The 144,179-nt window shown below is 45.3% G+C and overlaps 2 protein-coding genes across 2 annotated transcripts; both read left to right on the forward strand.

The window, feature by feature from the left end:
* The first annotated feature begins 26,838 nt into the window (after positions 1–26,838).
* Positions 26,839–44,576, forward strand: MEDAG (mesenteric estrogen dependent adipogenesis). Its single transcript, XM_030308829.1, has 5 exons — positions 26,839–27,122; positions 37,527–37,636; positions 40,232–40,344; positions 40,773–41,058; positions 43,387–44,576. The coding sequence occupies exons 1-5, from the start codon at positions 26,839–26,841 to the stop codon at positions 43,509–43,511; spliced, it is 918 nt and encodes a 305-aa protein (XP_030164689.1). The 3' UTR covers positions 43,512–44,576.
* Positions 44,577–51,331: 6,755 nt separating this feature from the next.
* On the forward strand, positions 51,332–82,401 carry TEX26 (testis expressed 26). Its single transcript, XM_030308840.1, has 7 exons — positions 51,332–51,437; positions 56,733–56,814; positions 61,756–61,921; positions 67,668–67,824; positions 74,749–74,920; positions 76,619–76,785; positions 81,986–82,401. Exons 1-7 carry the CDS (start codon positions 51,377–51,379, stop codon positions 82,075–82,077), a joined length of 897 nt encoding a protein of 298 aa, XP_030164700.1. The 5' UTR covers positions 51,332–51,376; the 3' UTR covers positions 82,078–82,401.
* Positions 82,402–144,179: the final 61,778 nt, after the last annotated feature.

The following is a 144,179-nucleotide window of genomic DNA, read 5'->3' on the forward strand; positions in this document are numbered from 1 at the left end:
TTCATAGTGTAAATTAGTTCAAGTTGCTTTATTTTCATTGTTTTCTTTCCATATTCTTAAAAAAAATTTTTTTTCATGTTTATTCATTTTTTGCGAGAGAGAAACAGAGCGTGAGTGGGAGAGGGGCAGAGAAAGCAGGAGACACAGAATCAGAAGCAGTCTCCAGGCTCCAGGCTCCAGATTCCAGTCTCCAGGGTCTGAGCTGTCATCACAGAGCCCGACACGGGGCTCAAACTCATGAACCAGGAGATCATGACCTGGCCAAGTTCGGACGCTTAATCGACTGAGCCACCCCGAAGCCCCATCTTTCCATATTCTTTTAAATGTAAGGCTTCGGCAGGGGAGGGCAGGACGCTTTATTAATATTTATTATTTGTCCATTTTCCAACGAACAAAACCCACCGAACAATCCCAAGAGAGCCAGAGAAAAAGCGGGCTCGCCCTCTCAATGCTCAGCACATACCTGGCACATTGGGGAAAGGCGGAAACACACAAGCTGAACATGTAGCCAAATTCGCTGACCAAACCCAGGCAAGTTTAAATGGGAGCGCGCAGAGCCAGACTTGAAGTCAGAGATGCGTTAACATCAGGCCTTTCAACTTCACCGAGTAATAAAAGCCAGCAACAACACAGCATCAATCAACTAAAGACTTCCCTAAAAGAGTCTGCACTCGCCCCTGGGGGAGCCCTGCAGACAGATTCCACTTCCAAGTTGAAAGGAGGGCTAGAAGGGCTCTATCCCCCACCCTACCTCCCTGCACTCAGAGCTCTCTGTTCTGCAAACACTTTGCAATTTACTCTCTTTCCTGAAAGTATGTTAGCCCATGGATACAAATAGGCTGATTCCTCCGCAGAAACTCGCTGGCTGGTCTACCGGGGAGCTAGTCAGTCTCATTGTTTCAAAGTCCGATGTGTTTGATTTTCAAACTCCCTGACAACTCGACCTGGTTTTAATTAAGTGCTTTGAATTCAGTTATTTTAAACTCAAAAGTGTGCCTGGATAAAGATTAGGATGATCAGTTTGTGTCAGAGTGTGTTTTCAACCTGTGGTAAGCTTTCTCCTTGCTAGAAATGGCTGTGGATAGAGGGTTTTTGTTTGTTTTGTTTTGTGTTTAATCAAAGGGGCTGGCTTTCCCTGCATATCTTTGTGATAGACACCGGCTGGGGTTATTCTGTGAAAAATTGGGCCCGGACCAAGTGGGGGGGGGGGGGGGGGGAACAAGGGATTCTGGCTTTCAAAACTCACTGTGCTTGCAAATTGTTTGGAAGCACAAATGTCCATGATCCCACCTTCCGCATAAGCCTTAGCTAGCATTGTGATGCAGGCTTTTAAAGACGTAACTTCTTAAGCATCTTCAATACACCTAAGTGCTGGGCCCTCCCTGTTGGTTCTTTCAATTGGCCACGTATAGGATAGCCGCATCATTTACTGTCCATGCAAGGACCCTCTTGAGGGTGGACAGAGGTACTAAGTGGATGGGATGCTAGGACAGCAGGTATAAACCAGGACATCCTGCCGAACAGGCACCTAGGTTCCCCCAGGCAGATGGAGTTCTTCTGCCCTCTGGGCCAATTACCCAAGGGTTTTTCAGTGACCCTGAGTATGCTGGGAATGTCGCCAGCTTCACCTGCCGATGGTTCTCATAAATCCTGGCATCTTTTCTTTTGGAATCATCTCTTCTTTGTCCTTGGGACACCAATCCCAGCAACTCACTATTTCTGGACCCTAGAGCACTTTTGCCACAAAGTTGTTTTTTGTTTTTTGTTTTTTTTGTTTCTGCCTACGATGCTCCTGTCTTTCCCACGTCCGTCCATGGAGATCCTAGTGACTATACAAGACCCAGTTCAATGGTGCCTCTTCTGTGAAGAAGGAGCGGGTGGGGAGCCTTTTTGTCACCTAAGCTCGCACAGGGCTGTGTTTGTGTCCTTCTTGGGGCACTTGCTTCTTTGTATTTTGTGACACTTTTATGTGTAGTATCATGTTCATTGCTGAACTGAGAGGAGGGACCAGGCCAAAGCCTGGACTCCACAGCACTCCTTTGGTCTTGAGCCCTTGTTTTAAGTACTTCTCACGTCTTATTTGAATTTTGGTGTTTTGGGTGGGTTCTTTTCTAAAGTGTGATGAGAAACAAAGATTGAAAGCTTTGCTGCATCTGGCATTTGCAGGGAACAGGCTCACACTATTGTTGGATTTGAATGCTGGCCTCTCCACTTAAGAGCTGTGCAATCTCGGGCGCCTGCGTGGCTCAGTCGCTTAAGCATCTGACTTCGGCTCAGGTCGTGATCTCACAGTCCATGAGTTCGAGCCCCGCGTCGGGCTCTGTGCGGACAGCTCAGAGCCTGGAGCCTGCTTCGGATTCTGTGTCTCCCTCTCTCTCTGCCCCTCCCCTGCCTGCCATCCGTCTCTCAAAAATAAATAAAACATTAAAAAAAAAAAAAAGAGCTGTGCACTCTTGCGCAAGTCGCTTAACTTCTCTGTGCCTAGAAAATGGGGATAATAATAGTCCCTATTTCCTAGGGTTGTTATGAAGACCGGGTCCTCACTGAACACAGCACAGTAATAGTACATACTCAATATCTTAGCCTTTGTCATTCTTCGGGCTGCACTTCCTGTTTCTGGAGCCTTTATTTGCATTTTTGAACTGCGCTGTAACCAAAAGAAAACCAAGAGCTATCGGTGCATGTAACGTGGTGAGGCCTAATGTCCACCTACGCGTCAGGCGGTGCCAGCGATGTCTCCTGGAAGGCCACTGCCTCGATGAACCCCAAGGACACTTGACAGGCAGAAGGATGAAAATGAGCGTTGGTCACTGCAACACAGTGAAAATTCCTCTTGAACATGAAGAACAGATGGGCTGCCCCTGCCCCCTCAACATGAGAGATCAGGGTCTCCACACATCTGCGTCCTCATCTGTGAAACAGGAATCCTAATGGCACCCACCCCGTGTGGCCGAAGCAAAGATCAAATGAGCTCATACATGGAGAGCATTTCGCCAATTCCTGGGTATAGATTTCCTGTTCTCAGCATCTGTCCCAGAGCACGAGTTGAGTGTTGTTGAGGGAGGCGTGTTGGGCGTCCTGGGGACGGTCCCCTCGTATTTCCTTCAACTGCGGGAAATCTTGTGGTTAGCTCCACCAGCGGAAATTCAACAACAATCTGAGAACGCAGGGGCCCCTCTTTTTACTAGAAACCCTGGTGGGGAGACCCCGCTCCCCCCCGTCTGTGAGCTTCTGGCGCAGGAAGGCCAACACCAACAGCTGGAAGAACAATTAGGCTGATGCAGACACCAGAGTGACCATTAGCAACAGAAATGGTGGCAAATTAAGGCCATTAAGTCACAAGCTGGAAAGAGACCAGAAATCTTTATTAATCGCCAAGAAGAGGACATGACTTCCCAGAGACCCTGACAGGAGAAAGGAGGTCAGAACACCCACGGTCTTTCTGGGTGGAGGCCAATGGGTTTGCATGAGTGCATGAGCATGATGATTGCATCCTGCATTCTAGAATGACTCACCCCGGCCAGGGGGGAGCATGAGAACTAAGGCTTACACACAGCAGACTTCACAGCCCCGGGGAAAGAAGTTCGTTCATTTCCAGGAGCATTTGCACCTAGCTCGCACATCTGGTTTGTTCGGGGACTCCACAAGGAAAGTCATTCCACAAAATTTTCTTGCCATTTTGCACCAATAATTAGCATTTTTTTAAATGTTTATTTATTTGGCGGGGAGAGGAGAAGAGAGAGAGGGAGAGGGAGAATCCCTAGCAGGCTCTGCCTGACGTGGGGCTCCATCCCATGAAACGTAAGATCGTGACCTGAGCAGAAATCAAGAGTCGGTCGGGACGCTCAGCCGACTGAGCCACTGAGGTGCCCCAGCATTTTTTCTTTAGCTTTTATCCTTATTCATGCCTACTCTTTCCTCGGCGCCGCTCATGGAAGGGGCGCGAAGGTGGTTTGCATTCTGATACAGCGCACACCTTCTCAGAGTCCGCACGGCAGAGCTAGCCTCAGTTAATTTTCACTCAGATCTTAACCTTCTCAGCTTGCTTCACTCGGACTCTGGATTTTAAGCAGAAATAATGGTTTGTGACTTTAAGCAGGGCACCGGCTGCTTCCCCACCCTTTCCCCTGTGGTTTCGTGAACCACACAGTCCCATTCTGCAATATCCTTATTTCTGAATTTCCAACTTCTTTCCCATCAGGGAGATGACTAATGCTAAAAGCCATGTATTACAGCGAGGTTTACTAGGAACGCCAAATGCTCATTTGAGACATCCTTTCAAATGGTAACAGCTGTCCTTGCAGCCAAGGTGACATTTATTAAAAAAAAAAAAAAAAGAAGTCCCAGCTTGGCCCCCACCTCTCTTCAGTTCTGTCCCCTCTACCCCCCTGAGGTTGTAATGAGAAAGATTGCAGAAATGAGCACAGTGGGGCAGAACCACCCAGTGGCGCTCCGTGGGAGGCATGCCCTTGGGGTGGGCTTACGATAAACCCCTCTGTGGCAGGAGCTGTCCCCATCGCCATTTTTCAGGCTGGGAAAAGTTGATTCCAAAAGGCAGCGTAGGGAGGGGCTGCCGTGGCGGTGGGGAGGGGAGGGGGCGAGGAGCAATTTCTTTAGCGTTCTCCAGATCTTTCCAACCAGGCTTTCCTTGGTGCGGCCACTTCCTCTGGACATCCTGGCGGGAGCTCAGGCTTTGGGTGGCTCGGAGGAGGCCAAGGAACGGAAGCTCTGAAGGCTGGTAGAAGAGTGTACCCAGTGTTCCCAGCCCCCACCCACCCACCCCCTTGTGCAGGAACAGTGTTCCCAGCCCCCATCCACCCACTCAGCCCACCAGACACTCCCGTGAGAGCCAAGCCCAGTCACTGCCCGTGCCCTCCTCCAAAGAGTGAGAAACCTAGTGGGGTGGACGCTTGGTCCAGCTACAGGAATAAACACTGGAGGGAGAGGAGAGGAAAGAGGCAAGGGGGCTGGGTGTTTGGACGAGCTTCGGGTACAGTCGTGGGGTGAGAAGCTGTGGGGTGGGCGGAAATACATCAGGATACTTCCCTGAGGAACGCTGTGGATGATGACCATGGGTCCCCTTTGGTTTTTGGGAAAATGAGTACAAGATTGGAGTCATTTTGAAATTGCTTTGGGTTGCGGGTCCAGGCTGGGTGAAGATCGCACGTGGGAGCAGATGGCAGAACTGCTCGTCTCAGTAGGGCAAGCCTGGGGAAGATTTTCTATTTCCTGGGCACTGGAGTACAAGAATACCCACGGAAGAAGAGCCGAAGGCTGAGGGCGACCCCCCAGGTTCGGGGTGAACAGCGATAGAGCTAGTGAGGGGGCGGCATTGGCTTATGTGCAGACATACTTGCCGTGAACTTCCCATTCTTCTGCAAGGGGCGCTGGGGGCCTGGTCACCTGGCCAGCGGGCTGTGGGGTGGGTCCCTTCAGTGCCCTGTGTCCTCTGGTTGTCTCTGCTGCTGGCATTTGGAGGTGATAGAGGACAATGAAGAGAAGGCTAAGGTTTCATGTCCTTTTTATAACCAACGTTTGTTGCTGGCACCTTCCTTTTGGAAAAAAGACACTGATTCATGACTGAACAATCCCTCTGCGCAGAGAAAAAAAAAAAAAAAAAAAACACCCTTGGAGTCTCTTAGTGGATTTCTGTTTAAAGTAATGGACGGCTTCCATAGGCTATTCAGAAAATGGCTGAAAGAAATCAGAGCAACAGAGTTGATGTTTTTATTTCTGTCTCTTTCTCCCCGCAGATGAGTTTGAAATTCTTGCTCTGGGCCATATGGAGTGGATATTCCAGAAGGAAATTATATACTGCTCTCTGTTTCTACTCAACTGCTTTCCACTTTGTCAAGTGGACCCTTTGAAGCAGCCCTCTCCTTACCTCACATTCTGACATGAATAATTGTTTAATTGCCTCTCAGTCTACACAAGATAAGGAACCGTGTCTCGAAATTGTGTAATTCTCTTAACTAAACAATAGCGGAACCACCCAGAGCAGTTTTCAAAGACAGAAAAGAATTTCTTACATATGTTAAGCATTTTATTATTTTCGAAGTGCGTTGCTCTGCGGTATTTTTTAAATTGGATAATGCAGACGAAGCCCTGTGTAAATTGTATCATATAACAAACGAGTAAGATTTATAACAATTATTGATTTGATTTTCCATTCACGAAACTGAGGCTCAGGGCGGGGAGGGGCAGCCCCGAATCATGACAGTTGCTCGGGGCCCGGACAGCTGTCTGTCTCCTTATTCCCCTGTGCTCTCTCTTCTGTGTCAGGTGGCCTCACCCAGAGAAGGCCAAGGACGACCTTGGACCCAAACCAGAGGCTTCCCAGAGGGGGTGGGGCCTAGAGTGGAGCCCACGGGTGTGTTTCCTGACCTGGGTTACCTCACGCTGTCCCCCCTGTCTCCCTCACAGGCTTCGGGCACACACTTGCCTTGTTCTCTTGTTCAGCTGCTGCCAATCACTCTTCAGCAGAGCCTTTCCCTCAGGCTGGGACCCAGGAGTTGTTACATTCCCTAGGTTTTCAAAAATACGGGTTGCTTTTTCTTAAAAAAAAAAAAAAAGTGTCCCTAAAATAAGCTCACAAGCCATTTCCACGTTTTAAAAAAGCTGTTAGCAATTCCTGATGGTAGGCTATTATCTTGATCTTTAAGTGCTTGGGCAGCTGGCCTGGGGCAGCCCCGCTGGGGGGCTGAAATCACAGCCAGTAAAGCTGAAGCACCCATCGTTCTCCCACCCACCACCAAGATGGAGCCCAGGAAGCCCCAACACCAGCTAACTGGGTGGGGGGTGCGGGGTAGCCTGAGCAAAGGGGCTCCATGCAGGTGGTGGGGGCGACCAGAGAGGGTTTCCTGTGCATCGGAGGACACAATCCAAAGAGTGCCAAGGTAACCGTTGGACTCTGAGACGATATTTGCAAAGAATATGGCTACTAAGGGATTTATAACCAGGATATGTGAAGAACTTTTACAACTCAACAGCAACAAAAGAAAACCTCCATAAAAAACGGGCAAAGGACTTGAACAGACATTTCTCCAGAAAAGACATACATACAGGTGGCCAACATGCATGTAAAAAGGGACTCAACCTCACTAATCAGGGAAATGTAAATCAAAACCACAGTGAGATCGCACTTCACCTCCATTCATGTGGCTATCATAAAAAAACACCCCACCCCTCCCAATAAGCCAGAGCATAACAAGTGTTCGGGGGGATAAGGAGAAACTGGAGTCTTCGTGCGCTGCTGGTGGGACTGTAAAATGGTCCAGCTGCCGTGGAAAACAAGATGGCAGTTCCTCAAACAATTAAACAGTTACCACATGATCCAGCAACTCTATTTCTGAGTATATACGCAAAAGGATTGAAAGCAGGAACTCAAACCGATATTTGGATACCGATGTTCTCAGTAGCATGATTCACAGTAGCTAAAAGGTGGAGACAACCCAAATGTCCATTGATGATGAATGGGTAAATAAAATGTGGTACATCCCTCCAATGGAATATTACCTAGCTTTGAAAAGGAAGGAACTTCTGTCCTGTGCTACAACATAGATTAACCTTATAAACATCTATCAATCAACCCAAATGAATCCATCCAAAGCAAACAAACAAATAATGTAAACAAGAATAGAGATGGTGATTAAGAGTACACTTGTCATGATGAGCACTGAGAAATGTATAGATTTGGTGAATCATTATACTGACCTGAAACTAATATAATACTGTATGTTAATTATACTTGAACATTTTTTTTTCAAAAATTAAAAAGTAAAATAAAATAGCAATGAAAATATATTTAAAAAATAAATAAATAAATAAACATCTATCAAGTGAAATCAGCCAGACGCAAAAAGGCAAATGCTGTATGGTTTCACTCATATGAGGTATCTCAAGGAGTCAAATTAATAGAGACAGGAAGTAATCCCTATTGCCAGGGATTTGGCGGGGTGGGGGGGGATGGGGAGTTGTGTTTAATGGGGACAGAGTTTCAGTTTGGGATGGTGGAAAAGTTCTGGAGATGGATGGCGGTGATGGCGACACACGAGCACGAATGTACTGAAGGCCACTGAATCGCACACTTAAAAATGGTTACATGGTCAATTTTATGTTATGGTTGTTTTCCCCAAATTAAAAACTCGCAAAGACTGGTAATGGTTAAAATGGAAGTTTTATGTTCTGTATATTTCACTGCAGCTTTGTAAAAGTTGTTAAAAAGTTAACAGAGAGAGAGAAAGAGACAGAGAGAGGATTTCCGGGTAAAGGTTGAGTTGAGAACTGGTGGGGAGAGAGGGAGGCAATGAGGTGTTCTCCATCGAGGAGAGTTCACTTCTGCAGTGTGTGAGGACGCCTTGAGGACCCTTCCTAGCAGATGCTTGGTCTGAAGAGGTCAAAGGGGCAGGTGTCTGGCCCCTTCCCCGTGACCATCTATCTGATGGATGATCCTTTCTGCCTCATCATGGATGGCAGAGAGGACAGACAGTGCCTATTAGGGGATGGTCAGGGCCACTCCCTAGACTGACTTTGCTCATCAGAGAGTAAGTGAAGACACACGCTGTGGACAGAGAGTTGGCCGCGGGGACATTGGCCAGAGGTAACATAGAGCAGAAACTTGCCCCCATCCCTTTTTCTTTTTAACAACTCCTGGTTGATTTTTCTTCTGGTTGGACTACATCTTTGGGTAATTCTTTCAGGTAAGTCTGTGGGTAGGACACTTTCTCAGCTCTCACACGTCCCCAAATTTCTTACTTTTGCCCTCACACTGGAAAGATAGCTTGATAGGTTGGTTGCATAGAGAATTCTAGAACAAGGTCACTTTTCCTTAGCATTTCATGAAGTTACTACCCCATTGTATTCTTGTTCTGGGTGCTGCTGATGAAGTGTGATGTCAGACTGTTTCACATGCTGAAGCACATGATCTGCTTTTTCTCTGGAAGATTCTAGCAGTTTTTCTTTATGCTGAATATTCTGACGTTTTACTCCAATGTCAGTAGGGGTGGATTTGTTTCATTTTGTTTTTAAGTCCATCCTGTTTTCGGGTACCTGGGTGGTGGCTCACTCAGCTGAGCATCTGACTCCTGATTTCAACTCAGGTCATGATCCCAGGGTCGTCGGATCAAACCCCAAGTCTGGCCCCGCACTGAGTGTGGAGTCTGCTTAAGATTCTCTCTCTCTCCCCTTCTGCCCCTCTCCTCACTCATGCTCTATAAATAAATAATTTAAATTTATTATTTAAATATATGAATAAATAAATAAATAAATAAGCCCTGTTATGTCCTTCCAGATACATTCATTTTGAGGACTTAAGTTTTAGGAAATTCTTCTCTCTCATTTCTTTAATCTAACCATTTAAAAATGTTTTTAATGTTTATTTATTTTTGAGAGAGGGACAGAGAGTGAGCAGGTAAGGGCAGAGAGAGAGAGAGGGAGACACAGAGTCTGAAGCAGGCTCCAGGCTTTGAGCCGTCAGCACAGAGCCTGACACGGGGCTCGAACTCAGGAACTGTGAGATCATGACCTGAGTTAAAGTCAGTCAGACGCTTGACCAACTGAGCTACCCAGGCGCCCCTCCCTCGTTTCTTTAAATGTCACTTCTGCTCCCTTCTCTCAGTTTTTTTCCTCCTGGAACTGTTAAAGATCCCCAGAGTTTATAACGTGTATTTCTCACTTGTCCTTTCTTACGTTCCGTTTCTTTATCCCTATGTGCTGCTCTCTGGAGGACTTTCCTCCTTCACTCACCTGCATCTGTTTGGGTATTTGGTTCATCCACTGGGTTTTATTTATTAACAGGATGTACTCGAACACTGCCCAGACTGCCGACAGGAAGAGGCCGCTCTACTCTGCTCATAGTGACGGTGGGGAGAAATGGGTCCAGCCGGGCTCTGGTCTTCCTTCCCCATAAGCACCACACCCTTGTGTCTAAACCATCCCGGCTCCTTGCTTCCACCCACCAGGCGAGACACATACTCACCGCTGTACCTCTGTTGCAGGCCCCTCTTGTCCTGCAACACATCTTAGGCTGTTCCTTTTCCCTTGCATGTGGTCCTTTCCATCTTTGAGGGATTTTCACAGTTTCTGGGTCACTAAACCCCCCCCTTCTGAGTTTTCTGAGTGTTGTTACATCACATCCATTTTCTATCATCTCTGAAAACCTGATCCTGGAGGGGAGGCAGTTGTACGTGTTTCGGCCACCATCTTGAAAAAGCAAGGCTTCGAGTCAAATCTTGACGAAGTTCGAGATGTAAAAGATAAAATGAAGCCCTGTGATTGAAGCAAGGGCGGGGACTCCAGAATCTTCTTCCCTTCTCCCTCACGCCTGGGAGGAGGCTGCAGGGAACACTCTGTGGAGTGTGGTGTGAAAACCACTCACCAACATTTATGTCATGGTTATGGCAGTTGCCTTGACGGTTGGTACCACAATCCCAATAGCCCGTTCCCTCAAATAGTGACAGATCACTTTTCTCCCACTGAGAAACCTGGAACCCCCTTGGGACCTCGCTTGGAATGTCTGCGTTTGGTCTTAAGAGAAAGGATCTCGGCTCGTTGGCGAAGAACTGACATTTTCTGAGCTTGGCAAGGTATTGATGCCATTAGTGGGTCTGTTTAGCAAGCCACCTGCTTCCCTGAGTTCTCTCTGATGACTTAGTCAGGTGGGTGTCACATCTCAAGCATGTAGCGAATATAATGGCTGTAAGTTCCACCGATGAAGAGATGCTTCGTAACCACTTGATGTGGATCTCTCCTGCTGCTGGATGTGACCCAGATGCAAGAGGCACATGGGGTGAGGAACCCCATTTGTCTCCTGCCCATGTAGCGGGGAATGGTCGACTACGAAGAATTGTTCGTTTGGGTGTGTTGCTGTGTGTAGGGCCTCCCTTAGGGCCTCTGCGATACCTTCAGCGAAGATTCCTATCACTTCACAGGTTTTACAGGTTTAGACTTCCTTTTCTTTCGTGTATACGTATAAGGCTGACCTAGGGGTTGGCACAACCGTATCCAGATAAATCATTCGGAGGTGAAATGTATTTTATCTCTTTAAGGAAATGAGCAATCTGACTGTATTAAACTGACTAACCGACTTTATATCTCACTAACTAGTGATTTGGATAAGAGATTTAAACAGGAAAATCTTTTAAAAAAGATCCTCGAAAGTTGTCTATTACCAGACGTACAGGCCCTTATTTTTCTCTAATAATTTTAATAAATGTCAAAAAGTCCCTTAAACTATACGGCCACACATTAAGAGTAAAATAGTGGGTTATGTAAATGATTCTCTTTATTATCTTACTTTTCAGAGCATATATATGTCAATAACATTTATGCACATCATAGTATATCTCTTCATGTCTCCAATTTTTCCAAAGATTGAGTTTTTTCTCAGTTTACCTGGGACCATAAAACGGATTTCCAGCATTATAACTGGCTCTTTTTTCAAATGCAGCTAATTGGTCAGTTCGTTGGTCACATATTTATTGTCTATTCTCTTCCACCCTCACTCTCTTACCAGCAGCCAACCAGTTTCCCCTGGGGGGGTCCATGAGGTTCCAGGACCTGGTTTCACCCCCATCTCCAGGGATGGGGCATATAGTGTAAGCTAAGCCAATAAGTGCCTTCCATTTTTCTGGACATAGACATTGGTTGCAGAGTGGACATGTGACCTAAGGGGGCCCAATCAGAATGAATCTTCAGGTTTTTCTTGGAAGGCCTGGGCAGGGGTGCTCTCTTCCCTTCCGGATGAGAATGAGGAAATACCAGCTCTGAGAGCTACTGGATGCCATAGGGGGGCCTTAAGGGAGTAAGCCTGAGAATTTGACACCAAAAAGGGCAAAGTGAAGAACCGGAAAGATTCTTGGTTGACATTGTTGTGGTACTGGATCAAGCCTTACCTGAAGCCATTTTTGGTCACTTGAGCTAGCCAACTCACTTAACGGTTTAAACCATTTTGAGGGAGGCTTTCTGTTACTTGCATTCCACCTGATATAGTTTATAGATGATGTATTAGTACACAACTTAATAGTTTACAAATCACATTATGTTACTTCATTTTCACAACATCCCCACAGGGATATTCAGGAAGGCTGTTGTTCCTCTCATTTTACATGAAGAAAGGGACTGTGAAGGCATCGCCCTAGGTTACACAGATGGTTAAGTAGAAAAGTTACATAAGGATAGGAATTACATACATATTTTAAAGTTGTATTCTCAGTGTCTTTGATGTGCTTGTCAAGTGGGTATAATGTTTGTTGAATAAATAATAAATTGAAGAACAGAGCTGAATAGTAAAAAAGTAATAGGCTTTGTTTTCATTATTTTAATTATGGCTTTAATTATTCACTTTTCCAGCAAATATCTACCAAATGTTTACCACATAGACACGAAACTAAGTGTTCAAATTAAACATTCTTTGTCTTTAGGGGTGTCTGCGTGGCTTTGTTGGTTAAGCGTCCAACTCTTGATTTCAGCTCAGGTCACGATCTCGCGGTTTGTGGGTTCAAGCCCCGTGTCAGGCCCTGCGTCAGGCTCTGTGCTGACAGCTCAGAGCCTGCTTGAGAGTCTCTCCTTTCTCTGCCCCTCCACCGCTCATGCTGTCTCTCTAAAAATAAACTTTAAAATTAAATAAATGAATAAATAAATACTCTTTGTATTTGTGTTTGTGCCAGCACCTCTAGTGCAAAAGAAAAAAAGAAAAGAAAAATTGTTGCTGTTTTTAATATAACATTGTTTATATATATATTTATTATTATATATTTTATATTTATGTTATATATTATATATTTTTATATATTTATTTATATCTTTTATTTATTGATATATTATCTATTATATTTATATTTAACATTTAATAGAACATTGTTATACTCTTTTAAAAGTTTCAAACAGTTAAGAGATTATGTATAGTTAAAGTCCTGCAATGATTTGCTAGGGAGGATCCCTGTGTTTTAAAATCTCTTTTCTGGGGTTGCCTGGGTGGCTCAGTCAGTTGAGCGATGGACTTCAGCCCGGGTCATGATCTCGCCTTTGTGAGTTGGAGCCCCGTGTCGGGCTCTCTGCTATCAGCCCAGAGCCTTGTTGGGATCCTCTGTCCATCCCCCCCCACCCCGCCGCCCCCCGCCACCCCTCCCCTGCTTGCGTGTGTGTGATCTCTCTCTCAAAAATAAAATTTTAAAAGGATAGAAAAATAAATAAAACCTCTTTTCTGTTGCACGTATGCATGGTTTCTGCCTGGTTTACCTTGAGAATGGACTTCTCAGGTAGAAAGCCATGTCAACAGTTGTTAAGTGCTTGATGCAGTCTGAATACTTCACAGATACTGAATTATATACTCTTCTTAACGTTAAGTTTCTCTCTGGCAGTATGTGAAGATGTCCGCTCATTCGAATCTCTGGGGGACCATTAAGGATGAATTTTACTATTTTAGTTTGTATCATAGTAGATCAAAAATCCATACTTCACGGGCAAAGGCAACATACAGATTTGAGACTCTGTCAGAGTTTAGAGTGACAAGAAAGTAGAAGGAAGATCACCCTGTGGGGATGAGGCACTAGTCAGGTAGTTAGGAAAATAGCCTGAATTGTAATTCCCCAGGATGGAATGCAGAATGGAAGGAAGTCACGACCAAGCATTGCAACTCCTGAGATCTCATAGAAACCTCAAAGAATTAAATGCACAGAGTCAATGGCTGAAAATGTTTTCGAGATTTAAAAACTCAGCAAGGGTCTGTTTCCTTTCTTCGTGTCCCGAAGAAGAGGAGAGAAAAAGAGGGAAAGGTCTGTTGGCTGCATTTTGAAGGTCAAGTTTGGGAAAATCAGCCCTGGGTAGTGGAGAAAGGAAAAGCTCTGGACTGAGACTGAGCGGGATTCAAATCTCACCTCTGACCCTTCAGGCAGGTTATTTAGTTCTTCTGAGGTTCCTTTCCTCACCTGGAAAGATGGACCTTATCAGACTGTTACAGCAATTGGATACATGTGTCAAGGGCCTGGCATACACCAGCCACAAATGGCGGCTGTTACTTTGTACTTTTTATATAAGTAGGACAAACTTGGACTCGTTAAAAAAGTGTTGTCACGCTTATTTCTTGCTTTTCTTGAAAGAAAGAAAGAAAAAAAAAAAAGACGTATCTTCAGAAGTGTCCAATAGCACAGAAAGGAAAAAGCACGAAAGGAAAGAACACATGTTACTTTCCGGAGAATCAACATTTCTTACTCAAATTCAATCACGGCTGCATAATGAGGGTGGAACAGTGCCCTCTTGTATCTCTTATGGCTAAATTTACTCACGTTCATCTGAAAGAATGAGGGAGGCTTTAGTTCACATCCTTGAATACCATTCGAAATGTCTCATGTTTCTGATAATGTCCTGCAGGGCCTTGAGCAAGCTAACAATAAAAGAAATGGATGAATGTGGATTATTCAGCAGGTTCCCGGCATCCTTTCAGAGACTTTTAAAAGCGGTGCCTTAACTGTTCGCTCATAAACTTGCTGCTGTTTCCCCTTAAGGAATGTCTCTCGTCTTTGAAACTGAGTCCATGACAGCTGTCACTGGCACGATTTATCCCTGGTAGAGGACCAAAGGAGGAAGCAAAATGGTGGGTGGTTGTTGGTTCTTGCCGTTTGCCCCCTGGGGTGATGGATTCCGAGCACAGAGAAAGTGTGCAAGGCTAGGGTGTGGGTGGAGGCAGCTCTGAGCAGAGCCCAGAACCTCAAGGGCAGTGAAGCAGCTTGGCTGACCTATTCCTAGCTGCATTATTCTGCTTAGAGAAAATAACAAGGTGAAAGTTTGCTAATATCCTGCAAAGACGTGTCAGTCTTGCACGATACCAGTATATTTGGGGCTAGGTTTATGGAGGATCAAAGCAATTTAGGAAATACAAGTCCTTTGCCGCTGAAACGTGTGATAATTATCCACTTCTAATTTTTAAGTTAGACAATTTTGTGCTTTATTTTTGATCGTATATGAAGTCAATTCTGTGATATTCTACAGGTATGAAGTGTCATCGACATGTTTAGACAATCCCAAATGCCTCCCCGGACCCAGCTTAGGAAACCTGAGTGAGCTTATGAGTCATTCAGAATCAGGGAAACAGATAGCTGAAATTCTCACTTCTCGTCAAGGTCTTAGAAGAAATTCTCAAACCTTGCACATCTATGTCTGACTCCTTTCACATCCTAAAGTTGAATTTGGCAATAATTATATGCACTGCTATATCACTTAATACTTTTCAAACACGTGTTTGTTTACAACATAACAAGCAGAAGAGGTTTCCTATTTTTCACTTTTTTGAGGAAAGTATTGATGTTCAAAGAAATTAACCAATTTGGATGATGATCAGCTTATAGAATCATTGAGTCTGGAGGTGAAACCACACATATTAGATACAAATTGAAAAATAAGTTTGATATAAACCCAATTTTTAAATGTCAAAAAGAAATTGTAAATATTTTTGAAGCAAATGAAAAGAATATTGTTATTATTTGAGGGGTGGTGGTAGAGAAGGACTTTGTGACCCCCCCCAGGATGAAAGTTATGATGGAAAGTGTTGCTAGGCTTGAGTACTTAAAAACACACATGTGTGAAATTTCTGAATGGTGAAAAATATACCCTGATATACATTGTAATTTAACAAACTTAAGGCAAATAATGAAATAGAAAAAGTAAAGAACATCTTTAATATATAAAGAGCTCTTACAAACCAATAAAGAAAACATGAATCCATATGCTAATAATGGGACACAAACAGCAAATTCCCAGTGGAAAAAAATTTAAATGGCCAATAAACATAAAGAAAAATTTTTAACTTTCCTCATAACAAAATAAATAAAAACAAAAACAATAAAAGTCTCTAATGATGGGGAGAAAAGAGGAATAAAATAGAGAATATCCATTGTTGGCAGGGATTTGGGGGAATAGACACCTTCATGCCGTGCTGTTGGGAACTTAAAGTGGTACACCTTGGGGCACCCGGGTGGCTTAGTCGGCTGAGCATCCGACCTCGGCCCAGATCACGATCTCGCGGTTCGTGAGTTCGAGCCCTACATCTGGATCGCTGCTGTCAGCCTGTCAGCTTGTCAGCACAGGGATCCTGCTTCAGATCCTCTGTTCCCCTCTCTCTGCCCCTTCCCCGCTTGTGCTCTCCCCCAAATAAATAAATATTTAAAAAATAACTTAAAAATTTTAATAGTGAAAAATAAGAAACATCTTAAAATACTTACAATATAGAGTCGCACATATTATAATTAACCCATTAAAAGAAAGGTTACCAAATACCATGAATAGCTTGATGTAATTTTATTTTTAAAAATGCGTGTATTAATAAATACATGCACAGCACAGAACACACACACACACACACACACACACACACACACACACACAGAACAATGCCAGCCACTCTTCTCAGTACTTTACTTATAATTCACTTGATCCTCATTACAACCTTGGGGAGCGGGTGCCATAAAGAACCCCATTTCACAAATGACGACACTGAGGCAGAAAGAGGGAAGCGCTTACCCCAAAAGTCACACAGCTGGCCAGGCAGAGCCGGGATTCAAAGCCAGGTCCCGAGGCTCCAGACCCCAGAGTCTTAGCGACTAACCCGGCTACACTAGGGGCAAAAGTGTGCTTTGTGTGCTCGCTTTACGCGGTGAGGGAAAGACCTGGGGGGTGCACGTTGGCCAGCCCTCAGTGCTTACCTCTGGGTGGGAGGATGCTGGGGACAAGCTTCTGTTTATTAATTAAAAAAAGTAAACCCAATACATTCTGATTTTTCTACCCTTAACACCTATCACTGGGCGGTAATGAATTGCAAGGTTTTCAAGGTTGCAAAATTGTCACAAGTGGTGAGCAAGGGCTCATTCGTCCCCTTGTTCCGCTGCTTTGGTAATTTACCGACCAAAACAGGATTAAGGAGGACCAGCTCAGCTTTCGTAACCCTGGGCTCTGCTAAACCCTGCACTGTAAGGCCTCACAAAGGCAAAAATGTGTTTTTGTGTGTCTTTTTTTTTTTTTTTTTTTCTAATTTTCTTTCTTTCTGAACATTCTGTGCCTGTCATTTTTTTCTTCTGAAAGGATTACTGAGCTGGGCCCAGCATTCCAAAGTCCTGACGTTCAGACCAGGATTTCGGCCCCTCTTCCTGCTGCTGTCAGCCCAGCATTGCCAAGATCCTGGTTATTTCTGCTCTGTGTTTTCTCACAATCCCAGAGGATCTTGGTGACAGGAAAAGTCTCTCTCTCTTTTTTTTTTTTTTCTGATTCAAATCATTTTGGCTCTTGAGATCGTGACAAATATCAAGGGGTCTAGAGATAATACAGTGGTTCCCGGTATGAAATCTGTAAAAAAAAAAGACAGAACACGTCAGAGGTGGCTTTTTCTAAATCTGTGTCAGCTTTACCAACTCAGAGGTAGGCCTGATGAGATTCTTCAAAAACACGGGTAATGTTGATGGTGACTCTGAGGGTGGATACAGTTCTCTGGGGCTGGTCCGATGCCCCGCCCTGTGCCAAGTGCTTTGCCCACCACCCCTAACAGAAATGGGAGGGAGGTGAAAATATCCTCCCTTCTTGCAGGGTTTGGGGCCTTCGTCCCTTGTGTGCAGTCAGAGCTCAGAAGTGGGAGAACCAGGATCTTAACACTGGCTTGTCCAAGTTCAAAGTCGGTGCCTGACCGTCAAGGTCAGGGTCCCAGACTAGAGGAAACTGTTGACTATGTGAGATTGTGGGTCCACTTCCCATTCCTTCACCCACCCTAGAAAGCACCAAGGCCACAGGGCTCAGCCAACGTGGAATGAATGGATGACTGGGAGAATGAACGCATGAACTGAGCCACCGCCATCTTGCCAGAGAATGTGAACAATGGCCATTAAGTCTAGTACCTTGTTTTAATTGTTATTATTTGAGAGGGCCTAGGGGGATTGAGGGTCTGGGTTTGGGGATGGCTTTTGTTCTCTTGTGATCCAGAGTCTCTTACTTGGGGCCGGAGGGTACTCTAAGCTCTGGAGAGGTCTAGGTGCCAGACTGGACCACAGAGCAGGGACGGACACTTTTTCTCAGTAAAGGGCCAGACGGTAAATATTTTAGGTTTGAGGGCCAGACAGTCTCGGTTGCAACTGTCCAATTCTGCCACCGTAGCACACATGAAGTGATATGTCAACAAATGAGTGTGGCTGTGTTCAATAAACCTTCATTTACAGACACTGAACTTTGAACCTCATGTAATTTGTACGTGTCATGAAGCATTCCTTTTCTTATGGTTTTTGCCAACTATTAAAAAAATATTCTTACTCACAACTGTACAGAAACAGGTGTCAGGCAGGACTTGGCCTGTGGATGGGAGTTTGCCCACCCTGCTCTGGAGTCAAGGCCAATGGGAGGAGTGACCCTTTCCATCCAGGATGTGAGCTCAGCCACCTGGGGTAGAACGGGGTTTATGAAAAGTGCTTCTCTGTTGGACCACCTGTATACCTTTGGGCGTATTGCTGGAGTTCTTTATGTGCCTCTGTTTCTCCTTCCATAAAGTATGAATATGGAATATGAGTATGAATAGTCCCTAGCTGGGAGGATTAAATGAGATAATCCTCTGAAGGCGCTTAGAGCAGAGAAGTCCTCGCCGACTGTCAGCCATCGTCACGATGGTTACTGTCATGGCTGATGCTGTTACAGACGCAGGAGGAGGCAAAATCCCAACAACGGTCTGGCACATTTGCCTCCTCCAGGGAGCAGTGATCTGGAGGGTATTATGGAGGAAGTTCCCTGGGTCCATCTCCTGGCCCTTCCCATCTGCTCACCTTAGAGTAGAAGCCTTTAGAGTGGGGTGGGCTATCTCAGGCCTTCTAATGCAACCTCCCGTCCAAGGTGGGAATCGTCTCCACCACCATTACAGAGTCAGCCCCCTCAAATGAGATTAAAATTGCGTGGAACCCCCTTTCAAAGTTCTGGAGATGCCCTTGGTTGCCTCCTGTGACTAGCCAGCCCTTCTGTTCCTGGGCTGCAAGACTCTCCCTCCCGACACTGCCTCCCATATCTGGCTGCCCTCATGTCCCCCTTCTTCCTTCTCTGTGTCTTCTTCCTTCTCCAACACTTACTGAACACTTGTAGCCGGCTTGATTTGAGGTCCTTGGAGACAAGGAACAGGTTTTCAGCATCTTCACACCCCAGGCACCCGGGCCACGCAAGCACCCGACCAGACGTAGAATGGCATTGCTCCTTTGTTCTCCTATGTGGTTCTCCAGTCATTTGCACTAAACTCTCCATGTGCTAGAGGTTTCCAGCGGCTACAACATCCTAACCCACATTCTCCTCCGTGCCCTGCCAGCAAAGAGGTTTAACCAAAGTGCCAAAGAATGTAGCAGGACTGGCCTGGGTAGGCTTCCACATGAACTCTGCTACCAAGAGGGAGTGTTTATTTGGGCGGACAGGAAGCAGTGAACTCAGAGAATAACACGGCCAGGGCCCAATGAGGTAAGCACAGAGGGAAAGAAGTAAAATTTTCCATTCTCGTTTAGCCATGACTAAAGTTGTCAGGAATCGGTACAATAACGACGAATTTGAACTGATTTGCATGGGTAAATCTCTCTGCAAATCTGGGCTTTTATTTTCCCATATGTTCCTACTTTAGCTTTCGTAAGACTTCAACAGATATCATCGCAAAAAAAAAAAAAACTGATCTGAAGCATGTTCAGTGTATTTTTGTTCATTTATTTAACAAACACTCAATAGTGCGTATTATGTGTCAGGTACCATTCTAAGAACTTTATATATAACCACAACACGATGCTGCCTTTCATTCATTTATTCATTCTTCAATAAAAATAAATTGGATATATTCTGCGGGACCCACATTGCACTAGGAATAAAAAGACACAAGACACAGTGTGGTTTTTTTCCCCCTCTCGGTTTTAGTGGGAGAGACAAACAAGTAAATCAATAGCACAGGGCCCATAATAAGGGCATGCACCTTATATATCATTTGTCCTGGGGTCTGGGAGCAAGGGCGTGTCACTTAGCTCCGAGTGGATGATGTCCAAACTGTGTCTTCAAGAGCGACGGAGGGCCTGCAAGCGAGGAGGGGGCTGTGAAGTGGAAACAGCCTGTGCACAGCCTTGAGGGAAGTCAGTCTGCATCTTTAGGGAGCCATGGGCCGTATTCCATCAGCTTGGAGCAAAGTATCTGAGGACAAGGGGTATCTGAGGGGTCTCGGTCTGCTCAGGCAGCCATAACAAAACACCACAGACTGGAGGCTTGAATAGAAATGTATTTTCTCACAGCCCCGGAGGCTGGAAGCCCAAGGGCAAGGGGTCAGCAGTTTAAGTTTCTCCTGAGGCTTACAGATGGCTGTCTTCTAGCCACGTCCCCACATGGTCGTCCTTTTGTGCAAGCGTGTCTGGTGTCTCCCCTTCTACTTATAGGGACACCAGTCGTATTGGATCAGGGCCCACGCCGACGGCCTCCATTTTAACGTACTCACCTCTTTAAGGGTCCTGTCTCCAAACACGGTCACCTTCTGTGGTGCTTGGGGGGCAGGGGAGGCAGAATTCATCCGCCGGCCATGAGGAGGAGGGACTGCGGGGGCCGAGGCTGGGACGGCGGCTGCTGAAATGGTCCGGGGGTAAAGCGAGGGAGGGCGAAGTGGACAACGGCCGTGAGGATGGGAAGAGAACGACAGGTTCCTGAGGAAGGTTCCCCTGTACCTGGATGTGCTAGCTGGCTGGGGCGGAGGGCAGTGGAGGAGGGCGCGGGTGGAGGCAGGAAGCGAGAGGATGAGTCTAGGACGACGTCACAACTCTGAAGAGAAGGACGGCGATGCCTCCCTGGAATGAGGAACGTGGGAAGGGGGGCACATCTGGAGGCCAGAGCAAGAGGGTGAGTTAAAGGTGCCAGTGGAAAATCACAGGGAGAGGTCAGCAGGCTGTCGGGCACGTTGGTGTAAGAATCTGAAGAGAGGCCTGGCCTGGAGATCTGAGGTCATGGGAGCCAAGGATTTAAACAAAGCCACCCAGGGAAAGGGAAAGTAGTTAAGGACATAGCTCTGGGACTCGGGGAGGGGGGGGGGGCGGCAGGGGAGACCAGGAGAAGATAGGGAGCTGGCACTGATTTAATAAAGGCCCATGGACCAGGGGTCATTCTACTCTTGCAGAAGTCCCCTGATGTAGGCATAAGGCAGAAACTGAAATAGCGCTTACTATGTGCCAGGCACTGCTCGGAGTACTCTGCAATAGTTCATTAAATCCTCACAAAGCCCTGCTGTTTATACACAGGAAGACTGGAGCACGGAGGAGTGATGTGCTCAAGATCCCAAAGCAGACTGGCCCTTGGACCCGGGTGATAAGGGACTCAAGTCCGAGCGCCCAACCGAGGAGCTATTCTGCCTCACTCGGTCCCGAACTGATTTTAGAGATGAGAAAGCAAAGGGTCGGAGAGGTTCAGAAATTTGCTCAAGATGACATCGCTAGAAAGCGTCCGAGTCGGGTTTTAAACTAAAGCTTTTGCACTTTCTGCTACACCGTGCACCTTGCTCACAAACTAAGGGAATAGGGAATTGCAGGGACAAGTGTCATCTAGTGAGAATGGAACAGAAGGTGTCTTACATTTGGCCACATGGAGGCAGTGGGGACTTAGTAAGGTCAGGGTCGTGATGGGGCAGAAGTCGGGTTTGTAAAGTCTTGAAGAGTGAATGACAGGCAAGGAATTTAGATGATTCTTTCAGGGACGATAGAGATAAGAAGGGAGCTGGGAAGGCAGCTAAAAAGAAAAACGGGATGTAAAAATGTTAAAAATTTGTTTGTTTTTTTTTTTAATCAAGAGGGAGAAACCTGCAGATGTTTGTATGCTGACAGGAAATTCAAGAACAGGGGCAGGGGTGGTGGGGCTTTGGTTTTCAGTCTGCTGTGAGTTTGGTTAATTTGAATCAAGGTCTCTAACTTTGAACTTCCACTGAGGAACTGAGCCTATAAGCTGGTGACGTTGCCAAAGAGCAGTCACCCCAGTGGGGGCACACGGGGATGGCCCCCGTCTTTATTTTGCCTGGTTCTAACTGTGGACATAGCCACAGACTCATCAATGGGTAATTGTTCTGCTATAAACAGTGTCCCAAGCTGAAGAGTAACATCGCAGCTAAACTGTTAGTTTCACTGGTAAAATCTAAGACACACGACTGTCAATAGCCAGGGGGTACCATACACCCACTACCAAAAAATTTAAAGCCATGAGAATTCCCTGCTCCCGAAAAGACAAATCGGTGTTCTTTTAGTAAACAATGGCGTGTGTTTCAACAACCTTTCGCATGGTGGTATCATTTATCTCAATAATTCCGTGTCTGCGGGTTTGGATACAGAAAGAAGCCGAAGTACAAAGATGTCCATTGCAGCATTGTTTACAATAAGGAAAAACCGGCAACAGTTTGAGTCGTCCTGAGTAAAGGCATGTCTACACCAGCAGTGGAGAATCCTCTTGACGGAAAATAATGCAGTGGCTTCAGATACTACTTACAGAGATAATTTTTGATACTTGTCCTACATACGATGTTAAGTGAGAAAAGCAGAATAACAATTCTACAGTATGAACACAACGGTGTGAACAAGCCAGCAGTATAAAACAGACCGGAAATATCTTCTCTTGAGGTGATTATGTTTGCTTGGTTGGTTCTTTGGCAATGAAAAAGACACTAACCAGGAGAAGATCTCTCTAGCTCTCCACTGATTAGCAATGGCTGGCATTACAACAAACGCAATTGTTTTTTTTTTTTTTTTTTCTTTTCTTCAGTTCACTTTTTTCATACCGTTCTCTGGCATTTTGGTAGTGCATAAATTATCCATAAAAATGCAGGTGTGTTACTGAAAACGCATCAAATGAAACCTCTAGATGACACAGTAGGAAAGAATCTTTTTAGCATGTTTTTATTGTGCTTAACACCATTTTTCTGCACAAAACAATATACACCCATTTGGAAAATGTAGAAGAATTGTAAATCAGAGAACTATGGAGAAGCAAAGAAAAATTTCCTTTAATCCTATTCAGACAACAGATGTTGATATTTTACTGCAAAGGAAACAGATTTTGGTGGGAGAGATTGCTATACCCATTTGAACCAATTGCATGTAACTTGACATAAATCTTTTATGCTACACTGTATCCCTCAACGAAGTCAAATCATCCATAGTGTAGGTTTAAGGGTGATCAACAATGTTGAGCTCAGTCTAGCGGGGCTGGGTGGGCCTCTGCAGTGGACCTGCCCCTGTTGACCTTCCTAACTGGGAAAGCAACATTTGTAGCTGTTGCTGCTGTTGCCGTTGCTGAGGCGATCAGAGGCCTGCTATAAGCAAAATATAGCTAGACTTCATCAATAAGTCTGGACGCGATGCCAGAAACTGGCTGTGCTGATCCCTGCCTTCTTCCCCGTTACTTGAGGACAGGACCAGCCTCTTGTAAACCTTAACAATTAAGCCGCCAAGGTTATCAAGCAGCAAATGAGTTTATTCTGGAATAGCAGAGGAATTGCAGCTAGGGAAATGCAAACGGTGGCAAACCGCGGGCAAGCACAGACAGCAAAGGAGAGAGACTTGTGTCTATAGATTGGGAGGGGTGGTTTTGAATGAAAGTTCATTGGAGGAGCGTAAGAGTTTGGGGTTGTGGTGGCTTCTCATTGGTTGAGTTGTGGCAGTTTCTCATTGGCTGAGTTTGGAAGCTTCTCATTGGCTGGGTTTGTTGCTGGGCGAGGAGAAAATCTTCCTTCCTCCCGCCAGGGTATGGAAAGTAAGCGTGTTCCTGATAGGGAATGTAAAGTAATGAGTGGGATGAGGGGTGCCTGTATGACAGCACCCCCAGCCTTCCAGTCTTTCTGACCCCGTTTTGAATGCGGTTTTCCTTTACTCCTTTTCATGGTCTATTCATCTCTTAATCTTCGGCGAACCAGCGGTCCTAGAATACAGCAGTGCTCAATAAACATGGTGGAAGCAAACTACAGGCTTACGCTCAAATTCCCACCCGACCGCTGATCAGCTAGATGCTCCCATCCATTTCTTTGGTTTTTACCACTGTCTTTGAGCTAGCCACTTTCAAATTTCAATGATTAATCCTGTCTTTTCTCCAAAACTCCAGACCCACCTAATGAGCTGCCTCCTGCGCTTTTCCACTTGGCTGTTCCTTAAGTGGCTCAAAATCTACACCATCTGTGTAGGTACCCCAGTGAGAGTCTGAATGTCTCTCTCTACTCCTTTGTCTTTCTCTTCCCGCTTCCATTTATTTGTTCATAAAATCCTGCTGAATCCTGGTTCAAAAATGCCCCAAGTTCATCCTGTCATCTCCATTCCTACAGCTGCTGTGTGAACTAGCAGAAGACTCTCATTATATCTTACCTGGATTGTTACATCGGTCTCCTTTCTAGTCTCTTTGCCTTCAATCTCCCAGTTTTAAAACATCTTCTACGTGACCATAACCAAAGGTGTCTATCCAAGCTCAGACATAATTATGTCACTTCCTTCCTTCAAAACATTCAAAGGCATCCCATTGCCTCAAGAATCTAAATTCTCAGACGATTCAGACAGCTTATCATAATTTGGCTCCAACTTCTCTTTCTGGCCTCATCTCTTTTTTTTTTTTTTTTTTTAATTTTTTTTTTCAACGTTTTTTATTTATTTTTGGGACAGAGAGAGACAGAGCATGAACGGGGGAGGGGCAGAGAGAGAGGGAGACACAGAATCGGAAGCAGGCTCCAGGCTCCGAGCCATCAGCCCAGAGCCTGACGCGGGGCTCGAACTCACGGACCGCAAGATCGTGACCTGGCTGAAGTCGGACACTTAACCGACTGCGCCACCCAGGCGCCCCTGGCCTCATCTCTTATAAAACTCACCCCCTCACCCTAAACAGGCCTTGTCTGTTTTAGCCATACAGAATTCCCATTCTTCCCCCAATAGACCATACTTTCTCTCTTTGCATGAGTTATTCCAGCATCTTCTCTCCCAACTTCTCATCCATGGTGCTCCTGCACCTGGGAGCTCCTATCTTGTATTCAAAGTCCAGCCCACTCATCACCTCTTCTGAGAACTCTTCCTGGGGCCTCCCAGGCAGAACCAACCACCCCTTTGACCCTGATCTCATAGTACTGAGTCAATACATCTATTATAGCACTCATTGTGATCTCTTTTGGGGCAAGAATGAATGCCCCAGTAGGGTGCGATGGGTATATACCTGGTGCCACATCCCTCCCTGTGAACACAACCCCAGCCTCTGGGTATTGCCTACAACCAGCCCACTCCACACCTATTCTCTGTGCAGTGTTCCTCAGGCTTCACTTTGTGAAAGAATCCCACTGGCTGCTTGCTTCACAGGCGGAGTCCCCCTTCCTCCCCACAAAAGCTTGATTCAGTAGTGGCCAATGTATCGGGTGAATTAGATTTGTTCAGAGAGACTCAGCAATGGGGATTGATCCTGGGGCAAAACGACCCATGTCTGGAGAAAGGAGTGAATGGCGTTCATTTATATTCTGGGATCGCAATGAGATGTGAGCGAAAGGCCCTTCATTCGACTTGATTAAACCTACGCAGGGGTCCATGCTGGGTTGCACACAAAGACAAACTAAAAATATTCTCTAAGTTCTAGTCAGCTTTTAAAAAGATCCAGTTTAGTGTTCTAAATTACCTACTTCAGGAAGCCTCCCCAGCTCCTCAAAACGGGGCTGAATTGCCCCCCCCCCCCCATAACTCCAGGTTTACCCTCAGCCGCGCGTTTTATTCAGTGCAACGCAGCTGTTGAAATGCTTGCCTACCCTCTGTAACCACACGGACAGCTAGGCAAGGGCAGGGCTGGTGCTTACACATCCTCTTCTGCTCAGAATTGACCTATTGTCGGGCTCCTAGTGGGTATTTCGGAAACAGGTGTTTAATTAAAGTGAACGAGAGAGTCCTTTCATACTTCAGGTCAAGCACATTCATTATGTCTACAGAATGAGCACATAGCTGGCACTCCACTATCTATAGACTGACTCAACATATAAATAGATTCCGGGACTCAGAGAGCTTAGCCTACTACGGACGGACGCTGGGGAGGAGGCAGGACTGCTAGGTCCTGTCCATCCCCACTACCCCGCGCACCGAGAGGCCTGTGGGCCGCGTGCAGGAGAAGCAAGCCGAAGCAAAGCCATGAACTCCAAGGCGGACTCAAGAAGGCCTTGTGGAAAAGTGATCATCACATGATGATCAGTGGAGTTTCCACGTGGTGGGGGTCCAGGGGGAGGAATCAGGGAGAGGAGCGGAGATGCGGGGTATGATGTGCTGGGGAAAAGGGCAGCAAACAGGCTGGGAGACAGTGATTGGTAACTGACTCCAACTCGGGGCCCGACCTGGGAGCGGAGGGCGGAGGGCCGGCGGATCCCCAGACCCCAGGCGGGGAGAGCCGGGGAGAGCCAGGAGAGCGCCACGCCTCCCTCCCACCCGTCCGCAGGGGCGCGGGGTCCCGCGGGCGGATGGATGCTCCCCTCTCCCCCGAGGCCCGACCCGCACCGCGGGCCGACTGTCGCCACCCCCCCCCCCCGCCCCGGCCGTGTCGGCCAGGCGGGGGCGGGCCGGGCCGCGGGTGTGGAGCGGCGGACCCGAGGGGGATGAGTAACCCCCGGCGGCGAGCAGGCGCGGCCGGGAGCGTGTGCCAAGTTCCAACCCGACGCGCGCTCGGCCCGGAGCGTCCGGGGTCGTGCCCGGGGCCTGGGAGGGGCGGGCGGCCGCGCCCGGGGCGGATAAAAGGGCGGCGCGGCGCGGGGCCCGCTTTCTCCGCGCCGGGCCCGCAGAGCGCCGCTCGCCGGCCGGCACCCGACGCCGGAGCCGGGCGCGGGAGGCACCGCCGGGCAGCGGCATGGCGGGGGTGGCGTGCGCGCCGGCCAGGCCGAGCCTGACCTCCATCTCGTCGGGGGAGCTGCGCAGCCTGTGGACGTGCGACTGCGAGCTGGCCCTGCTGCCGCTGGCACAGCTGCTGCGCCTGCAGCCCGGCGCCTTCCAGCTGCGCGGCGACCAGCTCGTGGTGCCCGGCCCGGGGGGGCCCGCGGCGGCGGCGGCGGCGCGCGGGGGCTTCAACGTCTTCGGCGACGGCCGCGTGCGCCTCGACGGGCAGCCCTACCGCCTCAGCAGCTACATCAAGAGGTGGGTGGCCCCGCCGGGTCCCCGCAGAGGCCTCCACCCCGCTGCGGTGCCGGGAGCCCCGGCCGGCCCGGCTTGCCGCCAACCCCGTCCCCACCAGGACTCCCCCTCTTTCGTGCCACTTGTGCGATCGCCTCCCTACTAACGTCACCTGGAGGTGCACATTCCCCCCCCCCCCCGCCTTTTCCGCCCCTAGTGATGACATTTTTTCAGCTGCCACTTGAAGCCGCCCACGAGGGCATCAGGACAGGCGCGTGGCGTAGGGCTGGGTGGAGAGCGCATAACTGGAGGGTGATTTTTCCCTTTCTGGCTCCTTAACTGGGTCATGTGAGCTCAAATCGAGGCACGCCCTTTAGGGGTGTTTGCGGGGGACAGACTCAGGCCCTGGCTTTGCATTTGTGGGGAGGGGAGAGGATGCTCGATTCTGTGTATTTACTGGCTTTAGCCGGTGAGGAGACCCAGTGGAAAAGGTGCAGAAGTTCAGAGTTTCCCATCTTTGGCCTGCCTCGGTTTTCAAAAAATACAGAAGCGCGGCCGAGAAAGGAACAAAGCCCTGTGAAGTCCAAACGAGGGCCCAGTGGGCTGTGGTGTGGGCAGGTAGGTTCTGGGAAAATCGATGCAATGCCTAGAGCTTCCAGGATCCCGGGGCAGAGCTGGGCCCAAACCTAACTTGGTGGAGGGGGCCCGGGATGCCTCACTGTGGTGGCCAAAGTGTCTGAAGCGCTTCTTAGCAAACTTGCAGCCAGGAGGCTGTAGTCTGTTCGAAGCAGACTTTGATCATCATGGAGTAAAGGAGGAGGGAGGGTCATGCTTGATTCTACATGGCTTCATGCCTTCCAGAGGTCACCCTGTGCTTTTGTGTGTGTGTGTGTGGGGGGTGTCTTATATTTGCGGTGTGGAACGGAGTATCGGGAAGCAGGCAGTGCAGTCTAGAGTCTGAATCAGAGATCAGTAAGCTGGCCACCTATTAAGATTCAAAGCCTTTGCTATTGGGAAAGACAGGAGCACCGTGGTACCTTGTAAGTGGGATCGAGCCAAGAAGGGCAAGCAAACAAAATGAGATGTTTAAAATACTGGCTTCAAAGCTGCTGGGAAAAATGTTGCTTTTCCACACAAAGAGAGTGGGGACTTTGAATGCCTGAAAAGCCATTCTGCAGCAAGAATTTCACCCTTTCTTTTTGCACCAAAAAAAAAAAAAAAAAAATTCTCTCTTTCTGATGAATGGAGACTTCCCACCCATACGCAGGGGACTATGGGAGGAACTGAGTTAGAAATTATATTTACAAAGATTATTTTAAAAAGGTAACCATTGTATCTGAGAATAGAATATGAAACATTACAATGTCCAGAATTAATTGAAGCTAGAGGTTAGCATTTTGACATAGCCAGCTTCCTCAGTCTTAGCAAACAGTGCCGCAAAATTTAAAACGACGTCGAAGTGTGCACTCTTGCTTTGAGCACCTCCCACACAAAAGACTCTTAAAGGGCAGTGCTCCCCTGGAGTATAGAGTCCAAAGTAAACAATGGCCAGGTGACACAGACCAGAGTGCCGTCAGGATGCAACTACAGGGTTCTCATTGTCAAAGCAGTTGAGTGAGGGCCTTTGAACCCTGGGAAATACTAAGGAGCATCTGAGAATAATCTGGGTGAGAGAATGAACAATCTGTCTTCCTCTCAGGGGACATACTATGGCAGGGGAGATAGGCTTTTATAGGTGGGTGTGCGGTCCTGAAGGATGAACCTGATCTGGATGGAGATAGCCTTCTAGAAAGGGAGGGAAGACTGAGTTGTGGGCAGCAGTGAGAAGTTTTGTCTTCATGGACTACAAAGTGGGCAGACAGTCCGAATGGAGACATCCGAAGTTGTCTCCTCAGATCTGCCAAATTTACCCGGTTGTCTTTGGTTTTGGGGATAGCATAGAGCTTCCTCTCTCAGAATATTTATCACTCCAAAGCAGTGATTCATTTCCTCCATCCATCTCTCCCTTCTCTTCCTTCCTTCCTCCCTCCCTTCCTTCCTTCCTTCCTTCCTTCCTTCCTTCCTCCCTCCCTTCCTTCCTTCCTTCCTCCCTTCCTTCCTCCCTTCCTTCCGTAAGCTTTGGCCCATTTTACTAAAGACAAACAGCATGATTTACTTTTAAACAGCCCATTACAGCACAATTCTAAAGATCACAGACTCATCTGGATCGATGATAGCTAGCGTGCATTATTTATTATCGGCATGGCATACCCAAGTCAACATTATTGCCACTGTCGTGTTGGACAGCGGCCTTGGCCAGTGTGGTACAGTGCTCTATGTCAGACTTCCTCGAGTTGCTGGCGAGGATGACCAGTCTGACTTTGCTTTGTCAGCCATCTTCACAGTGGGCTTATACCCCAGCACATACTTCCTCCTTTTCATGACCAGTTAAGACCTAGAGTTGATGGAATCCAACAACTTTGTCATCTTTCCTGCGGCCACCATATTCCTCCCTCAGATGCAGGATGGCCCCCAACCAAGAAGAGCCCCCCAAATGGCCAGGGAACGAAAAAGCCAAGCGACGGTCATGAATCATTTCAGACTATTGGGTTTTCGAGAATTTGTGTAGACCACCTCCCCAGATGTGTATATATACACTAACATTGCTGACCATCCAGGTAATTTATGAGCTACTTGGATCCAAGTTAAGGATCCTTGCTCTATCAATGAATTCAGTTATTTTTGTCACTCAACAACTATTTTTGGTGTGAGTCGGCTTACAGCGTAAGCAGGATTTCCTTGTTGAGGCCTCGGAAACGTGTGCCGTGTCTTTTACGAAAACGCTTAGGGCTACTGACCCTGACATTCATATGAGTCACTCATTCAGACAAGAGGATGATTGGGGCGCCTGGGTGGCGCAGTCGGTGAAGCGTCCGACTTCAGCCAGGTCACGATCTCGCGGTCCGTGAGTTCGAGCCCCGCGTCGGGCTCTGGGCTGATGGCTCAGAGCCTGGAGCCTGTTTCCGATTCTGTGTCTCCCTCTCTCTCTGCCCCTCCCCCGTTCATGTTCTGTCTCTCTCTGTCCCAAAAATAAATAAACGTTGAAAAAAAAAATTTAAAAAGAGGATGATTTGGTGGCCCAACTTACTGGGGTGTGTTTTTTGATACTTGAACGTTTTTCCAAATCTATGCCTACTAAATAAGCCGAAGGGAACTCGGGGTGAAGGGGAGGTTGAGGGATGGCCACCAGGGCTGCAGAACTCCTGAGAGCCTTCTTTAAAAATTTGTCCTAATTTTGGGAGATTCATGGCAAGCTCTTTCCTGTTATTTTTTTCTTTCAAGCTCAGAATTTGAAGCCGTATTATACACACAACCTGCTCAGGATTCCAGGTGAAAGTAACCATTAACTCGCACACACACTCGCACACACGCACGTGTGCACGCACACACACACATGCACACACGTTTTTCCTGTAATTAGATGCAACCCCTTAGTGAGATGTAGTGGCATGCAAATAGGAGCTCCAGCCTCCTTTTCGGAGATTCCCTAGCATCAAAGAGGCTATTCGGGTGATAAAAATAAGTATGACAATAATTACGGGCGGCTGCTCATGTTTACTTGAGTACCAGGAATGGTACAAAGTATTTTACAGCCGCTACCTCGCAAGAGACTTCAAAGTCGGCTCTGTTGGTATTTCCCTTTTTTTTACAGGTGAGGAAATTAGGACGCAGAGATTAAATAACCTGCCTAAGTAAGGTGCTGGTGAGTCGTGGCACGGGGGCTTCTGTGTAGCATTGTCTAACTGTCAGCCTCCGCTCTCAGCCAGCTGCCTGGAAGCCGGAAGAATTCTGGCTTGCTGTACACGGCAGCAGCTTTCCCAGAGGTCTCCCGAATCCACAAGGAAGTAACTGGACTTCTATCAGACAGGACGCACTGTAGATAATCAGCCTAGAAGAGAAGGTAAATCCAGCGGCCTTGAGGAAGCCACTAAAAGCAGAGACGCATATGACACCATATGCGCCCATATGAGACCAGCCGTTAGATGGTGACAGTCACACCCACCTCGAGGTCAGCAACCGGGGGTGGGGGGGGGCAGAGGGTGCAGGGGGCAGCGGGGAGACAGGTGGGCGAGGTGAGGGTGGAGTCAGGGCTGGAGCCTAGGTAGATTTGCAGGGGCAAGTCTCACCTCCACCTGCCGTGGGAAGCATGGGGCTCTGTCTGCTGGCCCCGGGCCCACCTCCCTGGAGGAACCCCGACGAGAGACGGAGGCGTAGACGCGATTGCAGCATTGCGGCCCCCGTCAGTCAGTGTGGGTCCTCAGCCTTGGCCCCCGTGTCTGAGTCTCGGATATGGTGACATCGGATATGGTGACATATTGACCACTTGACAAATGCTCGCAGCCCCGTAAGCCAAGTGCCTCACACGCAGTATTTAATCTGTTAGCCGCCTCATGGGGGTCCTTTTGGTTAGCCAGGGTTTACAGGTGAGGAAATTAATCTCAGCGAAGCTAAAATAACCTTGCTGAGGTCGCCGAGACAGAAATCAACCCCAGATCTGATGATTCAAAAGCTTCGTGCCATTGCTGCCTTCTTTCCTCAGGAGCCTTGCTGTGGGCTTCCGGCCACACTCCGGGCTGCTTCCTGCTCTCAGCTCACCTGGTCCTTGCCAGACGCCCGCCTGCAGGCCTGAGCACAGTCACCCCACAGTCCCCAAGGCTTGGCTAACCCGTGATTCCTGCTGGGGACACCTCCCTGCCGCTCTGGCCCACCCAGTGGTGGCACGTCGGGTCCCTCTCGTCTGTCTCAGCTCAGTCCACGGTTCTAACTCCAGACCCCTCCTGCTTTGCTCTTTCTTACTTATTTATTTTTTTTTAAAATTTTTTTTCAACGTTTTTATTTATTTTTTGGGACAGAGAGAGACAGAGCATGAACGGGGGAGGGGCAGAGAGAGAGGGAGACACAGAATCGGAAACAGGCTCCAGGCTCCGAGCCATCAGCCCAGAGCCCGACGCGGGGCTCGAACTCCCGGACCGCGAGATCGTGACCTGGCTGAAGTCGGACGCTTAACCGACTGCGCCACCCAGGCGCCCCTCTTTCTTATTTAAATACCTAGAACGTAAGTCAGTGGAGGCTGGACACACGAAGGCAGAGAGCTATGCATTTCTCTGGCATTTGCGTGTTTGAGTCATCACATTCGTTTGTGAGCCTCTCGATGGCAGGGACCGTGTCTTCGATCCGGTGCTTCTCAAACTGTAATAAACCTACAGGCCTCCTGGGGATCTTATTAAAACACCATTGTTTAGGTTGAACAAAACTGGGGAGGAGCCCAGGACTCTGCAGTTTTACTAGCTCGTAGGTGATGCCGGTGCTGATGGTCCAGCGGTCATGCCTTAAGCAACACGGCTTTACCTGTCTATCGTTTGATATCGAAGTGGTGCATTTTGTTATGCCTTCCTAGTAGACTAGATGCTTCTTGCGAGCCAGACTATTTCCTTTTGCTTCTTTGTGCCCCCACCACGCAGTGCATGTGCTCAGTACGTATTTGTTGCACGAATAAATGGACGTACGAATGTGTCATTCTCTGTGCCATGACAGCGCTTCGCATGAACTGAGCATCAGGAATGAATGAATGAATGAATGAATGAGTAGATGAACATGTGCATCCTTGATTCGAATCAGCGGACAGCGGAGTGATAAATCTGAAGCCATTGCTTAATTTCCCTGGAGTTGGGGCAGAAGGAGGGGAGGAAGTGAAAGAGAAGACGCTGTCTGACAGCTTAGGCTGAGGCCTCACATAAAGCTGTCAAGTTAACACTGGAAACACGGCAGGGCCATCCTGCTTGCTCCCAAGGGCAGAACGCTTGAGCTCAGTGTCGTAGGAAAGGATTATGAAAGCTCTAAGCAACTTCTGGGACTTCTACACAAGGCCTGTTTTCAATATGCGTTCCTCTTTTTCCGTGCTCCACTCTCCATATTTTTTTAAATGAACCCATGCAGGGACACACACGCACACCCCCCCCCCACCCCTCCTCAGATGGAAAAGCCATAGGGTTGAGTTCTTATTCGCCTTTGAGCACTCAATTGCTGGAGCCGAGGGAAATTTGGGGCAGCTTTTCAGATTGTGCTAGAAATGATGTAACGCCTGAAGGAATCCCCAGAGAAAGGTAGGCAGCTCAGAGGGGAGTGATCTGTCGGCCACTCCTGGTTTGCTAGGAGCAAAAATACAGTGTTCTTTCTTGGTCTCGTCTTTCTGGCATTGCCTTCATTAAACGTTAGCTTTAGCTTCCAGACTGAAAAACCGAGGAAAGAAATTGGAGCAAAGAAGGAGAAACTCTTGCTCACTTGTTTCTCAGATGCTTGCGTTGTCCTTTTTCCCGGTCACTCAGATGAACACAGCCTTGATTGTGCGGCACAAGTTTATAGAACTTCACCCTCTGGCCAGCAGAGTTGGCTCAGATTAAAGATCCTGACGGTGTTTGTTGAGCATCTATTATGGGCCCAAGTGCATACACTGTGTTACTTGCACTGCATTGAATCCTCGCCCAGAAAGAAATACTGTTATACCCCTTTTATAGACGAGGGCACAGGTTCAGATGGGTTAAGTCACTCACCCAAGGTCACAGTGAGATGTGGCTCTGCAGCTGAGTTCACACTGCCTGTCAATTAGGGCATGACTTCGATCTTCTCATTTCGAATCACTGTGCATTCGAAAGGCCGTCACATTGGTCTGCCTTTCAATCTTTGGATTGAAGCCAGGCATAGAAAGTTTCAGCCTGGAAGCATTTTGGGGCCAGGGTAAAAGCCATGAAGAAATAAGAGTTTGTTTTTTTTTTAATTTTTTTTTCAACGTTTATTTATTTTTGGGACAGAGAGAGACAGAGCATGAACGGGGGAGGGGCAGAGAGAGAGGGAGACACAGAATCGGAAACAGGCTCCAGGCTCTGAGCCATCAGCCCAGAGCCTGACGCGGGGCTCGAACTCACGGACCGCGAGATCGTGACCTGGCTGATGTCGGACGCTTAACCGACTGCGCCACCCAGGCGCCCCAAGAAATAAGAGTTTAAAGAGAGCTATCTTAAACCATTTGCTTTTCATCCTTAATAATTTCAGCTAATACAACAAGCATCCAGTACACAAGAAGCAACATTTGCATTAGTAATTCAGAAATATGCACGATTAAAGATGAAATCACTATTCCCTAATGTAGTCTGGTAAGGCTCATCTTAAAATAAAGCCAGTGATTGAATGCCAGATACTTAAATACCTGTGAGACTTCACAGCCAGGTCCTCAATCTTTTTGTATTTTAGTGGCTTACATATCCAAATTTTGTAACAGTGAATTCCAAAGGAGTGCTCACATTTATTAATTTCTCTGGAATTTCAAGGTGTTTAACAATTGTACCGTACCTGGGAGGCTGGGAATGATGAATTAAGGAGGTATTTCTTATTTGTGACCTGGTTTAAATAGAGAGTTCATTAAGCAGGGATCTTGCTACAATCTCTTGTCTGTAAATTCTGTTACAGAGCTCTCATATAAATAGCAGCATTTTCACACATCTGTGGCATAGTGATAACTGACATGCTCTGTGGTGATGTTTACAGCCCCGTTAAGATCCTAAAAGTGCCTCTAAATCATCAAAGGAAAATTAAATTATGTTGAGCATAGTTTTATTATTCAGGGCATCTTATGAAATTCAGACTCCAGAAAGGATGACACATGTATAGGTTATGCATTAAACTCAGTGAGCGTGCGACTATCCGGAAGCCCCCACCACTCCCTGCCCGGTCCCCCTTCTCTGATCATGACAGACAACAGCTCTTTGAGCCCCCTCGCATTCCAAAAAAACCTTCCAGAGAATTCGGGGGGGAAACTGATTATGTTCCCAACCAGTGATCATTTCTAAGTTGAGATTTTCATCTTTTTCCTATACGCTGCGGATTCATCGGAATAAAATCGAGGGTCCCTTCGACTGGATGTTGATGGGCCTCGCACAGAGGCGAGTGTTGCACTGTTAACGTGCAACATCAGAATAGTAATCGGGACGTCAGATTTTCCAGACGCGTTGTACACAAATGCTGTGCTCACGCCCTAGAGAACGACACTCAGACCACGGATATTGAGAGAGCAGAGGAGTCACCTTGAGAAAAAGATGAAATGCTTAAGTGACTGTAAATTAGCTCCACGGCAAACAAGGCAGGAGAATATGAAAATCTGCCTTGGATGGGTCACAAGTGACATCCGACTCTGCCCCAGCTTCACGCATCTGCCTTGTTGATGTTTACTCCAATTGGACTTGTCCTTTCCTTTCCATGACGCCAGATAAGAGTTTTCTTCCTTTCTTCTTCCTCTGCGCCTCTCCCCACGCCCCCTACGACTATAGACCTTACACAGCCTGTCCGAGGGCACTCTTGTGTGGTCGTCCTGGGTCCTGGACAGTTAAGAGATGATGGCGGAGGGGCTGGGAGGGCACCCGAGTACTGCCACCCTCTATCCCAGCCCCACCTCGCAGGCCCTGAGCCCCTCAGGTGTGATGAGGCACGTGCGATGCCTGCCTGGTGCCCAGCACCCAGTCGGCGCCCAGTGAATGCTGTTGAATGAATGAATGAGAGCAAATGAACTCGGCAAATTGCGGTTCCCTTTCTCCCTTCTGCTTCCTTTCTTCAGTGCCTTTTGGCAGTTGGCCAATTGGGACAAAAGGGAACAGGAACATTCTCTCCTTGCTGATTATGGGACACAAGGGCCACTCCCCCTCAGTCCCCCGCCTCCCCTTTCCCCATTCTCGCTGGGCACTGTGCTGCTCAGGTGAGGATAAGGGCAGGAGAGGGATGACAGAAGAACCATACAAAATCCCTGGGCTGCATTATCTTCCGCAGTCTGTTCCCTTGTTGTTCCCCCTGGCCCCCCACCCCTTCTCCCCTACTCCTGCCCTCCCCACCCCACCCCTGAATGTCAACACCTGTCCCCGCTTCCCTTCCCCGGAATACACCAGCCCTGTTGCCCCTTCCCCACCCCTGGACAAGCCCCCTGACCACCCTGTGTCCCTGGAGTGGGAAGCAGAGACTACATTAAAAGCCTGATGAAATACAAGGCAGGAAGCATTTTAGAGACTCCATCAGGGGTCAGGTTTTAAAAGCTCTCGAAATCAGGTCTGACAATCCCCAGAAAAGAGAGAATGATACAGATTTCTAAGAAACCAAGCTGGGAGACAGACAAGCCAAAGCTGTGTTTTTCTGCCTTGGGGGTAGATATTCTCCCACGTGTTCCCAACCCATGCCCAGGTCTGGGTCTCGTGCGCTGGCCCCCCTAAGCGGGTTATGGGAAGTGGGGTGGGGCGGGAGGCTAATAGGGCTGGGTGGTCACAGCTCCCTGCAGTGGGGCTCTCTCCAAGGCTGTGATTTTCACATCAGGCACTGGACGGACAACAAGCCAGAAAGAACACTCGAGCTGTCTCTGCCAGCGACTAGATGTAGGAAGCAAACACATCACAGCGTAGCAAAATCGCCCTGTGCTGTCAGCCAGGGCGGCCATTCATTCCATGCACATGCACACAGCTGGGCCGGTCAATGGGGAACCAGTTCTGTGCTGAAGATGGACGGTGGCAGACACATCCTCCAGCCTGTTGGATGCCATTCAGCCTGCCTGTGCCCATGTGGCATCTGAGCTGAGGTATGGATAGAAAATTAGCCATCGTCTTGAGGGAAGCCAGTTTGCACTTTGATCCGTCTTTCGATCAACAATACAGGTAGAAACATAGAAACTACCTGGAAAATCTGTAGAATAGGGGGAGAAAGCTGACATCCTGGATGACAGAGTCAACGTGTGAAGAAGAACTTCCCAGGCTGGGGTAATGAATGAAAATCAAAGAGGCTAGTCTGAATAGGGTCATGGGCAAAAGTCCAACATTAGTGGTATTTTTTTGTTTTTCTTCATTGCACAAAGCTCAGGATTGGGGACACATGAATTAGTTCATATGACTGTTGGTTGATTGCATAATCTATAGGGGGGCTGGGATCTAGGGATCAGAGAAGGCAAGACAGGAGGAGGAGAAGAGGGAAATTTCAGACCCACCCTAGCTTATCCCACTAATTGGGTGTAATTCATTCTCAGTCCGGAGAGACAGAGCACTTCTAGCTTCCAGTGAACTCTTAAGAGCCCAAAAGATAGATGGTGTTGGCCATCACATAGCGAAGGCTGCCTCTGAGAGCCCAGGATTGGTGCCAGGCCACGCCAAAGACCAGGGCCGCCCTCAGGTTGTGTCCTGATGTCTCAGCTGACTAGGGAGGAGATTTATTTATATCGTACAAAAGATAACTGCCTCCAGAGGGCACACGTTAGGCTATTTCCCTCACAAGTTCTGTGGATGTGGCCGGCGCCTGTCCAGAACATCCCCTTCCTGACCTAGATGGAAGGGTATATTACGTTCGCAATTATCTCTGCTTTTTTCGTAGGTATGTGGAACTGACCAACTACTGCGATTATAAAGACTACAGGGAAACTATATTGAGCAAGCCAATGCTGTTCTTTGTTAATGTACAGACCAAAAAAGACACCTCAAAAGGTAAGTATATAAATATTTTGGGTTTGATGCTGCTTCCTGGGGCTGTGGACTGTGGCATGCTAATGAGGTACAAGTTGTGCACGGAGTAGGCAGGGTAGATGTCAGCTTGTGACAACGCTGGGGGCAAGGAGCCTGGTGCGTTAGACCATCTGAAGCACAGCACCAACCTGCAGAACCTCTACATGATCCTAGGGCAGAAGCCATCTGTCTCTGGGCTTTTGTCTTGTACTTCCTGTCTAGGCAGGAAGTGCTATCAGGTTCTGAGTCTACGAGGGTTGCAAAAATGACTGGAACGCTGCTGATGATATATAGTACTGTCTGCCACATTCCAGAAACTCACGTGCGTGAGGCATAGGCTCATGTCCTTGATGGACGCAACAGCCCCATACGACTTTCATGCAAACGGGAACCTTTTCGAGCATGAAAGTATGTCCTGTTAATAATTATGCTGGGACTAAGGTCTAACCCAGGGGGACTAGGATGTATAGTCATCCTACCTATAAGGTGCTTATACCCACTTAACAGATAAGAAAACTAAGATAAAGAGCTGTTGTAGAGGCTTTTATGTTTCATGCTGTGGCCTTCAAATCTCAACTGGAGGGATATCTCTTTACCGTTTCTTCCAAGAAATCAGATTTACTGATAACAACTCCATTAACTTCCCGTTCCGATAGGAAAATATCTCCATCTTCCCTGCTTCCTGCACAGTGTTCTGTGGGGAAAGCCATGGGCATAATGCTCGGTGATAGAGGCAGAATTTCTTAATCCTGCTTCTCAATAGCGTTCTTAAAATGAGCCCAAAGTAATAAGAAGTGATCTGCAAATTCCAAATAGACTCTCTCAAACATTCATTCTCATTCAGATTCGTAGAGCTGCTGCTCTGTTCATTTCCTTCGGAATCATTCAGATTCTCCGCTCACTTGACAATTCAGCCACAATGCTCTCTCGGCAGGAGGGGCTGGGAACGGAACACAAGGTAGCAAGTAGCGCTTGTTAGAGCATCTGAGCCCCTGATGTTATTTGGCTTGATGATGACCAGAAAGCTGGAGAGTTCTCGGGGAATGTAATTCACAGACCTATCAAGTACACCTCCTGCGTCGATCTCTCAGGAGGAATCTTAAGAAAGAATAAGAGACCTCTCCATTTTTACATTCTAATGAAAGTAGCAGGGAGTGGTGCAGGAAATGTTTGTGGATTTGCGGGTGGCCTGTAAAAGGTATACGGTTGTGTGACAACTATCCCGGAAGGAGGTACAGAAACCCAGTGCTGTGCGATTGTAAGGAAAGCCATGAAAAAAAGAGCTTCTGTGATACAGAAGCTTGAGATGGTCAAGTTTAAATTATGAAAGTTATAAGTAAGGTAACACATCTAACCTTGGTGCTAAGCTGCACTTTTGTGCAAACTAGAAAATGCCACCAGTAACTCAACATCATTTACTAATCCTTTCCAGAAGTTTGTCATAATAACTGTACAAATAGACAATGTCTATGAATGTGAATGGCACCCTCTAGAGTTGTGCAGTGCGCAACCTGCCCAGCCAGCACGACTGTGGAGTGCGGTAGCCCTTAGCATCTAACGAACCTAAAGATCTTAGTTTGGTTTGTGTGAAAGTTAGTTCAAGGTCTCAAATAGCTTGCTTGCTTTCTTTATCTCTTGTCTCAAAGAGGATATAAGGTCATTTGTATTTAAAGTGCCCCCCCAAGATGGCAATTTGGGAGAAAGGAAACAGGGGTAAAAAAAAAAAAATAAGATGAACAAAATCAGTGCAAAAGTTAGCTCAAATGATATTCCTGAGGGATGTAAGACTAATTATTGAGGGACCGTAGGTTTGACTCCCAAAGCCAATGCAAAATACTCAGTTCTCAAACTCACATAATGGCTGGTCCGTGGCCTTGAACAGAGAGTGGGAATCCATGTAACGTGTCTGTCTAGAAAACAACACTTGACTGTTAAGGCCGAGGAGCTTGATTCTGGGGACTGGAAAAGTTACGAGATCGTTGGTTCATAATATTTCAAATTTCCTAATGAAGAAACAACTTTCTCTTTGCTTAGATTGTGTAGGATTGGGCAGAAGTGGACATAAGGAAAGAAAGAAAGAAAGAAAGAAAGAAAGAAAGAAAGAAAGAAAGAACCCCAAAACAAACCAGCACCACACCACCAAGGATACACCTGCCGGGGGCAGAGACATCGTATTATTTAAACAGTGGGAGGGATTTTCTTCCTAGTGACGTGAGCTCCCCATGCCGGATGCACACAGTGGGAGTCAGTTCTCATCTGTGATAATCGGGGAAAGGGACTTATTTTTTGTATTTTTTATTTTTTTGAGACAAGAGTGACAGAGTAGACTTGGAGCTGATTTTTCTAACTGGCTTTTACGGTTACCCAGAGCTTCCTTTGCATCCCCAAGGTTCTCAGGAATAACATTTCTAGAAATCTGGTTAGGCCTTACAGTGAGGGTCTGAGGGAGCTGCAGAGGAGGCCAAAAATGAATAAAATCTCCAAATAAGGTGGGAGTCACTGCTTTATCAAATGCTGAGAAGTATGTTGATGTCGCACGTGCGCACCTCAGTCTGAATCGTGCCTCCTAATTCCCAGAAAGAACGTACGCGTTTCTCGTGAACACAAGGCACCCCAAGATAAGAAGACAGATAGAGCATGGAATGGACATGGTCATTTCCTCAGTGATCGGGGAAAGCTACCGGCTTCAGGTAAGCTTGCGTCAGTCGGATTCCAGGGCTGCTAACCACATAGAGAGGGGTCGGTGGCATTTCATGCGAGGCTGAGTCCCTAGAGCTGCGTTATAACCAGACCCATACGTTTTCTGTGGTTTCATTATCACTACCAATAAAATGAGCTTGGTTTTGAGCAACCGATTAGAAACGGGGTAACAGTAAAGGTCAATGTGACCAAGCGGTTCAAGGGCTTCAGATGGATAAGGTATAAGTGCGAAGGTCTGTTTTCAAAAACAAAAGTCAACGGTTGAAAAATATGTCAGAATGAAAAAGAAAGAAGATAGGTGATACTTTGGATATTTGGGCAGTCGTTAGTTCAATAATAGAATTCTATAGTAATATACGGTTCTGTAATATAACATTATAGCCATGACATTAATTAAACGCTTCTCTCTCTCTTTCAGTTTGATTTTCAAGAGGCGGTACAAAATTTTTTCCCTCCAGGAAACAAGGTGGTTAATGGAGAACATTTGAGCTTTGCGTATGAATTCAAAGCTGATGCATTATTTGATTTCTTCTATTGGTTTGGGCTCAGCAATTCTACTGTAAAGGTAGAAGGAAAAGTTCTGAATTTGTCAAGCACAAGTCCAGAAAAGAAGGAGACAATCAAATTATTTCTGGAAAAAATGAGTGAACCTTTAATCCGAAGGAGCAGTTTCTCTGACCGAAAATTCAGTGTAACTTCCAGAGGTATGTTACAAATTCTCAAGTACCTGAGGAAGCTAAATAAGAGGGTAGAATAATATCACGGGAGTGGACAATTAATTGAAAAAAAAAAAAAGGCCTCGGGGCTCTTGGGCAGCTGAGTCGGTTAATAGTTGGACTTCAGCTCAGGTCATGATCTCCTGGTTCGTGGGTTCGAGCCCCGCGTTGGGCTCTGTGCTGACAGCTCGGAGCCTGGAGCCTGCTTTGAATTCTGTGTCTCCCTCTCTGCCCCTTCTCCCTTGTGTATTGTCTCTGTCTGTCTCTCTCTCTCAAAAGATAAATAAACATTTAAAAAAAGGAAGAAAGAAAACGGCCTCTTGATAAAAGGGAAATATAACATCACGGACTTCAGAAAGTAAGAAGTGAGAAATGTTTACTACCAAGAAAAAAATGCGGTGGCTCTTCTTAGGCTCCTTAACGTTTTCTGACGTAGCAGTTATAGTGTGCAGCATGTCCAGAATACAATTTTTATTTAAAAAAAAATTTTTTTTTAACGTTTATTTCTTTTTGAGACAGAGAGAGACAGAGCATGAACGGGGGAGGGTCAGAGAGAGAGGGAGACACAGAATCTAAAACAGGCTCCAGGCTCTGAGCCGTCAGCACGGAGCCCGACGCGGGGCTCGAACTCACGGACCACGGGATCGTGACCTGAGCCGAAGTCGGACGCTCAACCGACTGAGCCACCCAGGCGCCCCCAGAATACAATTTTTAAATACATTGTTCATGTAAGTCCATCTTACTGCTCATTTAAATATTAACAACAATTTAACTGTTATGAAAGCGTGATGCTTTCCTGATGTGCATATTCAAGGCAACAGAATGTTAACAACCAGGAGCAGCTGGGGGAAGACTAACCGTGGGCGATATGTAGCTTTAAAAACTTTTGAAAGGGTTTGTAAGACCACGAAAGAATAGCTTTGGAGAAGGCTTCGCCTACCAGATTTTACTCTAGATCCTAGTATCCAGTGCTTCCCCCTCAGGAGCTGGTGCGACTTTTCAGTCTGGTTGTGGCTTAGGCAGAGGACATCCGTCCAGTCTCGTCTGGGTTTGTCTTCCGCTGAGCCCATTCTCCTGTCCCACGTGAGTCTGGGCCCGAAGGCAACTTCCTCGAACCAGGACTCTTGCTGCTAATTGCAAGAAGAAAGAGCCCGAACACAAACACACGAAAAAACACCAATCTCTATGAACCTGCAGGTTAAAAAATACTCAGATATAAAAAAACAAGAGTCTCAATTATGTTTAACGAGGGTTGCTTTCTTCCGATGTTTATAGCAAAAATGCTTACTTCTGAGGATTTCTTGTCTTGGAGATAGCCCCTCCCCTCCCGTGTGTGCGTGTGTTTGTGTGTGTGTGTGTGCACGCACGCACGTTCTCTCTCTCTCTCTGTCTCTCACTCTCCTCCTCCTCCTTCCTCTTTCCTTGCTTCCCCCAGCCCTGATCTCTCTCTCCCTCTTCCTCCTCCCTTTCTCCTCCCCCACCTTTCTCCCTTTCCCTCTCTTTCTCCCCCTAACTCCCTCCCTCCCTCCACATTGCTTTAGCTTTCTCTATCTGGGTGTTCCTTACAAAATCACTTTGTGCTTCGCTCCATTGCAGCCCTGTGGGGGATCATACACGGATTCTTGGGGGGAGGGATTAACTTGCCCAGTGGTGGCTGCAGTCCCAGGTGCCTGGTCCCTCCTGTGACATCTCTCCAGCCCCACCCACTGGCCTTGGCTCCCGTGAGTGCGGCTGCCTGGGATGACCATTGCCATCCAGGGGACACCAAGGGGCTTGTGAAGTTGGCCAGTGCCTCCTTGCAAGTTGACTAGGAGTCCAGCTGGGGCCACTTCCAGGACAGAGCTGTGGGGAGGGACTCTTGGAGCCCCGCCTGAGGCCTGAGCCATCATTATGCACCGCAGGTCGCAGGTCACACAGCCAGAGATGCATCAGCTGCCTGCAACCCCCTGCAGGCAGGCCAGCCTGGCCTCTACTGGCTCTGCCCTGGTGAATCAACCTAGTGCCATCCCCTTCTCGCCTTTGCAAAAACTGACCTTTGTCCTAGGCATCTATTCGCCAACTGGGGGCCTTTTGTCACAAGTGGGAAAACTCTGCACATCTACTCCGGCCCTTGGAAAAGCAAATGATCCATATCCTACTGGTAGACAAACAACCATAAAAAGCTGCTTGGGTTTTTGAGTTCTTCTGAGGAAGTCAAGGTTCTCTACTAATTATTGAAATGGTTACATTGTATGTTGTATGGGTTTTAAGGCACTGTTGGGTTTTTGGCTTTGTTTTTCCAGTGACGATAATAACGTGCCTTGTTACTTTTCTCAGGTTCAATAGATGACGTTTTCAACTGCAGTCTGTCACCCAGATCATCTCTGACGGAGGTTCTTCTGGCAGAATTGCCATTTCCAAGTGTTCTGGAATCGGAAGAGACACCCAATCAATTTATCTAATTGATTGAACACTTTGTGGTCCCTGCTACCTGCCAGGCCTGTGCCAAGACAGAAGGCTGGGGGGAGGCAAGAGGTGGTGGGAGGCGGGCACTTCCCCCTGCTTGTCCGTCCCTGTGCTCCCTCGGGAGGCTCCTGTCTTCCGTTTCCCTGGGGATGCCCTGGCCAGCCCGATGCAGCTGACTCCAGGAAGGGCGGGCTTTGGCCCAGTGGCCCAGAGGGGTATCTTCCCCTTTGAACACTTCTCCAAAGAGGCAGAGGGAGCACCCTGAATGCTTTGCTTAGAACCCCAGCATCCTGGGAGCTCCCCAGGCAGCCTTTGAGGGGCCAGTCTGACTTGGGCGTTGACTGTGGATACTGCATAAATCAGCGGTCCTCTGCTCGGGATCTCCTCCTTGTCTGAACCCAACCCCAGCAAGTGGATGGTTAGCAGTGCTATTTTCTTGCAAACGTGGCTGGACAAAAAGCCTAGGACACCTTTCACTGGAAGACAAGTATGTTTCCCATCCTTAGGAGAAACATTCTGGGGAGGGGTCACTGGAGGATTGGCCAGGTCGAGAGGACGGTAACCTGCCACCCGCTGCCTGAAACTTGAGCTCCCTTGGCCTCTCTCTCTCATCAAAATGACCTGTGTAGAAAGAGGCCGGATAATGGGGAACCAAATAGTGACGGGGGAAGGATAACGTACTTGGCAGTGTCCTCTGGTGAAAGCAGGTTATGTCAGTTGGGTGTTTTAAATAAGCTTTTAGCAATCCTAACACTAAAAGCAAAAAAGAAGGAAGCTATAACATTACCATAATACGTTGTTACATCAGTACATTTTTCATCTCATAGCTACAATGGAGTTCTTCAAAAAGAAAAAAATTCCTATTTACATATAAAACCTGCATTGAAGGAATCGCTACATATGCTTATAAAGAGGAAGATTTATGGGTCCTTAGTATAATTTTTCTATTCTTTTTAAACAACTTCCTGTATTATACATTTTGATAGCGCTCCTGATTGTCCCTTCATTTATATTTGATATGTTGGGTACTCTGTACAATTAAAACTTTTCTTAGCATTCAACATGGAATCGATTAAATTTGTGACCGTGTGTGTGTGTGTGTGTGTGTGTGATATTTCCATCATGCTTTGCAGGTGGTAGATTTGCCTTGTAACTTACCAAATTACAATAAGAATTGTGGTTTTCACAGCTACTTTCTCAAGAAGAGCTTTTTGAGGAACAGGTCTATGAAGTATTTGGAGAATAGAAACAATTTGATAACCCATCTTCCAGAAAAGAAAAAATGTTCCTTAATAACAGAAGAGGCTAAACATTTGTTATTCAACTCAGTACAAGATGAAGAGTGTTCACAGTAAAATAAGTGTCAGTGCAAACAAACCTTAGGCAGATCTCAAATATTAAATGTTTCCTGAAGGAAATAGAAACTCTATTCACAAAAATTGACAAAGATTTTTTTTTTAAAGTAGCTGAATTGAGAAAAACCATCAGTAATCACTCCAGGAATGGACTAGAAATCTGGAAGATTTCTTTTATAATTAAAAACAGTGTTTTCATTGAATTAAAAGCGGTTTTTATTGGATGCATTCACTCGGTCCTTATTCACTCAGCAAAGTTTCATGAACTGCTTCTAAGGGGATATACACTGTGCTAATGTATTTATTAGCAAATGTCACAACGAAGTAATGTCGGGCAGCCTTTAAATTGGTGAAAAGTGTATTGGAACAGATCTTTCTGGGCAAAAGAGGCTTCAATCTGGGTATAAGTGCAGCCTTATTCAGATATTTTAACAGTTTAAGATCGATCCTAGTCTATAGGGCAACAACGACCTAAGCAATTCATCCATTCATTCAGTCATCCATTCATTCAGTTCATGCATGCAACACATATGATCGAGTGCCTACTCTGCGGTGCACTGAGGTGGGTGCTGGTATATAAAGTTCAGCCCTTGCTTTCAAGGAGCGTCCAGTCTTATAAAAGAAGACAGGTGTGTGGGGCGCTTGGGTGGCTCAGTGGATTAAACGTCTGACTTCGGCTCAGGTCATGATCTCACAGTTCATGGGTTAGAGCCCCTCATCAGGCTCTGTGCTGACAGCTCAGAGCCTGCAGCCTGGTTCGGATTCTGTGTCTCCCTCTCTCTGCCCCTCCCTCCCTCACTCTCTCTCTCTCTCTCAAAAATAAAATTAAAAAAACAAAAATTTTTTTAAAAAGATAGGTGTGCAAACTAAGAAGAATAATAAAATGAGTGCTATGAGAGACGTTCAAAAAAGGGAATGTCTAAAACACTTAGAATCCAGTTTCCGGAGTGAAACTAATGACATAAAACTGTAAAATCGAGTTTTAAAATAAATATGTGAGGATTGATTTATCCAAGTGATTGATTTGTTGAAGCTCTCAGAACAAGAGTCACCTTGGAGGCTATTAATTTATTCCAACAAGAATGCAAATCCAGACATTATCTACAGAAGGAGGGAGGTTTTTTTTCTCATTACCTCATGGTTATAGTTGATTTTTGGCTAAAGGATAATATTGCCCAACTTGATTGCCTACCTTAATTATCAGCTCAAATGTGGATGTCTTTTTACTGTTTCAAATCCCAATCTATCTTCAAAGAGCCAAGTTATGCCCCTATTTAAGAAATTCAAAAGAATATTGCATCTAGTTCTGAAGGGAGTTTCTAAAGAATTTCAAAAATGCTTTAAGCAATGGCAGTGTCATTAGAATGAATTATTACTTTGAAGAAGAGAACATTCATTTGGATGGGTAAATGCTGGTATAACAGATTTAAAAGGAGTGTTCACACTTGATATTCACTACTTGAATACACTTGAAAGGACTGACAGTGTGGAGCATTAGTAATTACCCAATGACTGGCCTGGCCCACTTAACCTCTTCAGAGTTCAGAGGAGAGGAAAACACAAGAATCAGGGACAGCAGAGCTGGCCCAGGAGGGAGGTGACGTCCACACTGGACTGACAAGGTTTTGATAGAATCAACAGTCTGAAATCGCTGCTCTGGCTCTATGTGAATAAAATGTCAGTAAGTTTGTTGAGTGGCACATTAGAAGCAGAGTTTAGAATCTGCTCCCTTAGGTTGGACTGTCTTAATAAAATCGAGAACATTATAGAATTTTCTTTTCTGGATCTTTCAATAAAGTGATAGCTATCATTCTCGACCGCTTAACAACACCCCCTCTGAGTGACAGATATGAATTAAGTAGACGTCAGAAAGATCTAGGTCAGTGAGGGCTAATTTTATGTGTCAATTTGGCTGGGCCATGGTGTCCAGATATTTGGTCTGAACATTATTCTGGATATTTCTAGTTAAGTATTTTTGATGAGACCAACATTGAAATCGGTGGACTTTAAGTAAAGCAGAATGCCCTCTACAATGTCAGTGGGGCTCTCCCATCAGTGGAAGTCCTGAGTGGAACAAAAGACTGACCTCCCTTGAGCAAGAGAGGGGTCTGCACAGGTGGCCTTCAAACTTGAATGGCAACATGGGCTCTGCCCTGGGCCACCCACCTGCCAGCTTCCTTTGCAGATTTTGGACTTGTTAGGCTGCACAGCTCTGTGAGCCAATTCCTTAAAATAAATCTCTTTCTCTATCCACACGTGCGCGTGCACACACACACACACACACACACACACACATTCTATTGGTTTTTTTCTTTTGAGAACCTGAATCACATAGACTCCATCACAGACACTGAGAAAATGTTTTATGAGTTAATCGATAAGCTAAAACAAAGGAGCAAAAGCAATATTCTTTTTTTTTTTTTAAAGTTTACTTACTTATTTTGAGAGAGAGAGAGAGCACAAGTGAAGGAGGGGCAGAGAGAGAGAGAGAGAGAGAGAGAGAGAGAGAGAATCCCAAGTAGGCTGTCAGTGCAGAGCCCAACTCGGGGCTCAAACTCATGAACCATGAGATCATGACCTGAGCTGAAACCAAGAGTCAAACATTTAACCCACTGAGCTACTCAGCCACTTTAGTCTCTTTTCTTCTTTCTTTTTTTAACATGAAGACCCTTGACTAAAAGCATTGCAAACTACATAACAGAAAGAGTTTTGCCCAAATATATCAACCCGGGCGAGGAACTTCACTCAGTGTATCCATATCCAAAGTACTTGGGTAACACTGGAGATCATCTGTGACCTCTTCTGGGCTTTTGGAAGCAGCCCCCTGTCAAATCTTTTACACATCCTTTGCTGGCTTGCTCTTTGAATTCTCCCATCAACTATTTCCCATCGTCTGTCTTGTTCAGGAGACACCACTGTGACCGCTGTCACGTTTCCTGGAGCAGAGCTTCTCAAACTTGAATGTGCCTGGGAATCTCTTGGAGGTCTTGTCAAGCTGTGGACTCATTCAGGAGGTCTACATGTTTTAATTTCTTTTTTTTTTCAGTTTATGTATTTATTTTGAGAGAGAGAGAGAGAGAGAAGCTCATGTGCACTGGACACGCTGATGCTTGTGGGGGGTGGGGGAGCGAGGGGCAAGGGGAGAGGGAGAGAATCCCAAGCAGGCTCCAAACTATGAGCATGGAGCCCAACTCGGGGCTCCGTCTCACAGACCCGTGAGATCATGACCTGAGCTGAAACCAAGAGTCGGAAGGAAGCTTAACCAACTGAGCCACCCCGGCGCCCTGGTCTGCGTTTCTAACAAGCTCCTGGGTGATGCAGAGTCTGCTGGGTTTAGGACTCGGCTCTAGCTCTGCCCATCTCAAACTTTATGAATCATCCGGGGGTCTTGTTAGAAAAGCAGAACCTCAGGCCCCGCCTGACTGACTTACTCAGAATCCGTGTTCTCGCAAGATGCCCAGCTGTAGGTGGGCACGCTCAGTTCGAGGAGGGGCATAGACATCTTCTCCAGGTCTGAGCCCATGCGCTCTCTCCACAGCGGCAAGTGCCATCTCTCTCCCTGCTTCTTACCCACGGCCCGTGAACTTGGTTACTCATCTCTCGTTGGAACGTTAACTGTCCACCTGACACACTCCCTCTCCTCCAGCTGGAGACTTCCTTCTCCTTCACAGCCCAAAGCTGGGTGTTCTATACTTGCTGTCCCCTCCCTCTGCCACCCACCCGTCTCTCTGCTGCTTTAACAGCAGGTTCCTCTGTGTGTGTGTGTGTGTGTGTGTGCTCATTCGTGCACAGAAAGAAATTCATTATAATAATTTGAATTGGAAACAACCGCGTAACATTTAACCCATTCAATATAATATTGTTTTAGATCAATTTGAAACTCTGTAAAAGGCGTATTAGTAACCTGGATGTCTTAATTTCCGAATGATGAACTTATTCTGGTAGGTGATATGGATAATCTTCCCTCTTCTTCAGGATTTATGTAAACTTCTGATCTGATCTCTTCACCCTGTTGCTTTAACTTAACTCCAATGAATTCTTCTCATGTTTCGGGGGGGCGGGGGGAAGCCCAAGCACAGCCCTTGCCTTCTTCCTTTTTCTTTTTTTAAATTTTTAAAAAATATTTATTTTTGAGAGACAGAGACAGAGCAAAAGCGGGGGAGGGGCAGAGAGAGAGGGAGACACAGACTCCCAAGCAGGTTCCAGGCTCCCAGCACTGATCCGGATGCCAGGCTTGAACTCACAAACCGTCAGACGTTTAACCGACTGAGCCACCCAGGCACTCCCGAAGCCCTTGCTTTCAAGGGGCATCCAGTTTTATAAAAGAAGACAGGTGTGCAAGCTAAGAAGAACAATAAATTCATGACGGAAAACTGTAGAAGGCCTGCAGGGCCTTGTCCTCCAGTGTCTCTTAGCTCTCTCTTCACTCTTTACTGTGTGACAATCCCACGCTGTCCCCTGCCTCCTGGGCCCCTTCTCCCCCTTGTGGCAGCTCTCCTCCCTCTCCCGTCTCCTGTCTCCCATTGAGCTGAGAACCCAGCTCAGGCATTTCCAGTTCTAGGACAAGCTCCCTAAGCTCCCATGGTATCCAGGGCCCCTTAATGTCACCCTCCAGCTCATTTTCAGTGCACAGTCCGTGTTTGTGAAGGGAAAGAGGCCAAGGAAAAAAGAATCAACTTAATCATTGAAAGGGGTTACCTCAAGCAACCCGAATTCAAGGGCAGGAATAGTGCTATACTGCTCGCGATAAAATGGACTTGTACCAAAAATCCATTCTGAAGCAGAACCGCAAGACCAAAAAAGAAGGCAGCTCAGAATAGCAGTGAGACAAAAGAGCAGTACCTTAGGTTTACACGGCTTTAGAACTTATAAATTATTGTTGGAGTTACTCATCTTTCCATCCCAGTGAGGTAGGTACTGCTATACTCATTTTAAAGATAAACTGGGGCTCAGAGAAGAATCTGCTTGATCCCAAAGCCCCCCAGGTAGAAAGTGCAAAGATTTCTTCCAGCTCTTGATTCGGTGCGTAGGCCACAATTTCACAGCTTGCCTAAGATGAGACAAATGTAAGATATTAATACGAATTCACTTTCAAAATTCTATAGACTCCCTGCTCTGTTTAAAAAAAATATATTTTTCTTAAATTATGCTATGCTAATTAACTCTGCCATTTTCAGACAGTAATCTGTTATTGGGTGTTATTTTCTTCATTTAGATGCCACTACTAAATCCTAATTTAGACTCATTCCTTTTAATAACATCGACAGAACTCTATACCTTCTATGTGTTCCCACCACCATTCATTGATGTAAAATTTGAAAGTGTAAAATGCATTAGGAATGCAAAACGGATAGGAATCCTCTCCGAAAATTCTACTTGGGATCTTGATTTTTAAGCAATACCTCGCATATGCACTTGGGATGCTTACTTTGATGCTTTTTCTGTGTCCTTTGATAATTTCCCTTTTTGTAGATATCACCGCCAACAGAGGTCTGACTTTTGAATAACCCCTTTGCAGAGAAGGGATTGTTGTAGATTGCCTTCTAAATATGTTGCCAACAGTCTCCAATGTGCACTTCCTGTCTTTTCTTTGCAGCCAGGTGGCTAATAGCTGTGTCCTAGCCTGGAGGCATTCAGTTTTACTAAGCCCCTACTATGTGTCAAACTACCAAGGTGGTTGCCAAGAACATGAGGATAAAAGTCCCTCCACATTCTGGGAAAACTCTGGGGTGAGAGACACAGTTTTGTCTTGTGGGGATAGAAGGACAATTAAATTGGCAATCACAAAGTGCAAAGTTTTGTGCCAGGAACCCCAGTGAGGAGAAAGGTGTCAGCTCACATCCTTCCCCACTCTTGTTTCCTACTTAATGCAAAGATCTATGACAATTTTGCCCACAGTCACTTAAGTTGACAGTTATGCGTGGATGAAAATTTGCAGTTGGGGCGCCTGGGTGGCTCAGTTGGTTGAGCATCAGACTTGGGCTCAGGTCGTGATCTCCCAGTTCATGGGTTCAAGCCCCGTGTCGGGCGGGCTCTGTGCTGACAGCTCAGAGCCTGGAGCCTGCTTCGGATTCTGTGTCTCCCTCTCTCTCTGCCCCTGCCCCGCTCATGCTCTGTCTCTGTCTCTCTCTCAAAAATAAATAAACTAACAAAAAATTAAAAACTTAAAAAAAGAAAATTTGCAGTTGAAAATCTTCAGCTTACTCCTCTTTTGGCTCCACTCCCCAAATAAGACCATGCTCAGGAAAGCTCATTGCAAGAACTATACAAATACACAAAAGTAAGTAGCCACATTACTGGAAACACATCTCCTTGCTTTCCCCGCCCGGTGCCCCGGCCCTCCTGATGAAGAGCCCAGCCTCCCTCCAGCACCTGTCGGCCCCCAGCTGAGCTGCAGGAAGTGACCCATGTCTCCATGGCGACGCGTCACAATGCAGCCTAGCTCCAACCACAGCACCCAGTCCAGCTGGAACAGAGGGCATCGCGGTGGCCTCTTTCCAGCAAGAATGGCACCGCCTGGGCTGGAGGCTGCGTGCCCCTTTCAAGGAGGCCACCAGGTTCAGCCAAGTAAGGCTGCGGACCCTACCGGCGGGGGGGGGGGGGCGAGGCTTTTCCCTGGGAATGGGGTACACCGAGCAAAGGCTGCTTTGGTCTGCAGGGGTCTTTGCCTCCCTCTTACGGGTGGGACTCCCTTCATGGAGAGTCTGGGAGTCAGAGAGAATGAGATGTTCATGATCTTGCCCTTTTACAGCCCTTGGTCCCGTTTCTGCCAAACCTCTCCCTAAACCTCTCAGGTGCTTTCAAACACTCCCCCAAAGTGCCTAGGAGGGGACAGCAAAAAGAAGGAATAGTGCCTTTCCAGGATCCCAAAGTCAAAGACAAAGAAGGAACGGAGGTCGGACGCTCTGAAGACAGGGGACCCAGCGGAGACCTGACCCCCGTGCAGGATGTGGGGAAGTGCACAGAACGCGGGGAGGTGCCCGAAGGCAGGGAAAGGACCCCGCAAGTAGATGTGCAGAGGCACCTTACCCCTGCGTGGTCGTAGCCAGGCTGGCACCTGGGCGTTTAGCTGCCACTTCTCCGCGACCTTTGCTGATTTTTCTTTCAAAGCGATTCCGCATGAACCCGGGTAGAGCTTTTAATGCTAATTGTGCGTGCAAATGCAGCAGGTTTACAAAGCCCGCCTCTGTGTCAGTGGAGGGAGAGTGATTCCCAGGTACTCAGCCGCATCCTGGCCTTTTTCATGGCAATAATAACCCACCGTAGCCGCCTCGCTGGGTAATTGCGGTTCCACAGTGGCTACAGAGCAGTGGGAACTGTTCAATGGCGCATTCCCTGGAATCGTAGACCCACCAGAATGAATGAAATGCGTATTTTCATTCCATTCCATTCATCCCTTTGTAAATTAAGGACGGAAAATGAAAATACTTAACCTGTAAAAAACATATTGAGAACATTCTGTTTCTATATGATGACAAGGCAAAAAAAAAAAAAAAAAAAAGAGAGAGACAGGAACCGCATTCCTTTTGAATCTCTCTTTCTAGTCACTCCTCTTGGTTTCTTTCGCTGTCTCCCCTCCCCCTTCCAGTCTGGGGAATGTGGGAATCCTCCAAGATTCTCTCCTCCTTGGTTCACATCCTCTGTCGTGGCCGTGTCCTGCCAAGGGCTTCAAGTCTACAGAAATGCCCCACCGGCTTTCTAATCTTACCTCTCACTCCAGTGTTCCCCCTAATTTTCAAACCAAAGTATGCAACTGTCTACCGGATAGTTCATTTGGGTGTCACAGAAGGGCCTTGATCTAACACGTAGAAAATTACACTCGTTGTCCACTCGACTTTGCAGGCTCAGTTAGGAGGGTGCCAGCTGCCCACGGTACATGGGAGGGCGGCTTGGCTGACACCTCAGTTTGATCACGGGGGCTCATTGATTCTGCCCCCCAAGTTCCCCTTCCTGTGGGTGAGTTTCATTCTTCACGCCCAGTCTTGGGGCTCTAACGGGCACTCTGTGCCACTCGATCTTCCACTGCTAAAAGTGTCACGCTCCAAAAGGTGGGGGACTGATGTGTCACACTGCCTGGCTTTGGTCCAAAAATAAGATGAGAGGTTGACAATGACTGCCACGGACTACTTGCTGTTGAACTGTTACTCTATGTGGGCTTGTAAGTGCTGCATCACTTTGAGGGACTGCCATAAATAACCAGGAACTGGTGGCTTGAAACCAAGGAGATTTATTCTGGAGGCCCGAAGCCCCAAATCAAGGGCTGTGCTGCGCCGGTAGCTCTGGGGCAGAAGCCTTCCTTGCTTCTTGTGTTTTCTGGGAGCTGGTGGCATTCTCGACTCGTGGCCTCATCACCGCGGCGTGCGCCTCCACGGTCACATCCCCGCCTCTTCCGGGTCGAGTCTCCCTCTGCCTCCCATAAGGATGATGAAATTGCACCTGGGGCCCACTGATAATCCAGCACGATCTCCTCATCCCAAGATCCTTAACTGCACCTGCAAAGGCCCTTTACCCTTATGTGGTACCACTCGCGGGTTCTGGGGGTTAGGACGTGGACCTATCTTTTGGGTCTCTGTTCAGCCTACGTTAAATGCTTGAATTTACCCTCCCCTTTAATCCTCCCGACAACTAGGAAAACGTTGAATCACCAGGTACTGTTCATACTTGCCCACCCAGCAGGCTATGGTAAGGATGAAACAAGATTCCACCCGTGGAAACACTTTGTAAAGCGTAACAGAATACGCACATGTTCGTTACTGTTTTATACTGTTTTCAAAACCTCCTAATGCATTTTCGTCATTGTGAATACCTCCAGGGGTGGTGAGTTCAAGGGGGCAGCAAGGCAAACAAGGCCTCGCTGGCCTGGCGTTGACCATTTCTTCCCCTGCTTCACTCACATCGGGCCGCTTCAGACTTTTCATACCTCGCGCTGCTTTCTCTGAAGAATGCTTCCCTCCGCGTCCTCCTGTAATCGCGGTCAAACCCCTGCTTTAAGTCCCGGCTCAGATGCCACCTGTTCTATGAAGTCTCTCCCCGATCCACCCTCGATGCCCCTTCTCTCATCCAACCAGAAAGAACTGCGCCTTCCTGGGGGCTCCCACGGCACACAGCACAGCACCCCACTTAAAGTGCTCGTTGGCTATTTTCTCTTTCCTCTCCTCACCTGTGAGCTCCCCAAGGCCAGGACAGGGTCTCTGTGGCCTAGAGCCTGTGGTCTCCATGGTCCATGGGAGGGGCTCAAGCCTTGCCTGTAGGATGAACAGAAAATGAGAGAGGTAGAAAGAGGAAGACAGAATCATGGGACGGGTGGACACAGAGAGGGAAAGACACTGGGATACTTAGCAAGAATAAGCGTAAAAGAAAGCAGTGGCACATGGCTTGCAAAGACGTTTTTAGAACATTCGGATTATAGATTTTTAAGTTACTGCTGCTGTTAACAAAGAGGGTTAATTCTAATAGCATTTTATTTCCAGGAGCTTTGTCAATGGAAATAAAAAGCGTCGACGCAGACCTGACCTAGAGACTTTTAGTACGGAAAACCGTTAGACAAAAAGAATTGAAGAAAGATGTCCTGGAAATTGAGTGCACATCTCGTCATGTTGGTCATCCAGGCGGATTAGCATTAGGGAGTGGGGGGTCCGCTCGGTCTCAGGTCCTAGAGGCAGCCAGGCATGGCCTCTCCTGCCCCCGATGCCTCCCAGAATAGGATCTTGGCGACAGAAGGCGGCCAGCACCCAGCCTGTCCTCAGAAAGAGGAAAGGCCGCAGACAGCGGCAGCCAGAGGTGTTCTGGCCTGCCCGTGTGATCAGTTGGGAGATGTTACCCCGGCGCTGTGTTGTCAGGGTGTTTGAGGTATATTTGGGCTTAACAGGAAATTGGTCTGGCCTGGGTCAGTGTTGTTTGCTTTAGGAAAAAGAGGGGGAAATGGTGCGTGGGCTCTGTGCAGAGAGGATCCTTCCTGAGCCCTGCAAGCGTCACACTCCGAAGTTCAAATCAGGTTCCATGGAGGTTTCTTTTAAGAGCCGCACTGCCTCCCAATTTCTTCCCACTTACTTGTCCATACTTGGAACTCCCTGAACAAAGAACATTTAATGCCGCAGTTGGAACAAAATGCTTCGAAGCATGAAGTGACTCCCACTAACGAGCCGGTGTCAGAGCATGACGTCATTTCTCGGAGGCGCGTGGGCTCGGGGCGCGCACACCCGCAGCGTGTGTGTAAACGGAGGCACAGAGCGTAGCCTGCGGGGCTCAGGCTTTTGTGAGATCCGGGGGAGCGGGCGGAGGGGAGTCTCAACCCGTGGGAGGGCAGTGGGGAACAGTCACGGAGGAGCAGGTCCAGCTGCCTGGCTCCCCCAAAGGGCCTGTTAAATTAGAAACAAGACCTGCCTGGGAGATGGGAGAGGAAACAGAAGTATAGAGGCAGCACGAATGAAATGTTCCGTCAGGGCCCTACAGGCCAGGCGGTGCATATAGATTGTAAAGCTATTTGGAAACTGCAGACGTATTTGAGAAAAGCATAGCGATTGTATTCGGGATACAGGAGTGGGAAGATACACAGGCAGTTAGGTGGCTACAGGTTTCCTGCCGTGAGGCCCTAGACCCCGGACAGCAGGTTATTCAAATAGTAAAGGGGACCCTTTGGACCCAGGTTCTAGTGAGATGTAACCAGGTTAATTGCCTAGATAGGAAGAATGAGAAAATGTCGGAGTTAAATTTAAAATCTGTATTCCCAAGAAAGGTCGTGGTGCTTTGTGGACAGTGGGAGGCTGGGGCAGTCAAAGCCTGTTGCTAGCAGGTGCCTGATGGTTAATTCTCTATCCTCAGTCGTCTGGACCCAGCCGACAGCAGTTGCCATAGGCGATCCCTCCCCCACCGCCTCGTGGAAAGCCCTCCTTCCTGTGGCCCCTGATGTCCTCTGCCCTCACTGACTGCTTTTCTCAGTCTTCCCCAACCTCTTGACATTGGTGTGCCCCAGGCTTTATTTAGCCTTTGGGCTGGTCTCCTCCAGCTATGCTCCCTCTCTTGTTGAATCCACCTGCTTATGCAGATTGAAATATCACGCATGCTGCAGAATCCTGCACAGTCGCGGCAGAGAACGCATCAGAGCTGCCCCAGATGACACTGTTCAGTGACAGACAGAAGAAAAGGACACTTTGTGTAGTATGAGCCCAGTTTGGTAAAACAAGATGGTGGAAACTAAAACCCAATATGTCAACGTCCTTATATATGCATATATAAATCTCTGTATCATTGTATCAGCAGACGTAAAAGCGTGGAAAGAAACCAGCACAATTGTTAACATGGTCTGGGAGGAGGGCTGAGGAGGAGGAGGGAGCACGGGGAAGGCGCCCAGAATAAAACCGGAGGTGAGCCCCTTTGTGCAAAATCATTTCGTGTGCATATAGGTTTATCTAATAGGGTTCATGAGAAGTTGGTCACTAAAGTCACAGTGGGCATCTTAAGGGGATAGAACTTCCATCGAACTTTCTGTTTTATATTTTTACGCATTGCTTAAATTCTTTTTTTTTCTCAACGTTTATTTATTTTTGAGACAGAGAGAGACAGAGCATGAACAGGGGAGGGGGAGAGAGAGAGGGAGACACAGAATCCGAAACAGGCTGCAGGCTCTGAGCGGTCAGCACAGAGCCTGACGCGGGGCTCAAACTCACGGGCCGTGAGATCATGACCTGAGCCGAAGTCGGATGCTTAACCGACTGAGCCACCCAGGCGCCCCTATTCCTTTAGACTTTAAATTACTATCCCCAATTTTTTTCTCCTGAAAAATTATTTTAATTATGAAGATGGCACATGATGGAAGTATTCAGGTTTGCCACATTTCAAACCGTTTTGTCATCCCTTTGCCAGGCGAGGCCACCTGGGATTCCTACGCGACCACAACGAGGACTGCATTCACGCCCAAGACGGGAGCGGTGCCTGCTTTAATTCGGTAGATCCCGATTTGTGTCAGGTTGATGGACTCACCTTCGTCTGTTCACCTGTGTTCTATTATTCGGAGTCCCAAACCAACAGAAAGCAGTCATCAGAGAAGGTTTAGAAAGGTGCACTCAGGTAGAACCTGTTGCGCGCACAGTGCTCCTCCAAGCACCAGACAGGCTTTCCCCCCTTCGGACCATATCCAGACCTCCTACAGGAGAACTAAGGAGAGAGACACATGGATCCTTCATAAAGTCACTGCGGGTCAGGGCAATAGAGCCAGTGTGTAGGTTAACAGAATTGTGCTACTCAAAAACACGGAGCAGGCATTGCATTCATTACCTGGTATGTAGTAGGCAATGACGATTCAGTAACTGGATGGATGAAGAATTGTTAGCACTTGATCATCAACACTCATCTTGGAAGCTGGAAGGCCGTGACCCACTCACCCTTACCTTCACTCCTCCACTCACTGCTTCCTAAGTGGCCTTTCAGCGTCTCCCATTTCCACCTGAATTGTGCGGGGTGGGAATTTCTGTCCGCCGGCTGCCTCTTTAAACTCATTGGTGGGTGAGTGAGAGCGGGATCGGGAAAGCCTCGTTACCGTTCATTGCATCCCGGGTGGGTGGGAAACCAGCATGGAGACGCTTCACCGGCCTGTGTTTACTCTGTGAATTGTTTCCAATAAAGAGGATCCTGGCACCTTACAAGTTCAAGTTGCTGAGAAGTCAAATGGATCGTGGGCAAGACCACGGCTGAGGAGTCAGGCAGAAATGGGCTCTGACCTCCGCTCTTTGCTCTACCCCTTCTTATCTCTGCTACCTTCGGCAGGTGACAAGCTGTGGCTCAGCTTTATGGTTGGCAAAGTAGGAATAATGATTCCTGCCTCAGGTGGTGGTTCTGATGACAGAAGAAAACACTAGTACAGTGACCAGCATGGAGAAGTAACTCAAAATTTTTCATTCATTCCCGCCCCCCAGGGTAATCTCTGATAGACTTTCACAAACTACAGGGCTGTAAGACTCCTCAGTGGCTATCCCACTGAGTTACATTATGTCCCCTAACTGGGAGATTTATCATCTGATGGTAATGATCATGCCAGCTTCCCAGACAGTAACAGTTGTCTGAGGAAGAAACATTTGGGATAAGAGCCAAAAAACAAATGGGTACTAATGGAGTCTAGGTCAGTGGTCTTCAAATTCGCATATTTTTAAAGTTCACAGGAAAGTTTTCATCGTAAATTAAAATAATTGAAGAAGATAAAATGTATAGCCCATCCTAGACATTGACATTTTAAGATAAAACTATTAAGTCATTAAAAAATATAGCCAATGAGTAATCTAAACACCTTAGCAAATTGATACTTTCTATGATCTTTTTAAAAAATACACCAGACAGTAGACAATTTATTTCATTCCTTTTGCTTCTTGAACTTTTATTCCTCTCCACTTCCTCCGTAGAATTTTACCCTGCTATCATATATTTTGTGTTTGAAAGCAATTTATTGATCGCCCCATTATGCTTCTTTGAAACTATTTTAGTATATTAATTGAAATTAATTTTTAAACATATTATGTGACCCTAAGTACTGAGTTATAACAATTATTTTTAGTACACGATGGCTCAAAGCAATAAATACTTTACCGGTGTTAATAGTCACTAAACACAAGAAGGAAATTTTTTGGAATTGTATCTTAACGAGATAAACGTGACTGTTCTGTTTGCAATTAGTTTATGTATCCTGTTTGAAGTGTTACTATTTTGGGAGTGAGACTGCATTCAGCGTCCATTTTTTTTTTCTGCTTCTGCTGTTTATTTTTCAATTTATAGATGCTAATGTTAACCAGTCTTGTTCACGTGAATAAGTAGCCGTGAACGAAAGGAGTTGGGTGTGGCACTGCCATTCAAGACTTTGAACTCTCTCTGAGTTAAGTGCCAGAAATGACAAGGTGATTTTTGTTAACGATTGAGCAGCTGACAACCTGGCTGGGAACTCCTTGGAGTTTATTGAAAGCAAATGATTAGATGATATGTCTTCCAGTTACTGAGTTTTTCCCCATCTCATTTTCTAAGTATCCTGAAAGTCTATGTCTTAACAAATGGCTATTAAATCACATCAGTTACTCTTTCACATGGAAGGAACTTGTTTAATATTTTTTCCAGTTCTATTGAGGAATAATGAACACACATCACTGTATAGATTGAACCCGTGCGGCACACCACGGGTGATGGCTTGGCTTCCATACGTTGTGAAATGATCGCCACAATAGATTCAGCTAACATCCATCTTCTCCTATAGATACAAATCAAACATCCACTATGCATTTAATGAAGGAGAAAGTTCTATATGCTGAAAATCAATTGGTCTGGCCAGCCAGCCTATATTTCCGTGTATCGTTAAATATTTTACAATGTAGAATGAGACGAGGACTGGCTGGACTGGATTAAATATTTCATCGCATGTTTGGCTTAAAAAAAAAAAACAAGACTTGGGGCGCCTGGGTGGCGCAGTCGGTTAAGCGTCCGACTTCAGCCAGGTCAGGATCTCGCGGTCCGTGAGTTCGAGCCCCGCGTCGGGCTCTGGGCTGATGGCTCAGAGCCTGGACCCTGTTTCCGATTCTGTGTCTCCCTCTCTCTCTGCCCCTCCCCCGTTCATGCTGTGTCTCTCTCTGTCCCAAAAATAAATAAACGTTGAAAAAAAAAATTAAAAAAAAAAAAAAAACAAAAAAAACCCCAAGATTTGAGTACCTTATTGAATGATGGAAATCTGAAGGAAAACGTGACAACATTTTTATGTGCATCCTTAAAAATTTGGTAGTCTCAGAAAAGATTCCAGTTGTGTTTAAAAGAATCAGCATCATCACCCTGTCCTGCTTCCCCTGCTCAGAGATGCTTTTCTTTCTAGCTAATGACATGTCTTCGGGATTTTTTTTTTTAAAAACCTGAAAAAAAAAATGTTTAAATAGGTGGGGAGAAGAACCATTCAAAGCATTCTATATTCTCTGCTCTCTCCTCAGAGGCTTCTCCCCAAAGGGACGAACGTTTTGTAATTATTAGGAAATGAGAAGCTAGACACTGCTCTTAGCCAAAGCAGGGCACAATGTACCTAAAACCAGAACCCCCCCCCCCCCAACAGAGCATTTGCCCTGGTTAGAGCACCCCCAACCTCCACCCCTTCAGAAATCCTCGTGAGCCCAAGGTAAGGGCATGGAACTTGGATTACAAGGTGGCTTCCTTGGAACCACACCCCTCTCACTGTTGAAGGCTTAGACCCAGAGGCATACCGAACCTTCCTAAGATCCTGCCATGACCTAGGGGAGAGAGAAAGGTGTGGGACAGAAGCACTTGGGTAGCGACGCGGGTTTGCTTTCAGGCAGAGACACGTTAAGGAAGATTACACTGGGAGATGGAGATCTGAAAATCAATTCCTTTCAAGCCGATTGTGCTGTGTTGCCTTTGGAAAATCGTCATGCCTTTGATTACTTCATTAGGACCACAGTCCTACCTGAGCCCACCCATCTTAATAACTAGTAAACTGGTTCGTCATCCAGATGTATCCCACTTCCCAGACGTTTGGTTTCTTATAGATAGGACCTGAATCTAACCCAGTCTTCTTTTTTTAAAAAGCCAATATGAGACATTTTAGACGTACACAAAAGAACATACAACGAATCCCCAGCCAGTATCCAGCTACAATAATCAATACCCAGACAATACCTTCCACCCAGCCTTCATAATGTTGAAGCAAATTCCAGGCATTCTATCATTTTAATTCTAAGTATTATTCTTATATATCTCCAAAAGATAAGGACTCTTTAAAAGTATGCTACGATATAGGGGCGCTGGGGTGGGTCAGTCGGTTAACTATCTGACTTCGGCTCAGGTCATGATCTCGTGGTCCGTGAGTTCGAGCCCCGCGTCGGGCTCTGTGCCGACAGCTCGGAGCCTGGAGTCTGCTTCGGATTCTGTGTCTCCCTCTCTCTGACCCTCCCCCACTTTCTCTCTCTCTCTCTCTCTCTCTCTCTCTAAAATAAAATAAAACATTAAAAAATAATAATAAAATCATATGCTACAATACCATTGTGTCGGCTAAAAAATAATTCCTTAATATCAAATGGCCAATCGGCAATCAAATTTCCCCCTGATGTCTCACAATTAAAAAAAAAAAAACAAGTTGGTTAGAAATTAAATTCAAATAAGTTCTACACATTGCACTTGGTTATTATGTTTTTTGCCTCGTTTAATCTATAGGTTCCTTTCTTTTTTTTTTTTCCGAGAATTTCATTTTTTTTTTTTCCTGAGAATTCTGGATTTTTCTGATTTCATCTCCACAGTGTTATTTAAAATATTCCTCTTTTTATGCATTTCCTATAATCTAATATACCAAAGACTTCATCTAATTCAAGCTGGGTATTTCGGCAAAAATATTTAATAGGTGTTGTGTATGTCCATCTAGGGAACATGATAGCTGGTGGACCCTCTTCTTGAACTGTGAGTACAAATGCTGATCGTTGCCTGGATGCTTGGTTTCATTACAGCCTTGCAGACCAGTGATGTCCCGTTCTTATCTACCTTCCTTTTATTAACCGGAAGGAATACATGCATAGAGAGAAACATTTCTTCAACAAGTATTTGATTACATTGAAGTGTTATTTATACAGGAGAGTACCTAGCTCTTTAAGAAGTATTTTTAATTAAAAAAATTAATGAATTTCAGATTGATCTTTTAAATTCCATTTTAGGCCTCCAGTACTTTTGTGAAGAGCCGTCCTAAGATATGGGATTGTTTCCTTTCAAGGGAATCTGGAAATTAAATTCTTTCTGGCATCAAGTCTTCCTTGAGCCAATCTTTAAAAAAAAAAAAAATGTAATAAGGAAAATTATTTGACCTGTGCATTGCTGTGTGATTTGGCATTTAATCCCTTATTCTGATTTTCGCTATCTTTTCTTGTAGTCGAAAGGGTATCAGAAGACTAGGATATACCTATTCTCTTAGTGACCCTATTCCCAATCAGACACAGTACAACGATGAGTATGTTTGGAAATCATGTTCTAAAGAAGACTGGATCAAAACCGGGACTTCAAGAGGAGTCAGGAGCCAAATACCTCGCCCCAGTCAAGTAAGATGATATCTACATAACTGTTGAATTTAATGCTGTATCAGTACTCCGTAAGAACAAGAGTTTGAATATTTCCAAAGATCCTCATCTACAGTCATGGTCCTTCTTATACTATTTTTTCCCCCACCTTCTCTCATTTATAACTCCTTCTCCCTTATCTCTCCAAGTTTTCAAAACATTTTTTAAAATTTAGGGATGTCTGGGTGGCTTAGTTGGTTGAGCGTCTGACTTTAGCTCAGGTCATGATCTTACGGTTCATGACTTCGAGCCCCGCGTCAGGCTCTGTGCTGACAGCTCAGAGCCTGGAGCCTGCTTCAGACCCTGTGTCTTCCTCCCTCTCTGCCTCTCTACTGCTTGCACTCTGTCTCTTTCTGTCTCTCAAAGATGAATAAACCTTGAAAAAAAATTGTTTTAATTAAAAAAAATTTTTTTTAATTGAAACGAAATTCACAGGGCATACCATTAACTTTTTAAAAATGAACAATTCATTGACAATACATTCATAATGTCCTGCAACTACCACCTTTATCTTATTCCAAAACATTTTCATCGTCTCAAAAGGAAACCCCCTACCCTTTAAGAAATTAATTCCTGGGGCGCCTGGGTGGTTAGGTCGGTTAAGCGTCTGGTTCTTGATTTCGGGTCAGGTCATGATCTTACAGTTCGTGAGATCAAGCCCTGTTATCAGACTCTGCGCTGGCAGTCTGGAGCCTGCTTGGGATTCTCTCTGCCCCCCGTCTCTCTCTCTCTCTCTCTCTCTCTCTCTGCCCCTCTCCCTCTTGTGCTCTTTCTCTCTCTTAAAATACATAAACATTAAAAACAAATAAAATTATTTCCTGTTTCCCTCTTCCCTAGCCTCTGGTAAGTAACAATCTACTTTCTATCTCTGTGGATGACGTATTCTGGATACTTTTTATTGGGAATCAGAGAACATGTGACCTTTCACATCTGGCTTCTTCATTTCGTGTAATGCTTTCAAGGTTCATCCGCATTGTAGCATCAATCGGTACTTCATTCCTTTTTATGGTTCCCTTTTATGGTTGAATAGTATTCTATAGTATGTGTATACCACAGTTTCTTCATTCATTTAGCCATTGCTGGACATTGGGCTGTTTCCACCTTTTGCCTATTGTCAATAGTGCTATCAACTGGCACTCGCAAACATTTGTGTTTCGTATTATGCGTCCTCAAACTGCCAGATCTTTTGTCATTTTGTTTACTCTACCTAGAATCCCTTCTCGTGTCCACCAAGGACATTCATACATTCACCAAGGCTCAGCTTAAAGAGAGCTATCTCTAATTCCCTTCTCCTATAGGTGGAAGTAACTGACCCTCCCTCTGTCTTCTGGGCACTGGGTACCCTTCTCCCACCATATGCTCAGTTGTAGTAAAGAGTTTCATTTATTTGGATGCCCCCCGGAATGGTACCCCCCGGGATGTATTCATTAGGTAATAAGGTGGTGGAAAGGGTAGGATTTGATGACTGAAAGAATATAAATGGCAAGGAAGGGGAAAGAATGAAGGATGATGTTTCTGGTTTTGAGTTGCATGGCTGAGTGGACACTCCTGCTGTTTACTGAGCAGGCATGGGTGAGGACCAGGTTGGGTGGGAAAGGGCATAGGGGAAATGTGAACTCGGTTGAAGACACGTTGGTTGAAAATATGTCCAACAGGCAGTTGAATGTATCGGTCTGGGGTTCGTGTGGAAGAGGTGAGCTATAGATGTAGACTTGGGAATCATCAGGACATACACACATCCCATTTAACACCCCATTTCCTCCTGGAACCCATTCATTATAATGAATTTACCTCTTAAATATTTGCCGTAAGATTTTAAAATTAATGTAAAGCAGTCAGTTACAATATTATACTGTGTATGTATACATATATACACACACAAAGCATTTGTTTTCTTTAGGTGTTATTGAAGGCTCCCAGCCAATGAGAGCTAGAGCGGTAGGTGGTCCTGGGCACTCGGAGCCAATGAGCTGTAGTGGGGGCGGCTGCCCTGTACGCTTTCAACCAATGAGGTTTCACACCGGGCGTAGCCCCTCCAGCCATCAAGTCTCTTCCAATCGACCTGAATGAGGGTGTGCTGCATTATTTACTCTGCGGAGGCCTCTCTATCTGCCATTTATTTGTTTCTGTTGAACAGTTGCGACTGTGGCTCAGGACCTGAACTAGGATGAGACTGGCAAGGTGCTCCCTCTCTGCCAACAGAGAGGATCTGCCACAAAAGCGATTGCCCTGGGAGTTAAAATACAGATTGGTGGGTTGGAGCTCCTTCAAGGAAACCGTGGTGGGAAACAGGGGCCTGATGATATATTGGCAGCAATTGTGATGCATCCGGGTGTGGGCAGTCAGGCAGAACACGGGCTGGAGGTGGGTCAGGGCTTGACTAGTGATCACAGGACCCTGCAGCCGTTTCTGTCGCTGGCCCCTTTTGCGGGCAAGGCTTGCATGTGTATAGTGATGCGTCAGAGTGACTAGTATTATGAGGATGAACGTGTGGAGCATAAAGATATGTCCGGCTGATGAAGCCCTGGGGAATCCCCAGGTTTGAGGTGCAGGTCAAAGAAAGAAGCCGTAAATGGAGACCAAGGAGCAGCCCCAGAGGAAAGCCTGAAGGAGGTGGTATCATCAATGCCTGGGAAAGAGATACAAGAGAGATCCATCACCGTGTAAATTATCTCTGCTATCTATGGAGTGTCCCACCGGAGGTCAAGGGTGACTGCAGTTCCCATTCAGGATATTGGAAAAAACCAGTTTACCTGGGTTTAGCAATGACTGGCAGGGCAAAGACCTCAGGCAGTGGATGGTTATATGTGCCACCTTTTATTCATTCATTTAAGAAACGAATATTTCCCGAGTGCCTTATATGTCAGGCACTCTTCCAGGTCTGGGATGTAGCAGTGAAGAAAATGAGAAAAAAAACCCCTGTCTTCATGGAGCTTACACTTTAGTAGGGGGAGACGGACAGCTGATGATAAATATAACACTCAGGCAAACTGTAATGCACCATAAAAGTTTAGAAAGTGATAATTCTATGGGGAAAAAATTGATCAGGGTAAGGCGGATCCAGAGTGGAGTGGTGGGGGAAGGGTTTGCAATTTTATGTGGGGGTAATTTAGGGAGGTGTCATTTAGATGGTGACATGCAAATTGAGATTTGAGGGAGGTGAGAGAAAAAGTCATGCTGAAATCTCGGGTGAGAACCTCTCACCCTTTCAAAGGCAAAGCCTTGAGGCAGGAGCGTGGCTGATGTTCAGGAATTCAAGGCAATCCAGGCAGCTGGAGAGAAGAAGGAAGTGAGGACAGAAAACAAAGGGGAGGTGCGTTGGAAGGGGGTGAGGGGTAGATGTGTGTGGGGGGGTTGTAAATTGTGTAGAGTCCTATAGGCCATTGCAGAGTATAACTATTACTCTGAAATAAGGAGGAGCCACTGCTGAGTTTTGAGAAGAGGGGGTCACATGATTATGCTTTAACAGGTCGCCCTGGCCAAGAGTAGACTATAAGAGAGTAAAGGTGGAAGCCGAGATACTGGCTAAGAGGCTACTGCAATAATCCAGGAGATAAACGATGATGGCTCAGACTAGGGTGTTATGTGTGATTGGAAGAACTGGTCTGCTTCTAAATATATTTCATAGGTAAATAAGGTTTCCCGATGCAAAGAATGTGGGGTGTGAAGCAAAGAGATGCACCAAGAATGACTCCAGGGATTTAGATTGAAACAGTGGCAAGGATAGAGTGGCCATTAACTGAAAGGTAGAATATTCAAGACTCAGGGGGACGCTCAGGGGTTCGGTTGTGGGAATGTGAAATTAGAAGTGTCCTAGCAAGCTTCCAACTGGAGATCGACAGAAGAAGGACGTTGGACCATAGGGATCTGTGTTGAGGGAGAGGGTCTAAGCCAAAGATAAATGGGAGTCATCCTATGTATTTGAAACAAATGAGACTGGATGAGATGATCAAGCTAGAAAAGAGAAGAGGTTCAAGGACTGAGTCTTGGGGCATTTCACTAACAAGCAGTCAGTGGAAGAAGCAGCAAAATGGACTGAGAAGGGGCAGTCAGTTGTGAAGGAGAAAGCCCAACAGAGCGTGTTGTGCTGAAAACCAAGTGAAGAAAATGAAGGAAAAAGGACTGATCACTGTCAAGGTCAAGGAAGTCGAGGATAGACTTGGTCGTTGGCATGCATGGAATGGAGTTCGTGGGTTGCCTTGACAGGAGTAGTTGTGGTTAGAAGAATGCTTGATCAGTGTGAGACAGAGGGCTCCTGGGAGAACTGGCCGAGTCCAGATCTGGGGTGGGAAATGTGCAAGATGAGTCTGGAACTACATAGAAAGAAAAAAAAAAAAAAAGACTAGAGCTATATCAAAATTAAAGAGGTGCCCACAGGCTCAAAGGTAATTTGAGCTTCAATAAGGATAACATATGCAATAGATTGAGACACATCAAATATGCTTAAATCTGTGAGTTCTGTTAAAAAAAAATGGGGCCACTTTAAGAGGATGATAAGAGATCAATTCATTATTTTAGAAACTGATGGAAGGAAAATGATCAAGCTCCCCCACCCCGTGCCTTCCCTATATGAACTATGCCCCTGGTAAGCTAAATGGTAGATGAGGGAAAATGTCTCGTTATAAACATATTCTAGCTTACACATGAAAAAGAACTGATAGACTATCACCCCCTTTCATCCATTAATCTAGGCATTGAGCATCAACAGCTGGTAACCTCACACAAAGAGAAACAACTATATGTTGTAATCCTCCTTGTCACATACCACTTGCAGTCTCGTCAGAGGGATCTATCCTGAGAGTAAGTCAGTCTCTGCCAATTGTAGGAAATACAGGGGACAGAGGAACTTGTTAAACTGCACAATGAGTATGCATTCAACAAAATCCAGAGCGTGGGAATCTCTCTACATCAAATGGCTTGGTTTCTTCAATAGATTATAAGGGAAAGAAGGGGATGGAGAGGGACCCTGAAGATGAAAAGACACGTAAAAGACAAATTTGGGGACGGTCAATGTATGTAATTATTTTGGGGGGTTTCCTGCGAAGGGAAATTGGGAAATATCTAAGTAACTAGAAGGGAAGTAGAGTGAAGGGGGCGTTTTTAAGATAAGAGAAATGAAGGCAAGCTTGGACAGCCATGTCCCCAAAGAGAGGGAGAAATGGAAGTTGCAAGAGACAAGTGAGAATTGGGGGGGAGGGGAGGGTCACGTGCCAGAGTAGGCTAAACACAGTGGTCTCCCATCACAGCGTAATGAGTGCAGATGTGGTGACGTGCCGGGCAGTGTTTGGAGGTTCTCATCAGATGGCTTCAGTTTTCTCAAGGAAATAGGAAGCAAGGCCATGAGAGTGGGTAGATGGAAAGAGGTGCTGGAGGCTTCAAGTTTCATAATCATAAAATCTCTTTGGGGGCAAAGAGGAGAGAGCGCCTGCCCTCCCCCTCTTACAGGCTGCTTCTGAGAACTCTGCATGGGAGGCAGGGTGTCTCTTGAAGCCTGAGACTGTCTGCTCCTTGGGCATTTAAAGCCAGGTCAAGAACTCACGTGGGTCTCTCCTCTGGTCTCAGCTGGAGATTTCTGGTTGGAGGCACACTCTTTGGACTCTGCACACACTGCAGTGTGGTAAGTGGGTGTAGAGGACCCAGAAGAATATATACCCACAAACACACATAATCTTCATTCCATTAGGTGAACCTATATCGCTTTTCTTGAAAATTGTGTTTGTATTAATAGGATTTCTTTCTCTGGACGTTGCCTCAGGGCCAATCAACAGCATCAATAAAGAGCCACCTCCCTTGGAAAATCGCTGCTACAAAGGAAGAGGTTAGGAAGGCGATAGCAAATCAGTTTATTTCTAGTACTAGAAGAGACTTTGTAGACACAGCAAAAGGTAAACATGTTCATTTTCTCTCTGGTGATATGTTGTGCCCTGGAGTTGCAGTGGGGAACAGCACAGATGCAGTCTCTTTCCTTAAGGAACTCACAATACAGACACAGAAAGAGGCAATTTAGCAAACAAAAGGTCACATATGAAAAGGTGTATCATATGGGAAATTCTGGGTGCCATGGGTGCACACAGTGGGACATCTAGCCTGAAGTTGGGAAGGGGAAGCCAGGAAAGGCTTTCTGGGCCTGGAAAGCGAGGATGAAACAGCCCTGCAAAGATGAAGAGGTCAAGTTCAACATGCCATTTCCAATTATTGCTATTTTGAAAAATTAAAACTTTTATTAAACTAATGCATGCGTACATCTAAATCAAATAGTAACCTAATGGCTTATTACAAAGTAATAGCAGTTCTTTGACCCTACTCCCCATTGGTGATCAATTCAATCCTTTCAGTGGTTCTTATGTGATACTCCATATTTTAAAATAATATGCATATACCTTTATCTTTGGTTCATCAATTTTAGACCTTGTTATTGACTTCCTGTTATAGTGGTTGAGGATTTGGCTCTCCTGTAACTCTTTCTCACTCCCCTTCCATCCATTCTCTCTATAATTATATTACAAATTCTTGTTTGATTCAATTGCTAATGTTTATATTGTGATACTGATATGATATATTATGATTATGTAAACATTCATTGCTGAGCTAGGTAGTATTTTATAATTGTTTCCTTTCCTTTTTGTTTTCTTTTTTTTTTTTTTTTTTTTTACCAGAGTTAATAATTGACTTTTTATTCATATGCTTAGTTTTCTATGGACCTGTCACTAATTTTTGCCAAATTCTTTATCACATACATTTCAAGACTTTTTTCCAAACACAGTTTCAAACACTCTATCACTTCTGTTTTTCCCAGAGATGTTCTGCTTGACACCCTTCATCATTCTCTTCTAATCCAGACTGGTTGTTGTGTAGCTTTGCTGCCCCACCTTGCACTGCGACTTCCTTTCTCATCATTCTAGGAATGACTTTGGCCTCTGCCTGCATTGAATCTTGTTTCCTCTTCCTCTTTCTTATCCCTTCTCCCTAGTTTTGCCGAAGGACATCTTTCAGTACGTTCCTAAGAAAGAGTGCACGGGAGGAAGTTTTTTGAGTGCGTTCTGCCCTATTTGGAAATGTCCTTTTTAATTCCTTAAACTTGTCTGATAGTTTGGCTGGATATAAAATTTTAGGTTGATAATCATTTTCCCTCAGAAAGCATTCCTCCAAATATCTTCTAGCATCCAGGATTTCTTTGTACAAGACTGATGCCATTTTGATTCCTGACCCTCTCATATATATTTTTTTTCCTGGCAGCTCTTAAGATCTTTTCTTTATTCCTGACATTCTGAATTTCACAACTGTATGCATTAGTGAGAATCTTTTGTCATTGATTATATTGGACAATTAGGGGCCCTAGAAGCTAGAGTCATGTCCTTCAATTCTGGACATTGTTTCCTGCATGTCTCTTCCCACATTTCTCCCATCTCTTTTCTCTGTTCTCTTCTGGGACTCCTATTAGTTGGACTGATCCTCCAATTTTCTCATCTTTTCTCTCCTAGTATCTTTGTATTTTTGTTTTGCTAACTTGAAAATTTCTTTAGTTTTTAATCTAGCTCTTCTATTGGATTTTTAATTCACTAGCTTTCTTCTTCTCTCTGATTTTTTTATTTGAATAGTAAAATTAATAAGTTTTATTTACTGCAATATATAGAACTCTGATTATTATGGTCTATTATGGTCTGATTGTTATGATTATTTTTTAAAACAGCATTCTGTTCTTGTTTTATATATGCAGTAATTCTCTTATAAATTTTAGGATGTTTGTGATACACTTAATTTTCAACCTTTTCGTCTATTCCTTGCATTGTCTCTATTTTCTGAGTGTTTTAATGGTCTAATGAAAATTTGGTTTTCTGTTCATACTTACAAGAGGGCAGAGGCAGATTTACTATGATGCTAATAAAAGTTCTTTTAATTCTTTGGACTCTCTTTTTAAGTGAGTGTAGGCAAAACATTAATCTCTAAGGTTCGCAAAACCTACAAGGGAGATACACAAATCTGATTGGAAACTGCATACAGAGATGGGGCTTATTAGCAGGTACTTGATTTAGGTGGTTAGGTGATAAGCTCTCTTTCTGTTGGGAAACCCCCAAATACCCATATTTATAGGTCAGTTTCTCCAGAGAGAGAAACCCTTGGCTGTTGGCCTTCTGAGAGCAGGATTGGGGAGGAAACTGGGATCTTCCTGCTTCCCATGCAACACTTACTGAGCCCTTCTTTTTCCTGTTCATCTCACTACCCCACCTTCTACTGTGCCTCGTGTCCTGGAATCTCCTGAGCTTCTCTCATTCAGTTTTACACCTAATAAATTTCTGGTTAGGAAAGGATCACCAAATGACTGCATGAGGTTAAGAAGATTGTGCAGGAACTCAACCATGCTGTATACAAGCTTTCACCCAAGCTGCTTGTTTTCAGCCTGAGCCTCAGTACCTGCCTTACCCTGTTCCTGTTACAGAAGCCTATTGGGGGTCTACAATGTGGATTAGCTCACTGATTTGTTATTCCTTTCGGCAATCACTTAGTTTTAGCTTCCTCTACTTTGCTAATTCAGTTGCCACATCTGTATTTGGTCTCCAGCTTCTAAAAATATGGTAACCTCTAATCTGCTATCATTCTGGTGAAGTTTGGGGAGGGAGGAGTCAAGTATGATATATGATAATTTTTATGAATCTAAATTGGATATTATTCCACTGCTTTATTTCACTGGCTTTGCATTGTATTTTGTTTTGATTTTGTTTTTGAGAGAGAGAGAGAGAGAGAGAGAGAGAGAAGGCACAAGTGAGTGAGGGGCAGAGAGAGAGAGAGAGAGACAGGGAGAGAGAGAAAGAGAGAAACAGGACTCACCTGAAGTGGGGCTCATGTTCACGGGAAGTGGGGCTTGTGTTCACCCAAAGTGGGGCTCGTGTTCACCCGAAGCAGGGCTGGAGCTCACGAGAAGGGGGGCATGAGTTCACTTGATGTGGGACTTGAACTCCCATCCAAGTACTAACCAGGCCCGACCCTGCTTAGCTTCCGAGATCAGACGAGATCGGGCGCGTTCAGGGTGGTAGGGACTTGAACTCATGAACCGTGAGATCATGACCTGCGCTGAAGTCAGATGCTTAATCCACTGAGCCACCCAGGCTCCCTGCATTGCACTTGGAATGAAATCCAAGTTTCAGTTCCTTCTCTTTGCTCACAAGGTCCTGCAAGACTGCCATAGCCCTTGCTTACCTCCTCACTGTTCCTCCTCCCTCCATCCCCTCGTTCATCAGGCTCCAGCCACATGGGCCTTTTTAAAATTCCTATAGGATACCGTTTCTCCCCACCCCCAGCCTTCAACCAGTGCACAGGCTGTCCCCTTTGCCTGCATTGTTCTTCTCCCAGCTCTTTCTGTGATTTTACTGTGTCATTCTGTAGACTCCAGAATGTCCCCTTGCCTGTGAGACCTTTCCTTACTGTTTTAGCTGAAGAAGTGTGCCACCATATCATTTGTTGCCTTCTAGCACCTGGCGTTTTGCAGTCATTTGTTTACTGATTCTTGTTTTTTGTTGTTTTTGCTTTATTCTTTCTTCCACTATTCGGCAGGTGCCCCAAAGGCCTTTATTCACTCAGAATCTGGCACGGTCGGTATAGTCTAGTCTGGGTATGGGAGGTGCTCTGTAAATTTGTGGAATGATGGAAAAAATATACGGGAAGTACACTTTTTGAAATTAGATGAGTATAGAATCAAAAGACCTCCCTACTTCAGGTAAATATTAAGGGTGATGGGAAAAGATTTGAAATGTCAGCCTTCTTAAAAGATGTCTTCGAGCTTCTAAGCAAAGGCCTTTCTGCGTGTACAAATTACCATCTCCCTATGTGTAGATAAATACCCAAGACCTGCCAAGAGTCTCTCCTAAATCTCTTAGCTCCGTCTGTTCCTCTTCCTCCAGACCCACGGCGCCCCCGGCGGCCTTGTGCCTTGCGCACACACTGCCCCCCTCCCGTGGGCCACCGGCCGCTCCCTTCTTGCAGCCTATGTCTGTCCATAAATGAAGTCCAAAGACAGGCTTCGTGTCTCTCCTGGGAGTCTTCTCTGATCCCCCATGTTTGGATTGCTGGCCCTCCCATATGTTTTTATAGATCTTATTCTTATCTTTTTCACATTATTTATCACCCAATATTGTCATTCTCTCTTTTTTGTTCTGTTTCTCTAGTATTTGAAGCTTCTAAAGCGCAGGGGCCATGTCTTATCTTTGTATCTTCATCATTGTATTAAGGCCCATGAGTGAGAAGCACGAAAAGGTGCTTGTTTTCACATTGAGGCCTGGGGAACTTGGCTTCGATGAATTAGAACAGCAGACGGAGACAGCAGAACTGGTTCTTGCTTGGCTGTAGATTATGCGCATGGTCCCAGTGGTTTTGAACGTGCTGTAGATGCACGTTTGACTGGGGACTTTCTGCAAGTGCCATGCTAATCTTAAATGGGCCAGTTTCTCTCCTTGGGCTATAGGTACACTAGTGCGGCATCAACCGTTCTCAAGTGAAAAAGAAAGAGTGGGAGCTGAGCCCCTGAGGAGCAGGGATGGCTCCCCGCGAGGAGTCCAGGGCTTGGAGGTGTGGTTACCATTGGGTCACGTTAGCTCTGAGTCATGGTTATCCCATCAGGGCAAACTTCAGTTCCACTACGGGGACTTCAGGCATAAGTTGGGTCCCTTGGGATCAAGAACTTCTCTTCTTGATGATACTGAAGGAACTCATTAACCTGAAATTTTGTAAAGACAATAAAAGCGTGCGTTGAGAAGAACGAGGTCGATTACTGTGATAACGGCTAAGGATCAATGAAGAGTAAGACTTAATCTTTATCTTCAAAGGAACGCAGAGTAAGTCTAGGCTCTAACTTTGTCTTTTCTGGGTCTTCACGTCCAATTGCTCCACTACGCTGCTTGATCCTGGTCTACACGGACCAGCCCCTCAAAACCCTTCACAACCTGGTTTCTAACTTACCTCTCCTGATTCACCCTCAGCTACTCCCTGCCCTGCATACCTCACACTCATGCCAGCGAGATCATACTTAATGAACACAGTGCACAACTTTTGCTGTCCTGTTGATCCATCACCGAAGCACATCCTTCGCTGTGTCTGCCATTTAACTCTTGTCTTCCTTCCCTTCCCCTAACAGAGCTCATTATACCCTCTCTGGGCTTCTATAGCACCTGTTGAAGGCTATGAGTCAGTGATTCTTAAGCCTAGGGGAAGCTTGTTTACAATGTAAGTGCCTGGGGCCCCACTTCTAGAGATTCTCAATGTCTGGGATGAGGTTCAGCAACTGTGTTTTGGAAGAAGTTTCCTAGGTAAGTGTGATGTATTATCTCCATGTGAGAACCACGGTTCCAAGTGTTACGGTTACAAGATGTCACATTCCGTATCTGTTTGTCGTGTGTACATCTTTCTAATCACGCTAGTTTGAGGTCGTGCAAGGTAGAACGATGACTAGGTTATTTTTAGCTTTGGCACGGAGCACTTCAAGGACTTCACCAAGAATTTATTTTCCTCCTATAAAGCTACTAGTGATATACAAAAACCAAGGTATAGATGGTGCTTACTAGGAACCATACCAGATGGTTTCCCAAAATATCTTCAGGGATATCCTGTTTTTAAGCCCTAGAGTTGCATCTTCTCTATAACTTTGTCTTCTCCTTGGACAGGTTATGAGGTCATTATGAGGGCCATTGAGTACCCACATCCTCTTTTCCTGACTCATCTAAATGAAGAGGCAGCACGTAGTGAAGCTTTCTCTCACTGTGCTGGTCTAGACGTAAATCATTTCTAAACAGATCATTAAAATGCTCTTGGGTGCCAGTAGATGCCATCACATATTGTTGGATGTACCTTTGAATTAAATATCCATAAAAACTACGGAAAAATGAATTCAGGACAAGACTCGAGTTTAGTTTCAATAGATCGTGGCACCATTCGGATATTGCTCAAGATGGCCATGTTAACATTCTTGTCCTGAATAAAATTGGTGGTGTGTGACGTGCCTCTGAACCACCTTGGTAGCCAGAATTAGGGATGAACTCCCTCTAAGTGAGGTAGCTTGTGCCTCCTCTGTGATCTGGTAGCGCTTGTGGAAGCTGGCGTTTAGTCAGTGCCTCGTAGGTATTTACTGATTATTTATCATCATATCATCGGTATTTGATGAATATTCGTTAGCAGAGTTATTACAACGAAATAATGGCGCCGTTGTCCGCCAGTGACAACGATGTTACCTAACCCTCCATCAGAAAGGGATGAGCTTCAGGTGGTTCTTTCCCAGGTGACGGGGATGGTATGCACTTCTAGGGTTGCCAGATTTAACAAATGAAAATACAGGATGCCCCGTTACGTTAGAATAACAGTATTGAGTAGATAAGCGAGTATTTTACAAAAATTCTTCGTTATTTATCTGAAATTCAAAGTTAACGGCGTCTTATGTCTTCCATGTCAATCGTAGCCTTACCTGAGATCTCTCTCTCCACTCCCCACCCTGCCCCAGGGACGAGGCATCCCTACTGGAATGAGGGATGCCTTCTGTGTCCATTGAGCAGAACGGAAGAGCGTTCCAGACTGACATGTGATATATTCATTAAAACCCACTTCTAATCATTGGAGCATATACTTCCCATGCCTGATAAAGCAGAAAATTATTTCTTGGTTGAAATATCCATAAAAACGACATTGATTGTACCTCTAAATACGAGAAGAGTGGGTTTAGTGTGATAAAATTGGAAGCGACTGCCGGAAATAAAAATGGAATGAAAATACGATGCTATTTTAAGTAGCTTACAAGGGGTTACTGCCTTGTGTCTGTGCCTCCATTCCAGCTCAGGAGATTCAGGAAAGTTCTCAGATGTCGCTGGGACAGAAAAAGTTACTTCCTCGACCTGTGGACACTGAGTTTCGACGGAATTACCAAGTTCCAGCTAAAATTCCTGAGCTTCAGGACTTTAGCTTCAGTTATGGATGCTACTCAAGCCTCCCAGTTGCTTCTCAGGGTCTAGGTAAGTACACCTATAGCTTTTAAAGCAACTTTATAGATTCTGTCCTTGTTCCAAGATTCTTCAGCACATTGGGCCCTGGCGGGTAATCTTGGTGACAGTCACAAAGAATGCCAGTGATCCCTGTAAGCCTCCAAGGGATCAAAACTAGGCGTAGCTTCAAACCCAGGGAATGAGTAAGTCCTGGGAAAGAACTGATTGCTTTTGCTGTGAAATGAGTGCACGCTCTGCCTGGGGGCAGCGGTGGGGATTGAGGGACACTTCCTCCTTGTAAAACAAAAGGAAGAATTTAGTTACTATAAAATGACTAAAAAAAGAGACTGAGTGGGACTGAAATTAGATTTGTCAATCATCCACTGGAAGCTTGACCGTATGGTATGTCCATCAAGTCTCTTCAGATTCAGCAACCATTCCATTCACGTATTCTTTTACGATCCTGATTCCTACTGTTTTCAACAGAAAAGCTCTTAAAAGTTCCATGATCAAGCCACCTCCAAGCTACTGGTTAAGAGGATAATTTGCTGTCAGTCTGAGATGGTGATATATTCCTGGTGTGGAGTTGGGATCGAGTAGTACTCTAGACAAAAATCACAGCATAGAAGCTTAGCCTCTCGGGATTAGAAGACAGCGTAGAAATTACCTCATCTGGATCTCACACCCTGTGGGAATCCCCTCTACCCCATCCTTGCCAAGGGCTGATGTTGTCACTCTTTGGAGGATACCCCCCACCCCCAGGGCAACTCTTTCATTCTTAGATACTCCAACTGTTGGAAAGTTCTCAACGGCTGGAACCTTCCTTGCTACACTTTGGCTTTGGTTCTACGTCTTCCTACAGAGGTTAACTAGTGTGAGTTATTCTATGAAAACCTTCCTTTATACCTTCCACGCTCTCTACCGAAAGCATTTCCAGACCCTCCAAATGCTCTTCTTAGGATGTAGCATGACAGTGCCCTCTTCCTCCCCCTGCTTCCTTCCCCTGGCCAGTGGTCCCTATAAAGGCACAAGCTGGGACTGAAAGCAGTATTTAAGGTGTCCTTAAGGTTCAAAGATTGGGCATGCTGTAGAAGTTAGGTTCTCACCTCATGTTTTCATTGCTTTTTTTTTTTTTCTGTGATAATTCCATGACCATCGGAACCCACATTAAATGAGCAATATTCAGAATCAAACGTCAGTGATTTTGGTTTTGCTTGCACCTGATGCCTTTACTAGTCTGAACGTGTAATGAGTGCCAGCTGGAGATGTCATCACCGCTCACCTGAACACACCTGGGGCCCTGAGGGACTCCTCTTAGTGTGTCAGCCCATGTCTGCACAGGGGATGGCACAAAAGGGAAAGAAGCTTCCGTGAAGGCAGTAGTTTACTAACGAGGAAGTGGATGCTACCATCCCAACACGCTGAGCAGCAGAAGAGTCGATTTCAGGGAGCATTTTTCTGAAAACGGAGGTCAAACTTGAGTCTCCGGCCATCAGCCCCAGTCACCACCACTGCCAACAGCAACGGTCCTGAGTCGGAGCAGCTCTGCTCAGCCCGAGCCCCGGGAGGAGTCACTCATGTACAGCGCCTCCCTTTCCAGCACCTTAAGGGTGATGATTAAGCTCCGAGTTGGGTTCAGGGCTGTTGGGGGCTTGCTAGACAAATAAGGGCAGGAATTCTTTCCTCAGTGACAGCCTCCGTGTCTTTCCCTCCCGTATGTCCCTCTCGTCCCTTCCGTGCTGTACAGCCACATGAGGAATCAAGAACGCACAAAGAAGCGGACTACGTACCAAAGCGATTATGGGAAAACCTACCCGGATTTCTTAGTGATTTTAAACTCAGTTACTCCCTCTCAAATCACAGAGTACCTTCAGAGTCTTTCCTACAAAGGTAAGAGGAGGTCTTGAGTTACTGTTTAATGGATTTACAGATCATCATACACTGCTTTTTGCAAATAGAAACTGTTGCAACTTTCAGCCACTGGAGTTAAATGTTCACGAAAAGATAGATATTGCCTCATAGAAATCCCATAGTTTTGTGTAAGCCTCAGCCCATTGAAAGTAACGTTTTCTTTTTCTTTTTTGTTTTTAACTTTTTAGTGTTTATTTTTATTTTTGAGAGAGAGAGAGAGAGAGTGAGCGGGGGACGGGCAGAGAGAGAGGGAGACGCAGAATCTGAAGCAGGCTCCAGACTCTGAGCTGTCAGCAAGGAGCCCGATATGGGCCTCGAACTCACGAACCGTGAGATACTGACCTGAGCTGAAGTCGGATGCTTAATCGACTGAGCCACCCAGGCGCCCCGGAAAAAAAGCTTTCTTAAAAGAGGCCCCAGTGACTCTAGCCCCACTTATTACAAAAGAAACACCTAGCTTTTCACTCATTCCTGATCTCGCTCATTTCGCTCATTCAGCCCGTGGTTGAATTGCTCCCATACGACTTCTGTTTTTATTACAGTTAAGTGATTTCTTCTGTGGGTGTTTATACTGTCTCACGATTTCGTTTTCTCTTATGTGATCTTTATTTCCTGTTTGGTGGTACTTTTTGTGACAGCCTTTTAGAGTACATGAGAATCTCTGTGTATAATGCCCTCAAAAAGAGCGAAGGCTGTGCTCAGGACAGTGTTAGTTCATTCTGCATGACAAAGACTTATCCCAGCTCAGGGCCTGGGGACTGGAATCTCCTCGAGAGCATCTCAGGGGCCGCTGGTCATTCTGTGCCTGTGTAAAATGTCAACTCAGAGCAGTTGGAGTGAAGGAAACTCAACTCCTCCAACAGCTGTGCTCAACACCCACTGCTAGTGACTGCCCTGTCACTCCTCATCTTTGAGCACATGCCCCAGTGCAGACATTTATTTTTTTGAAGTATATTCATACGCCACTAAACTAACGTATTAGGTAAGTTACAAAACACACTAAATGCTAAAGGAAGAAGTGCTTCGGGCTGTGTGGGGGTCACTGCCTTGTTTTGTGCCCTGTGCTCGAGCATAAGCTTAGGTCTTCCGCCATCTCCTCAGTAATCCTCCCACTGCTCCCTGTCGCCTACCTGCCTTGGTCCCCAATCTCCGTCCTTTGCCTGTCCCCAGCTACGATCGGAAGAGCTTGATCTTCTGAAATCTTCACTGAAACCCTTTTATCCTGAGATCTCCTACCCCACACAAAACTGAAACCCTACTGTGGGCAAGACAGAAAAGGGAGTGTGTGTGTGTGTGTGTGTGTGTGTGTATAGGGGGGAAAAGAGGATACTTCCCATGATTGCAGACTGAGGGCTGATGGCCCAAAGGCCTTTAAAAGAGCTTAAATGTTGGGTTTTAAGAGGAACAAGAAGCAGGTGTTTTGCCTCACTCTAAGGCAGAAGCAGAAGTCTGTCTTCTCCATCGGGAGCCTCATTCCTCTCAGCAGGTGCCTCTCGGCCCGTTTGGCACGTCAAAAGGAAACCAAAAGGCTCTTTGAGGTCGGCTGGTCAGATCTTCCAGGGAGTCATCCCATCAAGCTCAAGCCTGCTTTCTGTTCCTTTTCCTAGCTTGGTTCACCTATATAAAACTGTAGTCAGCGTCCCGTAAGGTGCTCTTTTCACCTTGGAGCCACGTCTGTTTGACCCTATAGAGTGCTCCCAAAGCAGATGCTCCCGTCTGCCCAGGGACTTGAAATACAGATGCAGCTGTCGCTTCTCCGCCTGCGTGGAAAAACCGTGGTGGCTGCTGGCACTTCTGTCCTTGGTTGTCTGTGTGTGTGATTTGTAACTGAGCCCTAGTGGTGCCCCCCAGGGGTGAACTGAGGACTCTTTAGATGCTTTGCAGCCTCTGCTCCACTCAGATGTACCTTCTCCAGGATTCCTAGCATAAACCGATTCCGTTGGACTTCTCCAGTTGGGCTTTTCTCTCCAGACAAGTGAGACATGGCCTATTACTTAACAAAGTAGCTTTGGGGCCAAGCTAGGCTTCGGTAGCTTTTCAGATCTCCTCTCTTCCTGGTGCCCTCAGGATGGGTGCTGGGGCAGGTACAAGATGCTTGTGCCCCAGAGCCTTGCCATTTTGCACTGACTTGGTGGCTTGTAGGATCTGCTTGCTCTGGGGTCTTGGTTTCTCTTCCCTAGTTTTGCTTTAGAATGACCTACCCATCAGCCAGCTATGCTACAGGCTGACAAGCAAGTAGGAGGTTCCCTTTGAATTCTCATGCCCAAAACCTGCTGTCATTTTCTAGTGTCTGGGACGACGCTTATGCTTTTTGGATGGCGAGTGTCTCAGCAGAGCCCATGTGTGGTAGGGCTGAGCCAGGATGCAAGAGAATAACAATCTTGGCAGGCATATTAGGCTGAATGAATGATTACCACCTCAGCTTAAAGTATTTTACTGGATTATCCCTCTTAGACAGTCTCAGAGCCCAGAACAGGTACATTTTGAAAGAGAGAGGGGAAGGGGAGGGATGAAGGATATGGCCCAGGGCTGGGGCTAGGGAGGTGGTGGGGGGAGGTAGGATAGAGAAGACTCCAGGAAGACACAAAATGAAGCTGGGGAAGAAGAAAGGGGGAGCAGCTGAAGGCAAATCTTTTGTTTCCAACAATTCTGAGGATCGCTACTTGGTATTGAGTTTCTCTATGAGAACTTGAGGGGTTTGAACTAGATGTCTTTAGTGGGCATTCTGTTTTCAAAATTGCTTTAATCTCTGAGTGATTCAGACCACCAACAGCTCTGACTCTTGGGGCCTCTGTTATCTATTGATAAGGACTGTCATCTCCCCAGGTAGTCCCCCCTCGAACGACAAAATTACCTGAAATCTGGCTTCTGATGCTTTCAACTATTACTCCCTCTCTATCTCTCCCAATCAACACTCCCAGGAATATTCCTTCCTAGGGTGTGATTCAATGTTGTGACGAACATATTCACGGACTCGAGAAACTTCACCGATTGAATACCTATAATGCCTACTTGAGACCAAGATAAATAAAAAACAAATCCCTCTTTTTTCAAGGAACTCATCGTCAGGGGTGGGAGACAGGCACACAGTGGTAATGTCATGAGCTCTGTAATCGAAGTAGTTTTTGGGTATGTTCCAACCCTGTGGATTGACATTGCCTGAGGGAAGGCTGCTTCTGGGAGGGAGGCTTCCTTTGAAGGTTAAGGATGAATCACCCTGACAAGAACCAGGGCCTTTCAGAGGGAGCAGAGGGAGGAGCATAAATGAAATCACGGAGACATGAGTCTGAATCTGTACGTACTAAATACAGTAGCATCTGGATTACAACCAGTAGCCTGTCTGACATTAATTTATTTAAATTGATATTAAATTGGACACAATCTCATCTTTTTTTATTAATTCACGCCAAATTTGATTCACCCTCTATGTTTACCTTTGGTATAAGAAGGATTTTTGGTTCATTTGCTTGCTTATTTAAAATTAACTCTTTGCTGTAAGGTTTAAAATGGAGCCATTTGGGGCTTGCAATGACAAGGACTCAAACTAGCAAATGTTGAGAGTTTGGAGCAAAAAGTTGCTGGTGGGTATATCAAATGGTAGGATCACTGTAACACTTGTAACAGATCTGGCAGTTTCCCACAAAGTGAAACCAAATCTACTCCATGACCCAGAAATTCTACTTCTGGGTATTCACCCAAGAGACAAGAAAACACATGCCCATGGAAGGACTTGTCCAAAAACGTTCATGGCCATTTTATTCTTCACAGTCCCACACCGGATACAACCCAAATTACCACCAATAGCAGAAGGTAAACAGACTGGTATGTTCACAAGATACTACTAGATCTTAAAAAGCCCCAGTGATTGGTGTATTCAACGACAAGAACTTCAAACACATTATGCCGAGTGAGAGGAGCGGGACACAAAATCATACGTTTTGTATGTGGGCCTTTATTCAAAGGGCTACAACAGGCAACATTTATCTGTGATGAAGGAAATCAGACGAGTGAGCGTCTTGAGGGAGGAGGCGTTGACGGGGAAGGAGCCTGACAAGCCTTTCTGGAGTGGTGGCAGTGATCTCTATTATATGGGTATGGGTTACATACACCCAAGTGTCAACCCATCGAACTGCACGCGAAGGATCAGCGCGTTTCACTTCATGAAAAGGATACCAAAATTCAAAAAACGCTGAGGTCAGAAAAGATATGGAGCAGGGTGGGGATGGCTTACAATTAAATGTTAGGTCGTAAAAACAAAGAACCACAGAGAATTGGAGAGTAAACCTGGTGCACACACGTGCACTCCTGACCTTTAGACCTCGGCTGACATTTGTAACATGGGCATTGAACTCGATGACATGGTCCCACTTGCATTTTTCCTTTCTTTTGGTCTTTGCTACATAGATGACAATTGCTGGGAGTAAGAAAAATTTTACAGCTCCTCTCTGATGTATATAATACACACACGCGCGCGCGCGCGCACACGTATATGTAATGACGATTAGGGAACCATGGATGTTCCGACTCAGACAAGGCTCCTTTACTTTCCAGATGAGGAAATGGAGGCCAGAAGGTTGAAGGGCCCTCTCATGGTCAGTTATTACTCAAAGATAGCAAAGCGTACCAAGGTTTGTTGGCAGAAGAAATAGCCCTGGCTTCAAGAAGCTCTTGAACAGTAGCCTCTATGGTTTTATGTCATCACGGTTTATTACTGTGTTGTCAGTAGTAAAGGACAAGGCTATCCTATTTATTGTCTTTTATGGACCAGGCCCTGCCCAGGTGCTTCTCACATAGCATTCCTAACCCAGTCCAGCAAAGGTGCAAGGTAAGCGCTATTATATATATTCAAAGACAAGGAAGTGAAGAGATGGAGAGGCCATGTGACTTGCCAAAGATCGTGAGCGCGGAACGGAAACTGAAGTCAGTTTCATTCCAAACTCCATGCTCTTTCCAGGAAGACTTGCTGATCCTTTGAATCTGAAGTGTACTCTTTTTAATCCATACTTATACAATTGTGCCTTTCTAGGTATTAGACATATGCCCTTTGATATTTTGGTCCCATCAAATTTGTATATAGAGCGCTATTCTCAGATATTTTTCCTCCTTCCTAGAATTTCTCTGTTTAGTGCTTAAGTAGTTAAATGGAAGATTTCATCCTGTTTTTCTTCATAATTTTCAGACAGACAAATTCTTGATCGCTTTATTCGCTCTCACTGTGGCGTTGACATGGGACAGGAAAATAACGGAAACGGTTCAAATGAAGAAAATTGAAAATCAATGAAAGCACCGGGTCAGAGGGCCTACTGAGTCATTTTTTCAATAATGAAAAAATAATAAGATCCAAATTGTTCTAAATAATTTATTCGTGACTCTGTGTAATTTTGTTTTATTTTGTTTTTAAACAATAAAATCATTTAAGGTCATAAATCCTTCCCACCACCATAGCTTTAAGTGTATCTAATAGATTTTGCTGTAATGTTTTGTCCTATTATCTTCTGGATACTTAATTTGTGGTTTCAGTTTTGATATCCTCTTAGACCCAGAAATTATGCCAAAGAGGTTTCTTAATTTTCCAATAATTAGAGGATTTTAAAAAAAAGTTTAATTGTTGATTGCCTGTTTGAAAATTAAAAATACAGGGGCGCCTGGGTGGCGCAGTCGGTGAAGCGTCCGACTTCAGCCAGGTCACCATCTCGCGGTCCGGGAGTTCGAGCCCCGCGTCAGGCTCTGGGCTGATGGCTCCGAGCCTGGAGCCTGTTTCCGATTCTGTGTCTCCCTCTCTCTCTGCCCCTCCCCCATTCATGCTCTGTCTCTCTCTGTCCCAAAAATAAATAAACGTTGAAAAAAAAAAAATTTAAGAAAGTTAAAAATATATATATTTGCTTTGGAAAATATACCAAAGTTTTTCTTTCATTGTGCATATGATTAATTTGTAAATTACATGAATATAAGAGGAGAAAAAAACGTGTAGGTTATTGTGTTTCTCACATCGTGTCTATCTTTGCTTGTATACTTGAACTGTCAAATTCTGAAAGAATAATATTAAAAACAGCCCACAGTAAAAATGTTTTCATTAATGTCTCCTTGGATTTCATATATTTATATTTATATACGTAAATATATAATATATAGCTGTTATGTTGTTTGTCAATGTTCATGACTTATAGAGCTTTTTCAGTGATTAGTTTCCTGCTCATTACATACTCTTCCTCTTTGATGTCATTAATAGTTTTGGCCATGAATTACCTTGAAGCTGATATTAGTGTTGCCATCCATGTTGGGGTTGCTTTTCTTTGCCTTTTCTTGGTATATCTTTGCCTTCCCTTAATTTCCAATCTTTCCTTGTAGCATTGTTTCAATATGCTTCCAGAAATACCTTATGCCTGGGTTTTATATTATAACTAATGAGAGTCTTTATCTTTCGTCAGGAGAATTTAGTCAGTAATTATGATGCTTGACATACTTGCTTTTATGATTGCCATATTAGTTTTTGTTATTCTTTATTGTTCTTTTTAGATTTACTTTTAAATTTTTTCTTTATTTTTTCTTAAGCATTAATTTTTATTATTTTTGATGTTTATTTATTTATTTTGAGAGAGAGAGAGAGAGAGCACGAGTGGGGGAGAGGCAAAGAGAGAGAGAGGGAGAGAGAGAATCCCAAGTAGGGCCTATGCTGTCGGTGCGGAACCTGACACAGGCCTTGATCTCACAAACCGTGAGATCATGACCTGAGCTGGAATCAAGAGTCAGATGCTTAACTGACGGGGCCACCCAGGTGCCCCTGATTTTTAAATTACACTATTTTTTGAATTAAAAGCAGTTTTTGAAAAGTCATACATGGCCATTGCTGAATTTGGGGTTCTCTATTAAAATAAAAAATTACACAATTCCTATGCTTCCGGTGCCTTCTCCTTCACAACTCCTCCCTTCCCCACTTACTGATGGGAGATATTTTATTTCCCCATCTCATAGTATACTTCCTGTCCCATCCCCACACGCACATGTACACACACGCTCACACACACTTCACTGCTGAGGGAGTTTGGAATTTTTGCTTCAAGCGCTTCTTAAGGATTTCCTTGCAATTTCCTTTCCTATTTAAAGAAGATGTAAGGCATATAATTTTCAGTCACATCATCAGTATCATCCACTTATATTTAACTATCACCGGTTCCTCCATTCTTTTGTCTTTCTAAATGATGAGATCCGTGCTCTGACTTACTTTTATCTGGTTAGAATAGTTGCTATGGATTTTCTCAGATGGGTTCCCAGGATGGTAACACCCTGAACCTTACTTATCGCACAAGGTCATTCTTTTGACCTTTTGTCTTAATTAAATGGTATCGTGTCTGGGTGTAGAATTCTTGGAACTAACTTTGAATTTCTCAATTGCCCACAGGTATTCTATTGTCTTGGTTGAGAGTACAATTTATAAGTCAGATACTGGTCTGGTTCAATTACTGCCATACGTGATCTGGGTTTTGTGAGTGTGTGTGTGTGTGTGTGTGTGCACGTGTGTGTGCTTCCTGGAAGTTTATAAGATTCTCTCGTTATCTTTAGACTATTTCGGTAACTTTTTGAAGCTACGTTCAGTTTCATTTGGAATTTTTCTTTAACTTCAGGTAATTTCTTTTACTTCACCTTTTGTTATTATGGCCTTTCTCTATGGAACTCTCTATGCTACCTTTTCTCCTTCTGAATATAATAATATTTGCAGCAGAGGCCTCCTGGATCTGTCCTTTTAGTCTTTTGCCTTTTTGTTTATAGTTGTCATTTTTAAAAATGGTTTTAACTTCTGTTGTATGTTTCTTCCTTTTGCTCACTCAAAACATCAGTTTGGTTCTTAGCAATGACCCTTCTGTTTGCCACATTTTAAAATCCAGGCATTAGGGGCGCCTGGGTGGCTCAGTCAGTTGAGCAGCCGACTTTGGCTCAGGTCACGATCTCACGGTCCATGAGTTCAAGCCCCGCGTCGGGCTCTGTGCTGACAGCTCGGAGCCTGGAGCCTGTTTCGGATTCTGTGTCTCCCTCTCTCTGACCCTCCCCCGTTCATGCTCTGTCTCTCTCTGTCTCAAAAATAAATAAACGTTAAAAAAAAAAATTTTAAATCCAGGCATCAAATTTTATTTTAGCTTTAGTTTTAGAAAGTCTTTTTTCCACTCTATGATTGAATCTCCTTGAGAGTTTACTTCTCTTTTGTTAAACTTATCCTTACCTTCTTCGTTGACTCTGCCTTAATTGGAGCCACCTTTTCTAATTTTTGGGTCTGGTCTTTTCCCTCAATGTATAGAGTACTCATAAAGGATATCATAGGTTGTCTGCCCTCAGGCTAGGTCAGTCCCCTGGGGCCTCTGAGCCAAGAAAAATGAGCCTTAGGGGAAGGCTGGTCAGTATTTGTTTACTGGCTGAGAAGTGAAGGGCTTGGCTAATAGAAGGGCCCTTGCTACTGAAGGGCAGGGGAGAGTCCCATGCTCCCTCTGGCTCCTCCGAGAAGGGGATGAACAACTCTTTCTCAACTGCGCAGACTGGGAAGAGTGTTGCAAACCCCTCCAGGTTTTGTATGGTCATCAGGCTTGGACAGGTTGTCTCGGAACCACAAGCGACAAGGGGACAGGTGTAGTGCTTCTGGGAGGTATATTCCCACATCTGCCCATTGGGGCCCATCAGAGAACCTTGAATCGGAGATCCTTGCTCTGGGTTTCTCCCATGGCTCGGTGTCTACTGCTCTACCATGGCACAAAGATTCAAGAAGAATAAAGATCTGTACCTACTCTGAATTTCTGACGAATTTGTGACTTCACACAAGGCCCGGGCCCCGCTCAGTAACGTGCAGTTTGGTTGTTGTGAGGTATTGGAGTGCATCGGAAGCTCTTTGAAGATAAGGCTTCTCAGCCTCACTCTCTCTACTTCCCCAGAAGTTGTGTGGGGGCATTCTGTCCTCTGCTCCCTGCCCTGAATAACAATTACCAGCAAGATTTGCGTGGGGAGGCAGCTTGACCACACAGTGTTTTATGGATCTCTTGTTTGAACCTGTCCTACTTTCCATTTCCATTGTGTATGAAAGCAGCAATATCCCAATGGTGTCTCTTTAAGATGGGTAATTTTCTACCTATAAGCTGGTGTTTGCCCCGCGTGGGCCAGCACTCGAACATCAAGCTGCTGTTGATGTCTTTCTTGGAGTTCTAGGGATTTCGCTGTGGCCAGCCAGTAATTTCACATGGATTCACTCTTAGTTTAGTGTGTGTAGTGTGGGGTTTCCTGACTGTCCTTACAACACTCATTCCAAAGCATGGTCCACACACCACTGGGATCCTGTGACAAATACGAAACGAGTAGCCACTTCAGTCGATATTTATTGAACACCTACTTAGTCTGCAGTATTTTGTTACAGCAGCCCAAATAGACTCATACACCCAGCTGACCTGCCCGACTGACCCACAAACTGTGAGTGAAAAATAAATGGTTTTCGTTGCATGCCACTGAGATTAATGTAACCATAGCTAAATGATTCACGCACAGTATTTATTTAGATGAGACATTTCAGGGAAACCTCAAAACGAAATGAAAGGCTTGGTACAATCAGTTCTCCCTCTTAAAAATATTAAGTCTGAACACCACTAAAAACTGGGTAGTGTTTAAAAAGTGGTTGTCTTTTAACATAGGAGAGGGCGGTTGTGTTTCCTTTGTGTTTTAAAGCCTGCCAAACGGTGAAGGCATTCGAAACATTGAAAACTTCAAAGGTTCTCCTGAGGCCAGTAGCCACTGGTTATTTTAACGTGCCAAAGGATGTGAATGATTGCTTTGCTATGGTTCCTTCTCAGAGCATATTGTCAAGACCAGATCAGTCAATGCGTCCGACGTGAATTAATTATGTGGTCCTAGTATCTCTATTACCGTATTTCAAAGAGAGTTGCATTTCAACACAGATAATGATTCTGAACTTGTTTCTTTTGTGGAATCCCCTGATGGTTTTTTTTTTTTTTTGATTCCCTTTCCACTCTCTTGCAAAACTCACCCCCGCACACACACCCAATCAAAAAAAAAAAAATAATACATACATAACAGATTTTTATACTTTCCAGAAACATCTGTTCTTTGTTTTTAACCTCTTGAGGAAACTGTGATATAAATATGTTTAAATTTGTTCTGTTTTGTTTAAAAAATGCTTTCACGAACGGAAGAGTCGAAAAGTAACATCACTTTAAATTAAAGACTGCAGTAATGTATTTTAAAAAAATAAGAGGAAAAGAGAAAAATCACCATGGTGCATATGTAGTGGAATTTTCATTATGTGCTGAGAACCTCTCTGTACAGCAAGTATAGGACAGAGCGGTGCTTCTCAACCTTGGCTGCACAACAGAATGGCCTAGAGAGATTTTGACGCGGGGCTCGATCTCATGAACCACGAGATCATGACCTGAGCTGAAAATAAGAGTCAGGCATTCAACCAACTGAGCCACCCAGGTGCCCCTGTCTCCATTTAAAGTGGGCTTCCTTGTGTGTGTATATACCACATCTTTTTCTATTCATCAGTCAATGGGCATTTGGGCTGTTTCCATAATTTGGCTATTGCAGATAATGCTGAAATATCAGGGTGTGTGTATCCCTTTGAATTAGTATTTTGTGAGTGGGGGGATGGCTTAAATAGGTGATGGGGATTAAGGAGTGCATTTGTTGTGTTGAGCACGGGGTATCCTATGGAAGTGTTGAATCGCTATATTGGACACTGTATGTTAACCGACCAGAATTTAAATAAAAACTTAAAAAATGGGGGTGCCCGGATGGCTCAGTGGGTTGAGCAGCTGACTCTTGATTTTTGGCTCAGGTCATGATATCAAGGTTTGTGGATTTGAGCCCCGCCTTGGGCTCTGTGCTGACAGTGTGAAGTTTCCTTGGAATTAATTCTCTCTCTCCCCCTCTCTCTCTGCTCCTTCCCCACCCTCTCCTGCTTGCTCTCCCTCTCTCTCAAAATAAATAAGTAAATAAAAGAAAGAAAGAAAGAAAGAAAGAAAGAAATCTTTAAAAAAACTTTAAAAAATGAAAATTAAAAAAATAAAGTAGGTTTCTTGTAGATAGCAAATAATTAGACTTGCTTTTATTTTCAATCTGATAATCTCTCTCTCAATTAGTGAGCTCATGCCATTCACCTTTAATGTGATTATCTGTACGATTGGATTAAAATGTTTCATTTTGATATCTGTTTTCCATTTTATTTCATATCTTCTTTTTTCCCTCTTTTTCTATCTTCTCGTGGATTGATATCAGCATATTTTTTGAATCAGTTGGATTGATCCAGATTATTTTTATTATTCCATCTTTGTCTCCACTATTATTATGTATGCTGTTTTCCAAATATTTTCTAGTGCTTGCCTTAGTTTCTCCAATATACATCTTGAAGTAGTATGTATCCACTATTAAATATTTTACTGCCTCCTATGAGTTTAAAGACCCCATAATTTTATATGCCTAATTCCCTCCTTCTTTCTTTTATGCTATTGTTATCATACATTTTATTTTCACCTATGTTATAAATATGCAACAGACTACTATTCTTTTTTAGATAGCTTTGTTTTTTTTTTTCAACTTTTTTTTTTATTTTTTTTATTTTTGGGACAGAGAGAGACAGAGCATGAACGGGGGAGGGGCAGAGAGAGAGGGAGACACTAGATAGCTTTCTTTTAGAAAAATCAAATTTGATGTTATCTTTGTTGTATCTCTAGCACTCTCCATTTCTTTGTGTAGGTCTGAGTTTCTGTCTGATGCCATATTCTTTAACCTTCCCAAAGCTTTTCCTTCTGGTAGACTTTTGCGTGAGGATTAAGGTTAATCTTATCAGGAGCTGGGCTGAGTTTGAGGTGACTTGTTGCTAGGATTACCCTCGGTACAACAAAACCTACAAATTTTTCTCAGTTTCTGTTTGAGAATGTCTCTGTTTCGCTTTCAGTTTTGGAAGATATTTTTTGAGCTATAGAATTTTTGCTTGACAGATTTCTTTTCTTTCAACATTTTAATGGTGTTCTTCCTTTGCCTTATTGCTTGTGTCATTTCTAACAAGGGGCGCCCTAATTCTTATCTTTATTCCTCTGTAATATGTCTTTCTTCGGTGACTGTCTTCAAAATTTTCTTTCTTTCTTTTTTTTTTTCCCCAAGGAGTTTGACTATAATATTAAGGTTTTTGTTTGTCCTTTTGTTTGGCTTTGGTATTTACCCTGCTTAATGTTCTCTGAGCTTCTTAAATCTATGGTTTGGTTTCTGTCATTGATGTGGGGAAATTCTCAGCCATTATTCCTTCAAAGAGTTCTTCTGCCCTGTTCTCTTGTCTTCTGCTTCTATGATGCTAAGCACACATATATTACTTGGCATTGTCACTCAGCTCTGAAATATTCTGTTTTGTTCTTTTTTTTTTTTTTTTTTCTGCTCTATTCTTTCTTTGTGTTTCAGTTTGGCTAATGTCTATCGGCCAGTCATCAAGTTCACTGATTCTTTTCTTGATTGTGTCACGTCTACTGATCAGCCCATCAAAGGGGGCTCTTCATCTCGATTTCTACATTCTTCATTTCTAGCATTTCCGTTTGATTCTTTCTTGTGGTTTGCATCTCTGTGCCGACCTTACCTATTTGGTATTGCATACTGTCTACATTTCCATTAGACTTTAATATATTCATGGTAGTTGTTTAAAACTTCCCATTACATAGTTCCAACATCGGTGCCGTAGCTGAGTCTTTTTCTGTTGATTGCTTTGTCTCTTGACAGTGTACTGATTTTTTTTAAATTGTCCTTACATGTGCCTCATAACTTTTTGCTGGAAGCGGAACATCTTGCGTACGACAGTAGAATCTGGAGTGAACAGTTCTCATGACTGGGTACTGTTATGCTTTGTCTTCTAGTAGACCTTTGGTGTGGGAGTTAGCGTTCTTTCCGTCAGGTTTGTTGTGCTATGGTTACCCTGGGTGCACCACAGGTTTCAGATTCCTCTAACAATACCTTGTAGTGGAACAGTACCTTGTACCAGCTGGCTTTCCAGAGACTTTCAATTCCTGCTCCTTCCCCAGCGTTAGGTGTCTCCTGCACGATGCACCTCAGTATGGGTGTGTTTCCACACTTGTATCTCTGCTGGCAGTATTCTACTGTTACTTGTCACTCAGCTTGTTAGCGTCGTGGTGGGGATGTTCTCTGGTGCACTGGCTAAGCCTTATTCTTAGGCTGATACTAGGTTCCCAGGTCTTGGGATGTGGCCTTCTCAGGACTCCTGCCTCCCCTCTAGCTATAGTTCTGAGCCCAGTCCCTTTCCCATGAATAGAGGATACTTTCATTTCCCTTCCCTCAGCAGCAGTGGGTTTTCCCCTAGGCCCTAGAGGCAGTATTATTTTCTCCCCCCTTATAGAATAAAGCTTTTATTCCATAGGAGAGATAGGGAAAGGGGTCGGGGTAGGGCTTCCTGCTCCTCCTGTGGTAGCTACTCTCCCTAAAGCCTGCACCATATTTTCCCTGGAGAGTCACAAGTCCCTCCCATGAACTCCTGGCGGGGTCCATGGAGAAGTCTGCAAGGGGGTGGGAGATCCCCCAAGTCCCGCGGCCTCACCGGGCTCCACACTCTACTGCCAGCCCGTATTTAGTTTCTATCAAATCACCAACTGTTCTTGCAGAATTCTTTCTGGCGTCCAGCTGCTTCTGTCCTAGGTTAAGCAAATATCAGTTCCCATCTCGCCCCGCGGGTGCCCGTGTCTCCTTAGATTTGGGGCTAGTTGGTTTGCCCTGTGACCTCAGCTCTGTGATAGGCACAAAAAAAAGTTGCAAACTTGCAGTTTGTCCAGGTTTCTGTGGTGGTCGTTCTTATCAGGGTGGGAATTATACCTTTTCCTCCTCTCCAGAGCCCTGAGCGGAAGCTGAAAGTCAGAAATAGGGTTTTTAGTTGAAGTTTTCTGTCTTTTAACAGTTTCTAACTTCCACTTATAAGTAAGTCCCGAGGATGCAATGTACAGCATGAAGACGATGATTTGCTATATTGTATATTTGAAAGCTGCTAAGACAATAGATCTTAAACGTTCTCATCACAAGAAAAAAATGTGTCACTATATAAAGTGATGGATATTAATTAAACTTATTGTGGTGATCATTTCACAATACCAACATGTATCAAGTCATTGGATTGTGTGCCTTAAATTTATACAATGTTATATATCGATTATATCTCAATAAAACTAAAAAAAGTGTGACTTTTTTGGCATGTTAAGGATATCTCACTAAAAAATCATACAGTATTTTTAAAATCGTGTGGACTAGGGGTGCCTGGGTGGGTCAGTCAATTGGGCGTCCGACTTTGACTCAGGTCATGATCTCGCGGTCTGTGGGTTCGAGCCCCGCATCAGGCTCTGTTCTGACAGCTGGGAGCCTGGAGCCTACTTCAGATTCTGTGTCTCCTTCTCTCTCTGCTCCCCGCCCCCAGTTGTGCTCCGCCTCTGTCTCTCAAAAATAAATAAATGTAAAAAAAAGTAAAAAAAATCGTGTTGACTGTTTTTAAGCAATTGATGGATATAATTAATCAGTAGTCAGTTATTAACTAATTTTACTAGTTTTTAAGTTTTATTTTATTAGTTTAATGTTTCTTATTTTTATAGTAATTATAAAATACTTTGGGTAACATTTAATCAGAAACGTACAGGACCCATATGAAGAAAACTCATAAAATTCTCCAAGGAACATGAAGTAAGTCTTGAGGAAATAAAGAGGGGGTGCAGTTTCATACAGAAGATTCAATATTGCACAAATGCCACTTTTTCTTAAATCGACTTATAAATTTAATACCAATAGAATTTTTAACTGTAGCTTCATGAGTGTATATACCTTGACAAAAAATTCCAAAGCTCGCTTGGAAAGAATAAATGTCAAGAATAACCAGGAAATTTTTAATCCGGAAGATAATTGGAGAAAATAATTAGGAGAAAATTTCCCTTATAAATATTAAAATGTGTCATAAAGTTACCATACTACACTCTGTCATAGGTGGGGGGAAAATGAACAGATTAACGAAAAAAAATAGGCGAGGAAAGGACTAAAACATATATGGGAATGTGGTATTTAATCAAGATGCCAGTACAAAACTGTAGGAAGGAAATGGCTTATCAAATAAACGCCACTGAAAGCCAACCATGGGGGCAAAAAGACGTATCTCTACGTCATTCCCTTAATAAATGGCAGAATGGATTAAATAAACAAATGTAAAATGTTTAAAACATGACATCTTCCAGGCACCAGAAATTTTTTGTTTTCCTAATGAAGGTAAAAAACACAGATTTTTTTTTTTTCTCAACGTTTTTATTTATTTTTGGGACAGAGAGAGACAGAGCATGAACGGGGGAGGGGCAGAGAGAGAGGGAGACACAGAATCGGAAACCGGCTCCAGGCTCCGAGCCATCAGCCCAGAGCCCGACGCGGGGCTCGAACTCACGGACCGCGAGATCGTGACCTGGCTGAAGTCGGATGCTTAACCGACTGCGCCACCCAGGCGCCCCTTAGAAAACAGAGATTTTTAAATAAAGAGACTATAAAATTTGTCCGCCTCCCCAACTCCAAAACAACCTTGATGGTAAGAAAATGAGAGACAACTGAAAAAGTATTCACATTACCTATAACAAAGTAGCAATAGTATATTCAGATCGTTTTTACAAATCAACCAGAAATTAACAAACACCTTGATGGAAAAATGGGCAAAGGCTTGCCATGTTGGCAAAGATGAACCAAACAGCATTAGCAAGGCTGGGAAAGGATGTCCTCATGCGTGGTTATGATGTGTATTACTTTGTAACAAGTGACCAGGAACTGGGCGGCCTGAAAACAACAAAAATTATTGAATCACCGTTTGGGAGGCGAGAAATTGGAAATCAAGGGGGAAACTGGCAGGGTCATGCTCCCTCCAAAGCCTCTAGGGGAGAATCCTATGATTCTTCCAGCTTCTGGTAAACCTAGGTGTTTCCTGATTTGTAGAAGCATCAATTCAACTTCTGCCTCCAATGTCACATGGCATTCTTTCTGTGTCTTTGTGTCTTCACAAGACCATCTCACCTCTGTGTCTGTGTCCAAATTTCCCTCTTCTCATAAGGACATTGATCACATCAGACAAGGGCCCACCCTAATCCAGTCTGATCTCAGTTTGGCAACATGTTTCAGAGTCCCTTTCACCAATTTACCACAATAGATCTTTGGATACGTGGGAGAAGTTACATGCGCAGTTTATTTTTTAAATCAAAGATCTATGAAACTGGAGAAAAGTGTCAATGACTATTATGTCCATTAATAGGGAATGTTAAGAGGCACCTGGGTGGTTCAGTCAGCTGGGCGTCCAACTTCGGCTCAGGTCATGATATCATGGTTTGTGAGTTCAAGCCCCGCATAGGGCTCTGTGCGGACAGTTCAGAGCCTGGAGCCTGCTTCACATTCTGTGTCTCCCTCTCTCTGTCCCTCCCCCATTTGCGCTCTCTCTCTCTCTCTTAAAAAATAAACATTAAATTTTTTTTTTTAAAAAAGGGGAATGTTAAGTAAATTCAGAATGTAACACCATGCACACAGTTAGGTCTCTATTTTTTTTAATGTTTGCTTATTTTTGAGAAAGAGAGAGACACAGAGCACAAGCAGGGGAGGAATAGAGAGAGAGGGAGACACAGAATCCAAAGCAGACTCCAGGCTCTGAGCTGTCAGCACAGAGCCTGATGCGGGGCTTGAACCCACAAATCATGAGATCATGACCCTTGCCAAAGTCAGATGCTTCACCGACTGAGCCACCCAGGCCCCCCTACATCTCTACTTCTTGACAAAGAAACCCAGTCTAGACATCTTGCTAAGTGAAAAAAAGTGATACGATGTCATTTCTATAAAATTACACAACTTCACATTAATGTAAAATAAAAAAAAAGATTACACCGATGTCCACAATAGTATGCTTTATCTCGAGGAATGCATATCAGAGTGCTACCAGAGGATATCTCACAGGTAGTGCCTAAAGTCAGAGCATTTCCACACTTTGTGTAAAACATCAGGAGAGACGAAAGGGGACGCAGCTGTAGTGAAGTTCAGGGGACCCCACACTTGAGGACAGAGAGCCAGGCTGGCACATCTCAAAGCAGAAATCTCAGATGGGTCCCATCCGAGCTGGGCCGCTTTCTTCACGTGTAAATGAGGATCGCCACACTTCAGGGGGTTGACCCAGAGAATAAGCAGATGAAGTTTTGGGACCGACGGGCAAACTGAGAAGTGCCATTCATTCTCGCTTCTCCTATTCCAGACATAGTTCTAGCCTCTGGGGATTCAGCTGGAAAAGAGATCAATTCATATCCATGGAGCTTATGTTCTTGAAGGTAGAAAATTGATAACAAACTAATAAATGCATGATACAATGACAGTTCCAGTAGGGTGAAGGAAACGTACATATAATACAAATATGTATTTCACATGTAATACACCAGTGTCGAATTCAGGAGTATGAAGGAAAATACAGCAGACTAACCGCGGAGAGACATGAGGGGTTGCTATTTTAGGTGGGGTGGTCAGGAAGGCCTCTCTAAGGTGGTCTTGAGCTCGTTCCGAGCCGACAGAAGCCACGGAAGAAGGCAGAATCTCGCAGATATCTAGAGGCAGGGCCTTCCAGGTAGGGGAACAGGGGCAGAAGGCCTGCACGTACTAAGAGAAGGTCAGTGTGGTCCTAGATAACCCAGCAGAGAATAGTAGGAGGAGATAAGGTCAGGAAGATAGAAAGGCAGGCAGATCACAGGAGCCTCTGACGCTACGGATTTTGCATTGCATTTCGCTTGAACGAGATGAGAGTCATGGCGGGGTTTTGAGCAGAGGATTGACATTATCCAACTTCTGTTTTTAAAAGATGGCTCTCCCTGTTTCCGATTCTGTGTCTCCCTCTCTCTCTGCCCCTCCCCTGTTCATGCTCTGTCTCTCTCTGTCCCCAAAAAAATAAATAAACGTTGAAAAAAAAATTAAAAAAAATAAAAATAAAAAAATAAATAAAAGATGGCTCTCTACACAGAATATAGAGCAGGGAGGCAGAAATGAAAACAGGGAGACCGACCGGAGGCTCGTGGCAATGGCCAGGCAAGAGATGTGGGTCGCTTGGACCAAGAGGAGGTGTTGGTGGAGAAAGCGAGGAATGGTTGGACTCTGAAGGGATTTCAAAGGTAGAACCTATAGAATTTGTCGGTGGACTGAACGTGCGTTTGCGAGGGAAAGAGGACGAGATGACCTCAAGGATTTTTCCACAAGCAACCGGAAAAATGGAGTTGCTGTCTGAGTCCGGGAAGATGGGAGAGTGGCGTTGGGTAATCAAGGGTTCAGCTTTGGACAGTGAGTGGCATTCAAATGTAATTATTATGAATTGTGCCCCGGCAGGGCAAAGTGACGAGAGAATACTTTCATTTTTTAATTTTTATTTTGAGAGAGAGAGAGAGAAGGAGAGGGGCAGAAGGAGACAGAGAGAGAGAGAGAATCTTAAGCAGGCTCCATACTCAGCGTGGAGCCTGACGCAGGGCTCGATCCCATAACCCTGGGCTCATGACCTGAGCTGAAATCAAGAGTCACTCAACTGACTTGAGCCACCCAGATGCCCCAAGACAGCACTTTTAAGACCAGAGTTATTTTTCCTCTTTGGTCCCTCCCTGGCATCTCCTCCCCACCCCACCACCAACTTCACGTTAGCATCAGTTACCTTCTCCGGTGATGGGATTAATGGACCTTAAGGTACATGAGTCGGGGGGCGGGGAGCAGAGAGAGGAGGTACCTACCCTGGTACTCCAGTTACAGACCTTGGCAGTGAGAGGCAAGCAGCCACTCTGGGCAGAGCTCATCAGCACTGGTTGCTCCCAGCCAGAAAGCAGCAAGAGTTTCTTCTGCTAGCATCTCTCTGATCATTAGTAATTGCCCTAGGGGACCTAGTGGACACAGTTCTTATCAGTAAAGCAGCACCTGGCAGGTTTTGCTGTCTGAGACCATGAACCAGAGAGGAAGAAGAACAGACTCTGCTCTGGGAAGGTGAGAAACATCTCACGTTAACAGGTAAGAAAAGTTATCTTCATTCCTTGCCTTTTTTAAGTCTCATAGAATTTTCTAGAATTCTGCTTGGGTACAGACAGCTGTTTGCTGTAACAGTGAGTATTACGAGGTGACTGTTTACGTTGTCAAGGAAGCAGGTTTTGCTCCTCAGGAGGAAGGTAAAGAGAAATTTGTCACATTCACTGTAGAGCCTGACCATACCCCACATGGACCGGCACGAACATCAGTGCATTACGGTGGATTGTGCTCAGTGTCCTTAACTGGCTGTTGCTATGGAATTTTGTCTCCGTAATCAGAGCCTCTGCCTTGATAATTTGATTGCACTTAAAAAAAAACAACAACAACAAAAAACCCTTGAACTGGTGTAAATCCTGATAACATCACGAGAGGGCTTTTGATTAATGCAAAATTAAAGCTCTTTCAGAAGCATTAATTGAATAAAAAGAACACTATTCAAAGAGCTTTAAGGACATCCCAAACCATTCGAAGATAACCGACTCTACAGCCGTTATCTTAAAATCCGGTTAATTAAAGTACTAAGTGTCATCAAATATTTTGACTTCGGGGTACTTTATTTATATTTGTTTCTATCTAATTTTCTTGTTGTCCTGGCCAGTAAGTATCTGTTCTTCTTTTCTCACACTGCCCAGTCACGTTAGCAGGAAAAGAAACCCTAGAGTATTTCCAGCTCAGTCTTTCAACCCATCCTTCCTCCTGGCCAAGTGTTGATGAAGTATCGTAATTAAAAGTGACCCATTTCGGGCGCGTGGGTGGCTCAGCCAGTTAAGCAACTGACTCTTGCTTTCCGCTCAGGTCATGATCTCGAAGTTTGTAAGATCAAGCCCTGCGTTGGGATTTCCTCTCTCCCTCTCTCTCTGCCTCTATCTCTCTCTCAAAATAAAAAAAAATAAACATTTAAAAAGGGGATCCATATTTTCTGAGGTGGCTAAGATACAATGTGCCTTTAGCTCGGCAGAAGGATGTGACAGAAACAAACCGTGAACATAGTATTAAGTTAGTATCTATATTGACAAACAATACACTTAAAATTTGCTGCCACAGGTACCATCTAGGAGGCTTAGTGTCATAGCTCGTAGGAGACCCACATTGCCTAGACATTTAGAAAGCTCATTACCTTACAACGTACATTTGCTGGTAGGGAGTGCTCCGAAGCTGGTTAAATCAACAACTCAAAAGCGTCATTTAACACAAAATATCCTTTCCAACCTCCTTGTTCGGGCTTTGGGCCTCACATTTATCTGGGTTGCGTGTGGTTATGGCATCTCCAACCAGAGTCCCCACGTCTGAGGCAAAGGAAAACCTCGGTGTCCCCCTTTTCTTCACTTTTTAAATTTCTTCTTCTTTTTTAAAATTTATTTTGAGTGAGAGAGAGAGAGAGAGAGAGAGAGCGCATGAGTGGGGAAGAGGGAGAGGGGGAGACAGAATCCCAAGCGGGCTCCACGCTGTCAGCCAAGAGCCTGACGTGGGGCTCGAAGTCACCATCAAAGTCGCCAACGGTGAGATCGCCAAACTCAAGTGTGGGATGCTTCACCCACTGAGCCACTCAGGCACCCCTCTTCACTTTCTAAACGCATGAGACCTTTCCCAAAAGCCACCCAGTGCACTTACACGCACATCTGATTGGCCAAGTTGTGTCACGTGCCTGTGACTAAGCCCAAACCAGCAAGGACAAAGGCGGTTACCTTTGTCGTCTTGCATCTCAGGATTCCCCCCCCTCCCCCACTGAGACGAGGGAGGAGCTCTGCCTTTCATGAAGGGCACACCCCCTGGACACCCACCGCAAAGGCAGAGTTCTGTCATTAAAGAAAGGGTGGGGGGCGCCTGGGTGGTGCAGTCGGTTAAGCGTCCGACTTCAGCCAGGTCACGATCTCGCGGTCCGGGAGTTCGAGCCCCGCGTCAGGCTCTGGGCTGATGGCTCAGAGCCTGGAGCCTGTTTCCGATTCTGTGTCTCCCTCTCTCTCTGCCCCTCCCCCGTTCATGCTCTGTCTCTCTCTGTCCCAAAAATAAATAAACGTTGAAAAAAAAAAATTAAAAAAAAAAAAATAAAGAAAGGGTGGGGACAGAGGGCTGCTGTCGGGAAATGCATGGGCACTCTCTGGATTTCTTCCCATCTTTTTAGCTGCTCATCTGTAGTCCTTTTCCTTACTTCTCTTCCTCTGCCTGTCCTTGAAATATCGGGATTCCTCAGGGCTCAGCTGGGCCCTCTTCCCTTCTCTGTGTGTCCTCTCTGCTTAGAAAATCCTATCCAGTCCTGTGGCTTGAATTGCCGTTTACACGCTGGCAACCCTCCAGACTGCTATCGTCAGCCCATACCTCTCCTCTGAGCTCCACAGTTGGCATCCAACTCCCCACTCAACAGCTCTACTTCTGTGCCTCAGAAGCATCTCAGACATGTACGTCCCAAACTGAACTTTTAATTTTCCCCCAACCAGCCCCTCTGCAGGCCTTCGCATCCTAGAAAACAGCACCTCCCTCTGCCCAGGGTTTCAGAACAGATGCCTGGGAGTCAGTCTTGACACTCACCTTCCCTAACTACCCATCACAACTACTTTTCTTCTGTTCAACATGGCAGCTAGCACGGGCCCAAGGGTTCAGCCCACAGTGGGCGCTCAACAAACATTTGCTGCAAATTGATTGGATGTGCTAATGCAGCACATACCTTGATTGGAGAATGGAAATGTGAAGGTTAGAAAGGGCTTGGGGGTAATAATGGGTGGCATTCTGATAAAAGATGTTCATTCTGGGGTAAATTGAAAGGAACCTTCACAGTGCCTTCTGACAGGTGTAATGGCGTCTTCCTCCCCAGTTCAAACAGAATGCCACCAATCTTTTTCTTTTTTTATGTTTATTTATTTATTTTGAGAAAGAGAGATAGAGAGCAAGCAGGGAAGGGACAGAGAGAGAGGGCGACAGAGAATCCCAAGCAGAGATGCGGGGCTCGGACTCATGAACGGTGAGGTCGTGACCTGAGCTGAAATCAAGAGCTGGACCCTTAACCGACTGAGCCAGCCAGGTGCCCCCCACCAATGTTTTCGACAGGACTTGCATGAGCGCTAAAGGAGTGGTGGCCGTGGAATCTTCTAATTTACTCGGATTTCTCTCAGAAGCGTTGGCCTCCGTCGTGCTCCTGGTAGCAAAACCATGTTTGATAGTGAATGCACAATGAGGGCCCAATGGGAAGTGAAATTGTGACGAAACCTGCATTTTCTCTCAAGAAGCCTTGGGTCAGTGACTAATGAACTGTTCAGCTGAGGGATGTTATTCTTGTCTTTGCCGTCATTAATGATGCTGATAAACCGTGATGTTGAAAAGATGGAGAATTACACCAGTCAGCTACTGCTGCATAACAAGCACCTGTGACATCTTGGCGAGCACTTACTTCCCACGAATCTTCCGCTTGGCTGCAGTGGCTCATCTAGGTCGGGCATTGCTGGGATAGTTCTTGACGCCGTCACTCTAGCTGGGTGTGACAGGGATGACTCCGTTCCACTTGTATTTATCCCGGGTCCCAACTGAAGGGGCAGCAGTTCTCAAAGGAAGTTCTTTGCACGGTGATGGCAACAAAGGCACGACAGGGAAAATGGAAACATTTCAAGCCTCTTAAGTCGTGGGCTCAGAACTGGCACACTGCCACTTTGGCCAACGAGGCAAAGCAAGCTACAAGACCCAGAGCGGTACGGGGACGCCTTTTGCGGAAAGATCTACTGGGTTACAGGGCAGACAGCATGGATGTGGGGGAGCGGTGATGAATCAGAACAATGTTTCAATCTTCCTGCTTGTATACTACACATCAAAGAAAACGGAAGAGAAATCGCGGGTTCAGCTTGAACTAATCAAGCCCGGGGTAGGGCTGAATTTCCTCTGTTCCCATCTGCTTGTCACTGTAATTCAAGCTACACCTTACGGTCCCTTTGTAGTAGGCTATCCAATATAATATCCATCCCTCCCAAAGCCATTCCGTTAGTTATCTATTCAGGAATGCCCAGACAACTTCCCAGGCTGGTGCCCTGGATGTTGGTTCCTCTGGTACGGTTGTTATGGGAAACATTTCATTTCACATCTGCTGACACGATTTGCTGTCTCTCTAATTTTTTTTTAAAGGAGAAAGAGAGAGACTCATATTCTGATGGCTGTAAAGGATAATGAGTAATTTATTCAGAGCTATATACAAATCAGACTATCATCTTCCAGACAGAATCAATAATATAATTTTAAGCCCACACACATTTACAAATGCTAACGCTCCAGCGCAGCTGGGTTGCCATGGGCAACCAGGGCATGCCAGCTCGTGATCTGAGACGGGCCCATGTCTCCCAGCCTGGTAAGCACATTCTGCAGACAGAATCCAAGGGAGCCAAGGATGTTAGTGTTGGCTCTGATCTGGCCGCCGCACAAATGCACCCCTGTGATGGTTTGGATTAGTTCTTGATTGAACTGCTCAGCTTTTTTAAAGCTCCTATTTGTACAGGACTTCTTGAGTACCTCTTCTGTGTCTGTGTTTAAGCAGGTTGGGGGATGGAGTGGGGAGCGTGGAAGGAGCTGTGTGGGGTAGAGCAGGCTCTGCCATGGCCGCTAAAGGTCAGAACAGCGAAGGGCGGTACTCAGGTCAGAGGCGAGGGAGCGGGCTGGTTAGTCAACTGGAAAAGCGGGCCCCGTGGGTCTTCTCCAAAAGAGGGCCCGATCAGATGTTGGGAGCTGACCTATGTTGGCTGGGAAGACAAGAGCCAGAAACAAAAAGTCACGAAGGGAAAGGAGAAGGTGGTCGAGCACAGGCAAATGGTGGGAATGTGGTGAGAGGCAGGCAGGCCCCACTAAAAGGGCCGCAGGAAGGGAGGACACACAGGAATGGTCCATGAGGGTTCCATTCAAACATGTCGGCACAGGGGTGCCTGGGTGGCTCAGTCTGTTGAGCGTCTCACTCTTGATTTCTGCTCAAGTCGTGATCCCAGGGTCGATCCCAGGGATCGAGCCCCACGCCAGGCTGCATGCTAAGCGTGGAGCCTGCTTAAGAGTCTCTCTCTCCTTCTGCCCTTCTCCCCCACTCATGCTCTCTCTCCCCTTCTCAAAATAATTTTTAAAATGTCAATACAAACCGAAATGCACTGCCAAAGGGGTCTGAGTTCGCTCGGGCAGACACAACGGAATACCGCAGACCGGGTGGCTTAAACAGCAGATATGGATTTCTCGTGCTTCTGGAAGCTGGAAGCCCAGCACCAGGGTGCTGGCATGGGGGGCACCGTGGGATTCTTGCTGAGGCATCTCCTCCCGGTTTATAAACACTCAACTTCCTGGGTACTCACATCACGGAAAAACCGATCATCCCTCTTGTGTTTCTTTTTATAAGAGCACGAATCCACTCACCGAGGTTCCACCCTCATGACCTCGCTACCTCCCAAGGGTCCAGTCTCCAAGTACCAGCACACCGGGGATCAGGGCTTCCGCACGCGTGTTGGGTGTTCCCAATTAGGGGCTGTTCCCGGTGAGAGAGCCACTGATATTCACAAAAATCACGAAAACATTTAGAATTAGGTGGTGTTTTGTGATGTTATGACATGACTTGTCCCCCATCACTGGCCCTAATCTTGGTCAGAATCAAAGAAGAACAAGCTGACAGAGAGACCTGGGCTGTATCCCACCCCCACCACTGGACAGCAGCATGCCTGGACCTGTTCTACCTCAGTTTATACACCTGCGACACTGAAGAGGTGCCTCAGGTGCACACCACGTGAGCAGAAGGTCTTTGAGGAGACGAGCCCTGTGCATCCCGCGGCTGGGGAGGAGACCTGTAAGCCAGAGGGTTTATGTGAGTTGGTGGGGAAACCCATCAGGAGATTCTTTTCTTCCCCCCCCCCCCTACCTTTCTTTAAGTGAGAACATTTAGGTTCTACTCTCTCAACAAATTTCAATTAGACAATACAGTGTCATCAACTGTCGTCACCACGTTATACATTGGATCCTCAGACCTTATAACTGAAAGTTTGTATCCTTTTACCAAACTCTCCCTGTTTTCCCCACCTCCATCTCCTGACAACCACTGCTGTCTCCTCTATTTCTACGAGTTTGATTTTTTTTTTTAGATTCCACACTTAATTGGTACCAGGCAGTATTTGTCTTTCTCTGTCTGGCTTATTTCACATAGCATGATGCTCTCCAGGTTCATCTGTGTTATTGCAAAAGACAGGATTTCCTTTTTTGTTTCTTTTTTCTTTTGAAGAAACATCCAGAAGTAGGATTGCTGGATCATATGATATTTTTATTTTTAATTTCTTGAGGAACCTCCATACCGTTTTCCATAGTGGTTGTGTCTGTTGATATTCCCACCAGTGGGGCACGAGGGTCCCTTTTCTTCACATCCTTGTCCACATTTGTCATCTCTTATCTCTTTATAATAAGACACCCTCACAGGTCTGAGGGGATGGGAATCTTTAAAATGCAGCCGAGAAGTCACACAAAGTCCTTGGGACACCAGCTGATCCGAGAAAGACAGACAAGAAAATTAAGGTCACGGAAGTGACATGATTTGCCCGTGGGCAGAAAAGCAGAGAGTGGCAGGTGGGCCGTTCCGTAGGGCAGTGGGGAGCTTCGAGCAGAGGGTGGCATGAGGAAAGGGTCTGCAGGCAAGTGGATCTGGGCTCGAGAAGAATCAGGGATGGGAGCTTCAAGAGTCAGGGAGACCCAGAAACCACCAGGTTGGGGGGGATGGGAACAGAGAATAACAGGATTGAATGACTTGGTGGGTCGGTCAAGAGGACAGATGGCCAGAAAGGGGGCACAAGATGACTACCCTCCCGCGTTTGGGCAGCTGTTCAAACGGTGGTTCTCCTTCCAGGAAAGTGAGGAGAAGGAAGAATTAAAAAGGTCTCAGACTCGGGGACCGGGCAGCTGGTTCAACGGTGGGGCCATCCCAGGGAAATGAGACTAGAACAGCTCTCGGCATGCTGGGACCCAGGAGCCATAAGGTCGGAAGCCATCTCTCCAAAAGGAGAGACCCTGCAGCCCGGGAAGTGAAGGCTGCCCGGGATTCTGGGAAGAGTGGAACCCCCACCTCCACCTCCCAAACTTCATGCAAGGGCAAGCACCGATGTCTCTGGCTCCAGGCTTTGCCTCTGGCTCTTCTCTCCCTTGTGCTCAAGTCTTCAGGCTTCCGATCGCCCAAGATCTGTCCCCCAAACCGGATCCTTTTTTATTAACGTGTGTGCATTAGCTCCTCTGAATTGCCGACCTTGAGCATCACCATTAGGTGCTTGGCTCCCTGGGCACGCGATCAACAGTGACGCTGACATTTCTGAGTGAGAACAAGACACTCTCCACACAGCCTTCCGTGCCTCCACTCACGCTGCAGTGACCACCGTGGGGCGGTGTCCCAGGCGGGTCTCCAGCGCTCCAGACCTCTACTTCTGATCGTCTGGTAGACCTCTCTTCCTGGCTATCTCAACAGGAGCTTTGATTCAGTATGATCTCGAGTGGCACGTCTTTTTCCTTTCGCCATGGTTTTCTAATAGCCTCTCCCCATGTATCTCGTCCAAAACCCGGAGCCATCCTTCACCTGCCCCACAACAAAGTCACGGAAGTCTGTTACTTCAGACATATACCATCATCTCCACTCCCGCTACTGCTGTGGTTCAGGCCCTCTACAGTTTTCTGTGGACTCCTGCAAACACGTTCGGTCCCTTCTAATCTTTCCTCTTGCTACAGAGAGAAGGGTCTTTCTAAAATATCTTGCTGGCATTGGCTCTCCGTTGTTTGAGGATGAAATCTCCTTAGTGTGACGTACACGCTCCTTCAGGATCTGACCCCCACTAATTTTTTTGCCCTTGTGTCTTTCATCTCCCTGCTCAACTGCGTGGAGCTCCCTGACGACATCCAGCATCCAACTCGCTCTGGCCTCTGCACTGGTCTCCTTGCTCTGGCTCTTCCTGGAAGGCACTGCCCTTCTGGTCTTCCTGGAACGAATACTTCTCTCTCCAGTGGCTTCTCCTTTGGGAAGCACCTCCCCACCCGGACCCGTCCAGCCAGAGTTCAGTGCTTCCTCTCTGTTGTTATAGTGCTCCCCCGCAACATGGCATTTATTGCAGTGTTAAAATCATTGGCTCACCTGTCTGTAATCTCTTTTGTCTTTGTAGCGCCAAGATCTGACACAATGTCCGGTATAGGTCCTGCGCTCAACAAACGCTGGTCTCGGTAAGAGAATGAATGAAGAAATGAACAGAGAGTTTCAGCGACGCTGTGCCACCCACACCCACCCTCATTCTGAAGGGTCACTGCTTCCAGAACTCAGGAGCTGGTAGACGAGCTGCAGGTTTGGGGAGTATAGATTCTGCTAAGCTGGATAATAAGTAGATTAACAATAATGTTTAGAACCCAAGTGGAACCTAGAGATTCCTTAGCCCACTTTCTCATTTTAGGGGACATGACTGGATAATGATGGGCTGCTGGACATCTTCTCTACCTCACCCAACCAGCCGTGGGCAAGAGGGTCGGGGGCCCTTGGTCCATCTCATGTAGGATAGGAGGGGGCAGGACAAGCCTTAATAACAATAATAACGCAATAATAATAATAGCTAATATGAGCAGAGCACCAACTCTACGTCTTGCACTGCTCTAAATACTTGACATACACTTTTCCATCTCACGTTTACTTTTTACCCTGGGGGTTAGGTACTAGGATTATGATCAGTTCACAGTTGGGGAAATTAAGCTTCGTAAGCCATGTAGCTGTATCTCTAAACGCTACCATCCTTAAAAAAAAAAAAAAGGATCGTACTTCTGCAATGTTTCCATATCCTGGCCTACTACTCTCTTCCCTTTGCCCTCTTCCTGCAGAGGTCCAGTGCCCTCACTTTAGTTATCCAAGGTACTTCATTTAAATGCCCATGTTCCCATAGCATCCCTACTCCTTCTCCCCTCCACTACTCATCCAAATCCTACTCAACTCAGTTCGCCTCTGGCTCTCTTTCCCCTCCCCTCCTCATATCCGGGAAAAGCCTGGTTTGGCTGTCTGTGGTGTAAGACCCACCATTGTCAGGGAGGTTTTGTTCCAGGACAGACTCTATGTCCTTTTGGTCACATGAAATAAAATTCCAGGGCACCAAGAGTAAGAGACTCTACTCAGAGGTTTTCCCAGGCTCTGTAGATTCAGTTTCTACATCCAGCATTCGAGTAATAATATCCAGGATGCTCCGAAAGATGCCCTCTTAATCACTCAATAATCCTGAACCTTCAGGAGGACCCACAGTCTACCCTATAGCTTACAGCTGAGCCTCTGAGCGGCATAACCGGTCTACCTGTTTGTTCCTTTCCCGAGAGCCCAGATTATGAGCCCGATAACATGAAATGAGATTACAAACTTCTTTTGCCTGACTTGGCAGCCAAAGAGATGAGTTTCTTCTGAGTCTCTATATTTCAAAAAAATCCCAGTGAGCAAGAAATTTAGGCGAGGGACTAGCAAGTGTTACTCTCTCTGAGCACAAATACAAAAGGGCACGTACCTATGAAAAAAGTCTAGGATCTATTATTGCCTCTGTTTCTTTAAGATGGAAATACGTCGAAAAAGCAGCAATCTCAGGCACCTTTGGGGATTTTCCCGAGCAGCCCCCATAACACTCTTGTAAAATTAATAGTAATTAGGATTATTGCTTAAACAACTTGTCATTTATATCTAATTACCATGCACTACAATAAAAATGATGACAGATTCACTTTGGTGTAGCCCTTATTTAATTACAATCCTTAACTTCTATGGATTTTGTCTTAATAGTTTCCTGCTTACTTGTTACATTGTCCAGAACTGAAAAACATTTGAGGAATTAGTAGTTCTAGGCTTATATTGGGGTGTCTTTTTCTTCCTTTATCCTTTTTTCCTTAAAGCAGGGCGGGAAGAGCTCAGCTTGCTGTCTTTCGTCTTGGTCAGTGAAGGCAGAGATCCTGCCCCCACACACCCCCACCCCAAAGTCCTTTCCTACTTCTGGTGCCACTTCTGAGAAGGCGGCTGCTTAGTCTGCTCCCAAGGGAGTTGCATGTGGGCTCGAGGGCAATGGCGGTGGAGTGGGACCCATGTTCTGGGCTGGGGTCTGGACAGCATCCTAGACGCCGCAGCCATCCTGGGGGAGCCGGTAACGCTCAGACCCCAGACTTGCCCCATTGGACCTCAGCCTACAGGGGAGTAGGGGCTGCTGAGAGCCAACCCCCCCGGCCTGGCTGCTTCGGGCCTGCTTTGCCAGGCAGAGGATGCGCAGCCACTCCATCGGGATGGAGGGTCTGGCTCAGGGGAGGACGCCACCGACCCCGCGGGCCTGGCTTGGAGCCTGAGGGCGGAAAAGGTAAGGGGGCAGGGAGGGGGACCGCAACGTCCTGGGCTGTGCGGTCTCTTGGGCAGAGCTCTGGGGCTTGGCTGGAACCCCCTAGGGTCCAGGGCCGATAACCCGATTTAAAGCCAGAGATCCTACTGGGTGCGCTGTGGTCTCCTCCCGTGTAAGGTCCTCCCTGTCCTTGCTGCTCCTTAACCACCTCTCCCCTAATGCACGCACCTCCCAGACCCTTCCGTCTAACCCACGTGGCCAGCTTCGCCATGCTTCTTGCTCTCCCTCCTTTCCATGTCTTGCAACTTTTTTTTTACACGGCCGGCTGCTTTCCAGTATCATTCTTTGCTTTTCTTTTTTTTTTTTTTTTTAAATTTTTTTTTCAACGTTTTTATTTATTTTTGGGACAGAGAGAGACAGAGCATGAACGGGGGAGGGGCAGAGAGAGAGGGAGACACAGAATCCGAAACAGGCTCCAGGCTCTGAGCCGTCAGCCCAGAGCCTGACGTGGGGCTCGAACTCCCGGACCGCGAGATCGTGACCTGGCTGAAGTCGGAAGCTTAACCGACTGCGCCACCCAGGCGCCCCCATTCTTTGCTTTTCAAGGTCACAATTGCCTCCTCCCATAAATCGGATTCATGCTAACGTGTCAAGGGTGTGAATACGTTCCAATCAATCCGTTTTATTTGATTTCAATTCAGCAAACATTTATGGGGCAATACCGTGTACGGAGCCCCAGAGAAAACTCAAACTTAAGTAACATATAGTCTCTCAAGACTTTATACAACTAGCACGGCTTTTCCTCACAGGACATGTAGTAGACTGAGATTTTTAAAATTTTAGTAACAGTGAAGTATTCAGGTAAATGTGTGCTAGAACTCTAGCAAGTACATCAAAGCCTTGATTTCATAATTACTATTATTTAGGATGAGGCTAAAGAAGGTAGCATGTAAAACAAACAAGTCTATTTAAAGAAACATAGTAAGTAAATAACAGAGAAATGACAAAAAGCTGGGCAGGGGACGACGGATTCGGAGTCGTGGCTGCTTTTCGGAGGAGGAGCTCGGTAAAAGAGGAAGATTTGCAGATCAAAGACATGCTCCTAATGAGGAGACGGGGAGGGGGCAAGAAAGGCTTCATGGAGGACGTGGCATTAGAGACGGGTCTCCAAGGATGAGTAGGAGTTTTTCCAAGACCGTGTGCAGTAGAGGCCACCCACATGGAGGAAACAGGACACGCCAAGACAAGCGATTGAGGCACACAGGGCCTGAGGGGCCGACACACGATGACTGCGGGACAGTGAGGTTAGAAGTGGATCATGAGGGGCGAAGAACTGGGTTTTGTTCTTTTCGCCGTTGTGACCCACGCAACCCATCCATCAAAAGGAGCTTTCCTGGGGACAGGATCTGCACACTGCGGGTGAGATCAACTAATGGAAAGGGATTTCCCGGAATATGACTGGCATCTAAAGGAAAGACGGACGGTCGTTCACACCAGAGTTCTTCCAGAAGACGCGCAAGTGGTGTTTGGTGAAGCCTTTGTTTTCTGAGTGGGCACTGCGTCATGATGGAAAGTGGGTGGCGGCTCTACAAGTCTGAAACCAGTGGCTCCGTGTAGGGAGCCTTTGCTCTACCCATTAGATTCTTGTGCGCTCGCCCACGATTGAAGGAAGCTTCCACCATCGCCGGAGGATGGCCGAGCTACGGGGGGCATTTTGTAGTTGAGGGTGAGTTTTTAGCTGCTTGTGGCCAGCCTGGGGTCTGATCCTTTGCAAATTGCACTTGCCCTGGCCACACGGTGACCGGGCTGTGCCTGGCAGGGGGCTCCCCGTTGCCGTCCCGAATAGCGACAGGATCTGAATCTCCCGGCACGAGGCGGGTGTGGGATGGTGCGGAATCCAGGCGGTGCAAGAGGCTGTGGGTTGAAGGCACTTCAAAGCAAAAGGGCTGGCCTGTGTGGCACATATTTAAGTCAGCTGTGGGAAAACAGGCACACAGCAGTTATTTTTAGTTTGTGTTAGAAACTGGAAGAGCCAGACTTGCTCATAGAGTACTGGCCCTGGATGTAGGAGAGGAAGACTTTTTCAGCTCTACCCTCACTTCTGTGCCCACAGACAGGGGGAGGGAGCTGAGGAAAGACAGCAGACAGCACAGCCAGCCCATTGTGGGCTCGTTCGAGTCTATCATCACCGTCTCCAGACTTATTCCATCCCCGAGGGCTCCAGCCTTCCTCCGGTTCCACCTGCTCCTTCGTAGAATACCCCTCCCTCTCTGAATGCCCTCCCAAGGCAAGACCCAGAAGTTTCTTTCTTTTTTGGGTGTGCAAGACTGATAATAGCTTGAATTGACCCTTGCAGAAGATTTTGTGCAAGGCTGGGTACCTTAATGTGAAGAAGAAAGCTCTAGCTGGACTCTGACATTGGTCACTGAGCAGAGCATCTGTCGGGGACGTGGGGTCCTTCTTGACACAGTTAAAGCACAGTATGTAGGTAGTTTCTCATCCCACGTGTGCATACACTCAAATTTGGCTGGCACCAGGTAGAGCTTGGCTTTTAAGGCTGGAAAGAACCGGACCAAACGTCCTGTCTTTTCTGTAAAGAAACCAAGACCCAGAGGATTGAAGTAAGCTAAGTTCAACTGTATAGGTATTTTTTGGGCACCTACTCTGTGCTGGACAGCATGCTTGACGCAGGGAAGCAATGGTTAACGTGATCCAGTACCTACCTTTATCTCTCCACCATCATACACCCACCTGCGCAGACTCAGAGTGGGATTGTCACTTCTGTGGCTGGTCTGTCACTGAGAGTGGACAGATAGGGCACCAGATTCTTGGCCCGGATGGAGCTGTGTGTGAACAGTGACTCAGAAATGGTTTCTGTCGAGTCTAGGAACGGAGCTGGGGGAAGAGTAATTGTCGTGACTCTGAAGTCTTGGGAGATAAGGGAAGATCCAGCAGGCAGGGGTTAAAAATGCAAACTGAGGGGCGCCTGGGTGGCGCAGTCGGTTAAGCATCCGACTTCAGCCAGGTCACGATCTCGCGGTCCGTGGGTTCGAGCCCCGCGTCAGGCTCTGGGCTGATGGCTCAGAGCCTGGAGCCGGTTTCCGATTCTGTGTCTCCCTCTCTCTCTGCCCCTCCCCCGTTCATGCTCTGTCTCTCTCTGTCCCAAAAATAAATAAACGTTGGAAAAAAAAATTTAAAAAATGCAAACCGAGGAATTTGGTGGCTATAAGCTTCTCTTAATTCAACCGAATTCAACAAATATTTGTTGAGTGACTGTTTGTGCCCGTGACTGACAAGGGTACCGAGAACACAAAAACGAATGAGGCCCGTTTGCTAATGTGAGAAAGTCTGTGACACGGTCTGCTGTGGTTTTCAAACCGCAGGTCCCGGCCCGCCAGCAGGTCATGAAATCGGCCTAGCGGATGATAATAAGCACGACTCAGGGGGAGAAAAAAAAAAAGGAAATAAAAGAGAATAGAAGAAGAAGGAGAGTGCATCAAATATATTAAAGGGAAATAGCGTTTCACAAAATCAGGACTTTCAAACTTTCTTTTATATCAAAATCCTCCCTGAGAACGTGTTAAACACACACATGTATGCATGCTATAAATCATATGTGTGCATGAGTGTATATATATATATATACATGCTCACAATGTTTTCTGAGCTTGTGTATGTGTATTTACACATATGTAATTTATAGCATGCTTGCATGTATATGTTTAACAGATTCTCACCGAGGATTGTGATATAAAAGAGAGTTTAGAAGTCGTGGTTCACAGTACCTAACGTTGCAAGGGCTGACATTTCAGGCATACGTGCCTGTGGTGGGACCCCGGCCAATCCGTGAGCGACAGCGTGGCAGTTATCCAGTGCCACAGTGACCCTGCCTAGCAAACAGCACAAAACCTCAGTGGCATCCAACACTCCCCGCTGGTTTCTCACATGCCCACAGAGTCAGCTGTGCTCATCACGCCCGGCTGGCTTACGTGTGGAAACCAGCAGGCTGTCAGCTGATCTAAGACCTGAGTGGCCGGGACGCCTGGGACAATCTGAGATGAGTGTCCCTCATCTTCTAGCAGGCTAGACCTGGCGTGTCCTTATGCTGACGGCATAAGCAAGAAGACACGTCCAGTTGTGCAAACACTTTTTACGCCTCCGTTTGCGGCACGTTTTCTAATTTTCCATTGACCAAAGCAGCAAGTTTCCACGCCAAATCCAGAAATGAGGTGGGAAGACATTGTAACCTGGCAGGTGACGAGGGCCATTTTCACAGTTTGCCACAACAATGAGCGATGAACTTGGATTTGCTTTGATTGATTCTGTCCCCAGGCTATTGGTCTTCCCTTCTCTGATCTTGACTTTCAACAGCTGGTGCCTAGGATTCTGGAAGGTAGGACAGGAGCCTCTCTTCCCTTTGCAGGAACATCCTTGTCCCTCTAACTCTGCATTTGGTTCCAGGGGAAAGTTCCAGTCAACCGTTCCAGCAAGGGGAAGGCTTCATCCCACTTCTGTTGTGGAAGGAAACCAGACGTGATCTTACTGTGACCTTGGGCAAGTTACTTATCTTCTTTGGTCCTCAGTTTCCCCACGGTAAAGGGAGGGGGGTGACCATATGGGTCCTAAGATCACTTCCAGCTCAGTCTTTCTCTGGCTCTTTCCCTGGTTGTCTTGCTCGTGGTACAGATCTGTTGCTCCTGTACTCACTCGTCCCTCCAGTGCTCGTGGCAGAGCACATCCACCCTGGCCTTTTTCTGCCAAGAGTGAATATTGCCTCAGAATTCTCCTCGATATAGTACTTGATCACTACTGTTGATCAGAATACACATGCAAGGTCAGCTGTGTCCTACTTATTTGGTGAGGCTGGAGGAAGCATCTCTCTCTCTCTCTCTCTCTCTGTCTCTCTCTTTCTCTCTCTAAACCACTAGGAGGCCATGGAATCTACCCAAGCAGCTGGAAAAGCAGCAATGTATTCATTTTAGACTAATTTAGAGAAGCAAGCTGGGAAATGCTCGGGTTCCTCCTTGTAACGAATTTGGATCCTCTTAAGAGCTTACACAAGCTATAAAATCTCCCTGTGGTGGGAAGTCTTGAATACTCGCTGAGGAAAGGGAGAGGATTTGCCTCTTCCAATGTCACCACACTTTTAACCACACAACATATGACCATAACCAAAATAAGAAAGTAAGAATACCTCCAAGTAAAGGGGAATTTGAAGGCCACCTTTAGGGTACCAGTCACCTGAGCTAAAACAATCCACTCTGATTTTTAGACTGTCCAGAGGAGGGACGGGAGTGATAGCGAACGGTATAGGTCTTGAAGTCCATATATCTCCACAGTCTATTCATCTGTCTGTGTTCCCCTGGGAGCTGGCCCAGGACCTCGGGCAGAGGCTGGGCACCAAAACATCGAGCTGGGCGATCAGTGACCTGGTCAGCGGCACAGACAGCCTGTGTGGGGATCCTGGTTCCAGCAGTTACTAGTTGTGTGAATTGTGTGAAGCTGGGAAAGTTCATTGGCCTCTCTGTGCCTCAGTTTCCCTATATTTATTTGCGTGTTTATTTGTTTGTTTGTTTAGAGGGGAGAGGGGAGAGAGACAATCCCAAGCAGGCTCAGTGCTGTCAGCGTGGAGCCCGACACAGGGCTCGATCCCGGGAACCGTGAGATCACGACCTGAACCGAAATCAGGCGTCGGACGCTTGCCTGACCGAGACGGTCAGGCGCCCCTGTTTCCTGACATCTAAAATAGGGAACATAATCTCCTTTACAGAGTTGTGAAGGTTGATGGAAACATGCAGATAAAGTGCCCAGTGGCCAGCTCACAAGATCAAGGTTAGAGGGTGTGGCAGTGTTGCCTTAGGCTGCAGTCATTATTTCAAAGCTGAAGCTACTCTTTTGATCTTCCTGCTCCGAACATGGCTAAGACACCATCTTTCTTTAGAGCCGTGGCTGATGGTGGCTTTGAGAGTTCCCGGAACAGTCACCCAGAATACCCCCCCCCTCCCTTTTTTTTTCGTCTTCTTCCCTAGGTTATGCTATGACCTTTTGGCACACAGATGCTTTCACCATGTAGGTTCGTCGCACAACTCCCTGCAGCCTGCCTCTTTTCCTCTTCCTCGGGACGATCTGCCACGGAATCTCCTAAATTTCAACCCGTAGAACTCCCCAAACCCTCTGGAGTTATTTTCTCTTTGAGAATCTTAAGAGCACAGGATCATATCTATTTTCTGAAGCTATAGAGACAGCCGCTCAAGGAACAGATTTTCAAAAGGATACTTTATTCGATTAATTAGTCAATTCCCTTGTCGGAGATGTGAAATTACCCCTAAACCATCCTGACTGAGGAGACTCTTACAGTGAGCAGCACGGAGATGTTGGGTTGTAACAATAGGAGAGCTCATTTGCAATGCAAATGAGCAACCAGCAGGCAAATGAATCCTTATGGGAAAACCACTCTAATCATAAAAACCACTTGCTTTGGGGAGACTGCAGTGTAAGGACAAGCAGAATCATAGCTCCATGAATTCCCCTCTAATATAGGATATTAGAGAATTATCCAGGTAATTTTCTATGAAATTGCATTTGAGTAAAGCAAAATGCATTGCCGGGCAATAGATAATATCTTTAAAATGTGACTCCACAATTGTAGACTGAATTATTTATGGTTGTCACTATAGCTATGATAGTTTGGAAATAAAATAGTCAGGCTTTTCTCCCTGTTTTTATTTGTAGGAAAACAAGTCATTCAAGCTTTTTAGTGATACAATGTGACTTGCTGTCAATGGCAGTTACGAATTTTCAAGCTCTGCCAAGCACAGGAGTACCCAGAAGGGACATATGTTTTCTCTGCTTTGTGTTCCAAATTTGCCTTAAAAAACATGCAATTATGTGAAGGCCTGATTTATATTTTCAAGGAAAAGCACAATAATGGCTCTGTTTTGTAGCCGTGTTTCTCCAAAGCGGATTTATATTGCTGCCTTTTCAAAAGAAGTTGGCTAATGATCATTGGATTTTCGATTTCCGTCATGACATATGAAAATTTGATGAGGTCTGAGAGATTTAAGAACTGTTTTCTTAAGTGCAGTGGAAATTTAGTTAACAGCGTTTTGTACTGCAAGCTTGAAAAATACTTACCTTTCATCCATTTCATTATTATTATTATTGTTATTGTTATTGTTATTATTATTATTTTGGGGGGAAGGTGGGGGAAAGGGATGCAGGAAAAATTGTTTTTGTAGCCAGGATGGAACAGAATGATTAGGATAACAAAGAGTGAACCCTAGAAGATTGGAAGGCTGTGGGAGTGTCATGAATGTAGGAGGAAGCAGGGACAGATAGGGTATTTCCTGGGGATGGAGAGATGGCTCTGGGGAGAAAATGAGGCTTTTTGGTTACATTTATAGTTTAATGAAGATTCCTGTAAAGCCCCTTATAAATCATATAATCACACCGGCTGTAGATTTCGTGCCCTTCATTACTACTATTTATGATGGCGTTCACACTCCTCTTTCAGCAGCATTTCTAGTAAATTTATTGAGAGAAGATGAGTTAGTCTCTTTCTGGATTGGGGAGCCCCCTCCTGGGAGGTAGGGCAATTTTTTTGTTGTTTATTCTCTTTCAGTAATGGAAATAGAGCAAGGTCAAAGGCCAATTTCACATAATCAGGGAGTTAGTGGACAAATAATTGCACAGCGTAAAATTTCAGGAAGTTTTGAAGTTAAGAGGACAGTGAAAAGACAGAAGGAAGGATAACATACATGCGACATGTTTTTATTGCCTTGTACAAACCTAGAGTCACTTTGTGAGTTTAGGGATACATGTCTTATGTAACATATAGGCCCATAAAGTATGTTGTATGTTTACAATCATAAAGACACAGAAAGATACGATGTAAAACAATGGGAATGATAGCATGTCTTCCCCATCATTTTTCAATCTTAAGGGAAATAATTTTCAAAGTCTTTAAACAATTGTTTTACCCCCTGGAATTCACATCTAGGGTGCAGGATGAGAAGTCATATGCTCTGAGAGGTGCCATCTTGGTAGACCTCAGATTCACGTACTTTTTTCTGTATGTGTTGTATGTAAGCCTCGTAAACTCTCATCTGCTTTTTTTGGATCTAGAGAGGTTTGGTCCAAGAAATTTTTCATTCGGTGGTAATAGGTTTTGTTGGGTAAGGGCAATGGTCCCTCAGTGGGATGGAATCATCTTTGATACGATGGAGATGATTCCCCCAGTCAGCTTTTTAATACTACCTTTTGAGTTCAGGCCTTACCAGAAAAGCTCTACAGGGAAATTTTAACTAGAAACTTCGGGTGGAGCGTTTTCCCTTCTGGAGCTGGGTTTCCAATTTGGTTCCTTGATGAAAGCAAATTAAAAAGTAATTATGGGACCATTCAAGATAGAATTTGAAAGGTACTTCAATTTTATGAAATGATGTGTCTCTCAATAGCTTGGGTGTCGGTCTGAGTTTTATGGTAAAGGCCACCACCTTGGAAGCTTGGAGGCTGGACGTAGTGATCTCAGAGGATGATTCTATTGGGGAAATAGCCAATTTCACCCTTTGGTATCTTCCTCAAGTCTCGTGACATGGTGCAAGGACGCCGGAGCTTAACTTGGCTTTACTCACTGGGCACAGTTTATTCATTCATTCTAAGCCAGAAGTTTAGACATTTTCATTTATAAAAGCCTAATCGTTGAGATGGTAGCTCAGAGGCTGGGGGTGAGGGGAGGCAACCTCTGGTGGTCTGTTTATAGAACTAAGGACAGATGACTAAAAGACAGCTGGTTTCCCTCACACCCAGTGTACCAAGGGCCCTCTAGCCGTAGCTTCAGAAAATGCTCCCAGGTCACTTCTCCCAAGACTTCCTCTTGGTTCAGCCTGGGTTGAGATGGGACTGGGGCCAGAGGATGTGGCAGAAAGCAGGACAGGACTACTACTGAACAGGACATCTGACAGGAAAGAAAGAGAGTCTCTGTAATATGACGTAGCAAAACATTTTCAGTCTCCCTTTCCCCATTTCCGTCTAGGTCCTGACAGGTCTTCAACTGTCCTCTCCTCTCCTCCTCCTACCTCGCTACTTCTTCAGTCCTTCCAACCCCATCCAGCCAATCTTCCCCCAGAACTGGGAACTAAGAGGTCAGTTGAATTGGAATAGAGGCTAGAAAAATGAGGGTTGGGCTATCCTAAGTGTTATTCGGAGGCTTAGCTGTCTCATTGTCTTCTCATAAAGGGAGAAATTATGGGCTTCCAGAAGTTGCATTTTATGGGCATTACCATTAGTATTATATGTTTTTAACTTTTTTTCTGTTTTGATGAGATCGAACATCTAATGACTCTAGAAGGGCTACAGAACATAAAAGCACTCTTTCAGGTAAGACTTGACCAGGTAAGCTTTCTAGATATTCACTGGGTAACTTGATTCTCTCTTCCATGGTTAATTTTTCGGTGAAAAGTACAATCTTTTTAAATTCCTGTAAAATACCAATGAAAAAAAAATTCTCCTTGGTTGTCATTTCTTAATGGAATTAGAAACAAATTGCGAATGCATGAGAGAAATGAACAAGGGGGGATAGAATGTTAGAAGTTGACAAGGTTTAGGTAAGTCTAATTAGACATTCGATCCTTTGGGTTCTTGCTCCTAGACTAAACAAAAATGCAACTATGTTCATCACTAATTATTCTTTTTCCCTCTAAGAAGTATGAAAAGAGAGGAAGACAGCTGCTGGACATGGAAACATTCAAATGCATAACGAAGCAGAGTATGAGGTCACAGAGTAAAGTAAATGTTGGGTTGTTGAAATCACAGTTAAAACTTCACCTGTATGAATGAATTAGGCTTGATGTTCCATCTGTAAGATCACTCTCAATTCTAAACTGTGATTTCTGCTAGTATCTACCTGATTCACAGAACAGTTTATTTGGGAAAATATTAAAAAAAATTTTTTTTCTGTAACGTTTATTCAATTTTGAGAGACAGAGAGAGACAGAACATGAGCGGGGAAGGGGCAGAGGGAGGGAGACAGAATCTGAAGCAGGCTCCATAGGCTCTGAGCTGTTAGCACAGAGCCCGACGCGGGGCTTGAACTCACGAACTGCAAGATCACAACCTGAGCCGAAGTCGGATGCTCAACCGATTGAGCCACCCGGGCGCCCCGGGGAAAATATTTTTAAATTATTTAAAAAATACTAGACCAACAAGGTATTTAGAGATTTTTATTGAAAAGAAGGGAAAAGGCTCTTGTTGGATCACTAATTATGTCTGTAGACGGTCCCCGACAGATGATAGTTTGACTTTAAGATATATGTGAAAGTCATATACAGTCAGTAGAAGCCATATTTTGAATTTTTATTTTTTTTCCAGAGCTAGTGATGTGGTCTGATCCTCTCTTGCAACGCTGGGCACAGGCACAGTGCCTAGTCAACCACGCGTTCATGAGGGTCAAGCTGACAATACGATGACAACCCTCAGTATAGTATTCAATGCTTTATTATAAAAGAGACTTTGTGTTAGATAATTTTGCCCAACTGGAGGCTGATGTAAGTGCTCTGATCACGTTTAAGGTAGGCTAGGCTAAGCTACGATGTTTGATAGGTTAGGTATATTAAATGCATTTTCTACTTAAAATATTTTCGATTTACAGTAGGATTATCAGGACCTACCCTGATAATCCTAAGTGGTGGAAGATCTATCTGTTGTTTCCAAAGAGTGTGGACATCAATTCTACCCCCAATCTGCTGGAATTAAAAGGTTTAAACATTCCCTCTGCCATCTCGGTTAGCTCAGTTGTTAGCTCAGAATATGAAATCTTGCGGCGCCTGGGTGGCTCAGTCGGTTGAGCGTCTGACTTCCGCTCAGGTCATGATGTCGCGGTTCACGGGTTCCAGCCCCAAGTCGGGCTCTGTGCTAACAGCTTGGAGCCTGGAGCCTGCTTCGGATTCTGTGTCTCCCTCTCTCTCTCCCCTTCCCTGCCCCTGCTCACACTCTCTCCTCTCCGTCGCTCTCTCTCTCAAAAAGAAAAAAAAGAAAAAAAGAATATGAAATCTTAATGAATGGCCATTCAGGCTCCTTTAGCAAATTACCACGACCTGGGTGGCTTATAAATAACCAACATTTATTCTCCACAGTTCTAGAGGTTGGAAGTCTGAGATCCGTGTCAGGTGAGGGCTGTCTTCCAGGTTGTAGACTTCTCCTTATGGCCTCATGTGGCAGAAGGGACTTGGGAGCTGTGTGGGGTCTCTTTCATAAAAGCACGAATATCATTCATAAAGGCTCCCTCCTCATGAGGGAAGCACCTCCCAAAGGCCCCACCTCCTAATACCATCACATCAGGCTTTAGGATTTCAACATATGAATTTGGGGGTGGGGTCAGGACACAAACATTCAGTCCATAGCAATAGATAATTATATTTATATAATTATTATGTATATATAATCATATTATGATAGAAGGGGCTCTTTAAGCTCTAGTGACTGAGGTTTCCTGATTACATCATAAATCATATATAAAAGCAAATTCAAGGTAAAGCTCTTTGATCTTGTCCCTGGAATTTGAGCAAAAACATGCCCCTTCTAAGTATAAGCCCACAGTTTTAATGGCTACAGTAGAAGTTTAGGTGTGTCTAAAATTTCTCCTACAACGAGAAATGATCATTAAATGGAACCTATTTTTAAACAATCTCTCCTCTATTTGTGCAATACTATACAAAGAACTTCTGTTTGGAGGAGAGAGTGTTTTAAATGGATAAATTATTGGGTGATTTACCAACATTCCAGATCTTTTTAACCAAAGCTGTCTAATTACTTATATTCTAAGAATGCCTGGTCACCTAGTCAGCCATTCCCTCCCTTATCCTCTCATTCATTCATTCACTATATATTTAGTGGGCCAGTATTTACTTAGTGAATATTTACTAAGGCTTTGTTTTAGTCCCTGTGGCACACAGTCAGTCAAGATATAGTCTCCGCCTTCAGAGAGATCAGAGCCACTCTAAAATTCAGGGGTGCTTGGTGGCTCAGTCTATTACGCATCTGACTTCGGCTTGGGTCATGATCTCACAGTTTGTGGGCTTGAGCCCCGTGTCAGGCTCTGTGCTGACAGCTCAGAGCCTGGAGCCTGCTTCGGATTCTGTGTCTCCCTCTTTCTCTGCCCCTCCCCTGTTCGCACTCTGTCTCTCTCTCTCTCTCTCTATCAAAAATAAATAAACACTAAAAAAAAATTTTTTTTTTAATTCAGCATGGGGGCCGTGGGGGCATATCATCCAGGCCAGGCAGTTGGGCCTGGAGGAGACAAACCTTGGGCTAAGTTTTGAGGGATGAAGGGAATTGCTTCATAAAGGAGGGACAGACAGGCAAGGTCTTCCAGAAGAGGGAACAGCATTTCCAGAAGCACGTAGGCAAGAGCCAGCATACTGCTGTTATACCTCTAGGGGAATCTGGGCAACAAAATGTAGGACAAGGATCAGATTATTTGGGGCCATTTGTACTAAGGTTAATTTTATCCAGTCTATCACCGAGGAGCCATGAAACTGTGCCTTTCTTATTTAATCAAACAATTAATTGATTTTTGACCGTGTGACCATACCGTCTTAGAATCTTTACATATTTCATTTCATTAGTCTCTGAACAGCAGAATAGCTTTGTCGGAAAGCATTCCTATTCTTATTTTGTAGCTGAAAAGACAGAGGGTTGGAGAATCTGAGTAAGTTACCTGAAGCCCCTCAGCTACTCAGGAAAGCCTTCGGGATTCAAACTCTGGTCTGAAACTAATGCTCAATATATCGGTTAAGATTAGGTTCACCTACAGGGTGACAGAAAATGCTAAGCCACCAAGACGGAAGCAAGATAAAAATTCTTTTCTCTCTCACGTAAAAAGTCAGGCAGTCAAGGGGCTTCATGAAGTCGTCAGGGCGAGCCTGTCCTGCTTTGCTGCTCTCCCACCTTCCGCACGTGGGCTCCTCTTCATGGCTCACGATGGCTGCTCAGACTCCAGCGGACATGCTCTCATTCCAGGCGGCAGGCAGAGAGAAGGGGCAAAAAAGGATGCACTCCTTTCCTTTAAGGACAGTTCCCAGAAGCTGCCTGTGACGTTTTTAACTTTTCCATCAGAAATGAATCACGTGTCATATATAGCTGCAAAGGAGGCAGGTAAAAGTCATCTTTTTTCCAAGGAAGCATGTATCCTGTTAAAAGTTGTGCGTTCTCTTAGTAAGGAAGGATAGCTAACACCCCCACGTCCTCTCCACTGTTCTAGGGTTTCATAGTCTAGTCCCTGCTAAAAACCAGGAAGTACCTCCTTCGCTCTTTCTAGGAAATGTTGACTTAGTCAAAATTTAATGCCAGAAAAGGGCAAGGGCACTGAAGAATAACATTTAGGGAGAGCACGGTGCACAGGGTGAGCATTTCAGACGTAGGTGGCATCTGTAGGAACGGGAGTCTTAGTCCCAAAGTCCACCAAGCCTTTGGGTTTTGGGTGAGTAGAGGAGGTGATACCCTATTTTCTTATTTCTATATCTTTGCATGCACTGTTCCCTTTGCCTACAATGCTCTCTTCCCATTTTTTGCTTAAGAAATGACTCTCTGAATCCTGATTTTTTTTTTAACGTTTATTTATTTTTCAGACAGAGAAAGAGAGAGAGAGAGAGAGCATGAACGGGGGAGGGTCAGAGAGAGAGGGAGACACAGAATCTGAAACAGGCTCCAAGCTCTGAGCTGTCAGCACAGAGCCCGACGCGGGGCTCGAACTCACGGACCGTGAGATCATGACCTGAGCCGAAGTCGGACGCTGAACCGACTGAGCCACCCAGGCGCCCCATGATTTTTTCTTTTAATATCCTCAGAATCTAGTAACATGTGCATGACACCTGCAGGTGACAAATAAATGTTGTTGAATGAACGGATGACATGAAGGCAGTGTGGCCACCGTGAACTTGAAGGGGTCTGTCCTAGCTTTCCTAGAAATTAAGAGGTGCTTCTTTTTTTTTTTTTTTTTTTTTAAATTTTTTTTTTCAACGTTTATTTATTTTTGGGACAGAGAGAGACAGAGCATGAACGGGGGAGGGGCAGAGAGAGAGGGAGACACAGAATCGGAAACAGGCTCCAGGCTCCGAGTCATCAGCCCAGAGCCCGACGCGGGGCTCGAACTCACGGACCGCGAGATCGCGACCTGGCTGAAGTCGGACGCTTAACCGACTGCGCCACCCAGGCGCCCCAAGAGGTGCTTCTTTTAACCTGACAGCGGTCTATGGTTACCTGGGGCAGAGAACTAATCATTTTGCATCACCTCATTTGCTTGTTTGTGACCCCGCTAAACAGCGAATGCTGTGAGGGCAAGGTAACATGCCTTTCAGCTCTTGAGGCCTCAGCATCTGGCACCGCCCTTGGTATACCACTGGTGCTCAACCTGTGTTTCTTCTATGCGTGAGTCAACGTGTGGAGGAAGCAGGCAAGCGTCTGTCAGAATCCCGCATCATCACACTGAGAAGGCAGAGCCTTGGGCAAAATCCATATGCATAGACATATCCCCACCGCAGCTCTGGACTGGAAGAGAGACCATCTGATGGCCCACGTCCTGCCTGAGGGCCAGCTCCTGCCGGGGCTTGCGATGATGCGTGACCCTTGCCGGATACACCTTGTCCGGAGCTCCAAGATGCCCCGGTGCACCCACAGCTCTCCTCCACTCTGCCTTGTGGTGACAAGGTGGTCGAGGCGGGCAGCCTGAGCCCAGGCAGCGATTTCTCCCATCCTGAGCTTTTCTGTTTCCAGTTCCATCTCTGGCCCTAGGCTCTTCTTGAGTCCATCCCTCTGGGTGTTTTGGTTTGTTTGGATATCCATTTCAAAAACACTTGTTCCATATTATGTGCATGGTATTGTCTAGTTGCCATGGTGAAGTCTGCACTGTCAGCCGCATCCGGGAGGACGATACGTCTCCATTGGAGCATGACTTAGAAGGAACTGGGGCCGTGCTGAGTTCCACAGCCAAGGTCTTTGCTCACAACCTCTACACTGGCACGGAGTGTTGATTCACCAAGGGGCAATGCCTTGGTGTCTTGAACACCCAGACATTATCTTATTTTTACCCTTTAACTGCCATTACTACACAAAGGCAAACACACCCGGGACTTGTAAGAGAAAAGACAGCATCTCACTCCCCCAGATAGATGTATAACCTTTCCATTTCTTTTGAAGCTACCTTCTGCATACATTCCTGAAATTACAGAAGCTTGGGGTTTGAAACGACTTTAGAGGTTACCGAGTATATAACCCCTTCCATGCTCAAATTTTCTTCTCTGAGAAGCCATGAGTCAGCATATGCCTGAATACCTTCAGCTAGAGAAAACACGGTGCTTTACAAGGCAGCCCATTTCAAGGTTAGAGAGCTCTGACCTTAGGAACTTTTTCCCCTTTATGAACTGAAATCGGTCTTTCTTGACATTTTACCCATTAGCTCAGTTCTTTTGAGCCACCATAACAAATTACTACAAACTTAGAAGTTTAAAACAATACTTATTTATTTATTTATTTATTTATTTTAAGAGGGGGTGGGGAGGAGAAAGGGCAGAGAGAAAGGGAGAGAGAGAATCCCAAGCAGGCTCTGTGCTGTGGGCTCAGTCTCACGAACCATGAGATCATGCCCTGAGCCAAAGTCGAGAGTCGGACATTTGACTGATGGAGCCACCCAGGTGCCCCCAACGATCCATATTTATTATCTCACATTTTTTGTGAGTTAGGAATCTAGTCATGGCTTAGCTGGGTTCTCTGCGGTAGGGCGTCTCATGAGCGTCTCATGAGGCTGCAATGAAGGTGGTAGCTCTGATCGGCGTCTCATCTGAAAGCTTGACTGGGGAAGGATCCACTTCCGAGGACACATGTTGTTGCCAGGCTTCATTTCCTTGCTGGCTGTTGCCCAGAGGCTGCCCTCAGTTCCTTGCCATGTGGGCCTCTCATTAGGGCAGTTGACAACAGAGCAGCTGGCCTCATCAAAGCTAGCCAGGAAGAGAGCCTGTGAGCAAGGCCCAAGTTAGGTTCTCATGTAATCTAATCATAGAAATGACACTACCCTCTACATTAAGGTATTCTATTGGCTACAAGCCAGCTGCTCAAGGGGAGGGGATCACATAGGCCATGAATACCAAGATAGAAGTTCTAGGAGCCCCAGTATCTCATGGGGAAAGAGTTTTAGGGTCAGCGCACTGAACTCCAACTAACCACCCTATTCATGTTTTGGAGCAGGCATTCCAGAGATCTTTGAGCATGGTGCATTTTAATATGAAATTTATAAATTGGAAAAATTAAGATTTCCTCTCCTTCATCCTCTCCCCCAACAACCTAATAAAGAGTTTACTCCTGTGCCATCTATAAATGGGTTTTTTTTTTTCCTTCCTTTCCAGAGGATTGAACAAATAGAACAGCTTTTCATGAAAATAGACTATGAATCAGTGGGCAGAACTGAATGGGTAAGCTGGGTTATGCTTTATAGTCAAATTGAAGATTAGTAAGGAAAACACAAAAACTGTTGGTGCCGAGTATGATATGTCCCTCAGTGCCTTCATCTACTTGAAACTGATCTGAGAGGATATACTTGTTCACAATTTTCAAATTTCATAAGGTCAGGTTAAACTCGGAATAGTTTAACTGGGGATTTCAGTAGCTAAAGCAAGTTTCAAGAAGAGTGTCCTAAAACCGGAGAATAAAGGATACATTTGTCACCTTACCCCAAAGCAAAAGTGAAACATCTGAGCAAGAAATTCGGTGACGTAATTGGATCAGTTAATACATGTCAAGTGTTTAGAACAGGGACAGTCACAAAGTAAATTCTCAACAAATATCATCATTATTATTAATGTTACCTAATTTTGATTGTATAAGAATAAGGAGCTGAGACACCTGCTTTAAACATTCTCTGCCTTTGTGTCTGTCAGTGCCCTTCTATTGTTCCAGGATGAATTAAGTTCAAAAATGACTCCTCTATTCAGACCTGGGGCCAATTCTCCAACCAAATCAATACAAGTGTTTACATTGCCATCTGATTTGAATAGGAAATCAGGATTCCGGAGAAGAGAAAGCTCTAGCGCAGTGGGGCTTTGGGGGCAGTGGAGAGAAAAGAGATGTTCCCAGGCCCTACAGGTCCCCCCCGCCCTGTGCCTATGACCATAGTTCTTCCCCCGAGGTATACCGCTGAGATTCTAAATGAGGCATATATCCTGGTGGGTGGGAACTGGGCAGTGGGATCAGTAAGGACTCGAGTCTCTGGCCAGCCACTTACTAGTTGTTTGATCTTAGGCAAGCTATGTAGCTTTTCAAAGCTTGGGTTTCCAAATTTGTAAATGGGAAGAACAGTGGTACCTATCTCATACAGTTATCATGAGAATTGTGAGGAAGATCTAGTTTGCGTGGAACATTGCATACTTTCAATCACCACCATCACCATCTGCTTTAGAGAGACGGAGAAAGAGACTGGAGGTGGGGAAGGGAGCCCAAGCTGGGTGACAGACCTCCAGCCCCAGCTGAACAGGCACACTCAAGTATTACTCTTGAGTTTTCGGCATACAAATGAACCAGTTTCTACAAATAATTAGGTCGTGTCCAAGAAAGGAATTATCCATACCCTGATGGTAGAGAGAACTTTTGAAAGGAAGATGCGTAGTAGATGTTTAATGAACCTCCTTTTACCCTCCAGGAAGGCTTCTGCACATATCTGCAGCTCGAGTATTCAGAGCAAGCGGATGCTTGGGCCTGACAGAAAGAGGTTTCCTTCCATCTGCCTGCTGTGCTGCTGAAGTTGAAAAGAAGAAAGAGAGTTTCTGTATGTGATTTTCATTTGCTAAGGATGCTGAGTGCTCCAGTTTGATTTTATTTGCTATTTTAAACTGCTCTTCAAGTGGCATGATTACAGAAATTGTGTCCTTGAATGTAATATATTCACGTTGTCTTTTGCTAGTCTATAGAATGCAAATAAAATATGATCTCTATATGTAGTACAAGATAATGCTTCATTTTGCTTCTAAAATCAGATGGAGTAATGAATTACACATGATTCCATCATGGAATTTGTCGTATGTCTTAATGAATGACAAATGGAAAAGAATTTTCCTTCTTTTTTTTTTTTTTTTTTCCTGTTAAATGATTATTTCAGTTTAGGTAGCTAGCTATCCTAGGGTTTGTCTTCAGAGAACTTATTGAATCACAGAATCAGAAATTCAGAAGGCAAAAAGCATCTGGGAAGTAGACTTAGGATAGGAATAAAAATGCCTGACCTATTTCAGAATATATGCTCTCTTTAAAGTCTTTATTAGTATTGTTATCTCATTCAACAAATAGGTGAGTCTCCGACATAGCCTAGGCTCTCTGCTGGGTGCTGGGGGTATAGAAACTCACCTTTGCCCTCTGGAAACTTATCATCTACACTAGAAGTTCCTTGCAATCTTAAACCCGTTAGGTTGTGAAATAGGCCCGCCCTAGAGAGAGGGAATAAAGGTGGCTCTTTGAATCTATGTAGTAAGTTCTTTCTACTTGAAGGAGAACATCAAATTTTTAAAAACTATCTTTTTTTTTTAAAGTTTCATTTATTTTTGAGACAGAGAGAGACAGAGCATGAGCAGGGGAGGGGCAGAAAGAGAGGGAGACACCGAATCCAAAGCAGGCTCCAGGCTCCCAGCTGTCAGCACAGAGCCCGACGCGGGGCTCGAACTCACGGACTGTGAGATCATGACCTGAGCTGAAGTCGGACGTTTAACCAACTGAGCCACCCGGGTGCCCCTAAAAATCTTTAATTTTAAGCACACCTACTGTCTTATGAAATTGTCCTATTTAAAAAGGTATATTTTTGTTTATTTCCACTCTTCCACACATTAGGACAAGTCCATCAGCCGGAAGCCCAGGTGAGTGACAGATGTCATCAGCATGCCACAGTACAACAAACTGATCACAGCGACTGGGTGAGTGTCTGCAGCTCTTCAGTTGGAAGGAAACAGTCGTGGTATGACATCCATTTCCATGTGTGTTTACACAGCCACGTACACATTTGTGGTATTTAAAAGTCCTGAAGCCCTTTTTAAAAAATGCTGGCACTCATAATATCAATCAAAGCTACTTTGCAAAGTTATGGCCTTGGGTGGCCCATTGCAATGATGTCATTGCCTCAAACAAGGGCAAGAGGCCCTCTTTTGGAATACTTCCAGAGTGAAAGTATGGGCCAGATGGGGAAAATATCAGTCTTGTGACCTTTTAGCACATCTTATTTCAGATTCAACATATATTTTATTTTATTTTATTATCCACCAAAATTCAGTCCAAAGTGCTTTGGACAGATTCAAAAAAGTCAAATCCCCAGTAAAAAATGATGCTCGTTGCTGAAGAGCCTCAGAAGAATGGGTCTGGGGCTGGGAAGGAAGACCCCGAAGGTTTTGCTCATGGCAATGTAAGGAAAATGAATGGGCACCACCCTGGGCTGCTTGGTTACCTCAGTCATGGCCTGGGCGAAGGGGGTGTGGCTTGGTGGGAAGGAAATTGGGAAAATTCCAAATCAACGGGGAAACAAAAGCAAGTTCAGCAGGAGGGTTAGGGGTACAGGGTCGGGGATGGGAAATGTGATCCCGGGCAGAGAGACCGAGGCCTCTGGCTCTGGGGGCAGGACTAAGGGAAGGGGTGGAGCTTGAAAGGAATTCCCACAGCCCCGCCTACTGGGACTCCCCCTGACTCCCCGCAAGCTGGGGGTTCTCTCTTCTCCACCTGATCTCCTCCAGAGGCCCCTGGTTTCCTAGGCTTCAACCATTTTAATGAACAAACAGTTAATCCAACCTCAGATCATCGAGGCTACTAAATACAATTAAATGTAATAATTAAAATATATTTGTTAATATATTAAAATGTATTCATATAATTAATATTAACTACTAAAAAGCAATAAACCTGGGTGTATACTTTCATCCGTCCCAGTTTGATTTTAAAAGCCATGCTTGATAATGTAATTATCATGTGTTTTGCACACGTAGCAGTTCAGAGATTGCAGTCTCCTACTAGAGATTCTGAGCTGACAATTCAGAAGATGAGGCAAGGCTTATGACAGCAGGAAGCCACTTGAGCTTCAGGGCAGGTGACAAGGAGGTGGAAAAAAGGACATTTCACGCTGAGGGAAAGACAAAGCTTTGGAATTTAGAGAGTGACCCCTGTTTGTTCCATGCCAACAGGTCAAAGCAGTAAGTTGTTTTTCTAACACCCACAGTCAGCTCCAAAGTAGACAGGCTAACAGAGGAAGGAAGGGGTCAAGGGTGCAGGCTGGAAAGGTGGGAAATTAGGGGAGCACCGAGTTAACCCTTTAGTCTACAGAAAGACGCTTGGCCCTCCACTTTGCAGATCTTTATTATATGCAGTAAATAACAGCCCACATTTTGAGCCCTTAGGAAATCCCAAGTCCTGGACTAATCACTTTCGCACACGTCCTCCCATTTAACTCTCCGGAAAGACAGGAACTGGTAGGATCCCCATTTTTACAGGTAAGGGGCCGAGTGGTGAGCTGGGATGTAATGCCCCAACTACTGGCCTGTGCCAGCCTCCTGATGGTCAAGGACAGGCCGGGCCGGTTTAGAAGCAGGCAGAAGACATGCCCCCAAACGGTAGGATAGCAGAGGGAGGCCTCAGGTTCAGCTAGAGGGGTTGCTTGGTATGACAGGTGTTTTACTGATCAGGGGTCTCTGTTTTGTGGAATCCATGGAATATAAAATATGTTTTACAAAAGTGAAGTGAGGAGTGTAAGTTTGCTCCAGCTGTGCTTGATCTTTGAACAGAAACCGTGAAATCCAGCTCTATGAACTCTCCAACCTGGAGCCTTACCGTCACATCGGCGGCCTGGAAGCTGTCCCTCTGAGACTGGACTACTGGTAAGAGCATCTCCAGAGCCAGGCGGGCCTCAAGGGGGCGCTCTCACCTGGTCAGCCGGGCCTTCCCTCCTCTCCCCTTGGGCAGTTATGTTCAGTTGTGTTCAATCAGTATTGAATCAGTAAATGTCAGTATCAGTTTCAGTAAATGTCAGGGTTTCCATGCAGCCTGTGGTGACCACATCACCCATCACAGTACTGCCCAGGAAGGAGGGCCCTTCTTGCATCTAATAAGGAAAGGGAAGTCTAGAGATGTGAAATGATTCTTAGAGGCATGCAATTATGAATTAATCTGTGTCTTCAATGTGACTGGATTAACTTTCCTGAAACTCGACTCGGACCATGTTAGTCTGCTTTTTAATGGTTGCCAATTCTCTCTCCAAAAATATCCATACCTTTAAGAGAGCATCCAAACACCCCTCTGCCTTTCCGGCCTTCAGCCCCCCTGAAGCCTCAGGCCTCCCAACCACCAACATAGCTAAATAGAGACCTCTCAAGTTGGGTCAGGCATCGTCACCACCACGCTGCTCCCAATGCTTCCCTCTTCCCCAACCACCCATCCCATCATGTTTCTTGAGCACCTACTGAGCATACTCGTTGTTGGATGTAGGACCTGTGCGTGAGTGAGACGAGATTCCCAGTGTCGCAGAGTGGGTGGTTCCTACGGAAATCCTACCATTCTTCATGGTCCTAACCTTCGTGGATTCCCCTGATTCTCCTCTGTACCCAAAAACCAATGTCCCCTGGAAGCTTCCCCATCCTTCAGATGTGGTGGTCCCGCGTGTCGCTGGGGCACAGGTCCCAAGTAACTCTCAGGTGGCACCAGTGCCTTCGTCTCTGCTGTGTGCTCTCTGACCCCTGCCCAGTGACCGGCAGGCACGTAGCAGGTTCCCAAGAAATGTTTGTTGAGTGACCAAGTCAGAAAACTCTTATTTAAGTAGATGAAAGGAGGCTCCGGTTTTATTTTGCCTTTCGCTTCCCCCTCTTTCTTTTTCTTCTTCTTATGAGATAGAAACCTTTTGGATGCTCAACGATTTCAATAGAATATGTCTTTCAGTTCTCTTCTACCAGTCATTTTTGTATTTTGAGAAATAGGGAGAGAAGTTGATGGATTAAAAAACATGTTTTTAATGTTTTATTTATTCTTGAGAGAGAGAGAGAGAGAGAGAGAGAGACAGAGCACAAGCAGGGGAGGGGCAGAGGGAGAGAGGGACACAGAATCTGAAGCAGGCTCCAGACTCTGAGCTGTCAGCACAGAGCGTGACGCGGGGCTTGAACTCACAAGCCATGAGATCATGACCTGAGCTGAAGTCGGACGCTTTACCGACTGAGCTACCCAGGCACCCCTAAAATGTTGATGGATTTAGAAGAAGTGGTTGGAAAGCAAACTTGTGGCCAAGTGGGTTCTCATAGAACAAAGCAAGGGAGAGAGAACCAGACCCGCCTGGCCTCCCTCTTGTGTAAGGCAGAGCCATCCCCCGGAAGGCCACGGAGCCCCAGCTGTTGGACTGCCCTTCTTCATCCCTATCAGAAGCCCCATTCCTGTGCCAAAGGTGGCCTCTGCCCATACTTCATGATGAGGGCTTGGAGACTTTCCCTGCACTAAGGGGCCCACATGACCATGGCACCTCATTGAGTTGTGTGTAGTGATTCATTGCCTTTTACCCAAGACATCACACAGTTTCCTTGAAAATGAAAGACTGAGTTGTCACTGCTTTCAAGGAAGGACACTTTGATGAGCAAAGAAAGATGACACCTTGAGGGAACTCATTCGTCCAGGCAAAGAGAGTGCAGCTCAGCAGGCTATGCTTGTCTCTTGCTCCCCTGGTCCCCTAACAAGACATCAACGCCCATCAGCCCAGCTCAGGAAGCTGGGCTTCTCCTGGGATGGATTGGGGACCCTGGAGAAGGCAGGACAGGGTGATGGATCCAGAATTCAGCCCTTTTAGTTATCTCTGGGGACCTGGCCAAGTCATGTGTTCGGTCTTGAGGTCGGGTGGCTCATGTGCAAAACAGAGATGGTAGTTGTGCCTCTGGGCAGTGTGGTGAAGTCAGAAGGGCACACAACAGATAAAGGCCTTAGCACAGTGCCCAACAGAGCACCTACTCCCTTCTTCTTCTCACCCGATGTGCTGTGAGCCATGAGAACAATGCTTGATGGCCCCCAGGGCTTCTGTCCCCTTAGAGCTCTTCAGACTCCTCTCATTACATTCTGCACTCTCTCTCAACTCTCAGGCTAGCCTCTGGCCTCATTCAGCTCCTCGGCCTTGCTCAATACTTTCCCCCTTCAGGGCCTTTGCACATGCTGTTCCCTTTGCCTGAAAGACCTCCACTCCCACCTTTCCCTTCAGATCTGAATTTAAATCTCATCTCCTCTGACCATCCTTTCCTAATGGCCTTACCAAACTATGTTCCCACTGACCTTGTTCATTTTCTTTATTGCACATATTATGGGCTATAAGTATAGATGGTGAATTCTTTGTCTACTGTCACTAGACTGGGAGAGCAGGACCACATCTGTCTTGTCCCCCCTGGAAGCCCATACCTATTGCAGGGTATGATACATGATAGCTGTTCAGTATTTTTTTAAAAAATTGAATAAGCAATCAAAACTTTAGTCTCTTAAATCACATGTCGCTAAGATTCATGTTAGGTTGTCTAAACTCTTCGTGCCTTAGTTTCCATGTCTATAAAATTGGTAAATAAAAGTAGTATCCACTTCATTGGGTTTTTGGGAAGATTTCATGAGACAGGACTTGTCAAGTACATGTCTGGCACACAGAAAGGGCTCTTTAAACTCTGGTTTCCATCATCATCATGATTAGATGAACTCTTGACAAGAGAGGGCTAAATGGAGAGCACCCTAAATTAATAAAGACTCTAGTCATGAAGACCTTGTTATGCCTCATCACTCCTGGGGCTTGGAAGTGTGTGTGTGTGTATGTGTGTGTGTGTGTGGGAAGGGGGTCCTTTGCTATGGGCTAGGGATTCAGGAGCTGAACACACAGGACACCTAGCCTCAAGAGGAGTATAGTCCAATGAATCTGAATATGTTAGTTGGCTTGGGCTGCCATAACAAAATATCAGAGTCAGCAGCTTTGACAACAGAAACTAATTTCCTCACAGTTCTGGATGGAAAATCCAAGATCAAGGTGTGAGCTCGTTCTGTTTCTTGTGAGGGCTCTCCTCCTGACTTGCAGATGGCCACCTTCTCACTGTGTCCTCACATGGCCTTCCCGTGGTGAAGATACATGGGAAAGAGAGAGATGTGTGGTTAAGGGCACTAATCCTATCATGAGAGTCCTACCTTCATGAGTTCATCTAACCCTAATTGCCTCCCGAAGGCCCCATCCCCAAATACCATCACATTGGGAATTAGGGCTTCACCATATGAATTCTGGAAACACAAATATGCAGTTCACAACAGGGAATATTGACTGACATGGGTGTGCACTCTAATCATGGCATCTGTCTCCTGCTGAGAGGATGGAGTCAGTGGTATTGGCCACACACAAGTCGCATCAATGAATGGGGCTGTCTGTCGATGATGTCATTCTCTGACAGCCCCTCCTCTGTTGCAGGGCTGTCCCAGGGGACTAGGAGTGAGGTTCCAGATACTTCTCTGCTCCTGTGAAGACTAGTTTTTTTTTTTTTTTCTTTCATTCTCCCTCTGGTGTTTAGCTTTCAGACACACCCAACAAAAAGCCAATTTGAAACAGCACTTATAACCCATTATAACCCCCACAGACCAGGCATGGGGGTGTGTTGGATGGAGAGGACCCTATGTCACCCTAAAACCTCACTTAAGAGTTGCTGGCTTGATTCCTTACTGATTCCTTGCTAGGCAACGAGCACATAAACTTTGTATTTTATCTCCATTTCATCTCACCACCCCCTCACACCCAGACCTAATCATTTAGAGCAATATTAGAACCAACATGGTATTTATCATAATATCCTGGGAGAGTAGGGTTCTGGTAAGTACAATGAGAGCTAGTTACAGGGACTGAATCCTCCAGGGAGCATTAATCATGGTGTCTGAGTGCATTTGTGGGAGCACATTGTACACTAATTGCCATGTATGGAGCTCACTCTATCATTACCTTTAATATACAATTTCGCATACAATACAACTTCTGTTTTGTTGCCTTCATACCACTGTAGACACACTCTAAGGTAGGCTTCAGCCTTAAAAAGTTTAGATATAAAAGTAAAGCAGAAAGCCAAGAGAAATCTGTTTGATGAATGATAAATGTATGAGCCTAACAGGACCTTTGAATCATAAAAGACATTCAGTGACTATTTTTTGACGAAGCAAATAAATACAGAAAAAAAATCAGTATTTTTTAATCCCAGCTTGATCTACTGCTGATTTGTCTGCTAACCTAGGACAAGACACTGCCCTCCTTACACATAAAAGAAACCAACAACAACAGAAGAAGAAGAAGGGGGAGAAACCCACTTTACAAAGGGATGTAACATCAACTTACCTCAGAAGATTTCTTGGAAGAAAAACTTAAGTTTTTAGAGCCTTTTATTAGAACAACATGTCAGTAAAAAACCAAGTAGAGATTGACTTCACTTCCAAAATTAGAGACATTCCGCTCAGTATATGTAAAAAAAGATGTTTGTATTTTGAATACTACTCATAAAGTGAGCCCTGAAATGTAGAATTAAAAAACCACTATTTTTTCATGTTTGCACCCCAGTGAGGGAGGTAGACAAGCCAACCAATCTGTCTTTACAACATGAGAGTTAAGTGCTGGACAGAGACCTGTGTGAAGTGTGAAGGCAGGGGTCCCACCTGTTTGACTGGAAGCCAACAGCAAAGTCTTTGCCGGGGAGTGACCTTTGAACTGGAGGACAAATAGGTCATGGTCGGCCCAGGGACGGAAAGGACATTCCAATCCGTGGCAACAGTATGAGTATAGGTGGGGAGAGGGAGGAGTGAGAGATATTGAAGTTTTTGCAGAAACCAATGTACTTTGGAATGAAAACATCTTTTAAGGAAAGAGGGAAAGAAAACATCAGGAAAGACAAGAGATTTGCTAATGGAGGGTCATCTCTGCCCTGCTAAGCACTTTGTCTTGCATCATCAGTTCTGTGTGGATTTTATCTTAATAAATATTTCATAGCCTCCTTGTGTTCAGTCTTAGAAAAGGAAATAGAACATTATATTGTATACTACAGCCAGCAATGTATTTTCATTTGTATAGGTCCAACATGGTCAAATAACGGCAATTTCTTCTAGTTCAACTTGTTCTATAAAATACACATGAAGCAGGGTGCTTGGGTGGCTCAGTTGGCTGAGTGTCCAACTCAGGCCCACGTCATGACCTCACGGTTCATGGGTTCCAGTTACACGTTGGGCTCACTGATGTCAGCTCACAGAGCCCACTTTGGATCCTCTGCCCCCTCTCTCTCTCTGCCCCTCCCCCCAGCTCATGCTCTCTTTCTCAAAAATGATTAAGTATTTTTAAATAAATAAATAAATAAATAAATAAATGAAATACACATGAAGCTCACAAAACAGAATTTTGGTAGATTATAGATTTGGCTGCAAGAAATATATTACCTCAAATGTATTTCTGACTTTTTATTTAATGACAACATTGTTTGACTGACATAGAAATACTCTTTGGGGATAATTTGGGTGTCCTTTTTAGAAAGCTTGGATTATATATATATTTTATTCTATTTTATTTTATTTTATTTTATTTTATTTTATTTTATTTTATTTTATTGTTATAAGAACACTTAACATGAAATCTACCCTCTTAACAAATTTTTTAAGGTTGATTATAGGTGCAATGTTATACAGCAAGATCTCTAGGGCTCTATTCATCTTGCTTAAGTGAAACGCTATAGCCATTGACTAGTAACTCCCCATTTCCCCTCTCCCCAACTCCTGGCAACCACCATTCCTTTCTCTGATTCTGTGAATTTTACTACTTTAGATGCCTCATATAAGTGGGATGATGCAGTGTCTCTCTGTGCCTAGCTTATTTATCTTAGCATAAAGCTTTTCTTGCCTTTCATTTTGGTATCACATCCATGAAATCTTTGCTAAGATCAAGGTCATGAAGATTTTCTTCTATGTTTTCTTCTAGGAGATTTATAGTTTCAGGTCTTATGTAAGTCTTTAATCTATTTTGGGTGGATTTGTGTATGATGTAAAATAGGGGTTCAGTTTAATTCTTTTGCATGTGGATATCCAGTTTTACCAACACCAATGAATGGATTACCTTTCCCTTATTGTATAGTCTTGATATTCTGTTTTTGTTTGCTTGTTTTGAGAGAGAGAGAGAGAGAGAGAACACAAGTGAGTGAGGAGCAGAGAGAGAGAGAATCCCACGAGGGGCAGAGAGAGGGAGATAGGGAGAGAGAGAGAGACAGAGAGAAACAGACGGACAGAGAGAGAGTGAGAGAGAGAGAAGTGAGGCTCACCTGAAGTGGTGCCCATGTTTGTTTTGTTTTGTTTCTCAAAGTAGGGCTCATGCTCACCCAAAGTGGGGCTTGAGATCACCCGATGCGGGACTTGAACTCATGGACCGTGAGATCATGACCTGAGCCAAAGTCAGATGCTTAACTGACTGAGCCACCCAGGGGCCCTCATTTGAAGATCAGTTGACCATGTATGTGTGGACTCATTTCTGGGCTCTCTATTCTGTTCCATTGGTCTTCATGCCGTCTGAAGAGATCTGTCTTCATGCCAGTACCATACTGTTTTGATTATTACAGCTTTGTGATATAGTTTAAAATTAAGAAGAGTGATGTCTCCAGCTTTGTTCTTCTTTATTGAGATTTATTTGGTAATTTGTGATTCCATATGAAGTTTTAAATTGTTTTTTCTATTTCTGTAAAATTGACATTGGGATTTTGATAGGGATTACATTGAATCTGTAGATGGCTTTGGGTGTTAAGCCTTCTAATCCATGCACACAGATATCTTTCCATTTGTTTATGTCTTGTTCAGTTTCTTTCATCAATGCATTATAGTTTTCAGTATGTAAATCTTTCACCTCCTTATTTAATCTTATTCCTAAGTATTTTATTCTTTTTGGTGCTATTTTTAAATGAGATTGTTTTCCTAATTTCCTTTTCAGATAGTTCATTTTTAGTGTATAGAAACACAGCTGATTTCTGCACATTGATTTTGTATCCTGCAACTTCACTGAATTTGCCTATTATTTCTCACTTTCTTCTTTAATGGAGTTTATAGGGCTTACTATATGTAAGATCATAATGTCTGCAAACAGGGACAATTTTAATTCTTCTCTGATTTGGATGTCTTTTCTTTCTTTCTTTCTTTCTTTCTTTCTTTCTTTCTTTCTTTCTTTCTTTCTTCTTATTTTTATTGCCTAATTGCTCTGGGCAGGACTTCCAATACTGTGTTGAATAGAAGTGGCAAAAGCAGGCACCCTTGCCTTGTTGCTGATCTTAGAGGAAAACTATTGAGTTTTTCATTGCGAGTATGATGTGTTAGCATCGGGTTCTTCAAATATGACCTTTGTTACATCGAAGTACTTTCTATTTCTAGTTTGTTCAGAGTTCTTAACACGAAAGGATGTTGAATTTTGTCAAATGCCTCTTCTGCATGTATTGAGACAATCGTGTAATTTTTATCCTTTGTTCTGTTAATGTGGCATATCACATTAATTGATTTCTGTATGTTAAACCATCACTCCATCCCAGGGATGAATCTCACTTGGTCATGGTGGATGATCCTTTCACTGTGCTGTTGGATTTGGTTTGCTAGTATTTTGTTGAGGATTTTTGTGTCTACATTCATCAGGGATAATACCGTGTAATTTTCCTTTTCTGGTAGTATCTGGCTGCCTGTGATATCAGCGTAATGCTGGCCCTGTAGAAAGAGTGGTAAATCTTCTTTCTTTCTTTCTTTCTTTCTTTCTTTCTTTTGTTTGTTTGGTGTTTGGTGTTTGGTAGTATTCACCTTTGAACCTTTGAAGTTATCTGGTCCTGGACTTTTCTTTATGGGAGGTTTTTAATTACTGATTCAACCTCCATACTAGTTATAAGTCTGATGTTCTATTCATCCATGATTTTAGTCCTGGTAGGTTTTGTGTTTGTAGGAATTTGTTCTTTTTTTTTTCTAGGTTATCCAGGTTTTTTGGCATGTATTTGTTCATCATGGTCTTTTATGACCCTTTTCATTTCTAGAGTATCGATTGTCATGTCCCTTCTTTCATTTCTAATGTTATTTATTCGAGTGCTTTCTCTTTTTTCTTGGTTAATCTAGCTAAAGGCTTGTAAATTTTGTTAATATTTTTGAAACACTAGCTCTTGGTGTTGTTTGGTTTGGTTTATTTCTATTCTAATACGTCTCATTTCCTTCCTTCTGCTAACTTTGCACTTTGTTCATCCTTCTTTTTTTTTAGCTGCTTAAAGTATCAGGTTAAGTTGGCGATTTGAGATCTTTCTTTTTTTAATGTATATATTTGTCAGTATGAACATCCCTTTTAGGACTGCTTTCACTGCATCCTATAAGTTTTGGTATGTTGTGTTTTCATTTTCATTTGTCTTGAGGTATTTTCTAATTTTATTTTCTAATTTTTTTTGTTTTTTTTACCAAATGGGTTTTCAAGAATGTGTTGCTTATTTTCCAAATATTTGCGTATTTCCCAATTTTCCTTCTGCTATTGATTTCTACTTTCATTCTACTGTGTTCAGAAAAAAAATATTTTGTATGATTTCAATCTTCGTAAGTTGTTAAGACTTGTTCTGTGACATAACACGTGATCTATCCTGGAGAAAGAGCTGTGTGTGCTTAAGAATATGTATTTTGCTGCTCTTGTGTTAGATGTTCTGTATATGTCTGTTGGGCCCATTTAGTCTGCAGTGTAATTCAAGTCCTATGTGTCTTTATTGATCTTCTGTTTGAATATTCTATCCATTATTGAAAGGAAGGTATTGACTTTTTTTTACTATAATTGTATTTTTATCTATTTCTCCCTTCAATTCTGTCAATATTTGGTTTATACATTCAGGTGCTTTAATGTTGGGGACCTATAAACTTATAATTGCAAATATCTTCCTAGTGGATTGACCCTTTTATCATTATATAATATCTTTCTTTGTCTCTTGTGACAGTTTTTGACCTACTGGATACTTTTTTAATACAAGTATGGCCATCCCTGCTCTCGTTTGTTGGCCATTTGCACAGAATATCTTTTTCTATTCCTTCATTTAAGCCCATGTGTGTCCTTAAATCTACAGTGAGTTTCTAGTAGACAGCATATCATTTTTTTATTCATTGATGGGGGAGTTTAATCCACTAAAATTTAAAGTAATTATTGATAGGAGGGATTTACTATTGCCATTTTGTTGTTTTGTTAGTCTTGTCTGTCTTTTCTTCTCTTGCTGTCTTCCTTTGTGTTTTGTTGCTTTTTTGGTATTGATATCCCTTGATTCTTTTCTGTTTTTCTTTTGTGTAACTTCAATAGGTAATTTTTATGTGTGGTTACCATGGGCTTACATAAAATATCTTCTAATGATAACACTTACTTTTTAGCAGATAACAACTCAAGTTCAATTACACACAAAAACTCTACACTTTAACATAGTCCCACAAACACACGTTATGTTATTGTTGTCACAGTTTATTTTTATTCATGTTGTTTAACTTAATGCAGTTTAGTTATAGTTATTTAGAATACTTTTGTCCTTTGCTTTTATGATAGAATGAAAAGTGACGTACTCACCACTATTATGGTAACTCAGCATTCTGCACTTGTCTACATATTTACCTTTATCAACAAATTTCCATTTCCGGGATCTGGATGTACATTCACTTCTCCAGATTTGAAAAGTATTTAGCCATTGTTCCTTAAAAAACAAACAAACAAAAAATTTTTAATGTTTATTTATTTATTTATTTTTGAAAGAGAAAGAGACAGAGAGTGAGCAGGGGAGGGGCAGAGAGAGAGGGACACACAGATCCAGAGCAGGCTCCAGGCTCTGAGCTGTCAGCACAGAACTCCAACTCATGAACCATGAGGTCATGATGGAGCCCAAGTCAGACACTTAGCCAACTGAGCCAACCAGTTGCTCCAGCCATTAATTCTTTAAATGAACTTTCTTCCTTTGTCTCTCTTCTCTTTCTGGAACGCCTATAATTTGTATATTGGCCCACTTGATGGTATCTCATGAGTCCCTTAAGTTTTCTTCATTCTTTTTTATTTTTGCTCCTCTGACTGAATTATTTCCAATGACCTGTCTTTGAGTTTCCTGATCTTTTCTTCGGCTTGAGCTAGTCTGTTTTTGAACACCACTAGTAAATTTTTCAGGTCAGTTTGGTTCTCTTCAGCTCCATGATTTCTCCTAGGTATTTAAAAAAAATATCTTCTGTCTCTTTTTTGAGATTCTCACATTGGTCTCTTGACCTTGGTGAGCATCTTTATGACAGTTATTTTGAATTCCCTATCAGGTAAATCATATAATTCCACTTTATTAGGGTTGGTTCCCGGACATGTATCTTGTTCCTTTGTTTGGAACATATTTGACTGATTCTTTATTTTCCTTGGACTTTTGGGTTGGTGTCTGCTCGTTAGACAAAGCAGGCATCTTTTCCAGCCTTTACAGACTGCCTTCACAGGAGAAGATCCCCATTAATCAGCTTAGCCAGGGATTCTGAGTTTTTCATTCTGTAGAGGGAAGCTGAGAGTTGAAAAGTTGGGATGCTGGACACACAAACCAACCCTTTCCTCCCCTGGATGAAGCTGGGAACAAGGGGGACCAGCTCTTCCTGGTCATATGGTGTTGAGCCCCAGGCAGAGATTTCTTGTGAGATGTTTTAAGCCTCCCTACCGGCTTCAGTGAGCCTGCTTTCATACTCATCCAGGGTGCCAGAGACTTTCAGTTAGTTTCTGGATTTCTCACAAAAGAAATCTGTCTGTGGGTTGTTGCTGAACTAGTGTGTCTGTTGGGGGGAAGGAGGGCCCAGGGCTTTGTACGCCACCATTTTGTTGACATCGCTTCAGTGCATATTTATTTTACTGTTTATTTATTTATTTATTTAATTAATTTTGTTTAGTGTTTAGAGAGAGAGAGAGAAAGAGAGAGAGACAGAGTGCAAGTGGGGGAGAGGAAGAGAGAGAGGGAGACACAGAATGTGAACCAGCCTCCAGGCTCTGAGCTTTCAGCACAGAGCCGGACGTGGGGCTTGAACTCACCAACCGAGCGATCACGACCTGAGCCGAAGTTGGACCCTTAACCGACTGAACCACCCAGGGGCCTCACAATGCATATTTTAAATAGATGTTGAAGGAGACTCACTCTGGTAGAGAAACGAGGGATGGATTAGACTGGGTTCAGAGAGACTGATAGAGTATTGCAGAAATTCAGGTGCCTCGAGTTCATCGTCTGTAAAATGGGTTTCTTCTGAGGATTCAATCAATGAATAAATATAGAGCCCTTGAACTGGTGACTGGCATATAATAAGTACTCAATAAGTAGTCGGAATTATTATTATCATCCATATGACAAATGCCGAAGGTAACCAACAGATGAGATGGAGAAGAAAACGACTCGAGTTTTGCAGAAGGCCACGTAAACTGGGCTTGTTACTGGTTGGAGGTGCGGGCCCGAGGGCCGCTGAGCAGAGGCCACTCCAAGTCTGGGTAGCTGATGGAGCCTTTCGCCACCACTCGGGGACTAACACAGGCATTTGGTTTTGCTCAGTTTGGGGGAGATAATCATTAAGGTCCCTTCCATTCTTTCCTCCTCACCCCCTCTCCAACATCACATCTGTCGCCATAAAGGACAAGAACCAGGATAAAGGAGAGGCACGGAGGAAAGGATCTCAAAAGCGCCGCCTGCTTGACCTCTGAGCCCACTTGGGAATCTCAGATCCGCTGCCTTTGCCCGTCGGGTTTTCCTCTAAGTCCTTTCCTGAAGGACTGAAGACCTCAGCTCCAAAGAGCAAACATTTGTTAAGCCTGTCGTATGCAGCGGTCCTTACAGAAGTCAAATGATGAGTAAGGAATGAAGATTAAAGGAATGGAAGGAGAGAGAGGTGAGTACAGCTGAAGAAAAACACGATGCCACACCAGCGGAGCTCACTCTCAATTCATGACTCTGAAGCTCAAGTGGTCCCTTGAGATCCCAGGCAGGCATCTACAAGCCCCAGGCACACTCATTCCAACCTTGTTCCAAGCCTATAATTTCATTCTTTCTCCTTCCTCCTCAAATCCCCATCAATCCCTCCCTCATCCTCACCTTCGCTTGTGACCTGTTTCTTACCTTACAGTGAAAATTTAAGCAGTAGTGTCTGTAGGCCAGATGCTATTCTGGGTTCAGGGAACCCGTCAGTGTACAAAATAAGTAAGATTTTCTGCCCTTAAAAGATGTTTCCATTAGAGTGGCGGGGCGGCGGGGGGGGGGGGGGACGATTGACAATAAAAAATAAATACTGTAAATAAGCAAGTGATACAGTATTGTTAGAAGGTGATAAGTGCTATGCAAAAAGAAAAGGTAACGCCCAGGATATATGTGTGTGTATCAATGGGAATGGAGGGGGCCGTCAGTTGCAGCATCAGGTAAGGTGGTCAAAAGCGGCTTCAGTGAGAAGGGGACCTTCAAACTGAGACCCAGAGGAAGCGAGGGAGTGAGCCAAGGAAGCCAGGGGGATACCTGGGAGACAGCAGCCCAGACCATGGAAGAGTGAAGCAAAGGTCTGGAGTGAGACGTGCCCCCTCGCTCTGCATATTCAAGGACTCACAGCATCTTGTCCCTGGTCCTCTGCTACGTGCCCATGAGACCATCGCTGCCAGGCTTCCCATGACTATTTCTCACTGGTCTCCATTCAATGACCTCCGAAGAGGCAGATCTTTTCCCTCTTTGGAGTCTTCACCGTATCCAACTCTGTGATGTATGCCATTTCTCCTCCCTTGGCTTCTGCTATAGTGCTCTAGGTCTCTGGTTCGCCTACCCTCACTGCTCCTCCCTCTCCTTCCTCCTCACCACCACCCCCCACCCATGCTGAGAGCCCCTCAAGGGCTACCCTCGGCCTTCTCCTTATACCACATTCCCTCATTAAGTATTGTCTTTTCTTCAGTGGGTTCGGCCATGATTTAAAATCTACTTCTCGACACCTGCTCTCTAAATGCTACATTCATTTCCTTGTGGATAAGCTACGGGCCTTTCGAACTTGAAGCGGCAACATTACAACTGCGCTGCCTTCAAATTCTGCAGTGTTTTCCTGTCTTGATTTCAGCCTTCGTCATTCAAATTGAGAACCTCGGAGCTCCCTGTGGTGGCTTTTTCTCTTCCTCACCTTCCACTTCCAGTCGCCGACCGGTTCTTGTCCCTTCTCTCCTCTCATTTCCGCAGTCACTGCCCCGAGTGAGTCCTCACAGTTTCTCACATGTTCTAGTTAATTGGCCCACTGCCTGCAGTCTCTCCTCTTTGCATGTTGGCCCACGAGCTCTGGGCGGATTTGATTGGGCTCTGCTCTCCTCGGTCTTGAACAAATCTCAGTGGTCAAGGCCTTTTGGGACACGGACACTTGCCATGTGATCTGAACTCGCTCCAGCTTCCTCGAGGTATGAACGTGATGAACATCACTATCGCTTTCTGGTTTTCATGCAAGATGGCTCCCGCAAGACATGGTTCATCCCATAACAGCAGTCTCCACGATGCTCCGGGTGAAACTTCTCACAGAAGTGACAGAATCCCAGCTACCCTTCAACGCCTTAACACACTCCGTTTGCTTCAGGTCAAGCACGTGCTAAATAAAAATGACCTGCCTGCTCCCCTTAGCTGGGTTATGAAGTGGGAGCGCTGCGGATCTAATCACTCCATTTCTGGAAGGCTGATGTCTAGAGAAGAAACTAACATCATAACTAGAGACCTACTTTGCCACCTAAAGGAAGGCACTGCTTGGCCCCTTGTGGACAGCTGTCATCGGTTCCAGTCTCCCGGAACACCTTTCATAACTGGGAGTTGATGATTCTCACCATTTTATTTTATTTTTTTAATTTTTTTTTTCAACGTTTATTTATTTTTGGGACAGAGAGAGACAGAGCATGAACGGGGGAGGGGCAGAGAGAGAGAGGGAGACACAGAATCGGAAACAGGCTCCAGGCTCTGAGCCATCAGCCCAGATCCCGACGCGGGGCTCGAACTCACGGACCGCGAGATCGTGACCTGGCTGAAGTCGGACGCTTAACCGACTGCGCCACCCAGGCGCCCCGATTCTCACCATTTTAAAGCGGAAAACTGGATTGGCGTCTAGGCTTTATGTATTCCAGACAGAAAAATGTATGGAGTTGGTAAGATCATTAGGATTTAGAATACCAAGACTTGTCAGACACGGACTCACTTATCATACATAATACTTGGCAATTTAGGAAGTTCAAAGAAACAAAACCTGGAGCCAATCCAAACGCTGCGGGGTACTTCTAATTTCCTGGCTCCCCTGTTCTTTCCAGGGGCATATGCTGAGTTTCCCCAGCTCTGGGGCCCCGTCCTAAGCACTGTCTGAAAACTGCAGGTTATTAGACGTGACAAAAATGCGTGACAAAAATCGTGAATCTTTCAGCCGAAGCCCATTGGCTACTACTCTTCTCTGCTACCCCTAACTCCCAAAGGAGAGGTTTCTTTCACGGAGACTAAAATCACCCACCGATTAGCCAGAGAAATTTCTGAAGCAGGAAGGAAATTATCAGTCTTAAATTGGACCTCTTTGCATCTTAAAAAGAAACCAAAGATAGCCTCTTTGAAAAACTCAATCCTTCTAGATTGTCATCACCCGTGGCTGCTGCTGTTACTGCCACAATGAAATGCTTCAGATGCCTTGAATCCCAGGAAATCTGGTCTCTTGCCAGAGCTGCGGAGTGAGATGATTAATTTCTGGGCTCTGATACTCAGGATGGATGTGTTTCTGGGATTTTTTTTTTTTTTTTTTTGGCAGAAATACCGCTGGAGTCTAGCTCTCTTAGAGAAGTCAGCGATTTGATTCCTCGAGGCAGGCCCCGGGGCTCCTTCCAGAGTGAGCCACAGCAGACCAGAGATCTCCAGGCAACTCTTTCCATTTTTTTTTTTTTTTCCAACGGTCTTATTGTTGTAAGAACAACAGGCCAATATTCAGGGGCAAAGATTTGTGAAGGAGAAGCCAGGGACGCACCCACAGTATGTTTCCTTTATTTTAATGTACTTGGGATAACTAGCAAGTGTGAATCTCAGTCCGTAACTTTGGGTGTGTGCCTCAGGGCCTTTGCATTCTCCATTATCTCCTCCAGGGGCATCCTTCCCTCCTGAAATCTGTGTGGCTCAGTCCAGTGTCACCCACTAGGAGAGGCCTCTCTGAATCACCCTACGTGCAGATGCACTCTCTACATCACCCCACCTCCAGACCCAGAATCCCTTATTGTCCTTACCCTGCTTTATTTATCTTCATGGCAATTATTACCTGCCATAGGCTGTATTTATTTATTATCTGTCTCCTTATCAGAATACGAGCATCTTAATGGCAAGAACTTTATCTATTATATCTCACTGGCCTAGAACAGGGCTGAGAATGTGGCGTATATTTAATATATATTTATATTTGAAGAATGAAGGAATGAGTGGGTTCAGGGGAGTACCTAGACTATCACAGACACTGTGTTTGACATCATCATGCATTCAACTGGAAGACAAATCCCAGAGTGGGCGAGGTGGCCTCTGAGTTTGGCTGAGGCTCAGAAAGCAGAGAGGCCACACGTCATGGGAAACCTGGGACTGAGAAAAGAAGTCCTGTGGCCTCCAGGACAGGCTGTGGTATTGGCCGAGGCTGGTCACGGCATGGGGCTTGGAGGCCAAGCAGCCAAAGGTGAACGAGGGCCACCGAGCAATCAGGGTGGTGTGCAGGCCAGACCTAGTGCACCCGGCTAGTGCCGGACTGTCCTCCAGTCCATACTCGTGACGATGAGAGGACCACAGAGAACTTTATAAAGGATGCTTTCTAAGTAAGTACTTCCAAAGACATATGCCAGGCACTGTTCGGGTGCTGGGGATAGGGGAGTGAAAGAGACAGGTGAAAGCTATGTTCTCAAGGAACTTCCATTCTAGTGGAAGAGGTAGCAATATGCAAAATCAGTGGGTAGTATGTTAGCGAATAAGGACTGAAGAGATGAAGTGTAGCACAGAAGGGGCTGGAAGGGCAGAGCTCACCAGGCGCCAGTGGAGGAAGGACTTGCATGAGCCACGAAGTTTCCAGGCCAGGCCGGCGGCTGTGTGGTGGGACATGCCTGGAAGTATATGAAGGCATTAACCACAAAGATCGGTGTAGCTCATTATGGGCCCAACGCTGTTCGGGCCAGAACCCTCGCCCTGGCGGAGCCTGGCTTTGAGACAATAAACAGCCAATATCTGATTACGTAGGACACACCCAAGTGGTAAGTGCTGTGAAGAAAAAAAGATCAGATAAGGGCATCAGAAATTCCGGGTGGTCACGTGCCTGCATGTTGGGCGGAGTCGGGATCAACAGCCTGAAGAGATGGGGGTAAAGCCCTGACGCTGATAAGCGTGTTTGCCGCAGGCACACAAGCAGGTGACCGGGCCTGAGTCTGGGGCACTCAAACCTGGGGTGACCACTGTCAAGTGCAGCTGCTGGAAACCTGAGGACCCCGAATTTCCACCGGAGGTCACTGCACTTTTGTGTGAGGTGGGATGAAAGCCTGATGGGAATGCCTTCACATGGGAACTGGAAGAGAAACTGAGGCAGCACTATGAACCCCTGTCTCAAGTAACTCTTCTGTGAAGGGAAGGAAAAAACTGGGGTGATAGTTGGAGGCGCCAGGGGATCAAGACAATTTTTTTTTATAATTTCCCCCAATGAGAGAAATAAGAACATGTCCGTGTGCTGATGGGAATGATCCAGAACATGGATAAAGCAGGAGAGAAAGAGGGGAAATGCTGAGTGACAGCCTTGGGTGGGCAAGAAGGGATGGGTTCCAGGGCACACGTGACGGGCTGACTTCAGGGAGGAGCTGGAATTCATCAGCGGGACCCAAGAGAAGGCCGAGGGGGTGGGTCGGGGTGCAGGTGAACGTGTGCGTACGTGATGGGATCCGGCAGAGGCCTCTTGTAAGGGGTTCCATTTTCTCAGTGACTTAGAAAGCAAGAT

This window comes from Lynx canadensis, chromosome A1 (genome assembly GCF_007474595.2).
Source record: "Lynx canadensis isolate LIC74 chromosome A1, mLynCan4.pri.v2, whole genome shotgun sequence".
NCBI classification, from domain to species: Eukaryota; Metazoa; Chordata; class Mammalia; order Carnivora; family Felidae; genus Lynx; species Lynx canadensis.

Coding starts and splice junctions, on each gene's coding strand:
- MEDAG (XM_030308829.1), top strand. CDS start 26,839: ATGGCGGGGGTGGCGTGCGCGCCGGCCAGGCCGAGCCTGACCTCCATC. Junction 37,637..40,231: donor CAAAAAAGACACCTCAAAAG/GTAAGTATATAA, acceptor CCTAATTCCCAG/AAAGAACGTACGCGTTTCTC. Junction 40,345..40,772: donor GGGAAAGCTACCGGCTTCAG/GTAAGCTTGCGT, acceptor TCTCTCTTTCAG/TTTGATTTTCAAGAGGCGGT.
- TEX26 (XM_030308840.1), top strand. CDS start 51,377: ATGGCACCGCCTGGGCTGGAGGCTGCGTGCCCCTTTCAAGGAGGCCAC. Junction 51,438..56,732: donor AGGCCACCAGGTTCAGCCAA/GTAAGGCTGCGG, acceptor TCCCTTTGCCAG/GCGAGGCCACCTGGGATTCC. Junction 74,921..76,618: donor CTCCCAGTTGCTTCTCAGGG/TCTAGGTAAGTA, acceptor CCCGTATGTCCC/TCTCGTCCCTTCCGTGCTGT.